Raw genomic sequence first — 144,179 nt, 5'->3', positions numbered from 1 at the left:
CACTGTTGCTGTGTTCAGAACCATGTGTAGTCAGGCTATCCCGGCTGTATGGGTTGTAGCTGCTACGGTAGTGGGCCAATCACACATTGCATTAAATCAAAGAACGCTAGTGGTGATTGGCTGCCAGCAAAAACATAATAATATGTTATTTTTTTCTAGGTCTGGGCACATAAAGGATCAATTACAGGTATCGTTTAACTGGAGAAGTTTTGATACTATTGGTACTAGGTTATTTCGGTCGATACCTTAAAGGTATCGAGTACCAATACACCCAGCCCTACTGTCTGTGCATCTGTCTATCTGTCTATCTGTCTTTCCGCAGCGTCATAAACTGCTGACTCCTCACTCCTCTTTACCTGGCCAGTAGGACCGCAAGTGATCAAGAACTGCTTCAGTAGCAAAAGACATTTTTGGTAATTGGCTAAAAACAACCTGTTGCAGACCATATTTTGGCCTTTGTCGTGGCCCAATGGTCTCATATTGAACCGTAGCATCTGCAGATTAATTCTATACCCAATATGTTGTGATTCACTCAAGTTAGGCACGATACAAGATGAGTAAATCCCCGTTTTTGTTTGCCGCCATTTTAGGGGAGCCCGGGAGGGACAATTGATTGAGATTCAACTCGTTTTTGTTTGGGAGGGAGAGAAGGAGACACACCTGGCAAAGATCTGCACCCTACTGAGTGCACTTATCTAAGTGATTTTGCTCCACTTATAGGACACATAGCATTTCAATCTGACTCACAGTGTGATCTGAAACTATAAATAATGGAGCAACACAGTAGTTTGAAAAGTCGAGCCTTGTGAATACTATGAATTTGATAGAATTTATTTCCCTTCTGGAACACCAACTTTTTGATATCAATCTCCATGGTGACTGTGAAATGTATTGCCTCTAATAAAAAAACAAAAGGCACTGAAGGAAACTTCCACCCAGTTCCTATCTTCAGACTGGAAAGCAGCATGCGAAAAGAGGATGATGCATTTTTAAAACATGAAAGGCATAAATCAAAAAATGTTATGGAAATATGTTTGTTTGCTTTTTTTTGCCAAGAGTTAGCTCAGAAGATCAATACCATTTTCATTTTTAAGAGCAGTGAATCTTATAACTCTAAGCCTGCATTCACACCAGATCAGGCGTTGCGGCAAATTCAGCGCAGCGTTGTGCATCGGTGTGGGTGAGTCACTTTAATGGCCCATTAACTGCGGCGATTATCGTCTTTTGTTCCCTCATGACAGGGCTGTACAGCCCTGGATCGCCGGTTACGTGAATGGTCACCCGCAGCGTGACGTCGGGTTGTGTTTCTCCAAAAGTTGATTCTGTTTCTACTTTTCCGCCAAAGACCGTTGCGTTTTTCCGGCAACTCCTGCAGCCGCAGCCCAAACGCACTACCCCCATTGAAAATGAATGGAATCAACTTGCGTTTTCGCCACACCGCCGGATCTAGTGTGAATGCAGCCTCTAACGGCAGGAAAATCATGTCTAACCATCTCTTTAAGAAGAAGAAGAAGCAACAATTCAGTTTTCACCCTCAGTTCAGTTTCCTTCACCCCTTTTTTTACCCTCCACACTTCATCCACCTCTCCCTGCAAAGTCTTGACTGTGTTTCTCCTTCACCAGGAAACGCATTGCTTATTGTCCTTCTCTGCTGTGCGTAATGCTCATTAGCTTCTCCCAAAGAGCAGACTGACCATAGTTGCCATGGAAGCCAGTGCAGATGGAGAGAGAGACTCATACATACAGAAGCTACAGGTGCAACACGCTGAGATGTAATTGCATTATGTTGGTGTCAGTGGATACTTTAGCAGCATATTGTACTGCAGTCCTGATTTTACTGCAAGAACAGCTTCGTGTTGAATTTGAGTCACGTTCAGAAGTCGTGAATTTTATTTTTTGCTTTCAACTGGGGGAGAGAGTCAGAGTGAGAAGTCAGGCCTTGAGAGGGAAATAAATATGTTATCATTTCCAATCCTGTCACATTATTTTGACTCAGCCACAAAAAAAAACATAACAGCACTGAACCGGCATCCACAGCCAATGCACTTTACTGCTAAATTGAACATTTTCACTTTCATTCCAGGTTCGCAAAAACACAACGGGCTTATCCCTGAGGTCATCAGGGATGTCAACAGCCTGAGTAGATAGAAATCTTTCATTAACCTTTCATTTCATTGGAAACTCCACGAATATTCAACACAATGCAAAACCGGAGCGTTCAATTTGTCCTTCAGCAGGAAGATGAGATGGGGAGAAAATAATGTGTCGGAATGGTTTTATGTTGGTGTTTGAGTGATTCTGAAAAAAGTATTGCAACGGCATTATTTAAAAGCAGCATCCGCCTGTTCCATAGGACTCGGATGCCATTGGAGTGGGCAATCAGAGAGTATTATGAATCATGCTTTTACAGTGAGTACAACAAATTGGTGCACTGCATCTTCCTCCATTGATGCCTGATGTGCTGTAGAGTCGGTGTTTATTACCCGAGACCAGAGTGAGAAAAGCAACTGAAAGGCTTTGGATGCTCCAACAACAAGATAACCACAACATCATAAATAGACAATATGCGGTATATTTTATTCACTAGCTCTGTGAATCCAACAACTCACGAGAGGTAGCTGCTTCTATTCTGAAGCAGAGATGAGAGCGGGGGTGCATTGCCGTTCCCCAAAACGTCTGTCCGGATGAGATTTACAGTAACACAGAAAACACACACACAAGCAGACGTGATTTTTCTGGTTCAGACTCGGATGATTTCCACTGAGTTTTGACCCAGACTCTGAAATAATCTCGGGGCAATTTTCTACTCGCAGGTCATGAAATATTCACCCTGCATCAAATGAATAATATATCCAGTATTACTCACTTTTACTCAAACACTGTTCCAGTGCTTTGTCTCCCTCTCGCTCTATTGTCACAACAGGACAGGAAATGAAATGCAACTAATGATATATGCTGCTGACATGTGAGTTATACAGTATCTAATGCTATATGCTGATGATATATTAGTTATATAACCAATAAGTCTGGGATTGTTTTTTTTATAAACAGTGTATGATTGATGATGACACAGTCTGACACGGCTTCTTGACATGTTTTAGATGAAAGCTCCAAACCAAAGCCAGCACCTAGATTGGCTTTTCACCCAATTCAATCGGCAAATCAATGAAAAACATGTTGATTTTAATCTCTACTTTTACTCCATGTGATTTTAAAATCATTTCAATTCATAGTGCTATAAATGGATACCCTTGATGGAGAACATAAACTCCTCACTGACTCCTCACTTTGCTCCTCCTCCCTTTTCTCATCCATCAGTCACCACAGAGAGCAGTATGTTTTTTTCTCCCTTCATTCCTTCACTCATTCGTCCTTCTCACAGCAGGATCGATACAGGTGCCATTGATTTATAGAGAACAGTAGTGGGAGACTCACGCAAGCGAATCCAACCTTGGCTTCATCTGACACAAAGCATTACATCAGACGCGATGACGAGCGGTGTCACATTATTGTAGTTTTGTTACCTTCGGGAGCATGAAGTGTTACAGTAGGTGCGTCACAAGACTTGTGTATTCTAATACCACAGAGAATTACTATCGTGTGTACTGTTGGTTTAATAAAATGTTAGGACACACTGGCATGATGGAAATAAAATACAAAATAGTTTTTAATGAAATCTACAAAATTTCTGAAGATGGAGATTTCTCTGTGGTGAATAAATAACAGGATACAGAACCATCTGAGAAGCCGTCATTGGAAAGCGTTTGGAGAAGGTGATTGGATGAACCATCTGTCAATCAAACTCTTGCCGAAGCCAGTCGGGAGAAGAGCGAAAACATATTTTTTTCCGTTGAGAAAAGCCTTCAGTGCTGTTCTTTGCTCTTTCAATGATAATAAATACTCTCCACTTCTAACTGATGCTATTGCAGCATCTGCGCTAACACGTTTGGGAGCTGCCATTGTTGTTTAGAACGAACAGTCGCCTCTCCGTATGATCACACACACACCTAAGCCACACCCACAGCTCCTCGCAGGACGCTGATTGATCCCTGCACTAGCTGCCGGAGAGAAACGCGTCACTTGAAGCCTGACAAGATGGATTTTCGTGTCATTTGTGATCCCGCGATTCTCTCGCATGATCTTGTGACATCGTGAGAATCCAGCTGCCATGCAAGGTAAGTGAATCATTGCATTGCACACATGACAGTTGGACCACTTCTAAAGCTTGGATGGTCATGACACTCTCTCAGTGACAAAGATGAGCAACTACGTTAGTAAATACCCAGTTCTTTATCAAAGATAATTGACTGTGTATATAAAAAAACTAAGCAGAGAACTCAACTAAAACTCCTAATGAGGCAAAATATCCAATAAGTTAGTTTAAAAGTCTGTTGCAATGCCCACTCATGGCAAACCTGAAGTTGAAGCTGAATTTAGAAGAAACCTCAATTCACTTTCCAATTTTGATGGGCTCTTTTGTTCCCAATTTCAAAGATGAGGCGTTCTGAATTTGCTGCAGCTCTGATGCACACCTTCAAACTGGTTTATTTGTGGCTGAGGCTCATTGGTGTCATGATATTTAGAGCCACTCGCTGTACCACACTAAAATGGTTGATTAGACCTCTGCTCGGGTTGAAGGTAGGTGGAGCTATGAGGAGAATCTATTAGGTCACAAACCTTCATCTACCAAAAAGATAGATGATACAGGTGTGATTTGTCCCGCCTCAACAGGTGCAACAAAGCTTACAGGAGATTGAGAAAGATGTCACTCAATTACTCTGTCCACACCCACACAGTACTGAGAAGAGGTCTATATCAGCCAGATTAACTGAAAACACCTATGTGGGTGTTCAGAGCCTTTAACAAAGGAAAAAATCATTACTATATAATGTGTAAGGTGTCTCTCTTATCACCCAACTCTACAGTTCCCTTCAGCTCTACGAAGCCTTTTGACATCTTTCAGCTCATTGTTTTGGTTTTACTGTTTTGGTTCACTTTCACTGCTCTTATTGACCTTGTGTCCTGCCACAGCACAGACAGACAGTTAGTGACTAGCTGGTGAACACTGTGGAGCATTTAGCAGCTAAACAGACACATTTTGTTGGTGGAGACCAAAACAGAGCTAAAAAGTAGAGTGAATATTAAATTTGCCAGAGACACGACTCCAAATATGTGCTAATGTTGATCCGTGTCTGCTGGATGTGTAAAGAGGCAACTGATGAAGTCACCATGTCGATGTTATAATATTTCATTGTGTGTTTTGCAGTTTACTCTGCTGTTGCCAAGAGACCCCAAAAAAGAATTCAAACTGCTTTATATCATATTACAAGAAAAGTTAAAAAAATTTACAGTGGGGGAAAAGTACCTCAGAAACTAGCAGAACCAACTTATCATATCCTTATACCTACAATTGCCTTGGTAAAGCCATGCTATTTGACATTCCCACACCTTGCCCTGCCTTGCTGATCCCCTCAGGTCCCAGGCAGGTTATGTAACTGGTCCTGTCCTCTGCTGTTTCATTGCCCTGTTCTTCGTCTCGTCCTTTCCTGTCCTGTCAATTTCCATTTCCTCTCTGCTGGCTCCTTCTCCCACTCTCTTTCTTCCTACAGCCCAACCCATATCTTGCATCATTTAGTGTAATCACGGATGGGGATTTGTAGGGTAGGGGGATGGTGGCGCTCCATATGGCCCATTAAGAGTTAAAAGACCTGACAGGTATTTGCCAGAGTGTTCTCTCCTCTAATTAACGCACATCCTCCTCCCTCCCCCTTTTCTCCCTCTCCTTTGTTACTCCGCCCTTCTTTTCTTTTCTTTTTTTTTTCCTAAACAATCGAACACATTAATTCCTCCAAGGACCCTGACAGCATGGCAGGAGTTCACTGTATGACAGCCAATCAAATGTTAATCGCTGTCTCTAAGGAATGCCGCCGCCATTTCCTCCCTCTTCCCAGTCCTTTTATTAAACCATCCTTTTCTTCTCCTCCAAGGGTGCGCTTTCAGACTCTCTTTGTTCGCCTATATTAACGCTGTGCATCACAGTGGGTACGGGTGCGGTGGCCCTCTTCTGACAGGTTGAGTGTTTTTTGACAGTCAAGGATGGTGCGAGTGCGTCGTTGCGCCAGTTTAATTCTGAACAGCGCCATGAGTGCTTTTAATTCGCCATAACAAGGTGGCATTTAATTCCAAGATGACGCTCAATCACAACTCTCCCAGTTTAGGAAAGTTTTTATCTGCAAGATGCTTGTTTAGATATTATTTGTGCTCGGCTTTCACTGCTGTGGTGTTGCCCAGCAGATCATCTGCACAACAAAAACTCTGTTTGAATGCATCAGTAAAAGTGCACCAAAAGACTTTTCCTATGAAAGACTGACCAAACACTGAGGGTCCAGACAGCAAATTACTTTTATGAATGGCTTCATGACAGCAAATACCACAAACAGCATGATTTTTTATTTTTGTGTTTATTCTGTATCACTTTGTCTATCTCTTTCTTTTTCTTCCTCAAAGCAGTGCTGAACTGAAACCAAAGTCTGGATGGATGGATGGATATGCAGACAATCTGTCTGGAAACACCATGTCTACCACTCCCCCGGGTGCAGTGTGGACTAAATTGACTACACAGCAGCCGAGGAGCAACGCCATGATAATGATATGATAATTGGAAGTAAAATAGGGTTGAAACTGAACATCCGCCTGATGCACCATCACTGAGGAGTCTCAGGCTGTTTGATCTGATGTATGCTAATTCCACACATGTGAAGCATGGTAATTCGATAGCATTTCATATTCGCCGGGGCTACCTCCCACCCCCAACATCTTAACCTTTCCTTTCTGCATGCCTCAGCACTGTCAAGATGTCAGGACTATTGTACGCTCAGGACTGCACATAAAAACAAAGGCAATTACTTATCATCTTCTGGAGACAATGGGAAATGAAAATGTAAATGTAAGTGAAAAAAAGCGAATGTGGAATTTAATCGTTTTTCATGTGGGCCAGTCTTCACACTCTGAGATACTTTGTTGATTTTTGGTCTCTTTATTCTGACTGGCTGAGGGTGGTATTAGAGACTTTGATTGCATCCATATGTAGCGATCCAAAGCCACAAAGAACAGGAGGAACAGGAAAATTATGTATTTTTTTGCTGCTTTGATATTGTTGTTTTTTTATGATTTTAATAAGCAGCGAACAATAATTGGGTTTGACTGTTCAAAAATAACTTTTACAAGCATTCTGTCAACTATGTATGCAGTCATCCTCCAGGCATCCTTTTGAGGTGTTGTTTCCTTGAAACCTGGAAAATCTGGCAATGATTTCTTGCCCATTTTGCACCTGTTCTACAGAAATGTTGTTCATAAAACAAATGCAGTTTTATGATAAGGATCATAGACTGCATATAAGAAGTGGATGTAGTCACTGTGATGTCACCCATTGGTTTGTGGACTGCCATTTTGAAGCCTCAATTTCATCATTTTGGCCGTCGCTATCTTGTTTTTTTGCAACCAGAGGTAGGACTAAGTACAACCGAACGCTGAATAAGACATTTTTAGGCGACCAAAATGTTATAATTAACTTTCATGAATTGAAAACACACTGTGAAAGGGTTAAAGTTCTAAGACGAAAAACACAGAAAACTCCCAGACCGGACAACGCCGTGGTAGCAACCTGTCATAAGGTAGCCACGCCCTAAAGCATCCCCTGCTTTATGGTCTATTCTACTCTAAATGGAACCATAATTTACTAAATGAACATCATGCTGTATTGAAGAAGACCTGAAACTAGTGATTGAGACCATAAACTCATGTTTACAATGTTTACTGAGGTAATAAATCAAGTGAGAAGTAGGGTCATTTTCTCATAGACTTCTATACAATCAGACTACTTTTTGCAACCAGAGGAGTCGCCCCCTGCTGGCTATTAGAAAGAATGCAAGTTTAAGGCACTTCAGCATTGGCTTAACTTCTCAAACCCCAGAGTTGCCCACTGCAATGTTGTTGATGAACCATGAAGCCAGTATGTTTTCCATGAAACACACCTTTTCAGCCATGAAAAGCAAAGTTCATTGCTCCTTTAATGTGAAGAAATAAAAAGAGCTCACGGCTCCAATGCCTTTCCATTACCGTGAGTCCTGTCTGAACACAGCACTGCATGATCGATCGCCTCTGTTTACATCGCCACACTAACTCACATACACCCCCAAATTGCACAAACAAGCCACAGTGATTACTCCATTCTCACACCTGTGTGCAGGCAATTTTGAACTTGTTACTGTCCTGGGCCTGCACAGAAAAACAGATTAACAATCTATAAACAGATGAGAAGCCAGACACTCACTATGAATACCACACAGACACCTCATGAGGAGCCAAGTGAGGATGAAATCTTAAAATAGCCACGCAATGACATGGCATGGCGGCAGTGTTCTTTCGCTGCGTCACCCTCCGCCCGTTTGCCAAATAAGGGGAGAATCACCAGCGACTCATGAGGCTGCGTAAAGTCCATTACATAAGAGCTGCCCTGGGCAGGACGATACCACAGTGGAGACGTTTTACTGGCCGGCCACAAGCAGCGATTTTATGGGATTATACATGTGATTGAATTGTGTGTTCTCTAGTAACCCAATTAACCCTGTTCAGGGGTTTTAATGCCTCTATTCAGGGAAATAAGATCATAAAAGTTGTTGTTGCAGAAAAGTCCTGAACACTTCATTGATGACTCTCATGGGAAAAAAAAGCTTAGCCCCATTCAAAGATTTGGAACTGTGTGTCTTTGTGTGTCTGTGTTTAAGCCCCTTATTAGGGCTATTCCTGTCTGTGCCGACCGTAGCACACAGGTGCTTTCATAAGCTTAAGGAGATGAACTGCTCTGAGTGACCAAAACATTGTGTGTGTGCAGCCGGGCTGACCGAACACAGTGACATTCAAGCAGAGCAGAAGGCCAGATGACACCCACATTATGAGCCCCCTTTGCGTCATTTATACGTTCCGCACAATCTGTGCCTTTCCCTCTCTCTCACACACACACACACATACGCACATGCTCATTAGGTGGAAATTATAGGTGAGGGTATATACATGCGTATATACAGGCCCACTCTGCAGATGGAGTGTGACTGCATGGCGTATACGTGGATTAATTAACACATATAGCAGGCATGTGCACACAAGTCCATCAATCAGCATGCAAATGATCCCACCAACACCCTGGCGAGGGTGATATGGAACCACGCTCACACACACACACACACACACCAAACTAATCATGCAGAAATTATAGTCCATTGAAAGCCTCTCTATATAAGTGTGAGTACCATTATGATGAACAGAAGAGTGATGGATGTATTGTGTTTATCATGCCTCATCTCTACCCCCCCAGCGGCATCTGTAAGGCCTAACTCTGTTAACCTCCATTACAGAGCAAACTCCCAGCGGTGCTTTCTCCAAAAAGACTCATCGGAAATATGATTTGGGCGTGCACACAAACAAACACACACACACACACACACACATAAAGTGAAATGGTCCACAAACTCAATGTGTCCAGTCACTGGCTCCCAAAAGTGAAAGACAGCAGGTGGTCCATTATTTTTTAGGTGGCTGAGTTCAAAAGCGTTGAGGGAGTCCGGGGTTCACAGCGGAAGCTGCAGCGGCGCTGTGGACCCTCACATGTCTCCCTTTTAATGTCGCCACATCAGATGCAACCAGATGGCTGCATGTGGTCCGTTTGTTCTGTCTGTTTGTGGCATTCAAACCATCTTCTTTTCCCTCCCAGTGTTAGCATCTATATCTGAATTTTCTATCTACTGTAGAATTCAGCTCACAACATTTTGGGAAATACGCTGATTTGTTTTTTGTGCTGAGAGTTAGAGGATTGAAACCAATCTCACATCTGTACCCTAAATATGAAGCTACAGCCAGCGGATGGTTAGCTCATAGCTATCATACCAACTCAGTCTCATGGCAGTTCGTGAAATGGTCACGAAATTTGATCTATTTGACTTTCAACAACGTATTTTCGGTGCATTTTCCTGCGAATATCCAGCAACACGTAACGCACATGTCAATGTCCGCTCCAGTTTTTTCAAAATAAAAATACTTACTTAGGTTTAGTAAAAGATCGCGGTTTGGGTTAAATAACACCAGAAGTGTTGTAACTTAAGTAAGGCATTTAAGACAAATAAATCAACATTGACTTCTGGTTTCACACTGGACATGAACATCGGTCTGCTGAGCGAAAATCCAGTATTATTTGGCCCACCCATCCACCCCGACCTCCTCTGTACATGATGTTCGCCACTCTTTATACTTCCGGGTCCATAATTACGTGGATTACATAAGAATTGATCTTGTGCTGACCATTCCGGAAAAAAAAGGAAAATGCGTGTCTATGTACACAAATCAATATATAAAATTTAATGACTATTTTACGAACTGCTGCGCGACTGGGCTGACCATACACAATACAAACAACAGCACATAACCCTCCACAACTTGTAATTTTTACACTTTTTTTGTATGGATTAAATATGTATTATGTAAAATATAAATTAGTATTTTGTGAGCTTCAGATGTGCTGGAGCAGATTTTGGGCTTTGGTCACCCCGACTCTTCTTCTCCCACCACAATGAGGTCAACTTTTGTAGTTTTTTGTCAGAGTTTCTGCGGTTGGACCCAAATGCTGACGGTGAAAAGGTAAGTATTTTATTACAGGACTTTTTAGCAGGTTGGATAAGCTGAAGTGGCTGGCAGTTTTTTACTGGAGGGTGGAGAACAGCAGCAGGCAAACAAGCAAGCTGACAAACTGGAAACAAACTGGCAAGATCACTAACAGGAGCTGGAAGCATGGCACACTGACAAACGGCAACGATCCGGTGGAGACTGGCCGTCGGAGCAGAGTTTATGAAGTGAAGAGGAGCTGGCTTGATTGGCGGGCAGGTGTGCTGATTGCGGGTGACTGGCAGGTGTGCTGATTGCAGATTATGTCCAGGTGAGTAGTGAGAAAGAGAGAGAGGACCAGAGGGGAGGAGGGAAACAAGCAAACAGACAGACAAAACCAAAACACACCAAGCACACGTCACTATTACTAAAAGGCAGAAAAAAAATAATGAAAACACTCACAGCAGGCAGGCAGGTAGAGGGAGGAGGGACTGTGACAGTTTTGAGTGAACATCTCGACAACTATTGGATAGATTGCCATAATATTTGGCACAGACACTCATGTACCCCTCAGGATGACATATTTGTTTGCCTTCATGATCCCTTAACCTCTCATCGAGCGCCACCATCAGGTTCACATTTCCTTTTCTTCAATACATTATTATGACCAACATGCCCATCAGCCTCAGCTGTAGTTTATATTTAGTGCTAATTAGTAAATGTTTGCATGCTAACAAGCTAAACTAAGATCAAAGAACGTATATTGCCAAGAAATGAAAGCCAATTGTTCGTTCCATTGCAACATCACCTCCCAGCAGCAAAACTATGCTTCTGCCATTTTGGACTGAAAGCGACCACCAAACGCCAGTAAAACGTCCGCCTAAAAAGTGCCGTATAAAAGTAAAACAAAATTATGTCTATTCTATTGTCATATTCAACCGAAACGGCCTGTGTTGAACAATAAAATATTATAAATATAATAAGCGTTTTCAGTCCAAAATGGCGGCAGAGTTTCGTCTCTTTGCTTCTATACTCTTTGCTAAGATGATGAACACGACAAACATTGCCTGCTGAACATCAGCATGTTAGCATTTGTCAGTGTCATTGTCATCCTCCAAGATGTGTCAAGATGTCTATCAGTTCTGTTTTTTTTTTGTTTTCCCAAGATCTGCCTCTGCCCATTTATAAATCATCTTGTTAATCTCAGTTGAAGTAATTTCATGAATACATTTATGGCCTCATATTTCGTCTACTTTAACCAGCGTCTTTTGTACTTTGTTTCTTTGTTTCTAACTATTTAATCTAGTTGCATTAACTCATTGTGTCTTATCTTATCCACTTCATTCTGTCTCTTCATTTCTGACTCTATAAGTTATTCTCTCCATTTCTGAGATTTCCTGTATTGTTTCCTTCCATCTTTGAATTGATTGGACTTAAGGGTTTAAACCACTTATTTGCTCCATGGCTGCAGCTCTAAGTATTCTACATAAATACCGGTCTGTTTCCTGCATTAAATCAGATGGTTTATTAAATAGTTTCATGTATGTTATTGGTTTGGAAGTTGCAGTGCAATTTGTCAGAAATGTGGACAAATGTATTTCTGGTCTAGACTGCGCCTGGGTGCACCCTGATTGTGCTGTGTATACCTGCATTTAATGTATTTTTCTCCATCACATCCCAGTCTGATCATCCTGCAGGTCTGTTGGTGTCAGATGAAAGGTAAGCTACATCAGCTGTAGCCTGGAGGTAAAAGCAGAGGTGACCAGAAAGTTCAAGGTGAGGAATGGGTTCTCTCGTCCCTAGACAGCTACAATCAAGGTGCCCTTGTGTAAAACACTACACCTGCATCACTCTGTGGTAGAAGTAGAAGACAGTAATAGTACTACAAAGCTGCTAATGTGAGCGAGAATAGCTGTGAAAGCAGCGTGCCTGCTTATTATTCCTCTGTGACTCTGGAGAGTTGTCTGTCTTAGCCTTAGAAATCTCCAAAACAACAACACAGGAGTTCTGCTTGTTACAATTAGCACAATTCCCCCACTGATGCCAGAGCCAACAATGCAAGTGAGACTAAATGAGGTAAAGAGGGTTTGGTTTAATTAATAGAGATTAGCCTACTTTTCTACAGACCAGAAGGAAGCCCAGAAACTCCCCACAATCCAGTTGGAGTAGTTTTCACTTGAGCTTTATTATTCCAGGAACCTCTGTGACATACTTCCAACGCGGGATGACATTTTCCTAGAGCATGAATTCATGACGTCACCGTCTAATCCGTCTTCATCCCATCCTATTCCTGTCAGGTGAACAGCATGGAGTAAAGGAGTGAGGGTGACCCACGCTTCTAAATAAAGATGCAGAAACCTTTGGCGAGACTTTATATAGACGTCACACATTGTTGTTTGTTAGGATTTTCTGTGAATATCTTACTCTGTTTCCAGGTCTGCGCAGCTTTCAGCACCTCAAAGAGGTGGCAGCACGGTGGCTCTTGTGATAATGTTATTTGGGGATTGGGATACTTTGATGAGAAACAGAAGCCAACAGATCAGATATGAAAAAGCAGCAGCAAGCTTTGAATAGTGTGAGTGATGAATATGTATAAAAAGAGCGCATGCATGCCCTTTAGTGCCCGTGTGTGGGTGTGAATGCACATGTGATGTGAGAGGGGATTAAAGTAGTCCTGACTCTAAAGTAGGCAGAGAGTCAGATGAGTTTAATACAACAAACAAAAGGAACATCCCTCACTGTAATACAGTCTCTGTATTCAACTATGGGAATTAAAACCTGTAAACCCAGACAGATTAATTGTCTTAAATAAGCTTATGGACATGGATAAGAAAAGCCAAAGACATCTTTACCACAGCGCTGCTCGTGATTTTCATTGTGTGTAGGCATGGGGAGGGAGAAAGTGGGTTAAGGGGAAAGAAAGATGAAGGCGGAGGGGCTGAAAAATTAAATGCAAAGCTGTTCGGTCTTTGGTGAGGGATTAGTCTGTAGTCCCTGCACACGCAGAAATGATCTGAGACGCAGTTTAAGTCCGAGACATCACACGAGAATTATTATAGGGATGAATAGATTGATGCACAAAGGTCTCTGATAAATTTGTGCTGGTGTCCGTGGGTAAGCGGAATGATTGCTGATCTGACATGTCCGACCTTGATCTCATCAGCTCACTAATGTGTCAGATGAACCTATAAAGGGATAATGGGAATTTTTCCTAGAATATGAATCATGCACTTACGTATAGTGATAGAAAGTGACGTCAGCAGCCTTTATATTCTACCAAATTAAAGTGTTGGTCTTTGTATGTGGGGGACCACATCCTAATTTGCCCCTCCACTCAACTCTTAAAGGGGCCTTCCAGTGATATTTCACAGGATAAGTGAAAACTTTGACCTGATGATGATGGCCCTGGATGAAAAGTTAAGGAATCACCAAAGTCATTAGGGCATCATGGATATCTGTACCAAATTTCATGACACAACATCACATAGTTGTTGAGCCATGCCGCTAGAATGGCAAAAGAAATGGTCAAAATCAAAGCAGCGGAAGAAATCCTGACTTTTAGTCCCTTGTCGGGATGTCACGAGGACCAATACTATGGTACCAAGTCGATGCCAAAATTCTGAAAACGTGACAATACTAGTTTTTCTACAGTACCACAGGTACCGCAGGAACACGCTCGAGACTAACAGTGTCCCAGCGTGCCGGGGACAATAGCAGATTCACCCGATTCGACTGTTACCAGGCCAATAAATATGTGTTATCAGTCACTATTAAGTATCATAGCTGTGGATCAGTAGGGGCTTACTACACCTACTATGTTGTAAAATTAAAAGTGAAACTTGTATAACTGAATGAAACGTTATGTTTTGAACACAAACAAAAATAATTCTTTAGGTTTAGGCAACTAAACTACAACTTCTTAGTTGTAGGCAAAAAAAAAAAACTTGGTTAAGTTTTGGGAAAAACGTTTTGTTTTGGCTTAAAATAACTACAAACACAAAGACAAACCTCAACCCCTTATGAGGAGTTTTACACTGTCTGTGCTACAGTGCATGACTTCCGCTTCTGCTCCTGTCATAATTACTACGGTTGCTAGAGGTCGCTGTCATGTTCTTTTAAAACCTTTCGGTGATCTCCCATGTGAATAGATGATAAAACCCACTAGTGGGTGTATTAGGCCCTTATTGACCCACATCCATGGTGCTTATAGTGACTAATAACGCCTATTAACACTGTGAACAACTTTATCCGTTTTGAAATCAGCAGGAGGAGAGCTAGTTAACGTTTGCTGTTAGCAGCACAGTCCTGTTTGGCTAAATAATGGAGCTAACAGGTAACGTACGGAGGTTGCATTGAGCTACAGTATGATGCATTCAAGCTCTATTCAGTAAAAAAAACAAGTATTAGGCGGGAAATTATAACGTTATCATGATCAAATGTAATCTTGTAAAATTTAATTTTTGGCAAGAAAGTTGAGGCGGATCATCAGGTATTAATAATAAATTTGAAAATGGTCATAAAGGAGAGTATGTTGAAGCACATGAGATTTATTGTTCAAATTGGGTATCGAGAATCGTAGAAATTCACCAGTATTGGTATCGACTACAAATTTCTGGTATCGTGACATCCCTACTCCCTTGAATGGGTCAAATGCTGGATGTTACATTTCCCATAATGCAATAGTATTTTCATTAGACTCTCCTGGTAAATGCCCACCTCCATGACCCCAGTTTGTAATGCAGGCACTCTGTTATAAATTTGTCTCGGAGCCCGATCCAAGATATAAAGATGTCATCAGGGTTATTACTATTTTCAGACTTGACAAAAGTCCTCCAGAGCCACAGAAGATATTACACAACCGTTTTCGCAGGTTGAGTAGTACCCTTCATGACCAGTAAACTGACCTTTATGTGTAAAAGATGGAGTACATATTGAATTTTCTCTAGTAAAGAGAGATAAAGTGAGGGTGCTGGGTCTCTGCTGATTGGGACAAGCTTGATGAGGTTTCTTTTTCCACATGGACTCCACCTTATTCCTCTCGCCTCTCTTAATTTCTCCGCACGTGACTGCCCCGAACAGACAAAATCGCTGACGATGTAGGAAAGTCAGCAGTTTGCTGCCAGTCTAAATTTGGCCAGCTCACGACTGTGCACTTTAAAATAACCCCCTCCTCTCCACTTCCCTCTACCCTAACACCCTAGAGACTGAAGCCCAAGCAAGGCAATTATAAATTTCCTCCCTTGTAATTTCTAAACGTCAAACAGGTAGAGCTGTCAGTCACACAAGTGTGTCCACAGATGTATGAACACACACACACACAGTCGCTGATTTTAATGCATCGTGGTGCCTGGTGTGCAGCCTACTTTCAGCTTGTCTGGAAGGATTGTTTCGGGCATGCATCATTACTGTACGCAGGTGTTGCTGCTTCTCTCTGCTGCCTTGCTAATTCACAGTCATTGCTTTCTCTAAAAGCTGGAGGAGACACTTTCACAACCACCATACATTGAGGAAGCAGGAAAAATAGATGCCCTTTTAACCATTTCCAATCCCACGCAAATGTAACTTATTCATGAAGCTGACTGAGTGCATTCTGTCTAAAAAAGTGTTTGGTTTGGGGCTTGGAAGGTGAAAATAGTGCAACTTACAAGAAAAAATCTTAAATATTTGATGACCCTGTCTTTGCAGGTTTTCCTCAGGTCTAATGAGTCCAGCAGCGATTCGCCACAATGCTCAGAGAGGTTCCTTGAGGACAGCATGAATCTTAATTTCAGATTAACTTGTCCAGAGGCTGAACGCTGGCATAACATTAGAATTATGTCTCTAAATGGTCCCAAGAACAGCTGTGTGTCAGAGAGAAAGGCCACATCCAGTTCCATGACGTAGTGTTATGTAACTCTGGGCCAGTGTTGGCACTGACGGTCTGCCGAGAAGGACAAGCCATTAAGCCGCTCGCCCCGTGAGCACAAGTTAACTGGGTCTAAATTTGACAGTTTAGGCTTAGCCAGGCGGCGATGCGCTGACAGGCTGACCGAAAGCGGTGTCTGAGGGATGACCAGAAACTCTATGTTTTACTCCAGCTCGCTCTGGCTTTCAGCCGCAGTGTGAAAGTGCACGCTGTGTGTTTGATGAACAGCAGGTGTGGAGGGCGAAGCGCAGCAGCCGTGAAGGTAACACGCGGCAGGATTTGGGTGTTTGGGCACCGAGGTCTGTTGGACGCAGCTAGTGAAACTATTATGTGACATGCTGATACCAGCAGCGTTTCCTCCCTAAGCTGCTACATTTCTGGCTGGTTTGGTGGGATTCCAGACTAAGCTCTCCTTGGTTGTGTCCTACCGAAAACACTCCAGTGCCTTCCAAGAGCAGCAGTCAATATAGTAACTAATAACAACTCAGACAGGTCTGAAAGATGGTTAAGTAACAATCAAAGCTTCTTCTGCATTCTCAAAGGCTAAGTCCCCATATTGGATTACTAATTGTACTTTATTTTTAATCAATCACTGTGTTTAGATTTATAATTTATTTTCTCATTCTGCAGTCGACAACTAATGAAATACATGTTTTAAATCGGTCAGCAGCGCTTTACGACCCTTCACACCTTTGGTCTACCCACGCAGATTACGACCTTGTAGTTAAGGCTTCATTCACACCAGATCAGGCGTTGCGGCGACTTGCCGAATGGTTGTGTGGCGGTGTAGGAGAGTCACATTAATGGCCCATTACTGCAACGATTAACATCTTTTGTTCCTTCATGGCTGGGTTGTATCGCTGGTTAATTCATTGGCCACCGCAGCGTGGCTTGCGTTTCACTAAATGTTGATTCTGTTTCTACTTTTCTACCGCTGCGTTTTGCTTCTTTCTTTCTTTTTCAGCACACCCTGAGGCCACCACAGCTGCAGCCAAATGCAATACCCCTAACCATAACCTGCGTTTTTGCCACAACGCCTCATCTGGTATGAATGCAGCCTAGGACATGGTTAAGTTTAGACCTCTGAAACATCCAGACATCAAGTGCTTGTGCACCAAAAAAACAAAAATGTGTGGAGGACCAAAATCTCTGTAAACTGACAAGAAATCAGAAATCCTGAACACTGTTGGGCTCTTGTACTCACTTTAATTTGGTTGCGACATTTCAGTCGATAGACCCTTATCAATTAAGACTCCCATCTCATCAAGTAAGGAATCGAACCCTAAAAGGGTAGATGATTTTTTTCGTTGTTTTTTTTACAATCCATCTTGAAAATAAACTTGTGACAACAGCAGATGCGTCTTTTTTATATAATAATGTGTTTGAGATGCATTTCTTAATTCTTATAATACATTTGAAGGCCGGTGATTGGGGTAGTTTTGGACTTTACATCGCTCTGGAGTTATTGGAAATGTTTGGATCACACGATTCGGAAACAATCCTATGCAAAATGGCGCCTTAACGCACGGGCTGGCAGTGAAAACGTTGCTTTTGAAAGGCTAGACAGCAACAAATATGGAATGAAGGAGAATATTTTGTTGCACAAAAAGACAGGAATTTTTTTAATGGTTATATCTATCTTTTTTTAAATAAATTTTGACTTTTGGGGGCCTTCTGGTAGCTCACCTGCCCCATGTACCAAGACTGAGTCCTTACCGCAGCGGCCCAGGGTTCGAATTCGACCCATGGCCCTTTGCTGCATGTCATCCCTTCTCTCTCTCCCCCTTTCACAACTGTCACTATAAAAAAAAGCCAAAAAAAACGTTTACAGATATTTACTCTGGAGTTATTGGAAATGTTTGGCTCACACGAGTTGGAAACAATCCTACGTAGCCACCACCGGAATCTAATTCTACAAATATAATAATATTAGATTAGCCTAATCTTTCTCTGCAGCTGTGCAGAAATACCGTGTTTAAATAGAATGAATAGAGATGCAAAAAAAAAGCTGTGCAGCGTTCGAACGTTGAATAAGGCTGGAGATATGCTTGCTTTTTAACCATGTGTTCGCTTATTGAATCTTGTATCTTCAGAACGGAGCGTTCATTTCTGAGGATGTACATATCCAAAACAGATGCAGGATAGCAAGGTAGCACCATGCGCATGCGAACACGTAGTTAAAAGCAAGTATATCTCCAACCTTGGAATTTGAATGTCAACTTTATGAATGTTGTTCAATCAAACCAATATCTGTCTTTGGTTCAAGTCAACAATCATTCACGTGACCACAATCTCATCATTACCCACGCTTGAATTTCCCAACCGAGTTCACAGTTAAAAAAAAAAGTCAGAAAAAATGAACAATTCAAATCCGTTTACTTCCTCATTGAATGTGAAGACAGCATTAAGCATCCAAAGGGGAAATTAAACGCATCCATTTTGCTGTGAAGTTGAGCTACTGAGCCTGTAGTAAGCAAACACCTGGACCTCCTCCAGAATCATTGATTAATTCTGCCGGAACATCTTGATCAGAAATCATTAACAGACCGTGGGCAAACATAAGCGTGATCCTCCCAACCGCAGTTTAGGACAGAAAGCGTGCGCTGATCAAGACACAAGTTAAAAGAAGAAAGGCAGAAAAAAACGAGAGAGTGGGAGACAGATGAGGGATGATTAGATGCTTCTTCTGTCCATTCACTACTTCAGAATAAGTCAAGTGTAGGCAGCAGGTGGGTTTGAGTCATCCATGAGGAGGTGTGTGTATTTGTGTGCGTGTGGGCAACGCAACACAAACTGCCTCTGACCTGATCAAATATCACACGTAATTGTTGGGAGGATCCAGAGAAACAGAACAAAGTGAATTGTGGCTTATCAGATTACCACAGGTCTCTCCACACCACCTCTGTGTGTTTGTGTTAAGTGTTTAAAGGAGCATGACACTGTTTCAATGAGACTGTTTCCAAATCTCTGGAGATCAATGTGTGTGTGTGTGTGTGTGTGTGTGTGAGCAGAATCAGAGAGTATTGACGCTGCTACTGGTGCTTTATGTTGTTGGCGTCACATAATAGCCCCCCAGCTAGACTTTGAATTAGGCTACTGAAGACCCCACCCTGTCTCAACACACACATACACACACACACACACCAGGGAGTTTACACACTGCTTCACACTTACATTCTTTAGGCCGCTATGGGATCAAAACTGTTTGCACAAGTGACTGCGCTTGCAAATATGCACGCACAAGCACACAAGAAATACACACACACACACACACACACACACAGAGCAGGCAGACCGAAATAAATGCATACATGCAAAACAGCCCAACAGAACAAGAATCCACGCGCTCTAGACAGTGATTAATGAGCTTTTGTTGTTGCTGTGTAACACCACATCTGCTGCCACGGGGACTTCAGCACGAGCCGGAAACAATATGGCCTACTTGGCCCATTATACAGTGGCCAGTCGAACTGAAACACACACACACACACACACACACGTCTGCCCTCATTATGCTGGTGGCAACCTCATTTTGTCCCAAACCACCCCCCTCCAACTAACACACACACACGACCCCTGCTAACACACACATATGCCCATTATACGTTTTGCATCCATCACCCCCCCTCAACACCAGAGCGACCCGCATCCCTAAGAACTCCCAGAATGCTTCATTCAGGGTTTCTATAAAGACTCCCTTCTGATTGTGACGTGCAGATGGTCAGCCCTACCAAACTGAAGGCCATAACATTTACCAAAACAATAATACAAGCCACTTTTCATGGTGCTTTTTTTTGCAAAGAACAGCAATAGTGTGCTTTAATAACAACTATAAAATAATAAAATCAACAGAGCAAAGAATTACAAAAGTCGCACAAAAACATTAAAGCATTGGTTGATCCAAAAACGAACTCTTCTTTGTAATCTGAGGAACTGAGGAACTGGTTTTCCAGTGTGTTTTATGATGGATCTTCTGGAGATACAATCACTTTTGGGTCATTCCCGTTGTGTAGCAACATTTCAGTTTCATGACTTTTGATCAAAAATGTATTTGTCATCTCTTTTTGCATTATATAAGAATAGTTTACATATATTAACTGTTTTGAAAACATATTAGCCAATCTCACACGCTTTAATAATAATCCTTATGTGTATACTGGTTTATATTGGTGTTAACAGGGTGGACAATTTGGAGCTAAGTTAGCCATAGATCTGTGAGTGATCCAGGTTTAGCTAGCTAACCTTCTACACATAAACACAACTTTTATAATTATATAAAATATAAAGTTGTTTTTTTTATTAGACCAACTTTCTTCATAATTTACCGGAACAGGGTGGAACATTAAGAGTGTGAAAAAAGAAGTCAACATCATGAAACATGGAAAAATTAAACATGAGTGAAAGTTAATGTTCACTGTGCTTAACTACTTTGAGTTCTCACCAAAAATATAAAATATCTGAATATCTGAAATGGTCTCAATGGAACTGCAACTAACTAACAGGGTGGAAAATTACTTCAGGGATGAAAATGATGAAAATGGTAAAAAATAACTGTAGTTCTTCCTAATATATATATAATCAGAGTGAGTTTAACATTCTCTACACATTAATTAAAGAATAATTTGCGTATTTTAAAATGTTATGGCTTATAGTTTTTGTAGAAGTTGATTACTTTGCACTGGTATAATCGAGCACATGTACCAAAAAAGAAAGGAAAAAAAGTTATTAAGCGTTATTCTTTGTTTATGTTATAAAGAAGACCTTAATCTATAATTTAAGCCATTTGTTATAAGAAAGAAAATTTGAGGAAGTAATTCATGGGGACAGAAATGTTGATGCATAACAAGAATGACCCTTTTAGCACTAGAGTTTTGTCTCTCCATGTCTTCTCCATGTTTCTCTGTCTTGCATCCCTGCAGCCCTCTTGATGTATAGAGCTGGCTCATGGTCAGATGTGCGTGGGTGGAAGTTTGCGTGACGTGCATGCGGCCAGGTCACCTTGTGTGTGTGGTGGGGTGTGTGCTGCATGTTTGTTGGGGTGGGGGGTAGTGGGGGGGGGGCAGCTTGGCATTTATGTGATGGCCTCTGTGGGGGTCACATCAGAAGGCAGAAGTTGAAGCCAAATGGCGAAACAAAGGCAAGGCGTGGCTGTGAGTTTTATGGAGCCTGGCGTGTGTGTGTGTGTGTGTGTGTGTGTGTGTCCATAGGGATAAAAGAGACACCCCGAGGACAATAGAGGTTGTGTGTAGCAGCTGACTATGGGGGAAATTATTCAAGAAAGAAATTAACATTTCACTCGACCACTTGGGACTCTGCCTATTAATCTTACATCGCTATCTTAAAACGATCTGCAACATTTCCTTTAAATTCATTCTGTTTCACCAATACAGACGGTTATATTTCAACAGGGATTCAACCTGGTTCATTTAAATCTGCTATTCAGAATTTTACCCTAAATGACCAATTGTTATTATTTTATTTTCTCAATTGATCAATTAATCGTCTGATCTATAAAATGACAGAAAATAATGAAACATGCCCATCATCACGATTTCAAAGAGGCCAACGTGTCACCTTCACCTCGCTGGTTTTATCCGACCAACGGTCCAAAACCCAAAGATATTCAGTTTTCTGTCATTTAAGACAAATAAAAGCAGTAAATCATTTGAGAAGTTGAAACTGGGTAACATTTAATATTTTTGTTTGAAAAATGACTTAATGATGAATTGATTATCAAAATAGCTGCCGGTTAATTTTCTGTCAATTGACTTATCGATTAATCTACCAATCGTGTCAGCTCTACATACAAGTGTAAATAGAAAAATTTACTCAAGTAAAGTCAAGTAGAACTACCTCTTTCAAAGTGTTATTATTATTCTATTTTTTTTCTTATTTTTTCTATTAACATGCAAACAATGTTGTAGCTTGTAGGGCTTATTTACACTATTTTATATGTTGGGTAATTCTGCGTCTTAATCTGCAAAGAAAGTAACTCCTGCAATCAGATAATTGTAATGCAATAAAAAGTATTTGTAGTTGAAGTTTAAAGTGACAAAAAAAAGGGAATTGAGTTGATAAAATCTTGGTGGTTAGCATTAGCAACATTAGCCACAATAGGTATACAGATAACAATGTATCCTCGTACAACGGTATATATTACGAAAAAGGATTCCTTATTTTTCGTGTGTTTTCTTAAAAATGTCCACGTGATGCACAGTCTTTTCAAAAAAAAACTTCACAGGAAACAACTTGGTTAAGTTTAGGCAACAAATCTTATTAAGTTTAGGAAAAGATTGTGGTTTGGATTAAAATATTACTGGAAGTGGCGTAACTTAAGTACAAAAGTTAAATTAATCAACATTGACGTTCTGGTTTCACACGGGACACGAACAGCGGTCTCCTGGGCAAACATTTGGTGTTTTTTTAACCCACATATCCACCGCGACCTCCTCCCCATGCAGCGTTTGGCGCTCTTGATAATTCCTGGTTTACAATTACGTGGATTACATAGGAATTACAGTACATTACTTTTCGTAGGTATAGCTACGAACGGTGTGCAAGAACAGCCTGAAAATAAACTTAATTGCTCAGCAGGAAAAATACAAGTGTCACTAATAACATGAATAGCAGCTGCCTTCCAGGTGAGCCAGCATCTTGCTATATTGTGTATTCTGGCTAACTGGGACACTTGATTGGACTGAGCCATTTGTAATGTCATCAGTTACACCTGAGCTTTTTGAAAAAAAGGTATATCACTGATGGACAAATATACAATAAAACCCAAAACATACAGTGTTTGAAACAAAGAGACCAGCAACAGCAAACACAGAGCGAAGAAGAATTCCCCCAGTACTTGTCTTGATTTCCTGAAAACACACGGCCTCGGGCCAAAACAGCCTCTGGCGAACGCCGATATCAAAATAGCGGTTGTTAAAATGTGAGAATCTCCACTGATTGTCTTCCCATGCATTATTTAAAGGAGGAAGGATCATTTAGAAGCTCTAATCACACGCGGTGCATCGGAGGGAGTTTTTCTGCACAAGTGTAGACTAAATCATAACTACGGGGTATGATGGCTCATTGACTTGTGTAATCACACGGTGACAGCGGGTGCTGAAAATGATCGATTTCCTCTTTTTCGCTGTGTAATGAGCGAGGTTTAAACATTACAGTGGGATAAGGCTATTCCCTGTCCGGCGCTGCCGCTGCGCCTTGTGCTTTGTTGTGCACGCCATTAACACACACAGGGAAAAAAAGGATATCTCATACACACATTCTCACCTCTAACATTTAACGACAAGAGAGAAGGAGTAGGGCTGTCTTCAGACTCAGATAATTAAACCAGAGGGAAATTATAACAACCCTCCTCCTCCCCCCCTCCTCTCTATTTCTTTTCTCTCACTTTCTGTCTTGTTCACTCCCACTCTTACGGCTTGTCAGCAAATCGGCCCTGGCTGCAGATGAAAATGGCAATCCAAAAAAAGGAGAGAGAGAAGAGGAGGAGGAGAGTACACACGCACGCCGGCCACAAAGCGGAGATGAAAATAATAATTTTCCATCTATTAACCTCCATCTGTGGTGTCTTTTTTTTGCTCAATAATTCAATCGCCGCTGTTGACGGGTGCTTTGCTGCGGCAGGTGCGAGGAGCATCATGCGGCAGACATCATTGGGCTAATTTATAGTTTTCATTTAGCGGCTTTATCACCCCATTATTGGCCATTACAAACACACGCACACACACAATCAGACAGACACCGGCACCCCTGAGAGGGTCCAAAAGGTGTAATAGTCGTTCTCCTCATAGCCTTTGTGTTGTGTGTCTCATTACTGTTTGCAACACAATCGGGCCCTTCTCACCTCCGCAGCAGGGCTCTTTGACTTGACTCACACTGTGCATGCATGTATATGTGTGTGTGTGTGTGGGTGTGTGTGGAGTTAATAGATGTGCAGAGAGCCGTGCGTAGGAGTGTAACTCCCGATGTGATTCATATCTGAGGCCTGGAATACTGTAGAATCACCAACACAAATCAGCTGTGATGAGACAGGGCCTATTACCCCAACACACACACACACACACACACACACACACACACTTTCAACATTTACTATACGGCACACACACACACACACAGCAAAAGGCCATTGTCCAGAGAGGAGAGAGAAAGGGTGGGTGACGGCGAATGGGAGGGGTGTTTCTATGGCGACCAGGGCGACAGAAGGAAGAGGGGGTCCGCCTCCTGACCTTCATTGAGGTGAACGACTATCACTAAGCCGAGGCAGGACGGGCCAGTCGGCACAATGCAGGAGACGAGAGAGCGACGGAGAGAGAGCGGTCAGCCGCCGTGTAAAAGACCATCGTGGCTGTGGGCCGTGTGAGCTTCAGCGGTTAGTCTGAGGCACTTAGCATTAGCATCAGAAAGACATTATGCTAATAGCATCAAAGGCTGCAGCCCCCGCCTTTGTGTTTCCCGGGCCGACCCAAGGGCGCGGGAGGATTTTACATTTCAACCGCCGTTCCAGCCCTGAACTCCCAAAGCATTTGCATGAAGATAAAATGAAAAATAGGGGAAAATGTGATGCATTACACAAAACGATGAAGCACGGCCCGAGCTTCTAAAAGGTCCACAGTCCGCAGGCACCGAGGGGAAAGGGTTCAAAAAACAAGCTAAACGCAGTACTCGCTACACGAGAGAGTCAAAGTGAATTCACAACCTTCTGCTTCTTGTGCTGCACATTCAAAATCCCACTGACATTTGTAGTAATGCAATTACTGAAAATACCAACTTACATTATAGTCTTGCTCAACAGTATATCATGGTTCACTTCATTTGTCTAGACAGTTCAGAGGCCTTTAATGAACACCATGTCCCCACAAGCCCTAGACCTTCGCAGATTAAACGTCACCCAGCGTGACAGTCAGTCAAGTGGCGAGCTGCTGCACCAACATGCTAACAAAAGGACAGAACAAGGACATAGCATAGGAAGCTAAAAAAGTTGTTACAGCTGGTCTAAATGACAGGGACGAGAATATTTCACCCCAAAAGCGCAAGTACACGAAAAAGTACCATGTGTAAAAACATACTCTGGAGTAAAATGGTAAACTGAGGCTCTCTACAGCAACCTGATCTCATGGGAAGGCGTATAAATAACCAGCCCGTTCTCATTCCCAGGGCGTTAAATACTGAGGCTTTGTCATATTTGTCGACATTCGGTACCGCCGCACAAGGCACGATGTGGCGCTGGGATTAAATGCAACCGGGCGTTCCATTAACTACAATGTAAACCCATCCGCGGCAACAGTAAATGCTTCGAGAAAGTGTGCGTGTGGTGATGTAGTTTAAAGAGCGAAGAGACACACACTGGGCAGGAGGGAGGGGAGGTGTATGGGTCCAACAAACACAGGGCTTTCATCCAGGGCACCGCTGTTTGTGTCCCATGCATCACATTACAATCAGCTGTTTGTTCATGTCCCGTTCAGTCTCCTCTTTACATGGCAGTTTTAAGCCCAACCATGTAGTTCTTTCCTAAACCTAACTATACTGGTTTTGTTGCCTAAACCTAAAGTGACGCCAAGGGTAACTATAGTGGTTATGATGCAGACAATAAAGTGACACCAAGGCCAAGGGGGCGGTATGTGACAAGTTGGGATGAGAACATGTTGAAATAACACAACATCTTAAGGACATTACGTCTGCCATAATAATGCATTTTAGGCTTTTCGAGGGTCATTTAACACCACGACGTTACCGTGAAACGGACACGGTTAGGTTTAAGCAACAAAACCATTTAGTTAGGTTTAGGAAAAATATCCTGGTTGGGCTTAAAATAAGTACGTAAACTAAGTAAGATACGGAAACAACGTAACAGAAGTACAGAAAACATGTCACAAACGTAACTTCAAAATAACTCAACCACACTTTGAGCAAACAAACATCAATCTTCTGGTTGAAAGTCCTGTGGTTGTTGGACCCATCCACCTCCCCTTCCCTCCCCCCTCTCCCCCACCCCCACGCACGACAACCTGTCTTTCTCCCTTTTTATTCTACGTCACTAGCTGTGAGCGTAGCATGTTCACAAGGATGCGTTTACATTGCAGTCAGCACAGACTACATGGCGTATAACTGACATGCCAAAAGCAAGAATGCCGTCGTTATTTCATGCAAAATGACTTACAATTCAATCATTCGCCAGTTGGTGAGACTGGGCTGTCTACAGAGTTAAGCACCTTTTTACAAAACAAGGCTGCATCAAATAAATGTATATGTAGATCAGACATAAACAAATAGTATTGTATTTATATGTATTATAAGAGGATAAGATCTCTCAGCTGACCAAAAACAAATGCTGGAAATTAAATGTATTTTTTTTTTTTTGTTAAATTGGAGTTTATTTAGCTGCATGCTAATTGTTTAATGCCTTTCTTTGACCTAAATATTGTTTTCAGGGAACTGAATTAACTATTTAGAGACTGCAAAGGCAACAGATCACCTGATACCACACCAAACGCTCCTCCACAATGTGATACCTGCAGGACAAAGACAGCGGCACGCTGCACTCGCGCCTTTGTTTTTGAAAAGCAATTTGTCGAGTGTCCCATTTACACCATGAAATTGGAGAATGGAGGGCTCTTCCAGCAGACAAAATGAAATATCACAGGATCTGACTATTACAGCATTTACTCCAGTCAGCGTGTTATATGAGCTCTGTCCTTCCTGCATTAAAGCACCCTTCAATCCTATGAGAATGACTAATAACAAAGAGGAAGAGAGTCCTCCTCCACATGAATCATGTCAATCAGCACACCACTGCTCTTCGGAGAATGCAGCAAAAGATGCCACAGAAGAAGAAAAAGCGATGGCCATTGAGAAGAAGGAAGAAGGACACTCAGGTAAAGGAAGAAGAGGAGGTGAATGGAGGGGAAAAAGAGGAGAGAGAAACTCAGTCACCTTGGATGAGTCATCCAACGCACCTCAGCACTTCATACTGAGACATATAGCACAATACACTCTCCCTCCTCTCCTCCTCCGGTTAGTCAAGCATCACGACACACACATCCTCCACACACACAGTCAGAGTGTCACCCTGTGACACAAATGTCACGGTGAGCAGACACAATCACAAACTGGATAAAAACAGTATTTAATTTGATTTCTCGTCCCTCCGAATTGGCTTGTTATTGGATTGAAAAGGGTGCCCTTGACCACCGCCGCCGTGGCTCGCTCTGCAGCGAGGATGTTCGTCATCCAGAGACAGAGGAGCGTGCTGGTCAAAGGGTAAAAATAGGCTGGAAATGAAAAGCAGAGGCATAGAGGTGGCTTGCGTTGAATGATGCTCAAGGTGCTCTGAGTAAAAAACGGGGATGTTTGCATCCTCACTGAAGGACTGTACTGTCTAATGGCGTCATACTCAAGAATCATAATCATCACAGGAGAAAAATGTGTGTTTTAACATGAGTGGGAGGGTGGGAAAATGAAATGTATTGATACTCCTTTTAGCCCGCAGATGCTTGTTAAATGGTGGTGTTCTCTCTGTTTTTAGGCCTGTTCAGGTCGACCACATTTTGGTTCGGGTCTAATTATCCGTGGGTCCCTTTTGAAACAGCTCTTTTGTTGTAAAATCATTTAAATGGACTGCATTTATATAGTGCTTTTATTCAAATCATTTACAAATACTTAGTAGATAATGGCACGGCATGAACATAGGAATGAAATGATGAACACAAAAGAAAGGTACCTGCACGCTGGAATCACACCTCTCTTAAGTTTGTTTTTTTTAGCAAACTGAACAAAGCTTTCTTTTGTATTCTCGCTGTATCTAGATCTACCACCTATCCCACTAAGGTCTTGTGGATGTGTGCACATAGAATAGTGTGTGCTAATAGCATATTTTGTGTGAATAGTTTGACATTTTGGGAAATATGCTTATCTGAAGAGTTAGACAAGAAGATTGATGCATGTTTTGTGTGGTAAATATGAAGCTGCAGCCAGTAAGCTTAGCACAAAAACTGGAAACAGAGGGTAAGAGCTAGCCTGACCCTGTCCAAAGGTTACAAATCTGCCTCTATATCAGCACCTATCGCAAAAAAAAACAAAAAAAGAGTTTATAGTGACTGTCACAACCTGGCTCAAGGCTGGACAAAGGAGGGGGAAACACACCAGCGCAACTTATTTTTTTGGCATATCCGGATTGTATCCAGATTGATTTTAGAAAGTCTGGACAGCAAAAAAACACATGAAATGTGATTTTTCCAAATCGGATCCAAACCACATTTGGAGGTGGTTTGAAATGGGATTACAATCAGATTTCTACTGATGTGTCTCAGTCCGAACGCCCAAATCGGATTTCAAAGTGTTGGAAGTGCTGAGCAGAATCTATGCTGCCACTTGCAGAGCGCTATGGAGGACAACATGGAGGAGAACAACAGTCCATGGACAGACGCCAAAATAAATTGTGTGCTGGCACTTTCACTCTGCTTTTACTTTTGGCTGCTCCCTCCTAACATTGCAATGTATAGAAGCCTCCATCGCTGAGTTTGTCTGGTGCAATGGAGAAGTGTTTCTGCACCGCGACTTGACAGCAAAGAGTAAAGAAGCAAAGAGGCAAAACTCTGGTGTTTTTTTTTACAACAGCCGCTGCCGCCATTTTGGACTGAAAACGCTTATTATATTTAGAATATTTTATTGTTCATCATGCGCAATTTCGGTAGAGTATGACCATAGAATAGAAATCATTTTATTTCACTTTTGATTGGTACTTTTTAGGTGGACGTTTTACTGGCGTCCGCTAGTCGCTTTCAGTCCAAAATGGCGGAAGTGTAGCTCTGCCGCTGGGCGCTGATGTTGCAATGGAACAAACAGTTGACTTTCACTTCTTGGCAATATATGTTTGTTTGGTGACAGTGCGATTGTTTCAAGGGCGATTGCTTCCGCATTGGAAAGCCGCGTCACCTGCGTACATAGTTAAAGGCCCCCAAGTCGTTACCACAGCAACCCATTCAGATAGGCTGGTGATGTCTGGACACAAAATTCCGATCTGATCACTTGCAAATAACAGTGTGGACAGTCTGTCTTAAAGATCTGATTTTAGAAACAAATCAGATTTGCCTGCAGTCTGAACCGTAACGTTGTGTGCCAGACGGCGCTAGTCTATTTGTTGGCCATGCACAGTGACTTCCTGGATTCGTATAACCCCTTGTAAAACCACATGTCAATTTTAAACAATGTTTTAGGCCTATAACTTGTTAATTAGTGAGCTTTAGAAGTGTTGGTAGCAGGATTTACCTTTGGACAAATCCAGGCTAGCTGTTTCCCCCTGTTTCCAGTCTTTGTGCTAACTGCTGGCTATAGCCTTACATTTATTACATTGGAGAATGGTATCAACCTTCTCATCTAACTCAAGATAATGAATAAGTGTATTTTCCAAAATGTCAAACTATTTCTTTAAAAAGCAATAATTAAAAGAGTACGATTTTAATATTCCACACAAATACAGTATGTTTAGGGTGTGGATTAACCAGATGTATTGCAATGGAAGAATCAATACATAAGCAACATCTAAAAAGCAGGTTGAGAAACAAATAACTGAATTCTTTGGATGTAAATATGGCGTCCGAGGCTCTCCTCCTCCCCCAATAAAAAGATGGAAACTGATTCCTCACTAAACCACGGCTGACTAAACGAGACGCGTGTTCGGAAATCCTCAGGGAAGAGTGACAGCGAGGGGAGAGGGCCGTCTGCATCACTCCGCTGCATAGATCACAAACCAATAACAGGGCTCATTTCCCTCCTCCTGTCCCAGAGGATCGGCCTCCAGGGTCAGAGGGAGGTGTCGCCGCGATTAAGCCCCCAGCAAGAGGAGGCGTGGTGGGCTGTAACCTTCCCGATGACGCAGCCCTGTCTCCCTGTCTGTTTCCACAGCATCTGTCCCTTATCGTATAGGCGGCAGACACACTTACACAGGCATGTCTATAGTTACAATGCAAGACGACACTTGAGCTGAGTGTCGTCATGTCCATGCAGGTCACGTCTGCAGGTGGCCCACTAACACATCTAAGCCACATTACAATTCTTTATTTTCTTTATGTTTGATTATACTGTATACTAAAATAGCATTAGCTTCAGCAGTAGTTAGTGATGATATTCTATAGTATTTATCAATGGTAGTATTAAGACCTTTTACTGAAGTAAAGGCAGCAATACTACAGTGTAAAAATACTTTGTTACAAGTAAAAATCCTGCATTCAAAGACTTAATTAAGTAAAAATACAAAATATTAGCATCAAAATATACTTAAAGTATCAAAATTAAAAGTACTCATTATGCAGAATGGTCCATTTTGGCATAATATATATTATATTATTGAATTATAATCAGTGACGCATGTGTTCATCACTTTAATGTTGGTAAAGGTACATTTAAGTACTTTATATACTGCTGGATAACTTAACCTGTGATAATGTATCATAATGTATTAGGTGATTTCTTTTCTTTTTTTCTTATTTTCTATTACTAATCTGAATATGCAAAGTAACTAGTTACTAAAGCTGTCAAATAAATGTAGTGGAGTAAAAAGTAAAATATTTGCTTTCAAAATGGAGTGGAGTAAAAGTATAAAGTAACATAAAATGTACTCAAGTATCTCATAATTGTACTTAAGTACAGTACTTGAGTAAAGTTACATTCCACCACTGGTATTTATAATAATTTTTCATCTCTGGAAATACTATTTTAGAGGAAACATGCACTTCAGAACATAAATACTTCCTTTTTACTGAAATAGTCAAGTACTATAACGACATTTCATATTGGCATAAAATATCAGCCTTCTCACTCAAAAGCGCTTTAACATTATTGTCATTTTGTGTATGAAAAATCAACTAGCGTACTGTCCATCTAGAATATGTTTTACATTAACATGTGTCAATGGAATGCTTGAAAAATAATTTAGGATTTACTTGAGTGATCGTATACATTTTTTTCAGGATTGCAAGCAAGTACTATATCAAATTCTATTAATAATGTATTATTTTATACATTAATCATCTTATATGTTCAGCTAATTCTGTAAAACTGAAGTGTACAAACCTCATAAGTGACTTATTAGATTGAATCTGTTGCCAAAAATATTGTCTTTTCATCATTGTAGTAATGAAACAAGGTCAAAACACGGCATCAGTCCAACAAGGATCATTTAATAACAAAAAATTATTATAATACAAACAAGTTACAAATAAAGAGTGAACTCATTTCTGACCATGTCAAGTGATCAGGCACAGAATTACCATCAAACAGCATCTGCATTCAATAGTTGTGGCCATTAGAAACCTGAGCTTGATACAAAATGTCATGAACTGTGTTGTGGTACAAATGTATGTTGCACAATGAGTAGGAAGCATTACAAAAGGTAAAATGCAAGAGTATAAATATACCGTATGTACAAGATGGAGTAAAGGCTGTGATGCAGAATCAGACGGGTGCCTTGCAGCTCTTGAATATTTTCTTCTGTACAGTTGGGAGTTGTAGAAATTGCCTCTGCAGCCCACTGAGTGCCGATGCATCAACAGGGCCATTAAAAACAAATGTGTCTCCTGGCAACACAACAACCGAGTGCTGAAAATCATTTGTTCCTTCTCTCTTCTCCTCCTCCCATATACTTCCTACTGATTTGTATTTCTTTAAATTAAGTTTTAAATGTAGAGAAAGAAAAAGAAGAGGATTGGCTGAGTCAGGGTGCTGAGCAGAAATAAAAACCTTCTCCCTCAGGGTACTAGTCAGCAACAGCATCGCAATATTCACGAAAAATAATAACAGGGTATTATCATGTTCTGCGGGCGACCACAGAGGAGCCTGCTTGGGTTAAACTCCATTCAGGCTTTCATTTCAAGGGTCACAGGTTGAAGGTCAGGGGTCATGGTGCAGCAGTCACTAGGAGGGGGCATCTTCTCCATGTATAGCCTTGTACTTTACCATCTCCTCTGGAAACACTTTGCCGAGCTCGGAGATTAGAAGGCTCTTGAATTTCTGTGATTAAAGACAATACAACAGTAGAGGTTGGTTTATTACTGATTCTGATTTATAACTACTTTATGTAGAAGATAATAAACATATGTATGCTTATGTCAAGGTCACAGTAACTTACACCAAAAACCAAAAATCTGCCTTGTGCCCAATTTTATTTCCAAATAACAGAAACGTTAAGACACATCTGAATATGGAATAAATATATCAAATAACTGATTAGTGGAGCAGAGCTTCTACTGAACCATGACAAGATTTAAGCATTGTGTCCAAGGACAATTATTTCATTATCAATAAACAAGGCCACTTTAACAGAGAGGGCTAACTCGAGCATATGGCTCTTTGTATAACGAAGATTAGCCTTGAAAGGGACGTTTTTATCTTTTAAGAAAATTCCTAAATATGCTTGGGAGCATTTAATCAGTGAGGCTCTGTTTATCCTTGCAGGGTCATTGGTGGGGAATCTCAGTGACCCTGGCAACTATCTCTTACCGTCATAGTGTCAATCTTCCCTTTGACCTGCTCGTTCCTCGCCAAGGCTCTCTCCAGACATTCCTTGGTGTACAGCTGAGGGTTTCGACCTTGGTCGATGTATCTGCAAACACACAGGGCATAACATCAGCCGAGGGAACTGGGATGAAGCTATGAAGCACAGATAAGGAATTATGAATTCCATTAGCTAAATTCGGTAACTTGGCCTTCCTTCTTGGCAAGTTTTTTTCCTCACGTGCCACTGTGGCAGGTCACTGAACATTTCTACCAGCCACAGAATGGTGAACAAATTCTTAAAGGTCCCATATTATAAAAAAGTGAGATTTTCATGTTTTTTATATTATAAAGCAGTTTTAAGTCCTATATAAATACTGTGAAAGTATCGGAACACTCAATCCACAGGGAAATACACACAGCCCGTATTCAGAAACTCTGCATTTGAAACAAGCTGTCAGGATTTCTGCCCATTTGTGATGTCACGAATAAACAATATTTAGACCCTTGACACAATTTTAAATGTAAACATTCTAAATGTGTCCCAGTTTATTCCTGGTTGCAGTGTATGTGAATGACATCAGCTGACAGGAAGTACTCATGGACCCAAGCTGTTGCCTAGCAACGCAATCCTGTTGCAATTCCGTCAAAATGCGCTAAAACGGAGCATTTCAGACAGAGGGGTAAATACAGGCATATTCAGGCAGACAGTATGAGGAAAATAAAGGGATTTTTGAACATTACCACATGTAAACATGTTCTATTAGAAACACAAAATACAAGTATGCACCTGAAAATGAGCATAATGTGGGACCTTTAAGATTTTGCTTTCTTTCCTTCCAACATCTATTAACACTACTCAACAAAAAAACAAGTTAATCCTCATTCATTGTAGTTCACAAGTTTATGTATGATCTCCTGTTTTATAATGAATATGTATTTTACTCAGGGCATGTGCAATATTTGACATGTTTTTCTACTGCGTCTTTGGTGTACCACTGTTATGTCTTCTTGGCTATGTATGGTAAGTGTGTGAAGGAGCGCTATCGCAGGTCCTTCCTTCATGCAGCTGTCAGACTCCACAACCAGCACTGCTCCCAGTAGACCACATACACACCAAAAACTGACAATAACCTGATATTTTCAGGTGGAATTTCATTAATTCTCACTGTGCAATATCATTTTCCACTTGTGCAATTTTGTTAATAGTCTGTTTATTGTCAATACTGTATATAATGCTCCTGTTTTTATACTTCCTTCTATTTAATTGGTCATATTTTGTTATACTTAGTTTAGCTCTTTTTTTTACTGTGTAAGCTGATGCATCTTGTTTTTTGCACTATCCCCTTTGCTGCTGTACACTGCAAATTTCCCCACTGCGGGACTAATAAAGGAATATCTTATCTTATCTTATTGTATTTAAGCTGATTGCAGCTGTGTGCAGCACTATTGCCCCAGCAAAAAAATGTCCCCCTTGGGGAGAATAAAGTATATCTTATCTTATTTTAAATAATTTATTTTTATCGTATGTGTATGCCGAATTGAAAAGTGGCTGTCGACAATCCAGAATAACAGTAAAATGAGGCATGTAACATCACCAGATTACCAGAACAAGTAATGACACTACAAAATGGTTATAGTTTTGAATGAGGTTTGGTGTGGCTTTAACAGACACAACAATATAACAGCTAACTAACGTTGCTGGACTTGATATATATATCTATATATATATATAGATATATCTATATATATATATGTTTTTCTACTGCGTCTTTGGTGTACCACTGTTATGTCTTGTTGGCTATGTATTGTTTTAAGATGATTGCAGCTGTGTGCAGCACTATTGCCCAAGCAAAATAACCCCCTGGGGAACAATAAAGTATATCTTATCTTATTTTAATTATTAAAACTTGTTTTTTATAGTATGTGTATGCCGAATTGAACAGTGGCTGTTGACAATCCAGAATAACAGTAAAATGAGGCATGTAACATCACCAGATTACCAGAACAAGTAATGACACTACTAAATGGTCAGTATTTTGAATGAGGTTTGGTGTGGCTTTAACAGACACAACAGTATAACAGCTTGCTGGACTCACTCAAAGACCTCCAGCGGCACGTTGATCTCATGAAGCTGCTGACGGCACTTCTCGATGTCTTGAAGTCCAGATATCATGAAGTTCCTGAGGAGAGAAGAGGTTAATATGATGCATATTGTGCAGCAGATTGGAGCCTCTATAGTGAAACATGACTCACAGTTTCTGGTTGAGTCCTGCCTGACTGCTCGGCTGGAAGTCGCTCACTATTATCCCCAACTGTCGAATATTCTCGATGAATTTCTCCAGATGCTCCTCCAGATTATCAAACTTCTCAGCCATGTTGATTAAATGTCGCTAAACTACTGAAAAAGAAGAAAACCTTTAGTGGAAATACTCGACTGTTAGCTACCGACTCTACGACAGTCAGAGCGCCGAAGTGCTTTACGGCAATGAAAGTAGCCAATCGCTGTGGGTGCTGTTCCGCTGCCTAGGTAACAACCAATGACAGAGTGTCGTTAAGTGACTCGTAAAGCCTCAAAGTGTCGTGCTGCCAGTAAAAGACGCTTCTTTGTCAAGAATTGAGTTTATTACTGCAGAGTAGTAACGGGGGATTTGACTACATCTAAAGCAGTGTTGAACAATTTCTGTGCCAAATGATGAGGATATATATTATCTCATTAGAATAAGAGTGAATGTGAGTGAGGTTGAGATTACATTCCTCTGGTATCTTCCTCAGGTGAACACAGGAACACCATGTTAGCCTGAATAAACCAGGAAATACACTTTGAACCTTCAAAATAAATGTAGTATTACATTAATATAATGTATAATATTTGCACTATATTTGGCAATATTTGCACTATCTGTTTACATCATGTTTATTTTTTTGTTTATAGCTTATATTGTATATTGGTAGAATTTCATTTTTTTTATTCTTATTTTATTCTCAAGATACAAGATTCAAGAGTTTGATTTGCCATTTGCACCTATAAGTACATTGGAATTCTGAGCAGTTTACACCAAGTCAGCTTTAAGAGAAGAAAAAAGGTAGAAAAGACACAAGGTAATTACAGTACTAAATGAGTAGCACATTCAACTCAACACAATAAATAAATAAATGATTAAAATATAAAACGCCCTCGGTGTAGTCAATAAATAAATAAACTAAACTACCCTCTGCATAGGAACGATACCCCCAGAATACAAATATACAGTATATATGCTCCATGACCATGTTAAAAGAACTTGTAACTCTCAAAAATATTTAAAAAAAGAAATAATTAATATATTTCAATGACAATTACACAGTGGAAGGCAGCATGTTGCACAGCATTTCAGTCCATTCAGTTCAGGTGTACTGTGTGTCACTAATGGTATGGAGGTGAGGTGTGGGGTATTTGTGTCTCTCTTTAATGTCCTAACGTTTTTATCTATTCTTTTGTTATTATATTGCTTATTTGCACCAACAAAACCAAAGCAAATTCCTTACACCTGGCAATAAACACCATTCTGATTCTGATTCTGATTAACAGTTATGGCACAATGGACAGCCCAAGGATTATATATAGTCCCTGAATCTTACGTTTTTATGAGTGGAATAGGTTATACCATAATTTCTGGCCTTTATTAGGCTATATGTTTTTGAGATAAAGTCACTACAATTCTGAGTATTTTTTTCCTCAGTAAACATTTGTTAGACTGCTGAGAAATTGCTCTTGAAGGTATGGTTCACATTGTTTCATATGTCCATTATTTGTCTTGGTGCATTGAAATCATTATAGTGTAATTATATGTATTGTTTATTTTATTATAAACCCAATAGTTAGGATATTGTTGTAGCCTAGCAATAAAAATGTAGGTAGGCTAGGGAGTTTTATTGGAAAAGGCAATAATTTAAAGTAGTAAATTGTAATCACCAACTGCCTAAGGAATCCATTGGTACCAACCATGTCATACTAGCTTGTCGGGAAGGAGGCTAAATATACTTACGCTAAATTTTGGCGAGGAAAAAACTGGCATGGCCATTTTCAAAAGGGTCCCTTGACGTCGGGCTTCACATGCAGTTTGGGGCAAGTCATAGTCAAGTCAGCACACTGACACACTGACAGCTGTTGTTGCCTGTTGGGCTTGAGTTGGCCATGTTTTGATTTGAGCATAATTTGTTATGCTAAATGCAGTACCTGTGAGGGTTTCTGGACTATATTTGTCATTGTTTTGTGTTGGTAATTGATTTCCAATAATAGATATACATTTGCATAAAGTAAGCATATTTGTCCACTCCCATGTTGATAAGAGTATTGAATACTTGACAAATCTACCTTTTGAGGTACATTTTGAACAGATAAAAAATGTGCAATTAATCGTGATTATCTATGGACAATGATGCAATTAATCATGATTAACTATTTTAATCGATTGACAGCCAGCCCTAATATCAACACTACAGATAAATATCTATAGTATACACAATATAAAATAATGTATTTATATATTATTTTTTTATTGTAGAATATTTTCTACAACTTACATATAAATTATAAACATAGACATACTATATACATTAGAAAAGTTAAGATTTTTGTCCTAATGATCCCAGATTATGCCCATTTTCAGGATCATACTTGTATTTTGTGTTTCTACTAGAACATGTTTACATGCTGTAATTTAAAAAAACAACTTTATTTTCCTCATACTGTCAGCCTGAATATGCCTGTATTTACCCTCTGTCTGAAACACTCTGTTTTAGCACATTTTGACGGAATTGCAACAGAATTGCATTGCTAAGTAACAGCTTGGGTCCATGTGTACTTCCTGTCAGCTGATGACATTCACACACACTGCAACCAGGAATAAACTGGGACACATTTAGAATGTTTACGTTTAAAATGTGTCAAGGGTCTAAATATTGTATATTTGTGACATCACAAATGGGCATAAATCCTGACAGCTTGTTTCTATTGCAGAGTTTCTGAATACGGGCTGTGTGTATTTCCCTGTGGATTGAGTGTTTCGATACTTTCACAGTATTTATATAGGACTTAAGCCTGCTTTATAATAAAAAAACATGAAAATCTCACTTTTTTATAATATTGGACCTTTAAATAAAAATTAAAGGAGGTGTAAAACCAATGTGCAAACTCAACATGTGCAAGATTATTCCAGGAAATTGAAACTGGAATATGTCAATGTTGTAATTTAATATATAGTATGCTACATTTCTCTGTAAACTAGTCATTTTTGGTGCTTGGTTTGCCTTGAATGTATAGCCCACTCCAGGGCTTTTATTTTGAAATGGCTCCGCCGCCGCAGCGCTCCGCCGGTGAGAAGCAGACTGACTCACTGAGGAGGATTACCGGAGGCTGCTTCGTCCTCGGCTGCATTAAAGCTGGAGCTGCCGCAGCTGCACACACACACACACACACACACACAAGTCAGAAAAGGCTCTGCTCCTCTTCCTCACCGCAGCTCCCTCCGACGGCAGGTCGACTGGATGGTGGAGCCATCTCTTCTTTTTACGCACGGTGTCCGGTCGACATAACGGGATATAAAGCGGACATATACTTTGACTTTCACCGGTCTATACGGTAAGCACGGGCTGCTATCGGTGTTGCTGGTCTAATATTGGGTCTGTGTGGGCGGTAGGGCGCACATAAAGGAACATGTATGATATTCTTATTATAAGGACTGATATTTTTGGACGCATCATGGTATTTTACTCCAATATATTCCAACAGTTTATGGTGCATATATCCTTATAGAGAGTTTATAGTGACCTTAGTAATATTTATGTGTTTTAATCTCCCATAGCTTATGCTACTATATTCTTCCTATACATTTCCTTTAGGAGTCTAGTGCGTCTAATCATTAGGATACTTTGTTATAATAACCTTGTGATGCGTAATGGTGTTTTTTTTCCTCCCATCATTATATGATTTTCGTGCTATATTCCTGTAACCTGTTTTCTTTCGCTATGATCATATGCACCTTTCTGTTAAAATGCATTTTGATACCCCTCTCCATAGCCTATGCTACTATATTCTTCTTATACATTTCCTATAGGAGTCTAGTGCGTCTAATCATTAGGATCATTTATTATAACAACCTTGTGATGCATCATTATATGATTTTCATGCTATATTCCTGTAACCTGTGTTTTTTTTTCGCTCTGATAATATGCACCCTTCTGTTAAAATGCATTATAACATCACCTCAGTGCTTCTGCGTATAAACGCATCGTCCTATCACTGAACAACTGCAGTCATGATGTCGAATCCACTTGTGTGTGTGGGGGGGGGAACAAAAATACTGAATTCTATTGATTATTCTAACAAATCCAAATTTATTTTTTGGTGTTGTCTAACAAAAATATTCATCTAAACTCGCAAATTTGTGTTGTTGTTTTTACTGTTTTTTTGTCTCTAGTCGAGATGATGCACTGAAGGAGACAAACTGGACACAGGTCGTGTTCATCCTGAGGCTGCAGTGAAACAGGAGGAGAGGGATTGCAGGTTCCAACAAGGTTTAACACTCAGCCACCATAAAAAGGTCTTCTAGTTGGTGACCGACTTTTTTAAAGGGTGATTCTTGCCCCTGTGCGGGGGGATCATCGGCAGGAGGAAAACATAGATCTATAAAACAAATTATGGCCACCCTACTGCGGAAGATCGGTCTGATCCGCCTGCACGACCGAGACACCGAGGATCCGAAGCACCATCAGGGCTCGCTAAAGGGGACTAAAGGAGGCAACCAGAAGAACAACGCCAACAAACACTGTCAGACCGCCAACGAGACCAACAACATCCTGAGCACGCCGGAGATTAAGGCGAGGAAGCTGGACCAGCAGGGCAAGGACAAGCCGTCCGGCAAGGATAAGGATAAGGATAAGCAGCAGGGCAAGGACGCGAAGGAGAAGCAGCAGACTGGAGGAGGAGGAGGTGGTGGAGGAGGTGGAGGAGGAGGTGGTAGTAAAGCGACCTCCTCGATACCTCCGCTGGCGCCTCACCGGCAACACTGCACCCAGGTCCGGACGCGCAGGCTCATGAAGGAGCTGCAGGAGATCCGGAGGCTAGGGGACAACTTCATCACGGTGGAGCTGGTGGAGGACAACCTGTACGACTGGAACGTCAAGCTGCACCAGGTGGACAAGGACTCGGCGCTGTGGCAGGACATGAAGGAGACGAGCACCGAGTTCATACTGCTCAACGTCACCTTTCCCGACAATTTCCCCTTCTCGCCGCCGTTCATGCGCGTCCTGACGCCCCGCCTGGAGAACGGCTACGTGCTGGACGGCGGCGCCATATGCATGGAGCTGTTGACACCCAGAGGATGGAGCAGCGCCTACACGGTGGAGGCGGTCATGAGGCAGTTTGCGGCCAGCCTCGTTAAAGGACAGGTGAGGTGAAGGGCTGGTTGGTGGGTGAGGGGGTCTTTGCATGGAGTATTGTTAAGGCAGGCTTCTCGCTGCCTTAAAGGTCCCATATTGTCAAAAAAGCGAGATTTTCAGGTTTTTTACATTATAAAGCAGGTTTAAGTCATATATAAATACTGTTAAACTATCAAAACGCTCAATATACTCAGAAATACACACAGCCCCGTATTCAGAAATTTATAGGATTTCAGTCCATTTGTGATGTCACAAATCTAAAATATTTAGACCATTACACAGTTTTAAAGGGACTATTTGTAACTTTCAGAAATGCTTGTTAACAGCGACACCTGTGGCCGTTAACCCTCCTATTATCTTTGGGGTCAATTTGACCTCATTCAATGTTTAACGTCTCTAAATAAATGATTGAAATAATTATTTTTGCTTCATATTTAATGACTTTTCCTAATTTAATGGGGACAACTGGGTAAACCGTGAAGATATTGATTTTATTTAAAGGGCTGTTTAGGTAGTCAACAAACAAACATAAAGTACCTGACATATAAGCTTTAGTAACACTTTTAATTATAATCATTTTTTGGAGGTTTAAATTGCTGGGGTCAAATTGACCCTAAGGATAAAAGATGTTAGTAAATTTGAAGGTAACAGGAGGGTTAAGTCAACGAAAGTCAGCGTCGGGCTCGCGCTTGTGCTCCCTCTACATAGACATGAACGAGCATCCTTCAAAACAGTGAGGCGACACACGTCAGCTAAAACCACAATATCACTCTATATTTCAGCTGCTTGGCAGTAATGTTAGTTGACCAGACGAAGGTCTCTCCATGAATCACTGCTGATCCTAGTGTTGGCTTTGAGGCTGAAGCAGGAAGAGAAACGTTATCGCCTCCGACCGCAGCCGGAGAGAGACACCCATATCGTAAAAAGTGAGATTTTCAGGTCTTTTACATTATAAAGCAGGTTTAAGTGCTATATAAATACTGTTAAACTATCAAAACGCTCAATATACGCAGAAATACACACAGCCCCGTATTCAGAATCTGTGCGTTTGAAACAAGCCATTAGGATTTCCGTCCATTTGTGATGTCACAAATCTAAAATATTTAGACCATTACACAGTTTTAAATGTAAACATACTAAATGTGTCCCAGTTTATTTCCTGGTTGCAGTGTATGTGAATGACATTAGCTAACAGAAAGTAAACATGGACCCAAATTGTTGCCTAGCAACGCAATTCCTTTGCCATTCCGTTGAAATGCTCTAAAACGGAGCGTTTCAGACAAAGCGTGAATACAGGTATATTCAGGCAGACAGTTTGAGTAAAATAATTTGTTTTTTGAACATTAAAGCATGTAAACATGTTCTAGTAGAAACCCAAAATACAAACATGAACCTGAAAATGAGCATGATATGTCCCCTTTAACTATAAACTTACTTGTTACTGAATTAAACTACTGTAGGGCTGTGGGTAAAGCAAGAGCACGGTGGAGAGCTTCTCTGTGCAACAGGATCCACTTTAATGTCTCCATTCAAGCGTAGGACAATTGAACACCGATAACCAAAAGGTTGCACATCACTTCTTACTTCATATCACTCCGCCAATCTTAATCATCACTCACCTTACAAGCACGTAAGGTGCGCCATGTTATATAGTTCTAGATCTAACTTAAGGAGCAGAATACAATATGTTTACTGTATAAAATAAGTCTTTACAAAAATAAATCTAATCTTACAATATCATCAACCATACGGCATGTCAGTCATCTCTAGTACATGTATATTCAGCCACAGTGGCGGCTGGTGGATTTTTTTCTTGGTGGGGCTGTGCCACATCCAATCAATTTCAACAAACACCCCGGTATGATTTAAAGGGACTGTTTGTAAGAATCAGAAATGCTTGTTAACAGTGACACCTGTGGCCGTTAAGTCAACGAAAGTCAGCGTCAGGCTCACGCTTGTGCTAAATAGACATGAACGAGAATCGCTCAAAACAGTGAGGTGACACACGTCAGCTAAAACCACAATATCACTCTATATTTCACCTGCTTGGCAGTAATGTTAGCTGACCAGACGAAGGTCTCTCCATGAATCAATGCTGATCCTAGTGTTGGCTTTTCCTGCTTCAGCCTCCGGGGCTCCGAGCCTCCGGGGCTGAAGCAGGAAAAGCGGGTTGGTGCCGAGGCTGAAGCAGGAAGAGAAACGTTATCGCCTCCCGACAGCAGTCGGAGGGAACAGGGGAGACACCGGCACCCGGTCGGAGACGATCACGTTTCTCGCTGCGGAGCCCCGTCACAGCCATGACACGCGGTGGATGTGAGCAATCCCATTAGGGCATTCATGCGTCATGCGTAATTAACGCGTAAAACTGCCTTTACGCATGTACAACATATGTCCACCATGGCGAGGCTTTTAGTCTAATATGATTGTTTAATCCTGGATTTCATTTTGATACAATTGAGAAAAAATTAAAATATGTTTTTAGTCATTTCATCTATCAAAGTCAACTTTGGACACCAGTGGAGTGATCTCCCAACACAACATGTTTCTAGTTACATTCATAGTATCCCAATAGTAAATACGCCCAAATGGGAGACAGTTTTACTTTTTTTTATTAAAAGACAAAATGATTGAGGTATTTGCTATATGTTTAGCCTATTTATAGCTTTTCAGTGTGAGCTATAGGGGCTGTACTGTCACATCGCAGGCCTGTCCTCTCCTCATTCCCCCTCCTCTCTCCTCTGAGCCAACCCATGATTGGGAATATTATTAATCTTTATGTGACTTTACGGCAGCCATTTCATGCGGTGCAAAAACCTCAGTATCTCCTTGATGCCAGCTCTTCGCTGCAGTCCCCGGTTTTGCTCTCCTTTTATTGCCTCCATAAATCAGCATCTTTTGACAACAAAGACCTGCTGCCATGCAATGGAGCAGTCCCCATGCAGGCTCTAACACAGTGTACTCCTATCAGATTATTCCAAAAGAAGGGATAAGACTGTTACTCCACATGTGTGATGATGGATGGAGAGACATTTGAATAAATAGAGACAGCAGGTAGCCTACCTAACCAGCAGTCCTCACTGATTTAGACCGACTGGATTATGTAATCCTGTCAAATCTGTTTTTCACATCCTCAATGCACTGCAGCAGCAGCAGCAGCAGCAGCAGCTCAGCAATTCCAATGGAAATGGCTGCATCTCCGAATGCACTCCAGGCTATAATCGTTTAAACTCTGAATAGATTTTCTATTTTCCACCCAGAAAAAGAATCACAGTTCTCTAATGTGTTTTCAAATGCTCACTTTTTTTGTGTCAGATTCCAGTCATTTCATCTGCTGCTGCTTCTTTCTTCTCACTGGCTCTCTGTCATCTGACGTCAGCAGCATGACGGCGCTGTAGCAGGAGACCTTATGTAAACTGTCACTGGGTTCTCCTGCCCAACCCCCAACCCTTAGTGCTTTTTTTGTCTTTGATGATATAACTGAACATTATTCCAGAGTCCTCTGTTGTCATTAAGCATCTGCAACCACGCGAGGTCATGCAAAAACTGTACCCACAGCTGAGAGAGAGAGAGAGAGTGTGTGTGTGTGTGTGTGTGTGTGTGTGTTCATCTTGATTTGCTGCTTGAGGAGATGAGCTAGCAGCTCCGCAGTGCTCCCTAATTATGGTGCAGTGTCTTCCCTCTCTAGTTTGCTAATGGAAACAATATTGATTAATTATTCCTGTGTGTGTGTGTGTGTGTGTGTGTGTGTGCACTTCTTTGTTCGCCTCTTTTGTGGATATGTGCAGGCGCTTGCTTGTGTTTCATGTCCTAATTTTTCTACTCTTCTCTCACGCATCGGGACAAACACAGAACTATATATAAACCTTAACACACAGGGATATATTTATTCGTCCGTGGGCATCGGTTTGCTGTGACAGAAGTGATGTGGCTTGTTTAGAAGCTCCCTGCCTATTTTTAGTGTGAGAGGATACACACGGTGACAAAGCGGTGATGTGAAAGTCAACAGAGCCACACGTTTTCCTCACCTGCAGATGTGAGGGAACACACACACAATCACACAAGCTGAGATGAGGTGACATTACTAAAGGTAATCACCAGTCTGGCCTTCAGATACTTACCTTCCAATTTTCAGACAATCGCTAGCAGCACGGTGTAACCTATCTTGTATGACAAGTGAATTAAGTGAGTCATAGTGCCGTGCAGGTGGTAGAAACAGTTGTCTAGTGTGGCCAAACTCAGCGCCATGTTCGATGTAGGTGTCTTTGTAGTGTGAGCCAATTTGGTAATTGATCTGTACTGTTGTATTTTTGTCTGTACAGCAGTGTTTAGAAAGTACCATTTAGAAGTACACTCCTGGCTATAATCTATTCTCTCCTTCTCAATTTGCACTGCAGGCACGGCTAATTAGATTTCTTTGCAAACGTTTCTTCCCGATTCATTTCTGTAAACTGTCAATCACTTGTACTCACGTCGGCATCGTTTCAGACCTTCAGACCTTCATCGTGTAAAATTTGGCTTTGTTGTAATTGTTAGCCGTTCATCATTCATTTGAAAATACAAACGTGTTAAGTGTAGCTCGAAATGAACTACTATTAAGTGCTAAAAATGACACCCAGTAAAAAAAAAGATGTGACACTAGTTGCAAAGTGACAACGATTCATTTATGAAGCAAATATGCACATTCGCTGCTTCTCAAATGTAATAATATGCTGCTTTTCTCAATTTTATGTAATTGAAAATCGAAATTATAGTATAGTATTTTTGACAGGAGGATACAAACCGAACCAAACCAAATTAAAGGGGTATTCCAGTGATTTAGTGTGTCACTTCCATTACGTCTGGGGACTCACTAGAGACAGATTAAAACAAAAATGGTCAAAATTTACACATCAAAGGCCGAGACATGCAGACTTTTAGTCCCTAGTATGGGTTAAGCCTTAAAGACACTGGATCTTCCATTTCCAATAATGCAACTAAATAGTGCTTTTCACGAAACCCCTAATTCCTCTTACATGCCCACTTCTCTCAAAACTCACAACTCCAGTTTGTAATACAGACTTTCTGTTAAAAACGTGTAGTTTCCGAGGCCAGGGCTGAGACGACCCATGATGACATCATCAGGGTAATTTTCTCCAACTGTCCTCCAGAGCCACAGAAGACATTACACTGTTTAACCCATTTGTGCCCAAAGACTTTATTTAGTATGATGAGGAAAAATGCCACAACATTTGTTCTGAAACAAACAAAGTCTTGAAATTTGGTACGGACATACTTTGGGCACGTATCTAATAGTACAACTTTGAATTTTTTTAGATCACATGAAAAATTACACATTTATTAATGGTCAAAGTCAAGATTTTTAAAAAATAAGGAAAAACTCTAATGTGTTTATTAATTATTATTTTTTTGCACCGCATATGTGTGCATATCTTTAATATTCAACTTGTTATGAGTTCATTGATACCAAATACTTGATTGTGCTCCTTGTAGTTTCTTAGATACAGCCATTTTCTTATCATACTATATTTAGCAATAGTATCTAGCTGATAAATTGTCAATTGTCCCAAAGTCCTCATCTCCACCATCCTCTGCACTCTCACTGTCAGGCGGTTCAATGAACATTTCTGCCATATCCACTTCTTCTGATTATTTGAAATTAGGGCTGTCAAAGTTAACGCGATAATAACGCGTTAAATTTGTTTTAACCCCACTAATATATTTAATGCGTTAACACAATCGATCTTTCAGAGGTTGTAGCGGGCTCAGTTATAAAGCTAGAGAATATACTGGTAACATTTGAAGCTAGAAAAAAACCTAAAGAATCCATTGGTACCAACCATGTCATACTAGCCTGACGCGAAGGAGGTTAAATAACGCTCCAAACTTGCGCTCAATTTTGGCGAGGAAAAACTGGCATGGCCATTTTCAAAGGGGTCCCTTGACCTCTGACCTCAAGATATGTGAATGAAAATGGGTTCTATGGGTACCCACGAGTCTCCCCGTTACAGACATGCCCACTTTATGATAATCACATGCAGTTTGGAGCAAGTCATAGTCAAGTCAGCACACTGACAGCTGTCTTGCCATGTTAGGATTTGAGAATATACCTTTTAGTGCCTATGAGGTTTTCTGGACAATATTTGTCATTGTTTTGTGTTGTTAATTGATTTCCAGCAATAAATATATATATATTTACATAAAGCAAGCATATTTTGCCCACTCCCATGCTGATAAGAGTATTAAATACTTGACAAATCTCCCTTTAAGGTACATTTTAAAAAGATAAAAAAAATTTACAATTAATCACGATTAACTATGGAAAATCATGCGATTAATTGCGATTAAATATTTTAATCGATTGCGGCGCTAGTTGAAATATAGTATGATAAGAAAAACTCACTTTTCAGCCAAACGGTTTGACCAATTTTGAACATTTTTTAAGATTTTATCTTAGGCAAGCCAAGATAACATTTCCACCAAACTGACTGAAATTTAAAATAACAATCGCCGGCACAAATGGGTGGAATTTCTGTGAAAACCCAGTGGAGTTCCCCTTTAAAAGTGTCCTGTTTTCTGATGGATTTCATTGTTCTATTGAAGTTCCTTTTTCATACTGCACGAAGACGAATGACAGCAAAGTGCTCCAGTGTGCAGATGGTGTGCAGACTAATGACGCTAACTTTAAAACAGTGGTATCATCCTTTAATGACCCCGCCAGTCAGTCCCACAGGGCTCTCCTTAATGATCCGATGAGGACGATGATGACATTGATCCCTGTTTGTTTATCCCGACCCCGTTAAGCACATGTCTGCGTTATGCAATCCCCTCCTCCCCCCCTCCCCTCCTGCCCCCCTGTGCTGCTTCCCAACATGCACTGGGGCCTTCCCTCCTCTGCCCATTGACTGATCTCCATTCACACGATTACCCAGCAGCCACTTTACACGAGTGTGCACCTCTCAACGAGCGAGCGCTTAGCTGAAATAGATAAACACTGACATGGCACTGTATAGGCCCGGGGCGCTCACTCAGCTGAGCGGCAACACACACACACACTCACAGACTTTTGTTTGCCCATTCTTTCTCTCACAAGCGGATATTTTTGCTTTCCCCCCTTCGTCTATCTTCGGATGCATCACACCGAGCCATTCTTGTAGATGACTGCGAACACAATGGCGCTAATTAATGCTCAATTTCCCCTTTTCATGCTGAGGTCATGGACTTTTGTGGAGAGCTTGTGCATCAATACACACATTCACAAGCACATTTTCACTCTCATTCACACACTCTCTTCCTCTCTCCTCTTATCATACTCTATGGCAAGCCATTTTAACATTTAATAGCTAAGCTTGACTATCCGGAATTAACATTAGAGATACCTACGTCGTCATTTTGACTAGTCAAAACGACAGTGAGAGATAACTGTTATTCGGTTCTGACTCTCCTAAATAACAGTTACAGATATCTCAAACGTCATTATGACTAGTCAGAATTGTTCAGCATGACATTGCTCATGCAAGGCTTCCCATTGGATATTGGCCCAACAAAGCATCTGAACAGTGTGGTTGGATAGTTCGGTAAGCTAAAGATGGAAAGATATTCACCGATTCAAACTTCCCGGATCAATAACTCATAAGCAAAAACATTGTTAAAACATAAACGACGGCTCTTTCTAACCCTAGTAAGGTCGACAACGAGCTACAACCTCGTTTTAATCAAAACGAGCCTTTAGTCCTCCGAGCTGGACACATAACATTGGTCTCTATGTGCAGCCGGCTGTGAGACGAGTGGTCAGCGGCCAATGTGGATAACATAGAAAATGCTTTGGTAGAAATTTACAGCGTATTGTAGATTTATTGTCTCCAGACACACTTTATAAACCCATACAGCTGCAGTGCAGCAGCCATAGTATATTTGAATAGCTTCCGCCTCCCGTCCCATCCCGCCCCCCTTCTGACGTAATTATATCTGCAACGTCATTTCGCCCAGTCAAAACTCTTATTCAAGATATCTGTAATTGCATTTTGACTTATCCGTAACTCCAGTTAGAGATATATTTAATGGCTAGACAGGATATCCATTAGAGATATCTTCTATAAAATTTAATTTTAGATACCTAAAAAGGACAATGTAGATATCTACAATTGAGGGGAATTGAAGATATCTTCAACTGGAATTCTGACTAGACATATCCGCAACTGAATTGTAGATACCTGTAATGAGAAACCCCATACACATGAATGGCAAAAGTAGTTTGAATTGTACTAGTCAAAATGTAATTACGGATATCTTGAATTAGAGTTTTGACGTTGCAGATATCTCTAATGAATATCCTGTTTAGCTATTAAATGTTAAAACAGCTTGCCACACATACTCTGTCTCACAAACACACAACCACTGTTTTCAGTATATATGTAAAGTCCATCTAATGTTTCCACACTCACACTGGGGAACAAATCAATGTGAAACATGTACATGATGCTCACATTGGCTTAATGGCAACAAGATGAGGGTACGCTTCCTCCCCGCCATCTATCACCGTGGTAATCACACTTCTTTAACATATGGCGCCGTGTGAAGATATGCACAGTTACGAGGTTGTTCGTGATCTGAAAAGAGAACAACACATCCAAGCTTTTTTCACCGATGCTCTGTGACAGTAGCCAAGCGGGTGCATTATCTGTGTTTGTCAGCCTCGGTGTAATCTGTATTACGGGCCTCTGGCTGCACAGCAGAGAGGCAGAGCAGGTTGTTTTTTTTGTAGACGGCACTGCTTAGATGACACCCAGTTGATTTGTTTTCCACTTTAAAAAGGCTTGTGTGGATCAAAGCGAGTCCCCGAGGAACGCTGCATACATCTATCTGGATGAGTCACTCGTTGCGTCATGCGTCGAGTTTCTCAAAAAGACGACAAAAAAAAAAACCCTGCCGACAAAGGGAAAGTTTTCTTGTTTCATTGTCTTCACGCTAGTGGTGAGATCAGCCATATTCTTGCCTTTTTGATTTCAATATTGATTGAAATACGAGTCGAAACGGTAGGACGAGCTCTGTAAAATGTGTGTCTGTTTGAGAGAGACAAATTGAGAGAGAGAGAGTGTGAGTGTCGCTAAGCCCTGCAGTGAAATGAGGCCAGTGTTGCTACAGGAATGGAAACTGTAACCCTAATCTCCAGATCATTCAACGTTATCACCTCATCTCCCTTTATCCCCTGCATCACTTTTGACCCAAAATAGCCCGAGCAAGTACGCAATAGGACATGCTGATCATCCATCAGATGTCATAGGAGCAGAGAATTAAAACGCTGGTCTTGTGTTTTGATGTATCTTATTGCATGGAGGAGTTCAAAATTGCAGTCCAAAAATCCACTTCTTGTGACAACTTAAAATCTTTATCTGCCAAGATATTGCAGATAAACTGGTATCTTGAGTCATCATCTAAATCTTATATTTGGGCTCTTCTTTCCTGGTGTTGAGACATATATGTGAGGTGTTGTTTTTTTGGATCCAGGAGCAAGTCAGTGTTTTACAGGGATACACTGTCCAATGCATGCTGCAAAAAATACCCCCTATTTTGATCGTGCTTTTTACTTTAATACAGCTCAAACAACACCCAATGGCCACAAAAACTAAGCATTCAACTCACATATAGCACTGCTAAGGTGTGTATAAGGCCCACATGTACAAACTCACACAAGTGTTGCTAAGGCATAGATATATATGAAAGTCCGTGGTTCAGTGATACAATAGCTACTGAAAGAAACCAAAAAGAATAGAAGGAAAGAAGGTAAATAAATACCCAAAACCCAAATGCTATGTCTTTAAACCAGGAATTCACAGTTTTGTAATCTTATTGTGATAAACTAGCAGGGTTGTTCTTTGACCAAAAACCCTGAAAAATTCGATCAGGGTTTGATTTTGATTTTTTTTCAAAATACAAAACAATGTATTTACTTTTTTTTTTTTTTCTTTTTTTTTAGAATTAAACGACAATGTTGGGAAATAAGTGCAGATTCACTTGATTTTTAAAGATAAAAGATATAAAAGAAACTAGATTAATTAGCACTGACGCAAGTTAGTGACTCATCCCGATCAGCCATTTTGTTTTTCACTTGTAAGAAAGAGAAACTAGGAAGAAGTTCACCTAAATTACAAAAGAAACATTGACATTTTCTTACGTAGGCCGATGTTTTTCCACTAGTGGTATCTTGTCACTTTACCTTTATATACTTTACATACTGTTTAACAAATTCTTCTCTATACATACTACATTCCTGTTTACACCTCTGTGTACATACTATATCACTTCTCATCATGCATATACTGTACACACTACATCCTGTTCACATTCAGTTTTCCCATCTGAAATACTGTCTTCAACAAAATTAAAAATTTACAATTAGACTACTATTTTCTATTTACTTACGTTTTTATTTATTTTAACTGAACCCAGCCACGCAAATAGTTTGGTTGCAGATGGTTTTAGTTGTCCAGGTTTTTAGATTTCCATCTCTGAGGTTTCTGCCAAGACCCAAATAAAGGTGTTGAGAGCAAATATGCATTGTGTCTTCCCAGAAAAATTGTCCCATTTACTCTGATCCAAGATCTCTCTGGAGCTTTTGAAATAAGAAATTGTCTCTACGAAAACTATTGTCAGTGTCCGTGGCAGTGGGTTTGTATGGACAAACATGATATAACATGTTAGTTTGAGTGTTTAGAGGTGCTGGTGGGCAGATTTTGTTACCTTTGGACTGAGCCAGTCTAGCTGTTTCCACCTGTTTATATGAGAGTGGCATCTTCAATAAGCGCACTGTCAAACTATTCCTTTCAGCACCAGATGGAAAATGAAACCTTGTGTATATCAGACAGTGTCACTATACATACCAATGTTGAACTCCTGGGTCCTCAACGGTGGGATAATGGCTCCATTTAGCCAGTGTTTTCCTCCTGAAAAAACTGTGTGCAGACCATGGATGTCTAACAATATGAGGGTGTTTATCTGCACTGCAGCATGCAGAGGAGCTCAGCAGCTACAATGATTTCATTAGTATTGGTTTCAGTGGAGCGGAGTGGCCTCAGTGCCATTTTCTCTCTGCCAACAAACTGGGTAGAGAGAAGTGGTGCAGTGTTACAGAGCGTGTACAAACAAATACTGTAACCTGACATGTTACACAGCAGGCGAGTGTCCAGTGAGTCAACTACAACAGAAACTCCAGTTCAGCCGCAGTATGACCGGAGATCTACTGCGCAGTCAGACCCGTTTCCATTTGTGATGTTTCTGTGATTTTTATAAATGAAACGACGCACTTCAAACAGTGACATTTATATGAATCACACCATTGTCATGGCTGTGAATCTATCAGAGTGTAGAAGACAATTGTTTCTGTTTCTATTCATCCTCCCACGCACTCTTCTTCTTTAGGGAAGACTTGGCACCGCTGCCAACGACAGAATAAGCAGCTTTATCGTCACACCCACACCTTTTTTCTCCCTTTTTTTCCCCCGCCCTGTCATCCCACGCTTATTATTAGCTTCAGTGTGTGAAGGAGGGTGGCGCCTGGGTGAAAATGTCTCTGTGAGATGTCACGGTACTCTGAGTGGGATGCTTTTCACACTGAGCACAACAGAGTTACATGCTCGTATAGTTAATTTCTGTCATATTTACAACCCCTTTCATCATTTAGTGCAGTGGGTTGGTTCTGCTTTTCGCTTATCTCCCCGTTGTCCAGCGTAGCGGAGGGTATATTTTCACTTCTGATAGGACCTGACATCTTAAAAGCCCTTTCCCTGCCTTTAAACATCGATCTAATGTTGGCCAACCTGCATTCAGACCACTTGTCCTGTCAACATCTCCCCTGCAGCAGTGCATTCGCCAGCAAGTTCATTCATGTGTCTCTCTGTCTTCCTATAGTTTGTCTGACTTGAAACAGTTTTTTACAGGATGACAAGCTTGACAAACCACTGACAATCAAGAGAACCATGTTTCTTTTGATCTGACAATGCTTATCCACATCAGACGAATAATAATTTGACAAATGCTGTTTTTTTTAATATGACACATTGATATTCTTCCTTTGACCCAAAAAGCAAAATCAATGTCAAAATGAAGACTTTTCTTTCCTCCTACTTATATCCAATTTGAACATTTCTGGTTGCATCTTCTCCGGTGTGACGACTTTCTTTGTTTTATATGATTGTAAACTTCTTCATCTTTGGGTTTTGGACTGTTCATCAGACGAAAAAATTAGACATTCAAAGATGTCACCGTGGCCGTTAGGTAATCGTGATGGCCATTTTTCACCAGTTTCTGACACTTTACTGGCCAAACAATTAATGGATTTACCAAGAAAATGATCGGCAGATTCATCAATACCGACTATAATTGCAGCTTTAAATAGATGCTACAATCGCCTAAAAATTCTACACATAGCGGCCTTGGAGCAAACACAACCACGGGACTTGGAAGAACGCCTCTATCTCCATTAATTTATGGCAAAACAAAAATACATGATTCACCTAATGGCAGACATCCTTGATTTAGATCGTAGCCAACAACTAATCAATTGTTCTTTGGCTCAGGGCCTGTTTGTCTATCCAATTTTGTGAACATCATTGGTCATTTTGGAGGTTTTTCTTTTGACAATCAGCCAGACAAACAAATATATTGTGTGAAAATAGCATCGTTGGCAGATATTGTTGTTTTAGGCAGGCTGTCGCCAGGAATTTGGAAATACTGAGGTCATGAGTCCAACTTCCTCCAGAACAACACCTTTCTACCAACATCTTGGACTAGACACACAAAATCAACAACATTTGAATTTATCTTGTTTCTTTAATTCTTACTTAGACTTAAGTGTTTCAACATAAAAACAAGCATGTTATAAATCTTAATTTAGGAGAAAGCGAATAAGCGTCCCAAAATGTTGAACTTTTGCTTTAAAAACCCATGTTTGTAGAATGTAAACTCTCCTCGGGTCTTTAAAACCACCAAATCCCCCAGAGACATTATGAAAGACATGACCTTGGTGTCCTTAATGTTCAGGCTGTTCTCATACACTGTTCGTAGCTATACTTATGAAAAGTAATGCACTGTAATTCGTATATACATCCCACAAATTCATGTTGTATGTAATCCATGTAATCGTGAACCAGGAAGTAGCCTAAAGAGCGACAAACACCGCGTATAGGGAGGAGGTCGGGGTGGATCAAAAAACACCAAACTTTTGCCTGGGCGACCGCTGTTCATATCCCGTCCCTTAACTTCCACACTTAAGTTACGCCACTTCTACGATCTTTTCCTAAACCTAACCAAGTAGTTTTGTGGCCTAAACCTAACCAAGTATTTCAAACGTAGTTATTTTAACCCAAACCACGATCTTTTCCTAAACCTAACTGAGTTGTTTTGTGGCCTAAACCTAACCAAGTTGTTTCCTGTGAAGACGGAAGTTTATTTTGAAGACTATATGCATGTAACGAGTGGAAATTGAGATGTGTTGCTGGACATTCACAGGAAAACACAGGAAAAATGACTTACTGATGAATTGTTTGTGAGATATCATACGAATCGTTGTATGAGGGTACGTTGTAATGTTAGCTACACCTCTGTCATGGTGTCCGCCTATGCACCTTAGATGAGATGAGGGAATATTGATGTCTTTTTCCAAACAAAGCATGAACGTGTGTAGATCCTAAAGGAAGGAATGAGTCAGTTTCGTCCCATTAGTGGACAGTTTGACGGCATCTGTATTTTGTGTCTCTCCACACACTCCTAACCTCATTTCCTTTCTCTCTGTATCTCCTCACAGGGGCGTATATGTAGGAAAGCAGGGAAGTCCAAGAAAGCTTTCAGCCGCAAGGAAGCCGAGGCCACCTTCAAGTCCCTGGTGAAGACCCACGAGAAGTACGGCTGGGTGTCCCCGCCTGTCTCCGACGGCTGAACGCTCGGCCGCCGACCATCCGCCCCCCCCCCCGCGCTAGCCGGACGAAACCCAGCTAGTCCCCCGACACGCAAAACGACACACCACGCTAACTCAACAATCTCCCATCTTCACCTTTTGCTGTTTTCACTCAAAGATTTTTTCTTTTGTGTGTTATTATTCTTTTGAATTATTTTATTTTTTTTGGCCCTCATCTCCACCGAAACTCTCGGAGAGCAGACACGCCGCCGCCATCATTGTCACTCCTCCACCAAGACGCGACTTCCCCTCCCTCTCGCTCCAGGGAGATACTTTCCCCCATTTTGGAAAGACCCGAGAGGGAGGTGTGTGTGTGTGTGTGTATGTGTGTGTATGTTTGTCACTCCATCGGACATCAGCTGGGAGTGTGTGTGCGTGCATTGGAGTGTGCGTTACTGTCGGTGGATTTCTTTTTTTTGTCTTAACGCACACCCATGCACGTCTAGGATAAACCGGACAGTGTGGACTTTTCCACCCATGTGAAAGACTACTGAATGAAGGAGATTCATCACCCCCTCCTCTCCTCTCCTCTCCTCTCCTCACCATCCCATCCTTCCTCTCCTCTCTCCCTTCTTCTCTACAGCACTGAACTGGCATCACTTCCCGCCGTCTCTCTCTCTGTAGCTGTCAGGTCATTTACATATAAATGAAGCTGTTAATGTTTAATAGACGGGCAGCGCACTGGCGTTTATACTCACTCATTCACTCCTTCATTTCCCCCTTTCTTTTGACTGTGCCGTTGCTCACAGTTCAATGCAACAAGATTGTAATTTACATGGAGCTGTGCTCTCTCTCTCTCTCTCTCTATCTATCTCTTTCTTTAGCTCGCTCGTTCACTTTGTTTCTCTTTCTTTCTCTTCCGTCTCTTGTGGCTAAATTTAGAGCTCACTGTTGCGTAGATGGATTTCTAATGGAGAAATTAAAAAGTCACATGTTGCTTTTATGCAGAGACTCTGTAGGATATATGATAAATAGAATGACAGTCAATCACCTCTCGTTCTTTCTCTCTCTACTCTCATGTTATCGTGTGTGTGTGTGTGTGTGTGTGTGTGTGTGTGTGTAGGAGAGGAAGAAGACTGTAATTCCCATGATTTAGATACCAGATGGTACAGCTGAAGGCCAGGCCTCAGTATGTGTGTGTGTGTGTGTGTGTGTGTGTGTGTGTGAGCAAGGGAGACAACCCTTTAAACAGAGAAGAATATGATTTACTGTGAATGACACTATAAGGCCTAAAGGGAGTGCTGTTTGTTTTTTTCGCTGAATTACTCGTCGCCGTCTTGTTCCACTTTCTATGTCAGCTCCTGATTATTAGTACTGTAAACACGTGTGTGTGGTTGTGACTGAATATCTGTCTCTCTCCGATCCATGTAAAGGTCAGTAGAATATATACGTTTCGGACGCTCACACACACGTACTGTAAAGCTCGCCCACACACAACACACAAACTCGTACGCGTACACCTGCTGCTTCGAACACCCAGAAATGGAGACAGACAGACTAAGGGCTCAGGCGGCGCTGCCTGCCGCGGATGGAGTGGTGCTCTAAAATGAGCGTATACGCTTCAGAGCCCGCCTGATTGATGTCTGCTGAAAGAGAGAAAAGCAATAGGGAGAAGAGGAGGAGAGGAAGGACAGAGGGGAGAGGAGGGAGCTTTGATCACTATACCGGCTGCTTCTGGAAATGTCAGGTGGCTTGCAAAATGTCCGAGGACAGATATTATTTGCTCTCCCCCGCTGTGATTACTTAAGAGACACACAGTTCCTGCGTTCCAACCTTTAAGAAGGACTTTATGAATATCTAATATTAACTCTACGGCTGCAGCAGCGTCACTCTCAATCAATCGGACGCCTACTAGCTACAGACTATCTGTCTGTCCAATCCAGTGGGCTGTTTGTTTTGCTATCTGCCAGTTAAATGTCAGAGGGAAAGCTGCTAATTGGTCTGACATTTCAGCAGAGCGTCATTAGAGGGGAGCAGAAGGATGGAGGATGTCAAACCTCCCGCTCGGCGCTGACATTTCGCCACTTTCTGCCCGTGCCCTGTATTTTTGCGGGGAGGGCGAGGAGGGTAGAGGAGGGCAGATGGGGTAGGTGTGGAGAGACAGGGGGTGTGGGAGCATCTCGAGCTCTCAGCAGGGCCCCAACCGTAATCCCAGCCCGTTCTCATTCCCAGGAAGTCAAATACTGAGGCTTTGTCACAGATGGCGGAGTTCGATACGCTATGAAACGCACCGGGCGTTCCATTAACTCCAATGTAAACCCATACGTCGCAAGCAGTAAACTCTCTGAGAAAGTGCGCCGGGAGTGTTGTGTGATGTAGTTTAAAGAGCGAAAAGAGGCACACAGGGCGGGTGGGAGGGGACATGGACGGGTCCAACAAATGCAAGACTTTCATCCAGGAGAACCTGTTCATGTCCCGTGCGTCACGTTACAATCAGCTGTTCGTTCGTGTCCCGAGTTCACAGCGTTCAGTGTCATTTTCACCATAAAAACGTAATAGTTTTAAGCCAAACCATGTAGTTCTTTGCTAATGTGACACCAAGGCTAACTATAGGGGTTTTGATGTAGAAAATAAAGTGACGCCAAGGGGCGTGACCAGGGGGTGAAAGTAGATAGAAGTTCCTGTCGGTACTACTAGGCCCAACTATCATCGCTTGATATTGCTCTCCTCACACTCCTCCCAGCTTCATGCATCCCTGAATTCAATACCTGTATGGTGTAGAAAGAAATTAGAAACACTTGACATCATGTGTAGCAAATTATTTATTGAAATGGTGAAAGTGCTGCATAATAATTTGTAAAATGTTGACAAAACTTTTCAAGTTGTTATTCCGACCTAAGGGGGCATTCATGGGGATTTTTATGAGGAGCGCGGTCAGACCCCGCGGATCCAAGCGAGTATGCAGGTGAAGTGTCGTTCCCCGTCTGAAAAGACCTTTATGCGTGTAAAAATTAACCGAAAACATAACCTCCTTGACGAAGTAACTAACTGTATGTTGACCTGATGTTAGCAGATGTGTTTCCATAATGGAAATGCGATCGTGAGAGGCGACGGGTTGTACGTGGGTTTTGGCAGGTAGCTGCTGTCCCTTTTTTCCCGGTACTGCGTATCGGCACTGAATCTCTTAGTGGTACGGAGTACCGGACTGTACCGGCCTACTTTCACCCCTGGGCGTGACAAAGCAGCGTTATGTGACAAGTTGGAATGAGAACGTGTTAGTAATCCTAATGTAGGATGTTTAAACCGCTGTGCTGAAGCTGCGCTGCCAGCATGTCGCATTTGACCGGGGCTGCGCCGCGTTTTCAAAGCCCGCCCTCGTGTCGCGTTTGTGGTCGATAACAAAATGTCCGTCTGTGTGTGAGTGCATGTGTGAGCAAATATGTGTGTTACGCTCCCATCGTGTGAAAAAAAACAGGAGAGTAAAAAAAAAAAACAACACACCATCTGGTATGTGATCATGTACGAAAGCGTGTTTGAATTTGGCTAGTCATTTCAGGGTCGATCGTATAGTGATCTCTCGGCTCGTCAGCGGAGAAAACTGTAAACTGAATTATTATTATTAAGACAAAATATCTCAAAAAGCTGAGTGTTTGCTGGTTTCAAGAGAATAATTTTGTGATATAGTTTAGATTGGTAGTTTGCAGACACTAACTGGGTGAACTGATTATGTTGTATTATATCTGCATGTGATATGTGATTGGTAGCTAGCTACTGTATATCTTTTTTCAAGAAAAGCAAGAAAAAATACGGGGGGTGAAAAACAAAAATGCAAATGCTTCTCTTTTCTTGTTTTCTTTTTTTGGGAGGTTCTGTATTGTATGTATATTTCTTTTTTCGTTCGAAACGTCCTAAAAAAAAAAAATGTCACATTGTGTTATATGAATGTTTGTGTTTTAATTTATTTGTGGTTTGCCAAAATGAAGATTTGAAGCATGTTGCAGGTATTGTCACAAGAAAATGAGAAGAAAAAAAAAACCTTACTAAGAATGATAGCCTATGTATTTTGTGTGATGGGGGAAGGTGTGTTTATTTGGGGGGATTTCAGGGAGTAAAGAAGGACAAAAGGTTGCAAAGCCTCAAGATTATAAAAGGGAGTATTTTCTTCATTTGGGAGTTCAATTAAGAAAATGTCTACGCTCCCTTGAATACTTCCTAGTCCCCTCCGTGATGTCACTACTGTCCCTTCCCCATTGGTCCTGCTCTAGACAGTGATTTGGCTTATGGGTAATGCAGTCAACACAAAGAATCTGGACTGAAGTTTTCCCCAGTCACAGATCAAGGATCAGTATGACCTCCCTGTGCTTCAAATCTCACTCATAAAAGGGAATGTGCACATCTGACCTGTGATCAGTCACTCTGGGCGACTTTATCCCACTCCTGACTTGAGTGTTTGGTCGAGACCGAGGTCTTAAAAGTTCAAAAAGGTGAAAGGTCGTTGCAAGACCAAACAGGAATGTGCAATAAAAGTTACAGCTTATTCGAACTCTGCTTGTTTGGATTGTGGTTTTGTTTCACATCTGCATTATGAGCTAATGTCACACCTGTGCTGCCTGCGTTTTAATGACCTACTTCAGGCTTGCTGTGTCCTCCGCGTGGCCCCTGCATCGTCCTACTTTCATTTACTGCAGTCAGACAGTGAGATATTGTCTCTAACATCCTCAGTGAGGACAGACTGTAATCATCCGTCCTCTGCTCTTGGGCTTTTATCAGACGGCCTCCAGCTTGATGGAAACACAGTGTTTCCGCTCTGTGTGTGAAGTGGTCGCCCTAATCTGACACGGGCGCCCGTAAGTGGATGTGTTAAAGAGAGTGTGCACGCCGGGTCATGCAGAGAGATTAAGGTTGCACTCCTGCGGAGCAGCACATCCAAGCAGTTTTGTGAAGGTTAAAGGGAAAGTTCATTTATGTGGATGTCCAATCAGTGCTGATGGTAAATTAAATAAATTCACCAGTGTGTGCTATGTTGACTGAGAAAGCTGATTTCTCCTGCTGCGGAGCCGTCCTGGCTGTGCCTTCATGTACCAGGATGCATTGTGCGTGAGTGGCGAGATCGCTATGTCTGATAAATAAACTAATAAACTCACAAAATGTTAACGAAGGAAATATTCTTACACCTAAACGGAAAAATACAATCGTACACCTTCTGAATTCAAGTTTCTCTCTTACACCGAACTAAGACGGGCTTAACTGTCTTATTAACTCATCGTAAAATACCCTTCATCTACCCTTAGTTCATCGTGTAATGACGGGTACACAACACACGAGAATTCCCCCAACGGTCAGCAAAGCCCAGATTTTTTGGTGGTTCTAAAGATTATCTTTCCAGATATTCCTGTGGTGTGAGGTATGTTTAGAGTGTTTTTTACATAAGATCTGCGCAGAAGTTCATCCCGGCCACACCGATTTCAAATCGTAAATGTTAAACGTTCAATATTTACAATCTAACAGATTGTATTCATGAACAACAAGAGTCTCGACTCAAAAAACCCTGCAAAAAATCTCTTGCGATCGAGCGAGAATTTAGTGAAAACAAACATGGTGGACGACGGGCAGCAAGAATTAGCAATGTTAGTTATTGCACTACTTTTTACTGGAAATTCATGAAGCAAAAAGTATAATGATGGAGAAAGTCATAGAGAAACGTTTCTGCTTTGCGTTTTGCATTAGCTCATGCATTAGCCGCGGCTGCCATGATGACAGTGGTTGTTCTTCTGCTTCAGTCAGCTTGGTTCCCACTTGGCTATCGTTCTTTCTTTCCCACATGACTGCGTCATCGGCTGTCCTCAGGGTTCCCCACACCCAACAGGAGATCTGAGTGTGGTGGGCTGTTTTGGACAAATCATTGCTCACCACACACCGAAGGAACAAAACTGCTAAATTGATCATAACATGTCATTGTTTTTGGGGTCTCTCACATTTTCAAAATCTTTTAAGATTTGAAAAATCTTTTAGTTTGGCCAGCTTTAAGATGTCTTGGTTGAAGGAAATATTCTTACACCTTAGTTTGTCTTTTCCAGTTTATATTTGGGATCCTGGAGAAGGTCTCCAGCACACCTCTGTCCGAGTGAGGAGGGAAACTTTCATGCATAGTAACGAGCACACGGCTCGCCCTTTTAGGGTTGTCGTCGGCAACAGCATCCAACAAAACCTGCCCGCGCTGACGTTCATTACAGCGGAATGATTCCATTATTTCTGTTGGCATCGGAGGGCAATTTCATCAGTCGGTGTTTGCTCTCGGCAGCTCCGGTGCTAGAGGGTCTCGGCCACCACAAATCTTTCCCGCCTCCCCTTTTCGCTGTTGAGCTGTTGAACAAGGACGTTTTTGAGTGGCATTGCACTCCACAGCTACCAAAGCTGAAGTAGCACTCTGTAGTTCTTCCGTAATAACGACAGATTTTACAGCTGTAGCATAGGGCTGAACAGTTTTCAAAAAATAAATATATCATTGCGATTATTTGGACTGATATTGCAATTGCAATATGATTTGTGATATAAGAGGGAATTTTTCATATAATTATTCTCATTTTCATTGAAAAACATATTAAAATGCGATTACGGTGGATCTGTACCAAACAAAGATGTTTCTTAAATCTGTAGAATATCATGTGTAGGCCAGGACATCAGGCCAACCTTCAACAAATATTGCTTTGAAAATTGCAGTCAGCCACATTGCGATTTTGATAACATTTTTGATTAATTGTGCAGCCCGACTGTAGAACTGCAGCTTTCTCAGTCGATACAGCAGGCACTGAGGAATTTATTGCTTCAATCGCCTACATTTACCATCAACACTGATTTGACACCCTCGTAAAAAGTGGCAAATTTCTCTTTTACATTAGGTGCACTGTAAAGACAATACTCATCCTTAAGGAAAATTCTGTTTACATCATTTCTATCACTAACGATAATTTTTTAGGGAGTTTGAAACATTAGTAGCATGGAGTCCATTATGAGCAAGGATGACAAGCAGACTGGTTGCATACAAACATCCAGTTTTACTTTGAACTTTAAAGCCTCTAAACACCCACACAGGTGTTTTCAGTTAATCTGTCTGATTAGACCTCGTCTCAGGACTGTGTGGGCGTGTAAAGACTGTAATTGATTGACATCTTCCTCAATCTCAATGCGTTAGCTTTGTTGCACCTGTTGGGGCGGCACAAATTACACCTTTATCGTTCTTATTGGCAGATGACCTAATAAATGCTCATCATAGCTCCACTTACCTCCAGAGGTCTAATCAGCCAGAATAACTGAAAAAGCCTGTGTGGGTGCACAGAGGCTTTAAAATCCTGTCTGTAATCTGTCAATTGTAAATACAAATCAGGATTTTGCAGACTGACTTTGACCTATCATAGTTGTGCCACCACCCATGTACTGCTATATGCAGTGAGGGATTATGGTTTAAATATTTGTATTGAAAGCATTTGTGCAAAACCTTTGGCATTTGTACAAAACAGGGAACTGTTTACATTAAATAAAATAGAAAACAGAGAGAGAGAGAGAGAAAGGAACAAGAAAACAGAAAAGGGGGAATAACCCCGTCACACCACCCATTCACCCACCCCTATATTAAATGCTTCAGTTTATCATTCATGATTAATCTAATTCCCTCTGTGGGTAATGTGTCAGTTAGTTTTGTGATCTACAACTTCAGTGGAGGGACTAAAGTGTTTTTTTGCTTTACTGTTAGCTCATAGGAGACAAAGTGTTGTTGAGAAGTAGTCAATTTACTTAAGTGCCTGGCGTGATATCGGGTTGGATATTCCCAGTATAATCAATTTTGAATCTGGCTCCAGTGGGATTTTCAATACACTGGAGAAAATGGAGAATATTTTTTGTCCAAAGGCTTTCTATTTTGGGGTAAAAATTGATGGTTAAAGTGGCTTTTTGGAACTGATGCAGTGAGGGATTATAACCTTTCTAAACATTTCTGGTGTGTTCACTTTTACTGTCACTAACACAGAAATGGTGTGGAAAATATGGCTAAAACAGGGTCTATCTGTTCTTGACAATGTCACAGTGTTCTCAGGTATAAAGTTGTTGAGTAACATGTTATCAATAATTGACAAGAATGATGGGCAAAACCTAGGCTGTTAAAAAAAATCCATAAAACAGCAGGAACAACAGATGATGAATCACCATGAACCATATTGTATCACTGCAGGGTCGCTCCACCCACCTCCAACCTGAGCAGAGGTCTAAATCACATAACTGAAAGCACCCTGTGTGGGTGTGCGGGGCGTTTAGGGTAACTTGGTTTTCTTCCAGTGAAAATCAAGTCGTTTTCTGTTGAAAATATGGTTGTAAGGGAATAGGAAGTGCTAAAATGCTCACTCATTTCCGGGTTTTTGGGACTGCACCACTCTAAACTCAGAGTATATGGAAGCTGAAGACGCTCTAACTTCCGTTTCACTGGGACTTTAAATGACATGGAGGCATCGTTAATGTTATTAGTTACGCCTGTGCTTGTCCTGCTATGACTCAAAATGTCAGTGCTGTGAAAAAGTTGTGTTTGTATGGTAGATGTGAAGCTACAGCATTGCATAAAGATAAATAAATATAAATAGAAAGACTGGAAACAGCTAGCCTGGCCCTTTCCAAAGGTAACCGTAATTAACATGTTAATTATCGTTTTGTTTACGAAAAACCAAAGTGTAAAAACTTGGTTTTACAGGAGGTGAAGTAAGGTCATGGAAACTGATACGGATACACACTCTGAGGTCAAAGTTCAGTCTTTGTCAGCAACTCTTCAGCAGGTGTTATAGACAACATTGCAAAAACTAAGTGAACACACACGCTCACACATACACACACACATTGCTATCATCATTGCTGACATATCCCAATTAATTGATCCCTGAGCACTTATGTTTTTGTCTAGTTGATATTTCTCTGCTGCTCATTAGAGCGGGAGAGAGGCGGAGCGGTGCACGGATCAGAGACAAGCGAGCAAGATATTGATGACACCGGGGCAAGAGAAGAAGCTTAATTTTACTGATTAGCTAACTCAGTGAGCATACAAAACATCCAGCTCTGTGTGTACGTACATGTATTTGTTTGCACTCCTGCTCGAGTGGAAGCAACAGACAAAAACATTCATTATTCAATTGTGAGATAACAAGACACAATCCCCTGAAGGTTACCTTGACACACAAAACATCCAAAAGAAATGTCAGCGCAGCAGCTCCGAGAGACAGAAAGAAAAACAGCAGGCAGAGTGAGACGAGAGCGAGAGAGAAGAGGAAGGTGACCGTCACTGTGTTTATGTATTCAGGTTATTGCTTTTAATCCCTCAAAAAAAAACGACAACCCCCCTCCTGGAGGAATCTGTTTATGTGATTTGTAAAAGCAACACGCAGCGTGATGAAATAGCGCCATGACAATCTGAGAGATGCGAGCATATGGCATCTGTTTTCATGGGGCAAGCTTAGTCGGAATGAGATTTTAATAGGGGTTGAGGTAAAGGGTGATAAACTGTTTTTCTCTGGGCGGTGTCGTACCTGGAGTATTGTTTTATTCAGGATTATGGATGCAGTGGAGGGTAAAACTTCCTAAACACAGTCTAGTCACGTTTGTATCTGTGGATACCTTTCAGAGTGAACATACATCTTTATGATAAAGCCAGAGGATGCGTCGCTGCAACTAGTAGCACACTGGGTTGGGATAGAAGGATACGTTTTGAAGTGAAACAGAATGGGTTCTTTATAGTAGCCTGTAGATTATAATCTGTCATTTATTTTACGCAGTGCCCCTGCAAAACATGCCTGTTTAGAACCGGACGAATGCTTGGCCTGTGGTGTTGCTGCTTGTGGCTCTCTCGAGAAGCGTTCATACAAACAACGTATTCTCATACAAACAACGTATTCTCATACAACGGTTTGTATGATATCTTCTTAAAAGTGTTTCATAATTTTTCATGCGTTTTCCGTCTTCTGTCTTCTCAGGAAACCTGAGAAGTTCCCTAAACCTAACTAAGTAGTTTTGTTGCCTAAACCTAACAAAGTCGATCTATTCCTAAACTTAACGAAGTATTTTTATTTTGAAAAGACTAGAGCGGAAATTGACATGTGCGTCATGTATTGCTGGATATTCGTAGGAAAAAGCACGAAAAATATATTGTTGAAAGTTGTGCTTAGCGTCAGGGGAGAAAAGGGAAATTCGTGTCTATGTAAACGAATCAAAGTCCAGTGTTTTTTGACCAACCCATCCACCCTGACTTCCTCCCTACATAATGTTTGTTGCTCTTTATACTTCCTTGTACACAATTACATGGATTACATACAAACAGATTTCATGGGATATATACAATTTACAGTACATTTACTCTTCGTAGGTATAGCTATGAGCAGTGTATGAGAACAGCCTGCATACAAACAACTTCACACTCAACACTGCGCGTCCTTGGTGTCTTGAGCAATACACCTGCCATAGCATAGTTGCATCACACACCCAAGAAAATCAAATGCGTACAAGGAGAGCACCTGTGGTTGAAGCCGCCCTCGTCAAGTGGATTGATAATGCCTGGTTACATAATGCCATCAAAGCAAAGCTTTCCAGATCCTCCACCAGCCAAAAACGTCAATGCCTCACCCTCGGTGAACAAAAAGGCAGAAGAATTGGTAGCAAGCCAGTAAAAAGCGGTCCGTTTCATTATTTTGTATTCATGTAATAAATTTACAAACGTCAACTAGATGGTAATCTGCACTAGAAGTGATGCACAAGAACAAAAAATATTTTAAAATAATCATCCGCTTATAGAGATCAAATTGACTCGAACAGACAATCACTTTAAGCGTTTTCCACTGTAAATAAATATGCACAGAAATAGAAAAATAAATGAACATTTATTTGATAATCGAGGCTTTTATTTCTACATTTCTTTCTTTATTATTTTATTTATTTATTTATTGAGTCATTTTATTTATTTTTCATGATGGCAACTTTAGTCCTCCATAAATGATTGCTTACTGTCCTCATTGGAAAACCAACAGTATCGGTTGTTGGTTGACAAGTAACCCTCTTGTGGTTCTGTAAATATTGACTGTCCTCTCTCAGAGGCAAAGGTTATAGCACAGCAAAATCTCTCGGGGAGGTCATGGTGTATGAATCCTTTTTGTTGTGTTGTATTTGCACTCAATGAAAAAACACCTATTTTGTTGGTTTAGTTATGAAGCCTATAGCTGGATTAATCGATTCTCAATATTTTTGTCCATAAATTCTCCGTCAGTTGACCAACTGATTAATCAACTTATCATTGCAGCACCGCTGGGAAACACATAGGGATAGTGAACCTCCGTGAAGCGAGCAGAGACAAAGAAAAAGGGGGATTGTGATAAACAAAACGGGATGTAACAAGACAGTGAAATAAGGCCACGCAGCCCGAGGAGCCAGGGGTTAGCTTCTCCTCTCTGTCTGAATTCTATTAGCTTCATTAGATGAGATGTGATTTGTGAGTCTCCCATTTCCTCTGCCCCCATCCCCGCTGACACACGCAAACGCCGAGGAGATTTCCCAGAATGTCTCCCAATGAGAGGTCGAGAGCTGGCGAGAGGACGCCTGCAGAACACACCACACGCCATTAGAGACACACCACACATGCATCGAACGCTCTCACACACAGAAACAGTAACCGTTCAATTGGTGACAGAGTTAATGTCAAGAGGATCAGTGGAGGTAGAAAGGAGGGTCAGAGAAGAAAAACCAGTAGGGCAGAAATCTCTGGGGAGAAGCCATCAAAAAGCCTGTGTTGAATTATAGATCCTCCTCTTCCTCCACATACATACGTCAATCCATGATGTATGTAGCTGCCTTTCAAAATGCATGAAATACTGGAGCTTTTGCATTGATGATATATGGATCACACATGATATATTATCTGTTGATCATGCTAATTCCCACAGAATGACACACAGTGATGCCGTCTTGGAAAAACATATACGTCTTAGCAGGAGCCGAAGGATGCAGCAGGGATGAGAAATAATATGAAATATTGTGCACACATGTGACGCCGACGCTACGCAGGATGAGATGAAGCTTTACTGTGCAGAGTGAAGGACACTGGTGATGGGATTTCCTTCTATAGAGCCTGCAATGCATTATGCATCCATAGCTCCAATACACTGAGGTGTCTCACTTGGAAATATGGTGTTAAATAATGAATTTGTTTTTCCCTGTTGATACAACGATGTATGGATAAGACGGACTGTGTGTGTGTGGGGGGGGGGGGGGGGGGGGGGGGGGGGGGGGGGGATTTGCACATTGATCATGCATGCATTGTGCATGTGTGGGGCCCATCAAATGTGGATTTTGCTCCATGGGAAAACATCCGTCAGATAAATTAGAGGACACTTGAAGCAGTTTGAGGAATGGAAGCTGTTTGCAGCAATTAAAGTAAGTGTGGCTCTAACGGAGCTCAGTTAGCATCGCTGCTGCTGCTCATTAGTGATGTTTACCGAGCTAGTTGGCTAACTTTCATGTATGTCATGCCCTCTAAGTGATGCGGAGACATTTTTCTCCCATACACAGAACACATTCTCTGTTGCAGTAACCACGTGGTTAATGTGAATTCAAACAAAAACACTCGCTTAGGTTTACACCTCTTCCTAAAATGCAACAGCCGAGCGAACTCTCTGACGAATGGAGCGTGAAAAATTGTCCAGATATGCTACGAGCAATGTCACACTCTTTTACATAGAGAGCACGATATTGGTTAACTCTCAGTTACTGTCCATTTTTGACCAGTGAAAATAGGTTGGTAGGTGCGCTAAACTTTGCGTAAATAGAGCCAGGGCGAGCATTTCTTCAAACAAGTGATACGTCGCTTTGCCTGTTCGCTGACGCACGAAGCAGGTTAGGACATCTTCACTGGAAAAAAATTAAACAATCTGATGTTTGCTCGTTTGCATCGCGTCCAGTTAGAAAGAGGTGTTAGGCAACAAGAGGTTTAGGGGGAAAAAATCATGGTTTGGCTTAAAAGGACTAAAGTGAAAGTGAAACTTTACATTGTGAACAAACAGCACGTTGGTTATAGGACAAGGACAGTGTTTGTTGGATCCATCCATCTCCCCTCCTGCCCTGTGTGTTTTGTCGCTCTTTAAACTACGTCACCACACTCCCCGACCACTTTCTCTGAGCGTTTAATATTGACGTGAATGGGTTTACATTGTAATTAATAGAAAGCCCCGTGCGTCTCATAAAGGCCGAGGGGCGTGACGAAGCATCGGTATTTGACGCCCTTGGAATGAGAATGAATTGCCAGTTTGGCTCAACATTTCTGTATTCTGTATTGGTGTATATAAGGAAAGTAAACACTGCAGTGTGTTTGTAGTTTTACAGCGCTTTTCAGGAAATCTGACCTCTTTTCTTTGGGCACCATCACATTTCTCACCCTGTTCTCACTCTGTGGATTTAAAGCATGTTGTTTTCATTAACGAAAAAGCCACTTTGTCTTACTATAACATTGTTATCAAGTGTGAAAACCCCTCATCACAGGTTAGTGTTCCATCTGAGATGGTGTCTTCCCAGACAGCCAGATGCAGCCAAGGTCAATGGCAAGTCAAATTGTTTTATGCAATTATGGCGCAGTATCCAAATCACATTACTAGAGATCTGAATATGGTCCTCAGACATTTAAAAAAAAATTATGGATGTTTCATTATATAAATATATAATGTATTATATATATATATATATATATATATATATATATGCATATATATATATATATATATATATATATATATTTACAAGGTAAGGGTTAAGATACAGTATTTTCTAATTAGTGAGACTAACGTTTGTTTTCATCCACAACAATGTTCAGGACATTTTTTCCACTGACTTGATAATAAAAACTCTCTCTTCCACCACTGTCCATGCTAAAGAAAAGAAAAAAAAACATACTATTTGTACCTCTGAAATCTGAGTATGTTTGCTTTGTCAACCCACTGCATTAATAAATGAAAAGGTGTCAAAGATCCAGGTTCAGACTGAGGGGTCAGTAGATAAATTCTTAATACCATACATTTCTATTTCACATGTGCCTCTCACAAAACTAAACAAACACAAGGCTTTCATCCAGGAGACCGCTGTTCGTGTCCTGTGCATTAAAGGTCCCATATTGTAAAAAGTACGATTTTCATATCTTTTATATTATAAAGCAGGTTTATGTGCTATATAAATACTGTGAACGTATACAGAGAAATACACACAACTTGTTTTCAGAAAATTGTGCGTTTGAAACAAGCCGTCAGGATTTCTGTCTATTTGTGATGTCACCAATATAGACCATTACACAGTTTCAAATGTGAACATTCTAAATGTGTCTCAGTTTATTTCCTGTTGCAGTGTATGTGAATGACATCAGCTGCCAGGAAGTAAACATGGACCCAAACTGTTGCTTAGCAACGCAATTCCGTTGCAATTCCGTTGCAATTCCGTTGAAATGCACTAAAACGCAGTATTTCAGACAGAGGGTAAATACAGGAATATTCAGGCAGACAGTATGAGGAAAATAATGTGGGTTTTTTTACATTACGGCTTGTAAACATGTTCTAGCAGAAACACAAAATACAAGTATGAACCTGAAAATGAGCACGATATGGAACCTTTAAGTTTCATTTCCACGTTACAATCAGCTGTTCATTCGTGTCCCATGTTCACAATGTTCAGTTTCATTTTCACTTTACAAACATAGTAGTTTTAAGCCCAACCACTTTTTTTTTTTACATTAAAACATGTAAACATGTTCTAGTAAACCCAAAATACAAGTATGAACCTGAAAATGAGCAGGATATGTCGCCTTTAAATAGTGACGTGCCACTTTGAGGAAGTCTGTCTCCGTCATCATCCTGACTGTACTGGCGACGCTACGGACTGTGAACAGATTTGTAAATTTGCAGCTGAAAAAAACTGATGCCCCTTACTAGGAAACTATGATGAAAGTCCAAAAATTTCCACGGAGAGGAAGTGCTTTTCCCTGGTACAAATATCCTTTGTCCGAAAAGGTAGACTGTCATAGAAGTGAAGCTTGTAAAATGGGTATTTCCTCCTGTACTTGCCAGCCTCATGACAAGAGAAGTGATCTCTGAAAACCCCTAAGAGTCCAGAGACTATTAACAGAGTAACAGCTAGATAACTGCCACTATAGTACGGGGATATTTTCTTTTACTGTTTTTATGCCTCCACACCGGTGTTGTTTTCAGGTTGTTGGGTCTCTTAAATACAGTACTTCTGTCCGGTCCATTCTTGTGAACGCAAAATCTCCGGAACGCCTGAAGGGAATTTCTTCAAATTTCGCACAAACGTCCAATTGAACTCAAAGATGAATGGATTCGATTTTGGTTGTCAAAGGTCAAAGGTGAAAGTCAATGTGACCTCACAAAATACGTTTTTGGCCATAACTCAAGAATTCATACAAAGAGTATAGAAGCAAAGAGATAAAACTCCAGCCGCTGCTGCCATTTTTTGGACTAAAAACTCTTACTATATTTAGAATATTTGATTGATCAACACAGGCCATTTCAGTAGAATATGGCAATAGAATAGAAATAATTTTGCACTTTTTAGGTGGACGTTTTACTGACATCCGGTAGTCGCTTTCAGTCCAAAATGGCAGATGCGTAGCTTCGCTGCTGGCAGTGATGTTGCAATGGAACGAACAATTGATTTTCACTTCTTAGCAATACATGTTTTTTGATTCACATCCAAATTATGACAATTTCACACAAATGTCTAATAGGATAAAATGATGAATTGACATTTTGGACAGACATGGATGTAAACTGTAACTTGACTGGTTGGCAGAGGCTTACAACCGCGAGGTGGTAATTGTAGTTCTTTGTATTTTCATTTCACCTGACTTTATTGTATACTTATGCACAAATAATGTAATATAAATGCAATCCAAATCATAATTTTGTGTTCTTCCCTTACACGTTTTGGCTTTGAATGATGAATAACTCCCACAACTGTAAGCTTGGTAAAATCAGGACATGCGTAGTAGCAAGTTGTAGAAAGGGATGATAAATTTAGATTTCTGGAAAAATGCACAGTAGAATCAGTCCTCTCTCGCTCTTCCTGTCTGTCTATCTCTGTCACTCTCTGTTTGAGTGTGTGTGTGTGAGTGTGTGTCCTCTCTTTCAAACTGCAGTTAGCTCTTATGTAAGCTCTGGCACTGGGACGGAGGCTACCGCAAGCTTTGGCAGCCACTTCCCCTCTCTCTCTCTCTCTCTCTCTGTAGCATCTTTGCCATTCTTAGCAGACTGGGGCTCACTATAAATATTTTATATGGCACAGTGCATGTGGGAAAAATGTATTTTTAGCCTCTTCCAGCGCTTTCAGTGGAAACCAGCTCTCTGTGACACCAGGCACGCTTTTTTGGTGTGGATTAACTGTGCATGGGTACGCGCATGTGCATCAGGGTCGGCCTTGATTAATAAATCAATCAATTTGGTGTCCACTGGCAACAGTTACAGCATTGATTCTCAATGAGCTCTTCTATGGTAGGATATGCTATGTGAGCCTTTAATTCAATACATTTTTAAGGACCTCAGTGCATGTGTGGATTTTTTATACAAGGTGATCCCTCTCTCTCCCAGAGGGCTATTAGAAAGATAGAGACACTGATAGCGCAAGAGGGGGACTGCGACGAGAAATCAGAGAACAGGAAAAGCCTTTTGCAGACGTCGCTAGCGAGAGGGATGAGATGTTAAAATGCAAAGCACGCCCTTCCCCCGGCCACCAAGACATGCATGCATGAACATGAGCAGCAGACAGCGGTCACACACTCACACAGTCGCAGCGCTGAAAACAACCGAGGATGTAGCCTTTTGCATCTGCTTAAGACATAGGAGATAATAGAAAAAAAACAAGAGACACTCATTGGTAGTCCAGGCATTAGACACATCCTTGGATCATTAGCCACATTAGTGATGCAATTTGTGTTTTTCCGTGCATGGACAGTGAGAGATTTTGAATGTGTTAACAGCAGAGGTACAACGTGATTATCTGTCTTTTTTACTCTGTATTTCTTTTTAACAAGGCTGCAGGTAAACTGGGTCGATTACACACCCAAAGTGCCCTCAATCTAACCTTGATCAATGCTACGAAGGGCCGTGATTGGATGGAAGCTGCAACAGCACATCGAGTGCTTTATTGAGCCGCCTTCCTTATTCATTTTATAAGCTCTCCGGTAAGACGCTGAATACAAATCAGACTCATTAAAAGCCATCATGTCGGTTGGATGTGTGTGCTGCAGAATACTCGTCCTAAACAAGCTTTTCACTGAGCAAAAAATAAATAAAAAAATGATGAGGAAGTGTAGCGGAGCAACAAATGCTATGGCAACAACCTTGGTGGATGTTTTTATGCAGGAGGATTTCATTGCATTTTCTCTCCTCCGTGTCTACTTTTCCCTCCCTAATTCATCTCTCTCTCCTTGCCCTCCTTTCCTTGTCTTCTTTCCTGACAGGAGGACAGCAGCCACCCTGACTGCTAATGAGGGACAGGGCTGTGTGTGACAGAGTCTGAGGGAGAAAGACACAGAGAGAGTGTCTTTGTTTGTGTGTGTGTGCGTGCCTGTGTTGGGATTTTGGAAAAGGGTTAGGCCAGGAGCAGAGAGAGAGAGAAAGAGTGAAAAGATAAAGGGAGATGTGCTCTCCAGCTCTCTTCCCTGGATCTGTTTCCTCTCTGTTACTAGGCAACACCTGCAGGCATGCACTAAATAAAGCCTTGTACCCACTATTCACCCCCTCCCCTCCCGCCTCTAACTCCAACTCTCACTGTCTCCTTGCTCTCTCCTCATCAACCTCATCCATCTCTCCTTCTCTCATTCATCCCTTAACTCTCCAGGACCCCTTAGCCTTCACCCCCATCATCCCAACACCCATTACTTTTCCCCCTCACACACATCCTGTTCTTTCCTGTGTCGTGTCTTTTTCCTCCTCTATCATCCGCTCCACACTGCCGGAAAGCTGGGTTGTTGTTTTTTTTTGGTTCGGGTGCTGGTTTGACACTGAACAGGAACGATAAGCACTCCTTAAAAAATACAAGGTTTGGGACGCAGTTAGCAAAGTAAATCAGATTACAGGATCCAGTGTTGTGTTGAAGAACTTCCTCTTAGCTACACTTTATCAAATAATATCCGGGATACGGGAGCTGCTATCTTGAGAGGTTCTCCGTCATTTGGAGCCAGAGTCTGCGCAGTAGTGATCCGGCGGTGGAGCCTCGGTAACAAGGTCACTCGCCTGAACTTTGACGTCTCACAACCTTTTTATCGCATCAAATAACTAATTAAAACCCAACTTATCAGAAAAATTAACACTTGAACATACATCAGTGTGATAAGAGCTACCTAAAATGACAGAAACTATCTTTGGGGAAAAAATTTTTTTGACGTGCACTTTGACGTTTTAGTTTGGCCCGTGCCCCATCTAGGCTATTAACATGGAGGGGGCGGGACTTATGACCTATACTGCAGCCAGACACCAGGGGGCGATCAAGATGTTTTGGCTTCACCTTAGGGGAGATGTCATGTTGTCCATCTTTATATACAGTCTATGGTAAAGACCTTCCTATTAGCAAGTTTTAAACTAGAGATTTAGCTAATTGACTAGACTAGACTAATTGAAAAGAATGTGATTATGCTAACCTAACTACCGTTAATAGATCATTTAGCAGCTGGTAAGTTTTGTAATTTAGGGTAGCATATGTTGTGTTATTTTCGTGAAATATTGCCTAATTAAAAAACTTCCAGTCTACATTATCATTAAACAGCATGTTATCAAGTGTCATTTTAGGCTATCTCTTTTATTCTTCACTCTAAAAGGTTATATTAGCAAGCCACCGTTAATTTGCTTTTATTTAGCTCAGTTAGCGAACAGTTACACCTGGCAGTTACTGGGTGCAAATATTTAGTCACAATTCATTGTAAGAAGTAGTTTGTGTGGTGCAACCCTTTTTAATTTAGTGATGCATAAATCTATAGTCAACACTTAATTTTGAACTTAGAAGCGCTGATGCAACGGGCTGCTGGTCTACAGAGGTTATTATCAGTTCTGATAATAGCCTATAAGCATTTCAGACATGGCACTTCCACAAGGACTTAATGAAAATCCTACAGTCTCTGACTCACATAAGCACATTTAGATTGCCTCTGGGAAGCTGCAATAAGTGCTTCAAGGCACTTTTAAAGCAAAGCAAAAAAAAAAAGAAAAGTAAAAGTGTTTTTCTTCATGGAGAACCAAACCACGATGAACAGAACGTGTGCAGAGGCGGCTTGATTTCAAATAAAAGTCTACAAGCTGTTCTTTTGTAATTAGTACAGGCTTTTTATTCTATTTGCGAAATGTTGTTTTTTATATATTTTTTTTTATGCAAAGTGCCTCAAAACTCCTTCAGAGCACAAATACACCAGCATCAACAAACCGCCTCCACAGACATCAACAGAAATGCTCTCCATCCTTCTCTCTTTGAGCTACTATTCTTTTAATAGTTCTGCTATAGGGGAGTGTTTCATGCATTCTTAAAGGGCTCTGCGGTGGTAAAAGCCTCAAACTATTTTCTGTTACTGTACTTGTTGAAGATATTTGCCACTTTTTGAGCAGTAAAGTGCAGAAGAGGTATGAGCTTTATCTGTTAAGAAAAATGGATCTGAGTGGACTGAAGGCATTGCTGCCAAGTTAATGGCTGGGGAATATCATGAGCACACAGTATGAATGTGTAGAGTGAACAGGTGACCTGGCCCTCACCTGGATTATGCCCTGAACCCTCAACTTATTTACCTTGAGAATATTATTATTTCTCTTTTGGTGATTTGTCAGCGGAGACGGGATGAGGGTGAAGGTTACAGAGACGGATAGAAAGAGAGACGCAGTAGTTAAAGACAGCACACTCGGGGACACAGGCAGGTAAAACTAACCCCAAACTGTCATCCTGACATACTACCCAATCGTTCTCTCTGTGCTGCTGAGGAGGATAAAGCTTTGGACCATATTTGAGATCAGTCAACCTGACAGGCAGCAAGTAAGTACAGTTTGTAAGCAATGAGCCTGGACTGTGCAGTGAGCTTTGGTTAGACCAATATGAAGGGATTTCGTGCTTTCAGAATCCCAAAAATAAACATATTTTTGGGTAGAATATACACATACATGTACCCCTATCATACCGTATATAAGAAATGGACGTAGTCACCGTGACGTCTCCCATTGGTTGGTGGACTGCCATTTTGAAGCCTCAAGTTCGTCATTTTGGCCGTCGCCACCTTGGTTTTTGGTATGGATGTATAAAGAGAACTGGATACAGCGTTGGAGGCGGGCACCCGTTCATTCCTATAAGATTTGCTCGGTGACGCAAGAAGCCAAAATAGCCCAACTACCAAGTGATAAATTACCCAGCTCATCCGGCGATCTTCCGCATCCATTGGCCCCACAGAGCATGCGCAGTAGCGTTTCCTTTAACACTCCGCCTCCCAGCCCTCGCTCCAGCCGTGGTTTGGGTCTCATTCGCATGAACGGAGGAAGAGAAATAACTCTGGATTCGGCTATTAGTGCATTTTACAACTTTTAGGACCTAATGATTTAAATAAGAGCTATTCAAGTGTTCGTACTGGGAAGTTGATTTACCTAAAAAAAATGAGTTACAGACGTCTCTTTGACAATGTAAGTCTATGGGAAAAAGTATTTTTGGGCCCAATGGCATTACGTGACGGACACAGAAGTTGTAGTACCACCGTTTGGCCACTATGAAAATTTGCTTCAAAGCCCTTCAAAGCTCTTCCTGGGGGCTTGTTTTTTGGCCATCGCCATGTTGGTCTTTTGCAACCAGAAGTGACACCAGAGGGTGGAGCTAAGTACAACCGAATGCTTAATAAGGCATTTTTAGGCGACCAAAAAAGGTTACAATTAACTTTCATGAACTAAAAACCCACTGTGAAAGAGTTAAAGTTGTAAGATGAGAACACGTACAACTCCAAGACCGGACAACGCCGTGGTAGCGACCTGTCATTCACAAGGTAGCCACGCCCTAAAGCATACCCTGCTTTATGGTCTATTTGACTCTAAATGGGACCATAATTTACTAAATGAACATCATGCTGTATTGAAGAAGACTTGAAACTAGCGATTGAGACCATAAACTCATGTTTACAATGTTTACTGAGGTAATGAATCAAGTGAGAAGTAGGCTCATTTTCTCATAGACTTCTATACAATATGACTTATTTTTGCAACCAGAGGAGTCGCCCCCTGCTGGTTAGTAGAAAGAATGCAAGTTTAAGGCACTTCCTCATTGGCTTCACTTTTCAGACCCTTGTGTTGCCCTCTGACCCCTTAAAAAAAGACTGTATGATATTCCCAACACTGATTTATATGGTCCTGTTATTAGTTTAGTGTTTGACCTTATTTCACTTGTCATAGTTGATGTGTAAGCAGAGAGATTCATCGTGATGTGGGTGCTGTTCAGCTGGTGATTATGACAAGTGCGAAGAGGACTCAAGTGCACCTCTTGGCTTTAATTCAGCCTAATGCAGGAGTGGGTGTTTTGTCACCTATGGGAGATGAGTTTATAACGCATTAGAGGTTAATTCAGGTTTAAACCCCAGATGCAGTCGTGGTACACATTCTGTCCTAATGGTGCCATAAGAGGAACGTGCACACACATGCATACTCACGTTTACATGTTTACACGTTTAGCACGAGTCAAGGGAGAGAGGGAAAAAAAAAAGGATTAAAGCCTTAAAGCTTCAGCATCATACGCTAGAGAACAGAGTGTGTTTCAGAGATAGAAATAAAATCGCATAGGACGAGCTCCGCCTCTGTGCATGTGTGGAGTGGGAAGGCAAAAAATTGTTATGTTTTGAGGGTGCACGTGCACACATGGATACAAACACACACACAGGCTTTGCACAATAACACTATCAGACAGAGCCAACATCCATAACCAGAGATTTACCAGCGGATTTTAAAAGGGCGAGCAGTTGTGTGTGTGTGTGTGTGTGTGTGTGTGTGTGGAGCTGAGTGGGCTTTGGTTTAATCCAAACATGAAACACCCCACCACACACACACATACACACACACACATAAACCACACCACACCACACCACCCCTCTGTCACTCTCTCTCTCTCTAAGTGTGTGTGTGAATTTGCCTCTGTCTCTTTTAGCGTTGCGTAACAGCTTGATTATATAATCTCAAACATATATGCATGTCCACGAGGCTGAGCGCCAGAGTGCATGAAGCATGCAGGAGCATCAAACTCAAGCGGGGGATGACGATGAGGAGGAGGAGGAGGATGAGGAGGAGGAAGGAAAAGAAAAGAGAGAGGTGAAGAAGGGACAACATCCACAGCGCTGTGACACTGTGGCTACATTTCTTGTCTGAACTAGAGCTCTAGTGACGTCACACATTTACTCCTATAAATCATGTTGATGTAGAGCTCGCTACAAGTGAGCAGAGGAGGCGACATGTTTTATATTCTTCGTTTCCTGAAGCAGTGCAAGATGGAAAGCAAAGGATGATGTAATAAATGTCAAATGATGTAATAACTCATATGATGTCATAAAATGCCCCTTAAACTGGGTTGAAAACACAATAAAGGCTGGGAATGGATACTAAATAATATAACAAGTTATAAATTGATATAAAAGAAATCACAAAAATCTCAAAACACAATTTCATCCTTGCTAGCAATATTCAACTTGTTAGCGTTTGCCTTTAAATAAATCAAATATTCACTTTCCTTTAAGCTCTGTTTTGGTCTCCACCAACTCCTGAGAAAAAACATATCTGAGTCTTTAGCTGCTAGATGTTTGACTTCCTTCAACAGCCAACTCACTAACAACCCAGTAGGCGTAGTAGGCCCCTAATGACCCACATCTTTGGTGCTTATAGCGACCGATAACGCTTATTTAATGGCCTCCCTTACCAAAAAGAAGTTTATTCAAGTGTGCTATTAGTATACTTCTTTTAAATGTAAAATAAGAAAGTATACTTTCAGTTTACTTTTTGTGTACTTATCAGAATATACTTAACAAAATAATACTGAAGTATACTTGACTTGCTGTAGAAAAGTATAGAAAAAAGTATAGAAAAAAGTTGGTTTATGCTTACTTTTTGATAGAGTAGCCTATTAGAGTGAGTCAGAGTTTGTAATCATATGTTTTGATATTCATTTACTTCAAAATCCAAAAATGATTTTCTACATTTTTTAATTTTCTGCTCGCCGTGGAGGCATGCGAGAAAAACTCATTTTATTTATTTTCCTAATCTCATCACAAAACATCAAGTCAAATAGCACAGGGAGCAAGTCTCCTTATGTAATACACAAATCATTGGCTAAGTACTATAAGTTAAAGAAACTTACAAGTATAAATGCAGTAAAAATGTTTAAATTTGTAGTTTACTGAGAGTATACTTTAAAGTGTACTTTCACGAACTATAAGTGGGCTACACATATAAAACTAGTAAACTAACACCATACCTATAAGTTCCCTTTTAGTATAGTTCATTTCATAGTATAGTACAAAATACAACTTAGAAGTAAACTAGTTGTGTACGCAAAGTTTACTATTCTTACACTTAAAGTACACTTAAAAGTATACTTTTATAAACTAAATAGTGGGCCAATTTAGTCCCAAGAAGTATTAAAATAGTACACTTACAAGTATACTACGAGTGCATTGATTTCAGTACTTACTACATAAAGTATACTTGGGAAATAAACTTAACTTAAGTTTGCTTCATAAAATAATCTTAAAGTATGCTACTTTTTCGTAAGGGCTGATAACAGTTGAATCGGGTGGTTGTGTACAGTGGGTTTGGCTAAAAGTGTGTTCAGACAGAGTCAATGGAAAGACAGGAGTGGTTGCGAATAGACGCAAATTCACCTGGAGATCATGAGTCTACAGAAGAAGAAACTAAGATCAGTCAAAGGCTGAACTGCCACACAAACACACACACTGTCAAACTACCTCTCAGTACAGTCAGTACATTGGCTGTTTGGTAGAATAAATAAGGGCTGCACAAAATGGTCCAGAGGTCAAATTCGCACAAATAATGTGATATTGCTTTCTTTTGGGTATCAAGTATCATCTTTCACATTACAGTGAAGTATTTTGATTCATTGCACTAAATAAATATGAAGTTGTGCAGCTTTAAAGTGCAGCAATACCCAGATAATGAATTTACTGGGAACTGGTAGGTTTCAATTACACTTTATACTCTTGATACGATGTCTTTGAAACCTTGAAAAATATGTCAGTGTACCAGGATAGGAGAACACTAGTGCTCCAATAAAAATGGTGTATTGCGGGGAGAACTAAAGACTTAAATCGAGATGACAGTTTGAGAACATTTTTGAATCTGAGCTTTGGGAGGCCGTGAGTGCTCTCAGAAAGCTCTTCCAGGGAGAAATATAATCAAAATGGAGAGAGGAAGTGAGTGGTATGAATAGAGTCGGAGATTGGATGGAAATTTAAATAGAAAGTGAAAGACTAGGTAGAGAAGAGAGGAGAGTGTGAGAGAGAGAGAGAGAGAGGATGAAGGTGAAAGAGGACGTATAACATTAACGTAATGTGTCCCCGTGTGGAGTTGATGTCATTACTGGTGTTAGTAGGTTCTGAGGCTAAAAGGCAGGAGGCATCACTCCACACTGACAAAACCAGCGCACACACACTTTAAACACACACACAAAGACGGGCTTAACCGAAGCATACACACATATTCACGCGCAGGCTTAACTCAAACACACACACTCCCACGCACACAGACAGGCCTATGACTCAGTAACAACTTTTGCCTTATCTCCAAACCTTTCTCTATCTGTCCAATTCAATTTATTCACCCTCCACCCTCTCTGTAACCCCTCCATTCACTCATGTCTCTTCATCCTCCCAAGGCCTTTTATCATTTTCAGCTCCTTCCATTTTCATCCTCTACTCAGCTCGGGAAAAAAGAGAGCGTTTTTCTCTCCTCGTTCATCCTTGACTGGCTCCGCAAGCAGCTCTCGCCCCCCCTCTGTTATGGCACAACCTTGAAATACCTTACACAAATTTTTCAAAACTCTCTTTGCTCCCTGACCTTGTTCATCCTCTCCAACCCTCAGCTGTTCAATCATCAACCATTTAGTCTTTCATTTCCGTCTGTCTCTGTCATATTAGTACAGATGAAGGTTGAAAATCAGCCTGATTTTAGTCAATATGTGCCTTTGTTTTCCTTGGAAACAGTAGCAGAGGAAAGCAGGTCACAACTGGGTTTACCCTTCCTCTCGATCCGAGCATGTAACCCAAACATTGACTCCTCTTGTCCCAGACTTGTCCCCTTCTGCCTCTGCAAACAGCGCTGTCACTGGCACATCCACAGCCGAGGGAATTGACATGACAGTCGCTCTTCCCGCGTGGTTAATACCCACTGTCGTGCACTTTAGAGGTCACAGATCAAATAAAAAAAAATTTTAAAAAAAGAGAGAGAAGGGAACGAGAGAGGATAAGAGAAGAAAAGTGAGGAGGGAGTCGGGAGAAGAAAATGAAGAGGAGAGCGTAGGAGTGATGCTCTCTGTGGTCCCTCTGTCCTCTGTTCCCTCCCGTCACCAGAGAGAGGTGAGGGGGCTGGTTGTCATGACGGCTGTTGTCATGGCAGCTGGACTGGGTAATAAACAGGAGGAGAGATGTCTGTCTGTCCATCCGTCCATCCAGTGCAGTGAAGCTGCCGTGGCAACCGCTGACAAGATGCTGCAAATATGCTGCTGTCATGGGAAGTTAACTTTGTGTTTTTCATATTCTTTCTTTTCCATATTCCTACCTTAGTTGTTTTAAAAACAAATCTATAATAAGAAAAATATATATATCTTTGTTGACTAAAGAGAGATGTTTTGTGTTGAGACCTTATTTGGTATCATTGCTGCATCTGACAGTTGTATTTGACAGCTGTGAAATTGGAAAAGCATGATGCTCCGTCCTTCAAGAAAAAGAGCAGAGGTTGAACTGTCCTGTTTATTCTTTATCTTTATTTGTTCAGCTTTGTAGTCCTTGTTCCTAGCTGTTATTTCTATGTTTGTGTACATTGAGAGCAATGCAAATAAAACAGTAAAATCCCCTGTATGTGCACACATACTTGGCCAATAAAGGTGATTCTGATCACTATACCAGCTTATTTCTTAAATTCTTCTACAGTTGAAAACTGAATATGAAAAGGTAGTTAATATTAATGCCAGTTAATGTGTAATAATGTGGTGAAACTTTATTATAAATATTCAGTAAAAAGAAATAAAACTTGCAGCACCCTTGGCCCGTCCCAGGATGCACCAGTACCCACTTTATTTACCACTGTTTTTATGGGTTCACACTTTTATTTAATTCCTAATTTTATTAATTCTGTAATTTGCAGAAGTAATCAACCCCTTCTCAAACATGCCTTTGATACTTCAGTAGACCAAGAATGAAAATAAAGTCAATAATGTGAACAGGTGGTGACACAGTTAACCTTTAACACTTTTAATCAACTCCATATTTCTGCTTAATTACAGGTATACAAAATGAGATAGCAGTAAACCTCTCATGAGCAACTAAAAGAAACATTTAAGCCACTTGATCAGTGGAATAGGTTTGTTAAAGGTATACTATGTCGCATTGTCGGTTGCTGTTTGTAAACACAGCATTCAAAGTGGCGAGAGAGAGTGAATAAAGAGAGGGAGCGGCGATGGTGAGGGGGAAAAAAGCAGTGTACAGAGGAATAAAACTTTATTTTCTGATTGTTTTATGGCGGTTACGTTCTAATGCACAAATAAATACACCCACACCTCCTCACAACCCTGCGGGAAGGTCCCGCATTGCCAGATTTTGAATGAATGCATTTCGGGGAAAAGCTGAAACACACAAAAACACAGCGATATAACAACCTATTGGTCGTCAAGTACCGCCGCTAAAGGGTGCATTTTGCCTCAGTATCAGACGCCGAGGGGCGAGACAAAGCGGCAGTATTTGACGACCTGGGAATGAGAACTGTCCTCACACCCTGCACGCTGTTATTAACTGGGGGTTACACACCCAAAGGCTCTTTGCTAACGCCCAGAAACGTCCCGAACACAGCAAAATCAGAAGCAGAAACCGACACACTCTTAGTGGGTCCTAATTGTCTATGCATTGTTTTTTAGGAAATGCTGCATAGTATACCTTTTAAAATACAGTAAAATAAGACAAGCCATTTAACTAAAACTCCTGGAGGGAATCCAAAAAGTAAAAATCCCAAGGGAGTCCATCTGTGGGAGGGAATCCTTCTGCAGTGGCAGTGTGGTGAACAGAGAAACCCGTAGAGGCACATCACCCTCCTTCTACCACATGATGTGGTCTTCGACGTGCTCTTAAGAGCTCCGATACGTCTTCAGTCAGTCCTCCTGTCTCTCTACCATCTCCTCTACATTCCCAAGCTGCTAGTCTCCTGGTTGCTTCTTTGGTTCTGATGACCTGTTCTTATCACCGTTCTCCAAGTCCAGCTCCGCCTCCGCCGCCCCTTCCTCCTCAACGTCCTTTTCCACTTCGTCCTCTACCTCTTCCTTTCCTTCCTTCTCTCCGTCCCTCCCTTTCTTCCCGACGCCCTGTTTGTCTCTGAAGACCTCCACGCCTAACATTCGGAGGTAATGAAACCTCTCGTTGCGGGGGACGAAGGCTCGGATGGACGTCTTTCCCCTCCAGCCACACAGCTGGATGGGACACTGAGGCTCTGCTGGGTTACTGACAAAACAGAGGGTTGTGGTGGGTGTCAGAAACGACCAAAAACGACTTCAAAAAGGATAATGACATGCGTACAAACACTTCAAATATTAAAAAACAACTTACTTTGAGTTGGGAATGTACTTCAACACAATGCTACCCATTACTGTGGAGAGAAGAATAAGATTCAGAACTAGAAAGCAACACCATGTACAGTTTCTTACATATCTGACATTTACCAGTGTAACTACAGTTTTCTTTTACTGCTCCTTTTGTGAGAGAGTTTTTGGGTCAGTGCCTTGCTCAAGGGCAGCTCCAACACCAGTTGTTGAGGAAGACGAAGCATTACTCATTCACTTTCCTCTCTCATTTTATGCCAGCCAAGCCAGAAACCTTCCAGTCACTAATCCAGTACTCTAACCTCTAAGGCTGCTTTCGGCTGCTTCCCAAAAAATATATTTTGTTTCAGTATCAGAAAAGAAACCAGGGGTAGTACAATCTGTAGTAATAGTAATTACTTTTCTGAAAGGGGTTATTCAAGTTGGAATACATGTCTTATATTTTTGCCGTGCGTACCCATTTTCTTGGCCTGAGCGTGAGCGTTCTCCTCCAGTTTGCTGAGGAAGGGGTTCTCCTGGGTCAGCAGCACTTTGATGTCCTCCACACTCACTCGGATTATCCTGGAGCGAATGTACGGCTGAAGAGTGTAGATACCCTGGTTGGACAGAGAGGAGACGTGGTTGTCATTCTGAAGACCTGGGGCTGTCGCTGTGAAGGGAATTTCCCCTGCAGTAATAATAATGATCAGCTCAACAGCACGATATGTGGTACTATTGCCATTTTGTTTTTCAAATTATTTCATTTATTCAGATTTTATTGCTCTATAAATAAGCATTATTGTGAGGCTAGGTATATTGATGCTTTTTAAATGACGAAAAGATGAGTTTTAAAACTAATTATATACTTGTTTATTGATAAATGCTGAACAGAGAAGGGCAATGGGGGCGCAGTTGTTTTTTTTTCCAGCTGAGATGCTGTGGTTGCGTCTGGTTGCTATGATACAAGGCCAGAGCACGTAGGGAGAGAAGACGTACCCGCTGGTCTATGTGTATTAATTTTTCCTCTGTTGTTGATGTTGTTCAGCACTTAAAGACCAACCCTCCTTCCTCCATTGAGATTGGATGGCTGGGTAAAAAGAGACAGTGACGAGTGCAACGTGTTTCAACTCTCGGCAACCAGAGAAAACACCAAATGTCCAGCGTTCAGCGCCTCGTAGCGCTGCTTACGTTTGTAGCAAAGTGTAAAATGCTGCGCTCCCATTGCAAAGAATTCCAAAAAGTAAAAACGTGAGCATAGCAGTTGTGGCGGTAGCTTGCCATCCCCTTGCAGTTGGCTTGTCAATAGCGCAGTATTGCAATATTGCTGTTATTGCGACAGCCCTATGAAGCCCAATAAAATGAATCCAGATTCTTTACAGTTACATGGTGCGTATACAATTAATGAAGTTTTATTTGGATTGTGAACTCTGCCGTCTGGCTCTCTTGTTATTCAGAACCACTTCTGTGGTGAATACAGTAAGAATAATTTAAACTGCATGTTTGAACACACATTAAAGGAGCTGCTTTAACAATGACATTTTGTGTAAAAATCAAAGAATAGGTATGGTGATGGAAGTCCTAGAAATAAAAACCATGCATCACTGCATGTCTGGCTTTCACTTCAAATCAAGAGGTTGATTTGCATACAAAAAGAGGATTATGGGACTTGTGTGAAAATGTGCTGAAAGGTGTGAAGACTCTGAGAGAATGTCATGTTTTCACAATAACACAGCTTTCGGTTAATAAGACGCCGCTCAACACAGAACAAGTCCAATCACAGCAAGTTATTTTTGTTCCACTGAAGATTTAAATGTGGGAGGATGTGAAGTGATGTCCAGGGTGCTGTGGATGAAAAATCCAATATATATATGTGTGTGTGTTACCTCCTGAGCCAGTCTGAAGGCACATCCAAACTCCTCTCCATCACTGTTGCGAGACCACACCTTCACCCCTGTGTTGATGACCTGAGAAACAAACAAACAAACAAAAAAAGCATGCTGACATATTGCAAAAACAACACAATGATGCCAATTTCTACTGACTTTAACTGCACTAATTAATATCTCCCCTGAAAAAACAACCAAGGGTTGTAATTTAAATAAAAATAAGAGGACTAATTATGTTACGTGTGGTCTTGGGTCTTGTAGTATTACTGGTAATGTGTTTTGTAATTACTGATGTTCAAGCTGCTTTGCTCAAGGCACCTACTGTACGAGATATTACAGAAGTGTGGGTAAACACGGTGCGGCCGGTCTCTGGTGTCCCGCCACGAGTGGGAGGAAACTGTCAGTGATTGTTTTTGTTTTGCAGGTTAAAATTCAACAACACTTCTGAAATAAATATGCATGTTGAATTCTTTACCAACCTAAGGGAAGTTAAGCAAGAACAATTAACTTTGCATAATAATTTAATATGAGAATATAAAGTAAGAGAAATAGAGATTATATGCACTTAAAGGATGACTTTTTTGTTTCAATCTGGACCCTATTTTCCCAGTTTTTGTGAGGTGAAATTGGTCCAGTATTGAGGGAGTACGCTGCAGCCGCCAGCTGCTAAATAAGCTGTAATGTAATCATTTGGGCCAACCCATTACCGTCAATTTACGCCCACTAAAAGTGCTTGTTTTTGCCACTGACAGGCTCAGATTGTTATTCTAAGTGTCCGACAACATTATGGAAAGAACCCTACAGAGAAATGAAACATTCTTCTTACCTTTCGCTCCCTGTTTGTCATTGTGTCATGTGACTTGTTGCCGGAAGACAACGGTGGAAACAGGAGTGGAAAGAGGAGTGCCGGTGTTGTCAGAGTTTGTTGTGTTGTTGGACTACAGAAAGCGTAGCTTAGTGTTATCTAAAAGATTTTCAATGTCGTGGCTGAATATTTAGATGATTTCGACAATGTGGATGCGACGCGAGATTTAAGAATGAGACTTCTCCGAGCGAGACCCGCGATAACAAACAGACCCGGATCAAGCGAAAGGTAAAGAAATTGTTTCATTTCTCTGTAGGGGTCATTTCCGTAATGTTGTCAGACGCTTATAATAACAATCTGAGCCTGTCAGTTGGCAAAATCAAGCAGTTTTAGTGGACGTGATTGACGTTACCAGGTTGCCCCAAAGGATTACATTACAGCTCGTTTAGCGGCTGCAGCGCACACCCCTCAATACTGGACCATTTTAAAAAAAAGTGTTGTCCCCATTAGTCACTTAACACATGGGAAAGGATTGAAAAATACCAAAGTTATCCTTTAATATTAAACTATTAATGTTCTGAAAAAGCCTTATTCCAGAGATTTTCTGAATGAAACTTGAGATGTTATAAAAAGGGGAAGAGAAGTAAACATGGGCCTGTTTTTTAGTCACCACATCCAGAATCTACAATATTGTGGCAACTCACTGTGGTTTAGCCCAATAGAAAGTGACTAAAAAGTGGGATCAAACACAATGAGGAGAACAAAGAGACTGAGATACACAAACACAGAGAGTGCCACCTGTGCAGGTGCTACAGGGTGGAGGACCGGAGGGATTTGGGACAGGAGAGGGTCCCATCTGTTAGGCTGGGCTGGTATATGTACACACACACACACACACACACACACACACACACACACACACTATAAAAATAAACTAATGTACCAAAGTAAAACAAATATGTCTGCATCCAAAAACTGGCGTATGCACTGCTATAATAAACATAATGCAGTCTGTTTCAACTACAATGTAGTGTGATCAATACTAGCTGCATCGCCTCCAGGAAAGAATTGATCATTGATTCGTTGCATCTATTTTTATCGTCTTTTGTCTTCATCATCAAACCTGGCTTTCAATGTTGGCTATGATCTGCTCCAAAACACACACACACACACACATACACATACACCCTCATCACCTTCATGCGCTCGCTGTTGTTGAGCAGCACGTTGCGGAGCTCTTTGGACACCATGTACAGGTGTCTCTTCTTGCCCTCGTGGGTCCTGGTCAGAACGTTGAGCTTAGGGAAGTTGGGGGCCATATCGTAGAAAGATCTAGAGAAAACAGAAGAAAAATATATATAGTTTTTGCTACACCAAAAAATGCAGAAAAACGAACATGTCCTTGTCTAATGCAAATAGAGATACTTACTGTATGGAGGTGAAGACTGGGTCATCTTCAGTAAGGAACACAAAGGGGTCTTCTTTATAACCAAACAGCCTCATCTTCTTAGAGGCTGGAGGCCTGGGAAAACACAGAGAGGAGACAGACATTCATTTATGACTCAGAGAATATATTTATGCTTATTTAAAAAGGTGCTCTATACGATATCCAGAGCATTAATATAGCAGCAAACAACTATTTGCTATGTAAAGATATAGAGAAGTAATGTCTACCTGAGCAGAGAATGAAGTCTCGCGTGTGGTTTTAGTGAATGTTTGTGCTCTTGAGCGTGCCCCACTGGCTTGTTCACTGCCGCCGCTCTGCACTGCTCTCATATGGCAGTTACACTGAATTCACATCAGGCAGCGGCGAAGTACGGCGCAATAATAAATTTTTTTGTGCGGCAGGGAGGCGTATTCATGCGTTTCAGCCGGGAAAGAATTCTTGTCGACATGTCAAAGGAGTTGAAGGATCTGTTTACTGACTGGCTGCAGGTCCTATCTGACCGCACTTTTCCGCCAAAAGTTAAACTTTTAGTTAGTCGCTGAGCTCGGGAGCGGCCGTCGCAGCATTTCATAGACATTGCACGACAACTCGCTGCAAGCCGCACTTCGTCTCTACTCTGGTGTGAATTTGGCTTACAGCTGATAACGGCGTCCCGACTGATGGCGCCGTTGCGGAACGCCACCCACCCTCCGTCCCCCCCCCCCCCAGGTTAACATGGTTATCTCTGTCAGCACTGTTGCTGTTGTTTTCACATTTAGCACCATTAGCCTCGTTAACTACGAGCCGCCGGCTCAGCCGTCACGATGTTGAGAGCCATGTAGAGGCAATAGAAATGCTCCAAATCTCACATTTAGCACCTTTAAAAATTCCAAATACATTATTTACTTTGGTTGTGCTGCAAAAACATCCCATGTCAAATAGTTTCAATAAATCTTTCATGGAAGAAATTTTTTTTTTATGAGTTTTTAATGATGACATTGGCCGACGACGAATTGCTTAAAATGTGCATATTTCTTCAGGGACCAGTGATGGGTTTGTTAATCCGAAGAGTAATTTCTCATTCTGTCATCTTTTTTATTATAATGTCTAAAGACCTTGCAGCGGGTCCTTTGTTCATTAGCTTGCCACCACACCAACGTGACTCACCCACACACTCCATCTTGTTTAGCAGCGCGCTCCTGGGCCAAGGAAGCTCCTTTGGGTGCCTCCTCTTCTGCCTCCTTTTCCAATTTTCCCTCTGGGCCTTCCCCGTCCCCCTCCTCCTCCTCCTCCTCTACAGCACTCTCAGGGAGGCAGGGGGTGTCTGCGGGGGTCGAGGCCGATGGGGTGCCTTCAGTCTGGGCCGCTGAGCTGGATGAGATGTCCTTCCTCAGCTGGAGACGATGGGGGGGAGACAAAGAAGAAAGAAAGAAGAAGTCCCAGCTGTGGTTAGTAACAGGTGAGTGATGCAGTAAGGGTGGATGGGGGGGGGGGGTTACTGCTGCTTCAACAGGCATACCCCACTGAATTCTGCTCCATTTCCCTCCTCAAGTACAACTGGCAATCTAATCATCCATTAAGTGTGGGTGTGTATTTGTGAGGAAGTACCTTAGGATATCTTTTGTTCCAAGGCATCGGGGCTTTCTTCACCAGCACAGCCACAAAGAAACCTCCAGTGTTCTGGTGATGTGGCAGAATCCTCATACTGACATTAAAACACACACACACACACACACACACATAAATCAAGCTGTGAGTTTTATGGTGCCACCTACTGTGAACATAAACAAGGATTTTTTTTTCTCCCAGCAGTAAATAAAAAAAGATGCTGAGACAACGCGTGACAATAGCTCCCTCTGCTGGCCCGGCGCCGTGCCCGTCCGTCTGAACGTTAAAGTAAAAAGCTGCAGAGGAGAAATGACATCATCCACCATTAAGTGAGAGTGCAGGTGTGTACATGTATGAGCATCCGTGCAGACGGTGCGCACGTGTGTGTGTGCAAAGCTGTGCCAAGAAAATAAATCGGGGACATTACTCAGCTAATGAAGTTGGCGTCGATGAAAACAGAAGAGATTGGGAGTGAGTGTGCTTGTGTTTCTCTGCTTTTCGTGAGAACAAAACACCCCTCAGGAGGATAAAAAGATGAGAAAAATTAGCTAAATTAAGAGAAGGGTTTGGCTCCTCCTTTTATATACACTGAAAAAAATTCCACCTCGGGAAAATATTTATTAGAGGGATACATTTTTTTTTTTTTTTTTTAAATCACCCCAATGTTACTGAACTCACCAAAAGACTATACGCTCTGATTATTTTGGCACTCAAAGGGACGTTAAACAAGGCTTCCCACTCTCACCGCATCCTATTTGCTTTGGCTATAGAGCTTTTAGCCGAAGCTATTAGAACCGAGTCATATGTGGACTTAAAGGTTTGTGGGTTTGAGTTATGTCCTTCACATTATATAATAGCAACAAACCCTTAAAGCCCCAGTAAAATGGAAGTTACAGCGTCTTTAGCTTCTGTACTATGATGTATGCCTCAGTGAAAAGGAATATATATGAGCGGTGTACAGTTACAAGAGGGATTTAAATCAAATCCTTTTTGCATTTGATTGGACCGCTAAAAAGTGGACGGGCTGCAGAATGTTGTCGCTAAAAGTTGCAGATTGATCGGTGGATGGATGTCATGATATTATTGGTTGAAATGAGTTGGCACTTGCTTACATAAGCACATGTCATATTTTGTTTAAAAGGAAGAAAAGATTGGATTTTAATATAAAAATGAGGGCTGTCAAAGTTGACGCAAATTTGTTTTAACGCCACTAATTTCTTTAATTCAACTTGGAATGTTTAGGTTGTAGCGGGCTTATAGAGTGAAGATACTGGTATCATATGAAACTAGAAAAACCTAAGGAATCCATTGTTACCAACCATGTCATACTAGCTTGCCGCAAAGGAGGTTAAATACCACTCCAATGTTAGGCTAAATTTTAGCGAGAAAAACCTGGCATGGCCATTTTCAAAGGGGTCCCTTGACCTCTGACCTCAAGATATGTGAATGAAAATGGGTTCTATGGGTACCCACGAGTCTCCCCTTTACAGACTTGCCCACTTTATGATAATCACATGCAGTTTGGGACAAGTCATAGTCAAGTCAGCACACTGACACACTGACAGCTGTTGTTGCCTGTTGGGCTGCAGTTTGCCATGTTATGATTTGAGCATATTTTTATGTTAAATGCAGTACCTGTGAGGGTTTCTGGACAATATTTGTCATTGTTTTGTGTTGTTATTGATTTCCAATAATAAATATATACATACATTTCCATAAAGCAAGCAGATTTGCCCACTCCCATGTTGAGAACTTGACAAATCTCCCTTTAAGGTTTGCATCTGTTGTTAAATAGGTGCACATTATGACCAGGGATGTGTTATAAAGGGGTTAAAAAAGGGATATTTCATTTCATCTCAACTTTAATGTGTGAGTGTGCACGTACCATCTCTCCAGATGCATGCTGGCGAGTTTTTCTGGGTCGTTTGGCGGGAACATGGTGGGGCGGATCTGCGTGTGACGATGGCGTGGGACCTCGGACCAATCCGCGAACCACTGGCCCTCTTTGGTCATCAGCTACAGAGACAACAACCGTTTAAGTGTGTGAGCCAATCAAAGTAATCCACAGTCAGAGCATCCGACCTAGAAAAATTCTGTCTGACTTTGAAGTTGAAGCACTTCCACGACCTAAACACTGTTTTCCTTCATGGTTTCTTGTTGTAGCGAGTTGGTTTGTTGTAACACGTCAAAGACTTAAACGTTCCTGTACCTTCCAGGAAGCGACCCCGGGCATCCACTTCAGCCCTGGCAGATCGGCCGAGCCGTCGGCCAGCTCCAACGCTCCTGGCAACGGGGATGGGAAAGACATTACAACTTGGCAGAAAAAGACTGAAATTTATATCCAAAAATAACCACTCATTCAATACATAAGGATACATTTAGCAGCTCAAAAGTGAATTAAACTGTAGTGTTGGCTCTACAGCTATTGACCTTATGTGCTCCGACTCCGTTGTTTTGTGATCTCTGACTAGTTTTTAGGGATGTCCTCGACCAAAGAAATTCTTAGTCGATATTATTGACTAATCGATAAGTTGATTAAATCGACATATCTGCACAAAAGCACCACTTTAAATCTGGTGTTAATCAGAGATGTGCTCAGAAGTTTCTTGGAAATAAGTCATTCAACATGAAAAAAGCATAAAAAATGACTAAATGACTGAGACCAAAAAAAACAATTAGTCGACTAAGAGGAGGCAGCCCGACCAGTTTTACAATATACCATACAGCAGGGATATTCAATTAATATGTATACTATAGCCCAGTGGCTGCCAAACTTTTTCACGTCAAGCACCTCTAAACTGACACAAATTAAGACCTTAATTTAATAAGATTTTAGCTTTTAGATATTTTATTAGTGTATGGAAGCCAGGACTGAAATATTCATACATTCTGTCATTGTGTTACTTATGGATGGAATTATAGTGAAAATAAATGATTCCTAAAACATGATGGTGGTTGGTGATGCCTAACGTACAGTGTTAAAGACCGCCATAGCTGGAAGAGAAAATTAGACTTTCTTCCACGGTGGTCTTTAACAGTATATCATAGCAGAAGTGTTCTGTTGTGTTAATACACTATTTCTTCATCCAGAACACAGAGTCGCATCGGAGACTCATTTTGTTTTAGTTACATTATTACACTACACAGGGTTTTCAAATGACTCTGATACGGATGCACATGAAGTTATTTGACCATACCAAATATTTTCCACACTCAGTCCGGTTTAGGACAGTCAGCTTCCAGACCAACAAATCAACCATTAGCAGGTTTAGTGATCGTTTATGACGAATGCAAATAATTTTAATTTATTAACATGAATCGCTTGAAAAGATAAGACCATTTTATGGATACAAATTTCACAAATTCTCAAGTTTCAGGTTCTTAAAAGTGGAGACTTAGTGCTTTTCCTTGTGATTAGCTGAATATTGATGGGTTTTAGACTGTTGGACGGACAAAAATGAACGATATTTAAGACAACACCTTGGACTGTAGGAAATTATAACGGGCATTTGTGACTATTTTATAAAAGTATTGGGAGATTATTCAATAATAAAAAAGAATCATTAGCTGCAGCCCTAATCGTCGTACTAATAAGTTAAGCATCAGTGCTGTTGACAAATTTCACCATCCAAACATCAAACTACTGCTACAACACAATGTGAGCTAGTTAACGTTGTAGGTAACTTTGTGACAAAGATCATCTTTTTAAATCGCTGCGGTGGATTGTGGGCCGAGACTCTTAACTTATGTTTCCTATAGCACAGCAATAACTACCTGAAGTTGAGAGAAAAAAAACTGGAAATAGAACTTTGATTTGAATAAAAAGTCTAACACATATTGCTTAAATTGGTTTAGCCCTGTGAGTGTTTGTTACCTTCGCTCTTCTCCAGCAGCGCTGCGATGACAGCTTCGTCCTCTATAGGGTTGAGTGAACAGGTGGAGTAGACCATCCTCCCTCCCACAGCCAGCTGTTCCACGCCGCGCACTGCGATACGCAGCTGGAGCCTGGTACGTACACACACACACACACACACACACAAGCTCTGTAATACAGCCAACTTTTTTTAATTAGCAGCAAAAGAACACACTCCATTCCCTCGTCCTTTAGTCAATTTGGTCTACCACACAAGTGCACGAGTTCCCTACGTTGTCACGAAAAGCACAAACACACACAACTCTCCCCACTCACCCGTGGAGGTGCAGGCTGTTGCTGGTCGTCCATTTCTTCCACACGTCTATGTTCTTCCTCATGGTGCCGTCGCCGCTGCAGAAACACAGAGCAGACAGCAGCGCCGGGTCAGACACATCCCCCCTGGTTTGGCCCGAGGGGCCGAAACCCACCGGAGATCCCCGACACTTCTTCTCACAGGGCAAAAATGTCTGCCAAGCGCAAATTGTCTAAACGGCGGGCTTTAGCTGACTGTTCACATCACTGCTGCCTGCCTGCCTGCCTGCTTCTCATCCGTTTTCATTACTGCTTTTCCTCCCCTCCCCTCTCCCTCTGTTGTGTTTGGCAGGAGCTCCTGGCTCCGGCACCACAGCTGGCCTAACTCAGGCAGCATTTGCAAACAAATGCAGTTCTGCTTTTTGGCCATAAAATGACACTAGAAGGAGGAGGTTTTACCACCAACCATGTACTGAAACATTAAGAACAAAACATTATTAACAGCCCTTTATAAGGACATGGAAGGACCCTGCATCTGTCACACACAATCTCCTCTCCAGCCAAACACACACACAGCCGAGCTTATCACACCATATTTCTCTCTTTATCCACTTCCTCCTCAGACTTCCAAACTCTCCTCCAGTACTGTGTCAGTGGTGAAAGACAGAAGCCATAAGGCTTCAGCTCTTTGCTGACCTGCAGGGCACGTCGCACAGGATGCGGTCGTAGAAGAGGATGTTCTTCTTGCCGCCCTCGTCGATCTTGAGCGTGGGGATGCAGGAGGCGTCGTGGTTGACCACCATGATGCAGGGGCTGTTGAGACGCTTGGCTTGGTGCACGAGCAGGTAGCAGCGCTTGTTGTCCACGTCGTTGGCAATGACGAAGCCCTCTGGAGGGTAGAAAGAGTGGAGAAAAGTCAACTACTGTTGAAGTGGAAAGGGACTGCCGATTAACTCCCTGGGTTACTTTGTACTGTGTAAATCCAGGTTTCCACCAAAAGCGACTTTTAGTCCCTGAAACTACTTTTCCAGGAACTAAAAGGTTCCTTCAGGTTCTACTGTGGTCTAAACACCTGTGAAGATTAGGCAAATTAGTCTGCTGACGTATGAAAAAGCAACATGACATGAGACGTGGGCTGCCGGTGGTCGATTAACACTCTGCGGTTCAGTGTGTCCACCTGTTTCATCTAAAGGAAACGTTGGAAAGGAGGCCGACAGCAGAGGCTAACTTTCCTTTCAGTGTTATCAAACAAAGACAAATGTTATCTACTCGTCCTAAAATGGTCCTAAATCGATACTAGAGTACTTCCTTGTTTATGAATGAAGCGGTACACGAGTTGAAGCAGCGGTGCTGCGTGTGTTTTACCAAATCAGCGACGGGTCATCACTGCAAACCAGAAAGTTCCTGTACTTACAGACAGTCTTACCCCCCCCCCTCCCCCGACCTAGGCCTTTTTTGGGGGTAAAATGTCCCCATAAAATGTCCCAGGAACTTAATTTATACTCTGGTCCCTGCGGTTGAAATGAAAATGAAATGCAATGAGTTCCTCAAAAGGTTCTTCGGGGGGAAAGTTCCTGCGGTGGAAACGGGGCTCAATATAGATGCTGTCATTGTAGCATCTTTTCCAGGTTTTAAATGTGTGTGTGTGTGTGTTACCTGGAAATGGCACGTCCATGTCAGAATGGAGCATCTCTATCAGCTGGGCCGTCTTCGACCCTGGAGCTGCACACATGTCCAGGATCTGCACAGAAAACACATGCACGTCAACACTTCAAGTCACAAGGAAAGTGTTTTACAAGGGGGACACAAGTGAGAAAAAAAAATTAAAATAGAAAATGCGTTAAGTGCAGACAGAGCTCCTATTTTAAACCTTCAAAAGGAGGGCAGTGCTTTTTACCTTGTGGTGTGACTCAATCTTCAGGAGGAGAGGAGGGATCATACTGACGGCTTCCTGTCGGCTGATGTTACCCTGCAAGGACAAACACACTAAATGATGCTCGCCTCTTCTGACATTTTGGATTCCAACTCCCCCAACCAGGGTCAATTTAATGAACACGGCCATAAAACGGAGCCACGGGTAAATTTTTCTGTTTGTGTTTACTCACCGACTCCGTCTCGCTGACCAGAAACTGGTGGAACTTCTCCAGCAGGGGAGACTTCCTAATGATCTTCCTGCTCATGTTGGTGTGCCAGGCCTGCTCGTCGGGATACCTGGAGAGGATAGACGCAGTGCGAGCTGAGTTTCTAGTTTGAATCTGTGTGTTCTTTCAGCCTCTCGGATAAACCTTGAGATCTTACCAGCTCAGCGGCTGTGGAGCCTCCATCTTCTGGCCATCGATCTCCACCTCCTGAATATCCTTAAAGTATTTCTCCTTCAGACAGTGGAGGATTTCCTTGGCATGGCTGGAACAAGTAGTAACAACAAAATACTGGCATTAGGCAGCAGTAATCCAACATTATAAAATACATTAAATTTAAACCACTGTCCTCCTTACAAGCCCAAACATTGGAGTTTAGAACAAGATGATGAGTTTACGCCTACATATCAACTTTTAATCATGCCTTATTCTCTCATCTATCATCATACAAGTTTAGTTCAGAAGCCTGTTTATCAATTACAGTTAAATAACCAGGTCCAACTGTCTCCTACAGCTTTAACACCTATAGTGAATCTGAAAATAAGCACTCGATCTATGGAAATATTTTAGTGACCTGAAAATGGGAAATTCAAAAGGTGACAAATATACAAGAGACACAAGAGAAAGAGAAAGAAAAGGCACATTAATTGTACAGCATATTGCATGGCTTTGACCACACTTGACACTTTAAATTACAAAACAAGACAAAAGAGTGTGAATCCAGGTTATAAATCTGTCCGGCTCACCTCTTATATCCAGTGATGCGGATGGTTGCTGGCAGCGGTTCCCTCATTGCATCCATAAACTGTTCAAACTCTCCCCCAGGCACCAGGCCTTGCTCTTTGTAGTAGTGCTCAAACAGCTTATTCTCCTTGACAATGTCAGCATAGCCGGCTCCCCAGCCCTGAAACACATGGACGCATGGTTAGAACTATACACGATACGATACAACTTTAATGTCAGTTTCACTGAAATTCATTTTGCATCCATAGGCAGCTCAGTTTGAGAAAAAGTACACATACAGTAGACATACTGTTACCATAGACAGACAGACAAGTAAGACCCATCAGACAAAAAACCAAACATCACAATTATTCATACATAACCCATTACAAAATTACCATCTGTCCTCTGGATTTACATGTCTTTAGCAGCACATTAATTATTATTTAGAGCTATAAAATAATATTTGATAACTGTCTTTGATTAGAGATAAAACTAGAAAAGCAAAATGGAGATACAATCTTGTGTATGAAAAAAAAATGCTGCATTGAACCTCATTTAAAAATATGTCAATTTAATGTTTTCTTGCTTATGGTGAAAGGTAAATAACTTGAAAACACGTCATAAGACCTCATACATTTTTAGTATTGTCTAATCATCAATTCGGCATGTATTATTCACTTAATACGTTTTTATTTCAATTACATTGTCGAGTTTTCAACCCTGCTTGCTTCTTACCCTTCACGGTGTTTTCATTAAAGACCCTGTACGCATGGACACATACAATTAACACATTTCTGATTGAAGTCTGGTGAAGCCCCCACACGCAAAATCAAAAAGGCACATATCTTAGACTAATGTGACAAACTAGAAAAGCAATTTCTGAAGAAATTGCGGTGTGAATGCTGGTTGCTGAAGAGCTGACGCTATGCTGTAATGCTGGCTTAAATGTTGGGAGAAGAAGGTGAAGTAGTAGGAATAAGTGGAAAAACGGGAATGGGTTGAATTTGTATGAATTTCATTGAACAGTTGAATAATATCAATAGTGTATAATGATGTGGAATATTTTAAGGTTTTTGAATAGCTGACGCTAAACTGCATTGCTGGCTTTAATCTGTATGAAGAAGGATACAGAATCAGAATCAAAAGATTATGAATCAGTAAATAAAAGTTGTAACTGCATGAAAAGAAGCTGAAGCCTTGTAAATAGTTAGTTCTGAGTTGCCTGTTAAGAAAGTTACCTTCTGGGGCTTTTATTTTGAAAATAAATAGGTGAATCCCTAGTTTCCTGTTAACATACAAAAAGGGGAATTTTACCAAGCTCCAAATAAAGTTAGATATTTCAAAAAGTACAAATAGGATGAATGAAAGTTGTAATAATAGCCAGAATCTATGGATGATGTGGAACATTTTACAGTTTGAATGGAGTTTCTAGGTGAAAGTATGAATGAGCAGTGAACAGTTGAAAATGCATGAAAATGTTTAAATTCTGAACATGTCTTCCATTCATTTCAATGGAGAATTTTTGATGAATTATGGTTAATAATTCTGAAAATATGAAAGTTAGGAATGAGAAAAGTAATAGCCATCATGTCCTAATTGAGCTGCACGTTTTGATGTTTGAATGGAGTTTCTATGTTGAAAAATGTGGAACGAGTAGCTTTGCAAAAAAAAATGGTCTGACGAAAAATAAAAATAAACTCAGTAGAATAACATATGTTGTGATATATGCTTCCAGCATTCACAACAATGATGGTTTACACATGGCTTTGGAAGTTAAAGGTAGCTAACAGTAAAGCTCTGTGGTGTTAGCAGCTGTTTAGCAGTGATCATAGCAGCATGACTGCACAAGATTTGTAAACATAACCATCTCAGTATATAAAGCTAATATATGTGTGGCCTGACTGAGTACTTTTGCACCTAACATTAGCAGAAGTTGCTGCAGCAGTAGTAGTGTGGATCTTACAGCGTTGTCTCTGTCGTCTCTGCCAGTATTCTGTTGTTTCTGCCTCTGCCTGCTTCTTTTCCCCATGATGTTGTTGTTGTTGTTGTTGTTGGAATAGCAGACAACTCTGGAGAGAAGTCTGCGGAGCGACGTGGTGGCTGGATGCACAGAAATGTAACCTGCTACTCGGATAAAATGTAAATCTATTGAGTGTTTCAGGATGAACTGCTGTAGCTGCTGTGTATCCTCGAAACGTGTTGCCTCTGACGCACGTGAATCAGGACCCCTTGGAGGTGGCCACGAAAGCTGCCTGAATGAAATAAAAACATATTCAGGTCAGATATATCATCACACAGAAATAAGATTTCAATATAGCGTAGCTAATACAACATTAATGCACTGCTAAAGAAAGTCATTCAAAAATACTATATAACATATATTATAATTCAGTTATTTTTTTTTATTTTGTTATGCTTTCTTTATTGTACATGTTCTTTTACAGAGGTACCCTAATAATTTAGTATGTTTTTTATGCTTTCTTTATTGTACATGATCTTTTACAGAGGTACCCTAATAATTTAGTATGTTTTTTATGCTTTCTTTATTTATTTTTTATTTATTTTATTGAAGAATTAATTTACAAACATTAAGGCATTGTAATCTAAACTCAATACTTCTAACATACAAAGCACAATTGGATAGGAAGGATAACTTAAATTATACAAAATAATATAATAACAAAAATAGAGGGTAGAAAATAATTAAAGGAACAAAAAAAAGAAATGCATAAATAAATAAATAAATAATTAAACTGCACTCTTCCATAGTAGCTCTAGGGCTCATCATCATATATGTTCAGTTCTTCATAAGCTCTGAGGAGAGACTTAAAAAATAAAACACAGCCTAAGAGACAACCACAACAACCATAACAACACATAATAGATGTAACTCACACTCTGCCTTTTATTTATTACTCTACTTCATGGGGGTTTTTTTTGGGGTTTTTTTACATTTATCCTTTGATATTGCAATATATAGTTATTAATTGTTTTTTATTTGTTTGTTTGTTTTATTGACACAACAAACATTAATTACTTCTTTATTATTTTTCTTCCATTTACATGCATGTTCTTTTTAAATATCTATAAATTGTAATTTGCTTAATGAATTGTATATACAGTATGTATATATATATATATATACATATATATATGTTTTTGTTTTTATTTTGTTATTTTTTTATTTTTTATTTATTATTGAATTGACGCTTTGGCAATATTGTTAACCTGTCATGATCAATATAGCAAATTGAATTGAATTGAATTGAATTGAATATATATTATCACAGAAATAAGATTTCAATATATTTTTATATTTTTTTTTAATACAACATTATTGCACTGCTAAAGAAAGTCATTCAAAAATCCTATTTAATATATATTTTAATTTAGTATATTTTTTATGCTTTCTTTATTTTCTTTATTTATTTATTTATTTTTTTATTGAAGAATTAATTTACAAACATTAAGGCATTGTAATCTAAACTCAATACTTCTAACATACAAGGCACAATTGGATAGGAAAGATAACTTAAATTATAAAAAAATATATATAATAAAATAAATAAAAGAGGGGGTAGAAAATAAATGCCTAAATAAATAAATAAATAAATACTAAGACTGCACTCTTTCATAGTAGCTCTAGGGGTCATCATCATATATGTTCAGTTCTTCATAAGCTCTGAAGAGAGACTTTGCATGTTGTCCTTTCATTGTGTTAGAAGTATTGAGTTTAGATTACAATGCGTTAATGTTTGTAAATTAATTCTTCAATAAAAAAAAATTAAAAAAATGTTCTTTTACAGAGGTACAAACCTATATGGTGCGTTCAAAGGGAGTCGTATTTACCGCATTCACGAGAAGAGACAGTGAACGCCCCCCCTAATGTGGCAATCAGGACCTCGTAAAAATGGAAAGCTTCGACTTCACGAGTTGTGACGTGTTTATTGACGTTGTCACAAATGGTTGAGGCCATAGAAGTTATTTTTTTCATTGTAACTGCAGTTGTATATTGTATAGCTTTGTAATTTTAGAAAAATAAAAAGGAAATTGTTGATATTCCCAACTACCTAATCTTTTTCCTCTGTCATTGTGTCTTTGCATATACCGAATTATATTACCCACTTGCTAGCTTGCTAAATTGTTAGCCTCTGTGGCATCTAGACGTGACAGAAACACGTTAATATTGCTGTTGCTTGGAGTGTGGAACAGGAGATTGTGCAGAAACAAAACAATAAATAAATAAAAAAAAAAATTGAATAAAAGAAAAATGTATAGAAAAGAAAAAATAAATAAATACATTAAAATAATAATAATAAAAAATAATAATAATAATAATAATAGTAATTATGAGGAAAACTTTAGATTCGTTTAACTAAATCAGTTTCTCTTAAAAACTGAATAATTTCACAGTATATGTTATCTGCTGTATTCCCCAATAGACCTGACAATGAAAAGTCCTGATGTTTTGCCTTCCTTAGTGACTGTAAAAGATGATTCCTCTGGATACTGTAATTCCTGCAGTGTATCAGTACATGTTCAACAGTTTCTAGTTGATTACAATATGTGCATTTCCCAGTTGGGTGCTTGCCTATTCAAGCATGTTGTGTACATGACTCTCCATTTTTGTAAATCACGAATTTCATATGAAGGCACCAATATGCAAATTAGCTCATGAATATTCATCAGTGGCATCAGACGTCACGCGACGTTCCATAACATCCATGCAAAAATGGAGCATTTTGATTGGCTGATAAGATCTGATGCCATACCTGTTTGAGTGCTGTGATTGGTTCAGGAGAGGAATGCGAGTACTGAATACAACACACGGCAAACTTCAGTTATCTAGCGATATATAGCATCTTGTCAGCTAATATTAGTCTCATTTAACAGCTTCGTTGTTTGTATTTTTAGTTGTGTAACATCATGGACGCTCTCCTCTCCAGACTCTTCTCCTCGGAGGAAGAGGAGCTGTACATGTTAGACTGCATGGCTTACTTGATGCTCTTCATGGCAGCCTGCACTTTCCTTACTCTGCTCTTTGAAAACGTCCCATACGGCCGGTATGCTGACAGCAGGTTCGGGTTCCCAGTGAATGTCAGGCTGGCTTGGTTCGTTCAGGAGCTGCCTGCGTTTCTGGTGCCTTTGTGTCTGCTAGTTTGGACATCCTCTGCAAAAACCTCCCTGCTGCCCAACCAGCTGCTCATTGCCATGTACGTCTGCCACTATGTCCAGAGGTAGGTCATCATAACAATCAATTAAATTATGATTTTAACACCTGAAATGTTCAATTAGTGTTCACCAGCATTAATACTGTAAAGTGGTTCCCAGTGTGTGCTCAATAACCTGATATTTTCAGGTGGAATTTCATTCATTCTCACTGTGCAATATAATTTTACACTTGTGCAATTTTGTTAATAGTCTGTTTATTGTTAATACTGTATATACTGCTCCTATTTTTATACTTCCTTCTATTTAAATGGTTCATATTTTGTTACACTTTGTTTAGCTCTTTTTTTACTGTGTTAGCTGATGCATCTTGTTTTTTGCACTATCCCCTTTGCTGCTGTACACTGCAAATTTCCCCACTGCGGGACTAATAAAGGAATATCTTATCTTATCTTAGTACTGACAATATAAATGTAATGCACCTTTTTACATACTGATGTTTTGTGTCCATTATTGAGTTACATAATTCAGATATTCATCATTATAAAGTGCCTTCAGAAAGTATTCAGACCCCTTCACTTTTTTTTCACATTTTGTTATGTTGCAGCCTTATGATAAAATCGATAAAATTATTTTTTTTCCTCATCAATCTACACTCAATACACCATAATGACAAAGTGGAAACAGAATTTTATTTTATTTATTTTTTATCTAAATAATATGTAGCCTATTAATAGTCAAAGTTAAGATTTTTGAAAAATGAGGAAAACCACTAACATTATGTTTATTAAATGTTTTCCATATACATTTTTTACACTGAATATGTGTACATATCTTTGACATTCAACTTGTTATGAGATCATAGATACCAAATACTTGATTTTGCTCTTTGTAGTTTCTGAGATACAACCATTCTCTTATCATGCTTTATCTAGTATTTGGGCACACTGGACCTTGCAGTCTATTCCAAAAACAGTAGTTACATGTACCAAAATACATATAGTATGATAAGAAAAACTCACTTTTCTGCCAAACGGTTTGAACTTATTTCTAAGGCAAGCTCAGAGAACATTTCCACTAAAGGAAATTAAAAATGTCAGTTGTGTGCACAAATGGGTTAAAAACAGATCTGGTTTGGCATTCACAGCACTCATTGTAAGTAGTATCAAATTGATATAAGTTACATAGGAACAGGAAAGAATTTCTTATATTTTCTATTGGCAGATATTGACATTAAAATAACTCAAACAGTGTGTACAAGGATAAGAGAGTGTGCAGTAGTGTGTAAACTCTACAAGAGGAATACCGAAGTTAAACATTTACATTTGACAAAAAATCAGTAAAAGTACTTGGTTGATAGACTACTGAAAGTATAAGTCACTGTGTGTTTTAATATTGTTTAGTGTGTGCAGATTAGTGTAAAATAATATAAAAAATAGGGCTGTGTCTAGAAGGTAACATGCAAATTGTGAAACTCTCACAATAACACTGGATGAAACACGTTTTACTGAATTATGGAGGAACAGAGTAAGATGCACAGTCAAGATCAGTTGGTTGAGGTTAGGCATTGACCATGAATTATGTTGCAGACTTATGATAAAATTGATAAAATTATTTTTTTCCTCATCAATCTACACTCAATACAACATAATGACAAAGTGGAAACAGAATTTTAGACATTTTTTGCAAATTTATTAAAGCATAAAAACTGAAATATCACATTGACATAAGTATTCAGACTCTTTGCTATGACACGTGAAATGTAGCTCAGGTGCCTCCCATTTCCCATGATCATCTTTGAGATGTTTCTACGCCTTGACTGGAGTTCACCAGTGGTAAATTCAATTGATTGGACATGATTTGGAAAGGCACAGACCTGTCTGTATAAGGTCTCACAGCTGACAATGCATATCAGAGCAAAAACCAAGCCGTGGGGTCGAAGGAACTGCCTTAAGAGCTCAGAGACAGGATTGTGTCGAGGCACAGATCTGGGGAAGGCTAGAATGGCAGAAACTCCCTAAATCCAGGTGTGCAAAGCTTGTCGCGTCATACCCGAGAAGACTCGATGCTGTAATCGCTGCCAAAGGTGCTTCAACTCAGTACTGAGTAAAGTGTCTGAATACTGAAGTCAATGTGATATTTCAGGTTTTATGCTTTAATAAATTTGCAAAAATTTCTAAAATTCTGTTTCCGCTTTGTCATTATGGTGTATTGAGTGTAGATTGATGAGGGAAAAAATATTTTTTTCGATTTTATCATAAGGCTGCAACATAACAAAATGTGAAAAAAGTGAAGGGGTCTGAATACTTTCTGAAGGCACTGTATAATGATGACTATCTGAATTATGTTACTCAATAATGGACACAAGACATCAGCATGTAAAAAGGTGCATTCATATTTATATTGTCAGTACTAAGATAAGATAAGATATTCCTTTATTAGTCCCACAGTGGAGAAATTTGCAGTGTACAGCAGCGAAGGGGATAGTGCAAAAAACAAGATGCATCAGCTAACAAAGTGTAACAAAATAAGAACCATTTAAATAGAAGGAAGTATAAAAAATAGGAGCAGTATATACAGTATTGACAATAAACAGACTATTAACAAAATTGCACAAGTGGAAAATGATATTGCACAGTGAGAATGAATGAAATTCCACCTGAAAATATCAGGTTATTGTCAGTTTTTTGGTGTGTAAGTGGTCTACTGGGAGCAGTGCTGGTTGTGGAGTCTGACAGCTGCAGGAAGGAAGGACCTGCGATAGCTAACACATCTATATTATTATATCAAAGCAAGTATTTTAAATAACTTAATAAATGTTTTTTTGTTCACTGCAGGTCCCTTATTTATCCGTTTTTAATCCGAGGAGGTAAACCAACACCGTTCGTCTCATTTGCCCTGGCTATTGTTTTCTGCATCTATAATGGCTACATGCAGATCAGGTACCTGAGCCATTATGCTGAGTACCCTGCACATTGGGTTGCACATCCGTGCTTCATCGCAGGTTGGTGTTCTGTGTCTGCTATACCTCACTTTCTACAAGGGGAATAGTTTTGTTTTGCACAAGAGCTTGTCTTGGTGACACTTTTTTTTCCTGTTTAACCCATTTGTGTCCCAATACTATATTTAGTCCGATAAGGAAAAATGACACAACATTTGTTCTGATTGGTCAGAAGTCTTGAATTTTGGCACAGACATATTTTCGGCAAGTATCTAATAGTAATGTTTAGATCAGATGAAAAATAATATGTAGCCTATTAATAGTCAAAGTTAAGATTTTTTAAAAATGAGGAAAAACACTATTAAGACGAAGATAGAAGTATGAAGACTAAAGATAGCCACTACATTAAGGTATCAGTTATTATGCACACATGAGGGTAAGAAAGGCTGAGATGTAGTGAGCAGAGATTGATGATTTCATATTCTACAGCTCTGACCTAACCAAATCTAACTGATATCAACACAACAAAAAACAAAGAACAATTCTGACGCTTCAAATGTTCATTTATTTATTTTTTTCTAGTAAAGTACATCAAAAAACTTGCATTGCAAATTGCAATCGTGTTGTCTTCCTCTGAAACTGTGAAAAACATTTACACCGACGACGACATGTTTGGCTCTCTAGTCTGCGTGCTACGTGTGTTCTTCTTCTTCTTCTTCTCTGTGTTTATTAGCAGATCGTAAACCAACTTTAAAGGTGCTATATCACCACCTACTTTATTGGCGTGTATAGATGCTGATGTATCTTCTGTGGTGATGCAGTTGAAGATGTTTGAAGAGAAACTCCGCCGACACTGTCTTAGTTGTATAACAAATTTATTACAATAAGTTCAGTATCGTAAACAAGTAACAAGTTACTTGGAGAGCCTCCAGCCGAATAATGAGAGAACTCTCCCGAACGTATACAGACAGCTCCTTAAATACCGAGCTTGTTCTGGTCAAACCCTTAGTTTCCTCATATGGTTTTAGGAGAGGGACAAATAAAAATAGAAACACCTCTCTTTTGCCGCCATATGTCTCTTCAACTCTGACCCGGGCCTCCCAGGACCCTGCTGACTTAGCTTTTGGTATATCTTTACCATGACCAGTTGTCTCTTCAACTCTGACCCAGCTCTAAATCAGGAAGGCCCAAACAACAACTAACATTCCAATATACTCTCCTAATACAAACCATCTATATAACTATGCTGCATCTAACAGCAGACACCTCAATGCTGTGTTTGTAATTTCATTATTGGAATAATACATAATGATATAAATTTCCTATTATCGGACGATTTATTAGGCCTGATTAGGGCTTGGTGATATGGAGATAATCAAATATCACAATATTTTTTACCAAATAGCTTGATATTGATATTGAAGGGTTGGCTTTCACCAAATATTTACACAATGAGATTTTTGATAAATAATCATCAGTAATGTGGATATAATGACTGAGTGGGTAAAGGCAAATAATAGTAATAGTCTGTTAAGTTCTGAAAATGACATCACTTTACTATAATGCAGCCCTTTAAAACCAGGAAAAGACAACACTTATGCCATATTATGATATCCAAAATCTAAGACGATATCTAGTGTCATATCACGACATTGATATAACATCGATATATTGCCCAGCCCTAGGCCCTGATATTTATCGTGCATCCCTAGTAAAGACGTGGAAACGGGCTATTATGTGAACACGTTGTGTGCCCATGACAACATCAATAAGCACGACTACACCCGTCATTTCTCGCGTGTGTTTTTCGTGACAAACTGTAGTTTGGAGACCAGACTTACTCGTCAGGGATTCCTTCCGGTGAAAGATCTGGCAGTGTGTGACCTCCTGTCGCCGGTCAGTCACATAGTGTGAAAACCACAACGACTTCAAGACTCCCGATAACAAGACAGTCGTGTCGTGTGAACAGTACAGCAATGTGACGACTTTGAAAGCCATGTAGTTTAAACCTGGCTGCTGTATTCATGCAGTTTGGCATGTTAAGAAGTTTATGTTAAGCGTTGTAGGTCACAGCAGCAAAGATACCGATGAGTACTGTGTTTACCTGTCTGTAACCTTTTATAGAAATGTTCAACATTTAGTAAACACACTTGTTTGCTTTCTTTCTGAGGGTTAGATGAGAAAAACTGAGCTCAGACGAGGCTCGTGTCCGTGCATGAAGTGTGGAGCTGGAGCCGGGAGGCGATTAGCTGAGCTTAGCATACAGATTGGAACCAGGAGGATACCGCTTATTATTATGAGAGTGCTATTGATCTGCTCATCTCACTCTGGGGGGAAGAAAGCAAATAAGAGTGTTTCCTTAAAATGTTTTGAAGTATTTCTTTATAAACACAACTTGGCTGACTGACGTTTTGGTCAGTAAAATGTCTTGCTAAAGCAGCTTTTGGTTGGTTTCGTCTCCAGGTTCTGTGCTGTGGTTGGTCGGCTGGCTGGTGAATATGCATTCTGACCACATCCTGAGGAACCTGAGGAAGCCCGGAGAGACTGGTTACAAGATTCCCACAGGTAAGGGCTTTAGTCGGGGAAAAACACTGGGCCGAATTATTCCTCTCACCGCAGAGAACAAGTCTTATACTCCTATTACAGCACATCTAATGTTCAAAGAGGAAAACTTGATGAGAAGTGTAAAATATTAAAATACATTTATTGAAGTGCTGCATTTATATATACTTTGTACTTTTACTCCACCACAATATCATACTTTCACTTAGTTCCATTTACTGTATATGATGGCTGTAGTTGGTTACTTGTTACTGGAGTTACCTTGACAATATGCAATTAAAAATACTGTGATGTATTTTTAATTTTGAATGCAGGACATTACTGTTAAAGGAATACTTCACCCACAAAATGACTCACCCCTTGTTACCTTGAATTCTTGAAGAAAACTTAGTTTTTCTTGCATGCCTCCATGGTGAACAAAGAATCCAAAAACAGAATAAAGTTTTAATGAAGTAAGTAAGTAAAGTATTTAAATGGGGGGGACTTCGTTTAACAACAGCAAAAAAACTCTCACACAACTCGTGCAGTATAATCGAAGTCTCATTTATCCAGTTGTGTGATCGCTACCTCCCAAACACATGCATCTTCACTAAAACCTTACTATTTAAAATACTTAGAGTTCGCACTCTTTCCAGACTCGCACGGACGAGTAGCGCGCCTGTGCGAGCGTCTTTATGCGGAAGTGCTTTAAATAAGTAAGGTTTTAGCGAAGATGCATGAGTTTGGGAAGCAGTGAGCATACGACTGGATAAATGAGACTTGCCGTGTGTTCCAATACCCATACTACCATACTATTTACTGTGCCAGAAAAAGATTTAGTAAGTCCCAATACATAGTATGTCACATGCATGTATGCCAAAAATACCAGGATGTCCTACTACATCCAGTCGCATATGGCAGTATGCTATGACTATTCTGACCCACAATCCACTGCGCAGCGGATATATGAGCAAGAGGGTCAAAGTTCAAGGCACAATGTCATAATGAAGTAGTATGTCCCATAGGGCTGACACGAATGCTTTGAAGCTTCAAAACTTCAAACTTTGCCATGGTAATAGACCTCCAAATCAGTATTCAAATGCTTCATATTTTTTTATTTATATATATATATATATAAGTATATAATGATAATGTATAAATCCCCAAATAACCCATGAAATAAGGAATACTCCAACAGCGGCAGTGCGTAGTAACAGTAAAAAGAGAAAGTATGCAATTAGGAACGCAGCCTTAGATTATACTCCACGAGTTGAATGAGAGTTTGTAAATATATGTTTTTATATAGGTTTTTGTTTTTTTAACGCGGTACCAATTTATTCAATTCATTGAAACCTTTCTCCGTTTTTTTGATTCTCCGTTCGCCGTGGAGAAATGCGAGAAAAACAAAAGTTTTCTTCAAGAATTCAAGGTAACACCGGTTGAATAACTGATCTACAAACTCATTTTGTGGGTGAAGTATTTTACAATGTCATGCTGCTACTTGTACTTAATAGGTTCAAAGTTTGAATCCTTTTTTCCACCACCGTCGTGGGGTGACAAGAAATTGAAGAAAGCAGTAATCACATCATGGCACAGAACTCCTGTGGTCCTTGCACACACAGCAGCTTCTAGATGCTAATTTTCCAGTGTGGTCGCATGATTATACAGAATCACACTGTAAGCAGAATCACAGGTTGTCAATAGTTATCTTTTCCCTCTCTGCCTTGCCCTCGGTGAACCCTTACATTAGCGTTTAAAAAGATCCCTTGCTGCTTTGACTAGTCCGACTCAGCTGTGACTCACAATACTCGTAGTGTTTGTGTGTGTAGTTTTGCTTCACTTGACACAGAAAGAGAAAATGTTCTAAACCGCACTGTGTTTATAGTAATCATGTTAGACAGCAAGCCAGCCCCGTACTGGAACATGGACATTATATATGTCTGTAGACAGATTCAAGATACACGCTAAATAAAGCACTACTGCTTATTTGCTCCCTACCACACTCATGTTTGTACAGTAAATATGAAGCTATACAGACAGCAGCAAGCACAGCTCACTAATTTATGCATTATATATCTTGTTTATTTAGTTTATACAAAAACAAAGTGTAAAAACAACAAGTATTGCATAGCCTGCCGGCTGTTTCCCCCTGTTTTCAGTCTTTGTGTTAAGCTAACTGTTCCTTTAAGATGAGACACCACAGGCAAAAACATTGTTTTTCATGCACAGGTCAATTTTGAGATTTCCAGCTATTTTTTTTGCGTCGATAGGCAAGGCAAGGCAAGGCAGCTTTATTTGTATAGCACATTTCAACAGGGCAATTCAAAGTGCTTTACAGAAACATTCAAGAACATTGCGACAAAATGCAAAAGAACATTAAGAAATAATTAAAACAGTTATAAAAACATAAAAACATTAAAACATTAAAAATTAGAAAATAAAAACAAGCTAAAAATAAAAGCTAGGATAGAAACTAAAATTGCATAAAACTCAAAAGAGTAGAAGTTATAGTGCAGTGTCAGAATAAAAGACACCCGCAAACACTAAAGTTTTAAGCTTTGTTTTAAAAGAAGTGAGAGTTGGAGCGGTCCTGCAGGTTTCTGGGAGCTTGTTCCAGATATTTGGTGCATAAAAACTGAATGCTGCTTCTGCATGTTTAGTTCTGACTCTGGGGACACTAAGCAGACCTGATCCAGATGACCTGAGAGGTCTGGATGGTTCATAACACAGCAGAAGATCAGAAATGTATTTTGGCCCTAAACTATTTAGTGCTTTGTAAACCAGCAGCAGTATTTTGAAATCAATTCTCTGAGAGACAGGCAGCCAGTGTAGAGACTTCAGAACTGGACTGATGTGATCCACTTTCTTGGTCTTAGTGAGGACTCTAGCAGCAGCATTCTGAATCAGCTGCAGCTGTCTGATCGATTTTTTAGGAAGACCAGTAAAGACGCCGTTACAGTAGTCAAGTCGGCTGAAGATAAATGCATGGACTAGTTTTTCCAAATCCTGCTGAGACATCAGTCCTCTAATTCTTCTTATATTCTTCAGGTGATAGAAGGCTGTCTTTGTAATTGTCTTAATATGGCTGTTAAAGCTCAGGTCTGAGTCCATGACTACACCAAGGTTTCTGGCTTGGTCTGAGCTTTTTAACATCACAGATTATAGGTGAGCACTAACCTTTAATCTTTCTTTTTTGGCTCCAAAAACTACGACCTCAGTTTTGTCTTTGTTCAGCTGAAGAAAATTCTGGCACATCCAATTATTGACTTGTTCAATGCACTCACTCAGTGCTTGTATTGGACTGTAGTCTCCTGGTGATAGAGTTATGTAAATTTGTGTGTCGTCTGCATAGTTATGGTAATTTATTTTGTTGTTCTCAAAAATCTGACCCAGTGGGAGCATGTAGATGTTAAACAAAAGAGGCCCCAAGATGGAGCCTTGGGGAACTCCGCATGTGATTTTGTTCAGCTCAGATTTACAATTACCTATAGACACAAAGAAGTCCCTGTCTTTTAGGTAGGATTTAAACCAGCTGAGTGCTATGCCAGAAATACCCACCCAGTTTTCCAGTCAGTCTAGTAATATATTATGGTCAACCGTGTCGAATGCAGCACTGAGATCCAGTAAAACTAAAACCGTAGTTCTACCACTGTCTGTGTTCAATCGGATGTCATTGAAGACCTTAACAAGAGCAGTCTCAGTGCTGTGGTGTCTATTGTTAAAAAGAGTTACTTGTGATTAGCTAGTTTTAGCAGAGTGCAGAGGCGAGGATGATAAGTAATGTATCTAAACTAGTACAGTCTGTGCTTTCCCAGGTTATTCAGATTTATCTGAGTACACAAATTCTACACAAGGGTCATGGTATTTTCTCTCACATTCCCTAAAACATTTAAAATACATGACAAATCACATGAAGAAAGTTTGTACAGAAGAACGAGGACAAGAGAGGTAAACACAGATACTACAACAAACGCCACTAGCAGTTTGCCGCACTGCATGATGCTTCTAGTTTGTTTTCCTGCGCGCAACTGAAAAACTTTTATCTGGGTGGTCCTATTTTATACTGGTTTGGGAAAGGAAGTGAAATTTCTCTCTGGTGGATTCTCCCCACCCCTGGTTTCTCTTTTTATCTATTTTTATCTATTTTTGTCTATTTTAGCATTTATTCTAAGCAACAATTTTTAATACAATGTGATATATAATGTTTTTCAAAAACCACCTAGATGAGTCCACCTAAACAACCATGTTAGCCTGATTTAACTGTAAATACAGGCAAGACCTTGTAACCTTCTTTCCCTTATGTGTATCTCATCACAGTCACAGTTTATACAGTATATGAAAAATAAAAAATTATACGTGACCCTCTTTTCACGTAGCCTGGGCTCCTTGTGGGGCTGCCTCCTCTGCTTCAGGTCCTGTCCTGCTGCTGGAGCACTGTGTTAGGTGCCACCAGTTGAGTCCTTTTCCTTCAAGCTGCACAGCTGTTGCAGTTCTGGCCAGAACCTTGTGTGGGCCTGTCCAACGTGGCTCCGACCACTTCCTCTTTAACACCTTCAACCAAAGGTGTTCCGGGGGTCCAGGATCAGGTCCTGGAACGTCCTCTGTGACAGGGGTGACAGGTTTGTCACCTGTATAGGAGAGAGCTGACACAAGAGCATTAACCTTCAAATAGTATGGTCTGTAACCGAGGTCAGGAAGGGGAGAGGGGTTTTGGGACGGCCCTGGGAAAGGTCGGCCACACGTAAGCTCAAATGGTGTGAGTCCTGTTATTGTGGATGATACACAGTGCCAAATTTGTGTTGTAGTCCCAGAGCCTTTTCAACAGATTGCAGGTCTTTATTTTTGAAATGTGAACCATTATCTGACCTGATCAATTTAGGAAACCCATGTTTCGGAATGTACTCATTCACCAGACATTTAATGACTGATTTTGCGTCCTCTTTTCCCGTAGGGTAGGCCTCAACCCAACGTGAAAATGCGTCCACAATTACTAGGAGGAATCTTTTCCCCCCAGCCCTTACTCCCATATCTGTGAAATCAATAAAGATTTCCTGTCCCGGGGCAGTGGGAGAAGGATGTTTTCCTGCCCTAGGAGTGATGGTAGGTCTGATGTTACATGTACTACATACGTCACACTTAGTCAAGAAGTCAGTTATAGTAGCATGTTTCCGGGGAATCCACCAGTGGCGGAGATCTCGTAACATCTGTTTGTGGCTTTTATGGTCAAGTCCATGAGTCTGAGTCAATATTGAGGACATCCAACAGGGGGGCATAACTATTTGATCTCCGTTATACCATATACCATCAAACTGTTCTATAGCTCCCTTATCTTCCCAGATGGTTCGTTCTGCTGCTGTGGCAGATTCTTGAGCTTGTATGATGGAGAAATCAGTTATCTCAGAACCGAGATCTGCTGTGGTCATGACCATCATAGTAGGTAAATACCCTGCCGCCTTTTTAGCGGCTGCATCCGCTGCTTCGTTTCCTATACTCTCTAAGTCAGTGCCCTGACTGTGTCCTTTCACTTTGATCACAGCTACCCTCTGTGGTAACTGGATCGCTTCCAACAACTCTTTCATTAACTCCTCATGAGCCATAGGTTTATTCTAACTAGTCTTAAAACCCGCTTGCACCCAGCCAGACATATCTCTGTGAATTGCATTGCACACATACGCAGAGTCTGTGAAAATATTCACTGCCTTCCCTTCCGCTAACCGCAGAGCACAAACTACAGCCGTAAGTTCTGCTGCCTGATGTTTTGGAGCTATGGCTAGGGACACATGGGGAACAGCTTCTTCTGACATGCGATACCATTGTTCTTGTGCTGGGGTTAGTTTTACTGTGGCTGCTACTCCTGCTGGTGCTATATAAACATCTCTTACTCCTATCCCCCAAGTTGTATCTAACAGGTTCTGTTGGAACTCATCTTGATACGTAAGATCATTATTTCTGTCATAATTCAGAGTGCAGTGGGGAGGATCGGGAACAGGGAGGTAAGGGTGTAGAGCCCTAATCCATGGTTGCCACATGTTGTAAAAGTCAATCAGAGGGTTTCTGTCGGCTAGCAGGGTCCAATATACGTCTGCACAGGGTGGTGGGGCATCAGGTGAGGTATCAGGACTCAACATGCACATGCGATCAGCACTGGAGGGCGAGGAGCACACCATTTCTTCTCCTCCGGGGAAACTCACTATCACAGTTTCTGGTGAACAATGTACAGAAGCCCCCAGTGCTGCCAAAACATCTCTTCCCAGGAGATCACGTGGACAATCAGGTGCATACAAAAAGGGGTGCTCCATCACCTGTCTCCCAAGCCGGACAGGAAGGGGAACAGTAAAAGGCAGTCTTTGTTCAGTGCCGGAAAATCCCAAAACGGAAACATAGTGAGAGGAAAGGGAACACATAGGTTCAGCTAAGGTGGAGTAACGTGCTCCCGTATCCACCATGAACCATCTTCGTTTTCCGTTCACTGTCAACTGGAAACAGGGCTCTGCCAGCCCCTGCCCCTCCATCTCCGTCGGGCACCCCTATGGGAACATTCCTGGTGTATATGGACCAGGTGGAGGTCCCTGCGCAGAGTACCCGCTGTATGCCTGCATTGGAGCTAGCTGTTGGTTTGGTGGAGTCTGTATTGTTGGCTGATATGACTGCTGTGGAGGCCCTCTCATCTGCTGTTGTTGTTTCTGAGGACAGTCACGTGCCCAGTGATCCGGGCTTTCGCAGATGTAACAACTGCCTCCTCTTGGTTGGGCATACCCCCTCCCCCTGCCTCCTCCTCTCCCTCTGCCTCTATTCCGGCCTTCATGATAAGGGGGCTGCTGATATGGGGCAGCTTGGTAAGGAACATGATACTGGGGTTGATACATAGCCTGTGGCGGGCCCTGCAGTGGATAAGGATTCTGTGGCGGGGCTGGAGCTGGTGTTACAATTTGAGCCATCTGGGTATCTTTTTCTTTCCCTCCCTTTTTCTTATCTGTCGCACGAGTCCGTGCATCTGCCAACTGTAATTTAGTCAACTGAGCTACCATCTCTTTTAATGACTCATTTTCCTCTTCCTCCTCCTTGGTTTCTGCATCCTGATGATTTTGCCCCTGCCATATCTGGATTCTCTTGCATCTTTCTCTTAACTCCTTCCGGAGCATGTTTTAACAGAGCTATTCTGAACAGAGGCTGCTGTGATTCTTTATCTGGGTTCACCCCCGTAGCCCCCGCCCACTCTGTCTTTGCTCTTTCTATGAACGTGCGTCCACTCTCCCCGTTCTTAATCTTAAACACCAAGCTGTGGAGCTTACCCGCTGGTATGGGATACTTTTGTCTAATAGCATTACCGTAGGAGGTAGCGTAGGGGTTAAGGGGGCTCCTATCTAACACCTGGACTGTTCCGGCCGCTGCTTCTAATTCTTTCAGTGCCCAGTCCGAAACCGAGAAACCCAAAATAGCCCTGAGATCGCCCATAGCTAAAGTCTTCCCTCGGGTCTTGTTATACAGGCTCGTGAGCCACACTCCGCCTCCCTCTTGAATTCCTGGGAGGAGCTCACTCAGTGCTTGAATGTCACCTAAGGTGAACGGCTGATACTCGTCTCTGCCGTTGCTTTTGGCCACAATGGGAAACATGCCAACACACTGACTCCTCTGTTTGTCACCTTTGTCTTCGTACTTTCCATAAACTTTATGTGACCTAGTTTTGGGGGGTGTATATGGTCTCGCCTCTTTGTCCCCACCCTCCCGTCTCCTATGTATCCCTCTTTTGGAGTGCGTTCTCATGGTTCCCTCTATAGTGATAGGAATGTTTTCGTCTTCATCATCATCACCCTCCTCTACTGCTCTACTAGCCTCGTCATCAGCGTCCTCATCTACCTCTCCACTAGTGTGGACATCATGATACTCTGCACTGGATCTCTCTGTGTCTCTCTCAGTTCTCTGCATCCAATCCCTTATGTCTGGACTCTCTGTGTGGGGTTTAGGGGTAGATTGAGCTCTCCCTCTTACGCCTCCATTACGCAAGTCTGGTGGTAACATGGCTTGTCCTAACCTGTCTTGTTCAGCCTGATCTCTCAGTTCTTCCCTTAGCCTGTCTATTTCTCTGGCTACATCAGACATTCTACCCGCCTCTGAGGCTGAACCTGCTCCTCGTTCTTTTTCTATTTCCTCTTCTAGTTCCAAAGTACCACCTAACACTTGAAACAATGGTGCCATAACTTCGTTTGTATAATCACTGTCCTGTGGGGTTGGTACCGGACTAGGGGTAGGAGGAGGATAAGGAGGGGGGTTGGGATGTGGGCCAGGTGGGTACTGCTGATGGAGGGACATGAGAGAGAATAGGGGCCCACTTCATGTCAAACTCATTTTGACAGGTGTGACTAATCAGGAATGTGTGGAATTTCCGGAACGAATTGGCTTCCGGTATCCCCCCTCATACCGGAAACCACGCCCACCCCCCTTTTTTCCCACGCTACGTCATGGTAGGCGTATTTCCCCCCGCCTCCGTGGGAATTTTTTTAAATCCGCCGGAGGCGGGGTAAAAAAAAATGAGAGGAGGAGTGTGCACTTTTTTAATCCGATGAATATATATATATATATATATATATATATATATATATATATATTGCCTTTAACTTTTTGCCCCTTTAAAATTAAATTAAGGGGACAGCTGTATAGGTCTGCAGTGGTGTTGCTTTGTTCTTTAAATGACAGAACTGCGGATAATGTCTTTAACAGATGACTGGGGTGTGAACTCTTTTTTTTTGAGAAACCAATGAGCTGGGACCATGTGATGGGAGAAAAACATTGTAACTTTTGTTGCCTCTTTAAAATGAACTAAGGGGCAGTTGTTTAGTTCTTTAAATGACAAGACAGCGGATAATGTCTTTTTAACAGATGACTGGGGTGTGAACTCTTTTCTTTGAGAAACCAATGAGCTGGGACCATGTGATGGGAGAAAAACATTGACCTTTGGTACTTTTAGCACTAACTAAGGGGCTACTTTTAGCACTAACTAAGGGGCAGTTGTTTAGTTCTTTAAATGACAGAACTGCGGATAATGTCTTTAACAGATGACAGGGGTGTCCTATTCAAAAAAAAAAAAAGTCTAGTTGTTTGTCTTGAAATACTCTGTCACACCAGCGAGCCTCTTCATACAATATAAACCGACACGAAGAAAATGCAGCACAAACAGCAAACCTCTGGCATGGGTCATGAAGAGACTCTGACCTCTCTGTTTCCTAGAAAAACTCCAATCCCTCTGTTTCCTGGTAAGTAATTAAGATTTAAGAATTATTTAACTTTTATAATTAATTATTTAACTTTTAATATTAAATCTCTCTCTCTAAAAAAGTTACTCCCCTGGAATTCACAGACATAAATTTTACACAAAGGGACTTCGGTATGTTTTAAAATGATTGTTTATTTTAAAGCATGTTTTATGTCAATCAGTACATTTGCAAAGCATAACGTTTTTTAAAACAACTGTAAATGCATTATTTACTTACAGATTCACTCGACCATTGCGAGAAAAAGACCTCAGAGCCAAATGTGTATTGGGGAAGTCTCAGCGATATATCTGAAGATGTCTGCTGTATATCTGATACGGATGAAGAGGTATCTACAGCACAGCGGGTCCCAATAAAGGCTAACGTTGTCCGTGAAAGACGTGGAGAACAAGGAAATATCACATTCCACGCCAGTGAATAGGGAGGCAATCCTACGTTCCATCCTGACGTTCCATCCGGTGAAAACAGTATAAGAAATCCCGAACCGTCAACGGAGGAACGTGAAGGTAAATAATAAAAATAAAAGGAAATTGCATGTTTATTTCACACATATACGCTGTTTAGCGGCAAGCGACTACTTCATCCTCCCGCCGGATGTTTGAATGAGTGGATATGTCCCCTCCTCCGGATATGACGTAATCCTATCGGCTCATTTTCGAAATCCTGCGCCCCTTATGGGCTGGAGTGGTATATACGTTTGTATTTTGTGATTTTATGATAATACTGCGCCCCTTTTGGTCTGGAGTGCTATATACGTTTGTATTTTATGATTTTATGCTTTTATGAGGTGTTATCTACCCTATCTATAGACCTTATTTATAGGCTATATTAATATTTATTTAATTGTTTCTTCTGATTTTTTTTTTTTTTTTTTTTAGCAGAGGAAGTTGCAGTGACTGAACCTGTACCTGAGCCTGCACCAGAACCTGCACCTGCACCTGCACCAGAGCCTGAAGCTGTACCTGCACCTGAACCTACACCTGCACCTGCACCAGAGCCTGAAGCTGAACCTGCAATACGTGTTAGGAGAGCCGGAGGTGATTTTCATGAGATGTATTTTTTTGTTATTATTATTTATAGGCTATATTTATATATTTAATTTATATTAATCTGTTTTACAACAGAAGCAGTACGAAGACGTTATCGGAGGCTTTCGATGACCCGTCAACAGCAAAGGAGGACGACCCGAGCCCCCCACACCTTCAGTGACAAGCAGCTATACCTTCGAGGAATCGTTGATATGTATAATGCAGGTATCCAGGGAATTAGTTCCGTAGCTCAAAACATGTAAGGTGTGACATTTTTTTTTGAAGGTGGGATAAAAAATAAAAACATGTCTGACCTCCCCAGTATTCCGGATGCATTGTATGAAGCTATAGAAGAATTAAATCGAGACTCTGATCAAAGGGGTATAATTCCATGGGCATTGCATGAAGCTATAGAAGAAGAAGAAGAATTAAATAGAAACTCTGACCATCATGGTATAATTCCGGTGGAGCATAACCCTAACCCTGACCTACTCCAACCGATAGAAGAAGCTCTCCATCACGTTTGTCAAAATCTTCAAAATCAGAACGAATTTCCTCATGATCCTGTCCAGTCAGTTCCTCAAAATCAGAACGAAACCGTAACGCCGCGCGAGCCTTTTAACAATCTGGAAATAAGACGCGTCTTTAACGTTCCTACCCTCGGAGCTGTACCCGATCTTGCTCAATTTTATTTAGACGTTGTGCAAAACCTTACAGATCTAGCCGAGAGAGTCAGACCCGAGGTTAGACGTAACGACCTCATACAGCTCGAGATAATAGGTGAAAATGTGCGAGATCACATCATCATTAAATACGATGAGCAGGACGACAACCTAGTGTCGGCTTTCGAAGGTTTGTTAGCCAGGTTAATACAATCTAACGGTCAAATCAATGAAGGCTCCCAGCTAGAATTAATCGTTCAAGTGTTACGAAACCCTCGAGGCGGTGGTAGACGAAAGCAGCATCAACTGTTAGATAACGAAATCATAAACCTGAAACGAGCCCATCTGTACATAGTAAACAATGAAAATGACCGTCTCTGCTTTGCCATAGGCTTGGCTCATCTCACCAATCCCAATTTCAGCGATAGTCAAGCCCGGGAACGCGGCAGAGAGTTGCAACGTTTGGCAGGCCTGAATGATCAGACGGAAGTCACCCTGAGTGACATAGGCAGATTTGAACAGATACTGAATCGTAAAATTGTGGTGTATTGCCGACGGTCTGAGGACCGAACTCTTTTACCTTTTGAAACAGAGTTTCCCAAGTCACCTCATCCGCTGTATCTTTTCTTGTTTGAAAACCACTACTACGGCATAAAAAATCTTAAGGCTCTTTTAGGAGTCAAATATGTCTGCAATTACTGTCACAGGGGTTACAAGTCCCACGAGAAACACTTCTGTCCTAATCATTGTAATCTCTGCCTCGATCCTGACTGCGCTACTCATTATGCTGAAAGTGTATTCTGCTCAACCTGTAACAGGACTTGCCGTACACAAGCGTGTTACTCGAAACACAGACAGCCTAGACCCCTCTCTCATTCGAATCTCAGTATCTGCCAGCAAATGTACAAATGCCTCGGCTGTAAACATCTCGTCTCACGCCAGGAGAAACACAAGTGCACAGCTGAAAGATGTAGAATCTGTGGGGGGAATCTCAGCGACTCTGAAATTCCCTCCGATCAGCATCAGTGTTACATGCGACCTCTTCCGAAGGAAGATGAATACACCGACGCTATATTCTTTTACGATTTTGAAACATTCGTCAACCCGGAGGGTGTACACGTACCCTATCTGGTATGTACAAAATCGCTCCATGGTGAAGAGTGGAACGCTTACGGTCTAAATTGTGTTGAAAAGTTTGTCCAAAATTTCAGGAAGAGCAAACATAGGGAGGCTACCTTTATAGCGCACAATGCTAAAGGATTTGACAGCTACTTGGTCCTTAGTTACCTGGTGGGAGAGGGTATGACGCCCTCTATCATCATGCAAGGTAGTAAAATTATCAGCTTCACAGAATCCGATTTCCAGTTGAGGTTCATCGACTCTCTGTCTTTCCTCACCATGCGTCTCAGCGGTATACCTAAGGCTTTAGGTTTTGAGGATAAATCCAAGGGTCATTTCCCTCACAAATTCAGCTCACAGGAACGGTTAAACTATGTAGGTCCTTACCCGCCTCCCTCCGATTACGGCGTAGAACGCATGTTGTCCGCTGAGCAGGAAGGGTTTTACGGTTGGTACAGAGAGGTCTCTCAAGGTGTCTTTAACTTTGAGAAGGAGGCTCTGTACTACTGTCAAAACGACGTTGATATTCTCCGGGTGGGCTGTATGAAATTCAGAGACCAGTTTATCGAAGAAACGCGTGTGGACCCTTTAAGCTGCATGACCATAGCCTCTGCGTGCATGAAAGTGTTTCTCACCAATTTCTTGCCTGAAAAAACTCTGGCCATACCTTCCCCCGACGACTACAGACGTCAATCCAAAGCATACTCCAGCGTGTCCATCCAATGGCTGGAGTGGGTAGCCTATTCTGAAAAAATATGTATCCAGCATGCTCTAAACAGGGGGGAAATGCAAATCGATCGGTACTATGTAGACGGCTACGCTGTGAGAGATAATGAGAAATGGGTCTGGGAGTTCCAGGGGTGTTTTTTTCACGGCTGCCCCTCATGCTTCCGGTCTGATGAAATTTGTCCTCTGACAAACGCTCCTTACGGGGATCTGCACGCTTCTAGTGAGGCGAGATTGCAGGAGTTGAGGAACGTTCATGGCGTTTGTACCATAGTGATGACGGAGCATGAATGGACGGAGATGAAAAAATCAAATGAGGAGGTAAAAAAGTTCCTAAAGAGCTACGTTTCTCCCGAACCTCTCTACCCTCGCTCGGCCCTTTACGGAGGTCGGACTTCGGCCTTGAGGTTACGTTATAGTACTCCTCCCGAAGAAAGTGTGCATTATGTAGACGTCACCTCCCTGTATCCGTACGTCAATGTCAACTGCTCTTATCCTCTACACCACCCCATCATCATCCACGAGGATTTTGGTGATCCCTGTCAGTACTTTGGGCTGATCAGAGCCGTTGTCCACCCCCCGCGAGGGTTGTTTTTTCCCGTTTTACCGTATAAAACGTCTCAAGGTAAATTAGTGTTTACCCTCTGCCGCACCTGCGCTGAAATCAATCATCAGAGCGGTTCTTGCACTCATAATGAGGAGGCCAGAGCTCTGACGGGGGTCTGGGTGACTGTCGAGTTAAACAAAGCCTTAGAGCTGGGCTACAAGGTGGGAAAAATCACAGAGGTGTGGCACTTTGAACAACGTAGCAGCAGCGTGTTTGACGACTACATACACACCTTTCTAAAAGGTAAGCAGGAAGCTTCAGGTTACCCCGAAGGAAAATGTAGGAAAACCTACATTGACGAGTACGAGAAGCATCAGGGCATCCGATTAGACCCGGCAAAAATTGAGGTAAACCCTGCCAAGAGGCAGGTGTCTAAGCTGTGTCTTAACAGCTTCTGGGGTAAGTTTGCGCAGAGAACCAATCTGATCCAAACCAGCCTCGTCAGGACCCCAAATCAGTTTTTCAACATTGCCTTTTCAGGTCAATACGATCTCAGACACGTTTCCTTCTTACCGGTAAAAAGAGAGGGTTATATAGCTCTGATTCAACGGAGCTATAACGATCGTTGCGTCATACCCCCCGGTAGGTCAAATAACATCTTTATAGCCGCATTTACCACTGCCTACGCGCGTCTAAAGTTGTACAGTTATTTAGAAAAGTTGCAGCACAACGTTCTTTATACCGATACAGACAGTCTGGTCTATGCAGTGAAAGAAGGAGAGACCCCTCTGGAACTGGGTAATTATTTGGGGGATTTGACAGACGAGTTGGGGGGTGACACTATTCAGGAATTTGTAGCAGCAGGTCCCAAGAGTTATGCCTATCAAACCAGAACACTGAAAAAAGTAGTAGTGAAAATGAAAGGTATAACCCAAACTCGTGAGTGTTGTGAAAAGATCAACTTTGACAGCGTGAGAGGGTTGGTGGAAGGCTACCTTGATGGTATGAAGGAGACGGTGCTTGAGGCCCCTCAGCAGGGCATTAGAAGGGATAAAAAGGGGTTTCTGCTGAAAAACTCGGCATTCCAGAAAAAGTTTCGAGTGGTCTACGACAAAAGACGTCTCTTCCCTGACGGTACGACTCTGCCTTTTGGTTATTAGATTTGTATTTTTTTTTTTTTTTTATGAAAAGGGGGGGAAAAAAAAAATGTCACACCTTGCCATGATGGAGGAGGTTGAATTTGACCCTAGACTAAAAGTGCCTTTTTCATGTCTGATGGTGGGACCCAGCGGATGCGGGAAAACCTATTTTGTAAAATCTGTACTGGAAAACTGTGAACATGTGATGAATACTGTACCTGAGAATATTGTGTGGATTTATACTTCTTTTCAACCCATGTACAGTGAACTGCAGAAAATGAATAAAAAGATAAAATTTATTGAAGGGCTGCCTGATTCTTTTGAGGATTTTGAAGATACTCTGATCATCCTGGACGATGTTATTTTTCAAGCCTCTGATCATGCTGAGGTGGTTAAAATTTTCACACAGTACCGACATCACAAAAATATGTCTGTCATGATGTTGACTCAGAATGTATTTCATCAGGGTAAATACAGCCGCACTATCAGTTTAAACTGCAATTATATGGTGTTGTTTAAAAACCCCAGAGACAAATTACAGATGAATATTCTAGGTCGTCAAATTTTCCCCTCGCAAAAAACATTTTTCTTGGAAAGTTTTGAAGATGCCACCAGAGATCCCTACGGGTATTTAATCCTGGACCTCACACCTTCCTGTCCAGAACGCTACAGAGTGAGGAGTGGTTTACTTCCCGACCAGTGGCCCGTCATCTACCTGCCTAAAGCCAAGTAGGTCATCATGTCAAAGCATATAAAAAGGAACGCCGTCTTACTAAAGGCTCTGTACCACGCCACGCCTCAGAAACGTAAAGATATCATCGCCCACGGCTCCCCCGACTTTCTCCAGACGCTGTGTGAGATAGCTTTAAATCTTTTAACGGGGAACATTCCTCTATCTACTTCTCAATACAAAAAACTGAAAAGTCAAAAAAAGATCATCAGACTGCTGGCTGATAAGAAAACCAGTTTAAAACGTAAACATCGAGTTTTGAAGAAACAGACGGGGGGATTTATTTTTCCTCTGCTGTCCGCAGCCATACCTCTCCTAGGGGGTCTTTTTGGAAACTTGACTCAGAAAAAATAGATGTAAAAGATGGCCAAGGTGAACAAAATGTTTCTCCTGACACCCCATGAGATGAACAGGCTAACCCAAACCTCCTCCTCCTCCTCCCCCTCCTCCTCCTCCATCAGGCAGACGGCTGAAAATGATTTGGATGAAAAAATGAGAGCTATACTCGACGAGAGAGGGTTGAGTTCCTATGAAAAGGTGAAGAGGTATGAAGCTTTGCTGCACAGATATCTCACTCTCATGAGACAAGGTCAGAATGATGAACGTAGGGTTACTCTCCACCTGCAGTCTGAGCCCCTGCAGCCTGAGGCCCTGCAGCCTGAACCTACATCTGTCCAGGCATCTGAGAGGACTGCGTCTGCATCTGCTCAGACAGGGAAAGACCGACTAGAGGCAGCGAGCGAGGTCATAAAAAACCTACCCCCGCGCTCTCGTAAAAACGCTCGGTACATTATGCAGAAATTATCAGAAGGCGACGTGGACTGGACTTCCAAGGGTGAATTTGTTTATCAGGGGAACATGGTCAAAGGTTCTCATATCATGGATTTATTCAAAAACCTTTCACTGACTCATAAAAAAAACTCATCTTCTCCGAAAGGCTGGTTAAGTTTCTTAAATACCTTGGCTGAAGTAAACATCCCCTTATCTATGTTGACTAACCGTTTTGCGCGCGAGCAGTACAGGCATCTCAAAACGGATGAAGAGGAAGAGGAGTTTGAAGAAAAAAACACCCCTCATACGATCAAAGAGGATAAAAAGGAGAATCATCCTATCCCCGAGCTGGATGACTTTTTGATTTTTGTATGTTTTCTCACACACAAGAAAAAATGAAATAAATACATTTCAATAAATGTTTATTGTTGATTTTTTTTTACATGCGTTTTACAAGCGTTTTACAAGCATCTCTAAACATGTGTAAAGAGCAGGCCCTGTGATGAAAATTCTGACCACGTTGATGTGGAGTGAGACAGCGTTGATATTTAGTCACAAAATTAGATACTATACGATCATTTTCTAAGACATCGTGGTGATACAGAGACAATATTTCTTTATAAGATAATCCGCAGGCCTTATGGCAGAGATAAAAAACACAATGCTGCCCGCAAACGATCGACAGAGGGTGTTGAAGCTGACGGTCATGATACAGTATTTTCTCTGAGTGGTTTTCCAGAAACTCCAAGATGCTGGAGGGGTAGTGTGGAAAATCAGGCGGGAATCCATAAGAGTCAAAAAAGGTGGCAGAGCCATCCTGTTCCAGAGTCAGAGATAACCAATGTTCTCCAGGTAGATGTGATGGGTGAGTGTTGACGATGAAGTAGGCTGGTGCTTGAAATTCATGCGTCAGTAAGGCTAGCTGATCAGAAGCCCACACCCCGCAGAATACATCTCCCAACAGACGATGTAAAAGATGGTCCAGCCGGCGATTATCCATTTTTTAAAAAAAATATATATATTTTTTTTAAATTTTTTTTAATAATAATCCACCAACACCTGTCTTTTAGCATTGATCTCCAGAATGGAATCGTAACAGGCGTATACGATAAGTGTGGTTGTCTGAGGCAGAGGGACCCTGAATCTCATCTCCAGCCTCAAATTTCCGTTGGAAACAGGGGACAGGGCAGCGGTGTCGTCGGTCGGTTCCAGATTGAAAGCAAACAGAGAATACCCCTCGTTAAATTCCCTACGATCGATACTCAGAGGTAAATCTTTGAGGTGTCTCCCCGTGGCGGTAAACATGTGGTAAAACTCTCTGACCGAATTCCCTCGATCAAACTGGGGTTGAAAGGCTTTAGAGGGAACCTGTCGTCCGTCCTGACAGAGCGCCAGGTACTCCACGTCGTTGTGTCTGAAATGAAAGGGGGACAGGTCCCTCCTGCCTGTGAAGGCGTCATGGTGTACCATAGCCAGAACTACATATTTAGGCATAGCGCCCAGAAAGAGATTCTCCTGGTTACAGATCCTGGAATTCTCAGGGATGGAGTAGGTTTTCACAGTCACGCGTGAGAGGGGGTAGAGGGCATTTCCTCTCATCAGGGCCGCCTCATGACCCAATCTGACGGCCGGGGAAACGGTGACTTTTTTGATAAACAGGGAGGCGCCTGTTATCTTCAGAGCAAACTCTGAGTCGCGTGTTCCCATCAGATAGAAGGCATCGTTGTTGCGTATCAGTTTAATTCTCAAATCTACAGAGTTCAGCAAAAGTCTCTCGCAGAAAAATATGTCAGTGTGAAGCGGGCCCAGCAGGTCGACTTCTTTGGACTCGGCCGTGAAGGCGCCTCTTTGGACGAGCCCTTTGTTAGGACCGTTATTGATGACGACAGAGTTCATAGAACCCGCGGTGTCTTTGTAAAACAGACCGGCGCTGAATTGACTCTTTAACGTATCTTCCGAATAGTTGAGCAGAGTCTCGATCATGGCTCTGTAAGGATGTGTGGAGCTGGATTGTGAAATCAATCTATCCCCCAGAATAACGTCACATTGGCTGAAAATCGTATTGAGAGGATAATTGATGAGCCCTACGCCCGTATCGACGGGGATGTTGGTTCCGTCCTTCTCCGTAATTTTCACCCGGAGATGTAGCATGGTGTCATTCAGATCAAGATACTTTTCACCGTCTCCGGGGATGAAGAATTCAATGGGAGAGTTGTCGTTCAGCGCTGAGAGGGGTTGACATTCTTGATATTTTTTATCCTCTATGGATAATTGTGTCATAGGAGCTGAAAATAGATCCAGTTCTGCCAGAGTGCACTCGGGTGATTTCTGATGTAAAAGAGCCATTTTTTTAAATGTTTGACTAGACGTTTAAAAAAAAATTAAAATATATCGGAGCTCTGCGCAGACTTGCTTCTCTTCACGCCGTCACTCCCGAATGATTTGCTCTTTTTACGTTTGGAGCGTTTTTTAGAGGAAACTCGGCTGCCTGGTGGGCGTTTCCTCTTTCTACGTGATAAGACCATAATACCTCCGGAACCCTCTTGATTCTTCTGCTGCGTCAGTTTTCCCACCACTCTCTGGACCGCCTCAGAGGCTATGTTGGTGGCGGCCGTTTTAAGATGAGGTTTGGCTACGGCAAAACCCCTCTTCAGTAGAGGAGCTACGAAACGAAACAATTTTGAGAAGATTGATCCTATACCTCTACCGTACATCACCGGTGCTCCGTAAAAACCGGGTAGAGTCCCTCCCACTTGACTTTCATAATAGCTGACAAAACGATGAGGATCCTCCCGGAGACGTAACGTGGCCATCCTTCTTAATGAAGCGGTAGAGAACGCTGCACGGGTCTGAAGTGCAGCTTGATTATCGTTTTCCCATAAACAAAATCCACGTACTTGTTGCGGTCTGTTTTAATTTCAATATGGATGGATTTGATGTAATTTTTCGATACGGGTAGGTAATGTACCGTATTATATCTGAGACTCACCACGTCTCCGTAATCACCTTTCACGTTCACTACACACAGCAGCGGTGAGTAGCTGTCGCCGACCGTTTGATACTGAACAATATCAGTGTATAGAAACAGATTATATATTCCAGCGTTTAAATCGCAAGGGTAAGGGGTAGAACGCGTTGACAGAGTCCACCACTCGTTGACTTTTATTCCTAACATATAAGCCAAAGGAGGATAGGCGCGGATTTTATATTGACCTTCGCCTTTGATATCGAGGCATTTGGTCACGTTGTTGAAAGAAGCTTCAAAGGAGGGGTCGTACTTTTTGACGGCCGAGGTCACCTGGTCCAGGAGATCTTTATGACGGTTGTAATGTCCTCCTCGACCGAATTTTACAATCACCAAGGGTTGAGGTTCTTCAATCGTTCGGTTCAGTTCAAAATAGGACGCTGCCGAGAATAAATTATACCAGGTGCGAGGGTAGATGAATTCACACAGACCCACCACCCATTCGCCACTCAGTTCAATGGGTTTAGCCAAATCCACGGTGAAACAACTACTGGTATTACTTTTAAATAATTCCTTACTAGCGTTGGAAGGTAGAGTCACGTAAAACCCATCGACGTTGGTATGGTCCATGATTCTGTATTTTTTTTCTCTGAATGATCCGAGGAGCTTGGTACGAGGTTTTTTATATACCCACCACCTCCGAGGCTTTAACCCAGCTGTTGAACTTCTCTGGCCAGTTTTTCCACCTGACTAAAACCTGTTTTTCACCTTTGACGACGCGTCGTTTTAAGATTTTCTCCACATGAAACATTTTGTCGCCGGTCATTTTTACTTTTTGCAGCTCGGCTTCATAAAACGAACCCTCAATAGGCTCGCCGTCATAATCTTGTAGTTTGTATACGGGGGGTGTGCGTGGAATGCTACCCGTCACTGTAAACACTTTGTCCGTAAAACTCTGTTCATATTTTTTATCAAACACTCCTCTCAACTTTGATATTCTGACCAGATCCCCTTTTTTAAAATTCATTTTTATTTTTGGACGTGAGGAGATTGTACCGTACAGGTGATGAAACACTTGAACAGCATTCGTAGAGGTTACCTCCATAGGAGTCATTTTTATACTCTTATGGTAACTGTTGTTGTAGCTAATCAACAGGTCGGGTAGGACCTCGAGGTAACGTTTGGTGTTGTGAGCCGTAAAATATCTCCACATTCTCGCTTTTAACGTACGATTAAATCTCTCCACCACCGAGGCCTTTAAGTCACTAGCCGTCTTAAAATGCACCATACCATATTTCTGCATCAGAGCCTGAAACCTCTTGTTGAAAAATTCTTTACCCGCATCTGTTTGTAGCTTTTCAGGTATTTGACTCTCCAGTAACACCGACTCGAAAGCCTTTGCCACTTCAGACGCCGTCTTCTTCTTCAAGACGCGCGCATAGGCTTTTTTCGAAAATACGTCTATAACGGTCAATAAATAATTGAATCCGTCATTATGTTTGGCCAAGGCTTGCATATCGCACAGGTCGGCTTGAAATTGTTTCAACGGTTTGGTCACAAACACTCTGTTTCTCTTGAAATGTACTCGGGCTGGTTTGTGCAGAGTATAAGCGTCTTGCTCTGATAAAAAATCTTTAACATCATAAACACTGACTTTTTCACCCATTTCATCTTCTACACCCTGACGGAGTCGTTCAACTCCTCCAAAGCTTGCCGGATGAAGGGGGTTGTAATACACTTTTTTCATCACCCGTCTCTCTGCCATCCTGTCTTCTAAAAAACTGTGACAAATCTCTGTGTGAGCTGGCTTTTATAAACTTTTTTTTTTTTAAAAAAGGAAGAAAAACATTTTTTTAAAAAAGGAAGAAAAACATTTTTTTTTTAATTTAAAAAAATTTTATTTCTCTTTTTTTTTTTTTTTTTTTACTCAACAGGTTACAATCTCAATACAAACTCGAGAATACAAAACTCAAGAAAAAACAGGATATATGATTATCAAAAAAAAAGAAAACATTTGGTAACAAGGTAAAAAAAAAACTTTGGATATATGAATACAAAACTTTGGATATATGAATACAAACTACAAAACTCTGGATATATGAATACAAACTACAAAACTTTGGATATATGAATACAAACTACAAAACTTTGGATATATGATTACTAAAAAGAAAACATTTGGTAACAAGGTATGGTCAGATCATTTCAGCTTATCAATGGTCGTTATAGCTGTCACCGGTGGGTCAGATCATTTCAGCTTATCAATGGTCGTTATAGCTGTCACCGGTGGGTCAGATCATTTCAGCTTATCAATGGTCGTTATAGCTGTCACCGGTGGTCTGCAGCTGTTTCATTTTCTCAGTATCCTCTCCGGTCAGATTCTCACACACAACAAAGAGAGCTTCCGACATGCACTTGGCCGTTTTCAACTCATGCAGGAGAGTCTCTGCCACCATCCGGACTCTGAGATCATCCATGTTGACGTTGCGGCTCATCAGCAGACGTTGAATGGAGGGAATGAAGCGAGGGGTGTTGAGTCGTTTCATCAAATGTTCATAGTGATCCTGGAGAAAGTCTTCCTCCAACACCTCCAGGCAGCCATGATTTCTCTGGCTAGGATGATTGACCTGACATCCATAGCATTCATCGATGCGGTACTTGCGGATAGTCAGGCTGAGCAGATGATAAACAGCAGATTTGATGCTGTCCACGACCCATCCAGCCATCCATCCGTCAACCCCGTCCACATTATTCTCCTTATTCTCATCCTCCTCCTCCGAACAAGGAGGTGTCTCGGGTAATGTTTGCTCGTCCTCCACGTCCTTATCCGCTACCTGGGACGACGGTTGCTCGTCCTCCAAGGCCTGGCTCTGTACCTCGGGCACCGTCTGCTCGTCCTCCGAGATAACGTCCATACTTTGCTGACAAACTTCTGTTAAATCCATGGAGCCGAGGTAGATGAAGTCGGAAGAAGAAGAAGAGAAGAGCTTACGAGGACGGAGGGACCCGTTTGATCGTGTGCAGGGCATATCCAAAAAGTGCAACGGGAATGACAGCGTTCTTTATAATACCAGAAGGGGGGTGTGGTTTAGAAGTGGGAGGTACAAAGAGGCGTGGTTAAGGAGGCGTGGGAATTGTGGTTTAGAAGTGGGAGGTACAAGGAGACGTGGTTTTTTTTTTTTGGTTTTTTTCCAGCGAAACTCAAAATTTTAGAGTTTTTCTTGCCACCATCACCTCTCTCCAGTTGCGACAACTCTGGAAAAGGGTAGGAATCCTCTCCCTTATCTCCAACATCCTGTGGAGCCATTCCTTAGCGGGTATCACTAGAACGTTGCGGAATAATCCGCAGTCAGGATTAAATCTCTCCATCACAAACATGCTGACGGATTTCTCCTGTTCCGGGAATGCCTGTGAACTGTGTGAACGCAGACTGGCTTGAGTCATCCATTTGCCTGAGCCTGTGCTTTTGGATGGCCATATTGTTCCCAAAATGATTTTCATCTTAGCCAACTCCAGGTCATCAGACCGAATATCCAATCTCTGACGTTTCTCCCCAAGAGGAGGACGAATAGGACTACGCACTCTCTTTCCGTTTTCCTTTTTCTCCTTTTTCTCCTTTTTCTCCTCATTCTCCTTATTCTCCTTATTCTCATCCTCCTCCTCCTCCTCCTCCTCCTCCTCCTCCAAACAACAGCCTGAATCTGACGTAGTCACATCAACATCCTCGCTCTCTTCTTCAGATGAGGCCTCATTGTTCTCTTCTTTCACAGGGCTCTTAGTCATAGCAACAGCCATCTTTATCATCAGTTTCATCACAGCCCAATCCTCGATGCTCAACACCGTCACGATGGTTGAAGGACCCAGAATTTCCCCCTCACCCAGCTGGTACATCCACAGCTCACCCAACTCATACTTGAACACATAACCCCAGGATCCAGACATCCAGGGATATAGAGACCATTCTTCATGCAGAGATCCTGAAGGAGGAGGCATCTGAGTACGGCACAGATACATCATACATCTCTTTGGAGCTCCTGGTACCTCAGTAACATCTTGATAAACTGTTACAGGCGTCTGACTGAGCAATGCTGAGGACCAGCCATCAGAAGGTTTTCTGTTAGAGGAAGACGAAGCCTCTTCTTCTTCCAAAGGGTTACAGTTCTCCATTTCAATCGTAATCAACGCTTGAGGATCCATGCTGAGTACAAGGTAGAAGGAAAGAATGAAAAATCCACTTTTATTCTATCTTAAAAAACCCCACCCTCCCCTCTCATTGGTTTCTCAAAAAAAAAGTGCACACTCCTCCTCTCATTTTTTTTTACCCCGCCTCCGGCGGATTTAAAAAAATTCCCACGGAGGCGGGGGGGAAATACGCCTACCATGACGTAGCGTGGGAAAAAAGGGGGGTGGGCGTGGTTTCCGGTATGAGGGGGGATACCGGAAGCCAATTCGTTCCGGAAATTCCACACATTCCTGATTAGTCACACCTGTCAAAATGAGTTTGACATGAAGTGGGCCCCTATTCTCTCTGACATGTAATGCGGCGGCTGGCTAGTATGTGGGTTTGGTGGTGGGGGTGCACTAGGACTGGGTGAGGGTTTCACTAGTGGTTTTGCTTCAGCGGTTTTTGCGTGGGTGGCTTTCGTCTGGCTGCCTAAGGCTGATAGTGCAGCCATCTGTATCACATTATATTTTACCAATTTACTTGCCAACTCGTCTTCTTTCTTCCTCAATTTCCTCCTTACAAACATATGTCCCTTTTCTTTGTCTTGTCCTGCTTGCAGCAGCTTTCTATGAACCACCTGTATTAATGCTCTCATCACTGGCATGAATTTGGCTTCACTTCCCGTGGCTGGAAAATGCCCTTCCTTCACTGTCATGTTATACCACTCATCTAGGTCTTGAGTCTCTTTATTTCTAGTCTTGGGATCAAATGTACAGATTACATTGGTCCTGACTTTAGCCCATTGCTGTCCAAATGATAAACGGGGAGGCCCACAGCCACCCCGTTCCTCACAGTCTTTGTCAAATTCTCCGTCCATTCTGTCCAGTACTATTTCACACAGGTTTATTCAGTTTATGACAGTAACTAGATTCAGAGTAAATGGGTCGCTATGCCCCTCGCTGTGATCCTACCAACATAAGCTTCTACTGGACACTTTGATGTTCCAGCGATGTTGGCCCAGTATCAACAGTAAGTTTTAATTTTCCTCTGAATACTAGTTATTAATGTACACTCATACAGGCGTTCCAAGCTATTTTTACACGCCACTAAAAGGGCAGCTTTCCTCCTTCCAGTTTCTACTAAAAGGGCAGCTTTCCTCCTTCCAGTTTCTACTAAAAGGGCAGCTTTCCTCCTTTTAGTTTTACACGCTACTAAAAGGGCAGCTTTCCTCCTTTCAGTTTTCAATAGAAAGTCTTTACTTCTGCAACATTTATCACTACAAAGGAGATTCAGCACAACAAGAGAGATAATTTAGAGTAAGCCAATTTGCAGAGTTCGATACAACAGGTTCTGCTTACCTTAAGATTTCAGGGCCCTTTCTCTCTCTCGCCGGTCTGTCCGTCCTTTGGACACGCTTCTCAATGCCGAAGATCACGTCGGGGTCACCAATTGAAGGAACTGGCCTTCTACCTCCAAGAGGTCAAGGCCCAGTTACGTGCTGGTTAATCTTGTGTGACAAAGAGATTTTCCAAACAGACGGGTTAAAGCATAATAATACAATTTATTCCGAACAATCAATGTTGCATAAGTAAAATAAAAGAGTTTACAGATATCTGGATCCAACCTACGTGTCCCTGACAACATACAGTGCATGGGTCAGTTCGCGAAGTCTGAACCCCGAGCTATCCCTGATCCAGCGTTTTTATGGTTTACACAATATCAATAGTCATGAGCTTATGGCACGTGATGTTTTTGCTGCATATCTTCTTCTTTGTTTCTCCTTCTGACTCCTTTCTCTCCTTGACCTTGCAAAAAGAACAGAGCATGCAGTTCCCGCGTGCCTCCCTGTCCTCGCAAACACTTCATGCACAACAAATCCAACAATCAGGTTATTGCAGGTCATTGTAAGCACTTTTGCACATAATAAATCCAACAAGAGCGACATATTCAAAAGAAGCAAAATGTCCATAAGATATCTGTTTGCATTGGAGAGAATCATTAAACAGTATGGCAACTCCACCTCCTTTCTTATGCATTCTAGCTTCGCTCATAAAACTAAAGTTGGGAGGAGTTGACTCGATAAGAACAGCTGCACTGTTATTTTGGTCTAACCAAGTTTCAGTTAAAAACATAAAATCAAGCTTGTGCTCAATAATAAAATCATTGATTAAAAAACTTTGGGAGAGAAAATGGGTGTAGGGCGGGGAGTAAGTTTAGTTCCAGCATTGACCAGCTCCTTCATGTGGTCAGTGAACTCCAAGAGGGGGGAGGAGGGAGAAAGGGTGATAAGTGAGGATGAGGACGCCTCCTCTTGTCTCTGCTGTATCCCAGGGCTGGCTTGTGGTGGGGGGTGAAATGATTCTCCTTGAGGTCCCCTGGCACATTGTGTTGTGTCTTCGTCCAGTGGTGATTCCTCTTGTCTCGCGTCCTTGGCAGAGGGAACAGATGAATGATGCAGGAAGTAGAATAGGTTGGAGTTGAACAATTTTACTCCTGACTTGTTTAGGCAGAGTCCATCTGCCTTGAAGAGATGTCTGCGGTCCCAAAAAAAGTTAAAATTGTCAATAAAATGCACTGAGTGGGATTTACATGCTGTTGAAAGCCATGTGTTCAGTCCCAGCAATCTGCTGAATCTCTCGACTCCTCTTCTGATTGGCGGCAGGGGTCCACTGATAAACACCTGAGCATTCACAGAGCTGACCATGTTTAGCAGACCAGTAAAGTCCCGTTTCAGCACTTCAGACTGTTGTTTCACAACATCATTCGACCCAATGTGCAAAACCACATTTTTCACATTTGGGTGTGCAGTCACAATATCCAGGATTCTTTCTGCCAGATCAGAGACCATATCTTTGGGAAAACAGAGTACTTTGATGTCTTTACTCCACATGCTTTTCACATCTTTAACAGCAGCATCACCCACAATCAGAGTTTGAGTTTGAGGCCCAGTTGTTAGCTTTCCCTGTAGCCTTTTACCTTCAGAGTTGCTTTTGGTTCTTACCCTGCTGTGTGAAGAGTTGAGATTATCCAGGGCATCAGATCGAGATCCAGGGTCCTGCAACAGTGGAGCAAATCTGTTCTCCAGTTGCAAACTTCTTTGTTGGGGAGGTTTGTTACTCATCCTTCCTTTCACAGTTGTCCACGGTTGGACCTTACTTTGTACAGGGGTTGATGAGGCACTATGCTCGGATGCTAATGCAGGCCAGCCGGTCGCATCATATATCTGAGGGTGCTGGGTTCTGTCTGTAAGTTTTCCTCCCATTTCCCAGGGACATGATTTACACTTTGGCTTTGCACCAAGAGCGTTCCAGGGAGGACTACTAGTCGATTTATTGCCCTCTTGATTCTTGGTGGTCTTGTTGGTGCTAATTAGCTTTCTATTAGCCTGTTCCAGTTCACTGTTTTGAATCAGTGGTAGAGTGGTTTCATTCCCACATAATCCATTCACCTCTGCATTCACTTCGAGCCGGATAATCTTTGTTTCCAGCACTGCTATCTTCTGTAGAAGTTTGTAGTAGTCATCCGTGGAGAAGGGAGGCATCTTGCTGCTGATTAGCTTTAGCCAAGCACCTCGCTCCCGTTCACTATAGTACAGGCTTGTGCTGCTGATAGGCCACGCTCACAAAGTAAAACAGTTTTTAAAATAGTGGTAGCCTTCAGTTTCTTTCATAAATTAAACTCCCAGTGATTTGTAAGTATCCAGGACCCGTTTTCCAAAAATTTAGTAGCGAAAGATAAGCATAGCAATGATAAAAAGAAAGCAAAGCGAAGAGCAACTCAGCGAAGCGTCTGCACAGGAGGAAGAGCAGGAAGCGTAAAGATAACATGACTTCTTTCATACTAGTAAAAAGAAAACATCCAAAATACACATATAGGTGTTTATTTTACTACACTTTGTCTATTTGTGTCTGTAGATTTCTCCTAAACTCCCCAAAAAAAGTCATTTTATAATGCCGCATTTGCATATTTAGACACAAAATTTCAGAAAACTTGTAATACAAAAATAATTGTCTTAATGTTAGTAATCAACTGGGGAAGTTCCATGGTGATATCTATTACTTAAATGTTTTTACTCTATTCACCTGCAGTGAATTTTACAATCCATATCTTTAAAGGCCGTTCTCAAAATTAGGTTTTTCTCAGACTCTAAGCCAGAAATCTCCACTTCAGTAGCACATACATACACCACAACTTTCCAATTTCATTCCTATCTATATTCTGAAAGTTTCTACGGAAGGGTTTGTTCATATATCATTCATAGCCTGATTTATAGAACATTTTATTCATAAAAAACATGGCGAAAAATTGCTTTTTTATTATTTTCTGACTCATGGAGTGATAGAGATATCCAAAATCCCCTCTGTAAAAAACCTTGGAATCTAATACGTAAACAAAATGAAACAAGAATTTTGAACCTGGCTTTATCCAATGTTCAGATTTCTCTTCTGGAAATGTATGCAAATTAGCACATATTTTATAAGATAATGTCTCATTTGCATATTTAAACAATTTCAGAAAACTTGTAATACAAAAAAAGAATTTCCTTAATGTAAGTTATCAATTAGGGAACATTTAACCCTATTCACCTTAAAACAAGGAATGATATTAGGGCACATCTCTCTACTTGTATCAAGAAAACAAGCGTTTCTAAAAAATTCTTAAAAAAAGTCAATTAACAATGAAAACAATGAAAACAATTCACTGACAAAACAGATGAGAGCATGTTTTAATGGTGGATATTTTTTAAGAGCGTATGACCTTTACTATGTGAAAATGGATGCACATCCAATGAGAAGTGACAAGTACAGGGGAGGGGAGGGGTGGGTAAACAAGACTTTGGCCCCAAATTCCTTTAGACAAATAGCCTTGATGGCCGTATGTATTGGAGAAAAGCAACATAAAATCTACATCGCTGCTCTTTTAGATCACATAATTTGGCAAATTCAACCAGTAAGTTGGATTGTTTCCTTTTGCTAAATGAATCAGTACTCATAACAGGTTCACAAAGAGAGTGGCTCCCCTGACCAAAGAACATAGTCAAAACAATAGCACCTTGAGCCTGAACTTGCTGTGAACCTGTTGAAACAATCCATACCGGACCCTCAAGGAAAATAAAGCGGAGAAGGCGAGGCGGGAGGAAGCTGTGAGCCGTGTTGCTCCATATGAACTTCCAGGCACGTCTGGAATCCCCCTCAGCCAAGAATGATATTTCACATATATAGAGAGGAGCAGCACTACACATGGCCTGCAGTCAAGAGAGCGAGTGCTCAGCTGAATGTAGAGCTAAAAGATGAAGTCTGGGACGAATGTTTAAAGAGCATCCGTGATTGTTCGGTCAATGTCAAACAGTGTTTAAAATGTTACACAGACTCTATTAGTCCAGTGAAAAGTTAAACAGCTTTTTTACTTAGGTGACGTTTCACCTTGTAATCGATGTAAGTCTATGATCATTCTTTCTGATCATGCAGTAAACTTATAATGGAAAAGCATCTTTCATTGTTTGTGGGAAGCTAATTTGTTTTTATGGGCTATCGCTGTCATTTATTTGATGTGATTATTGCACGTTGTCACCATTCAAGGAAAATCCTTGAAGTCCAATTTTGTCCTAATTTTTCATTAGACAATAATAGCAAAGTAAAGTACAATAAAAGTAAATAATGATCGCAAAATTAAGGAAAGTTTGTCAGCTTGTGTTGTCGTCGTCTCCCCTCCCACCTCAGTTTAATGCACAGGCTCAAGCCTGGTGGCTCGATAACGTTAAAAAGTCCCAGGAGGCTCGGGGGGTAAACAAATAAAATAGAATTCACAGGGAGAAACAAGATCATGCTTGACTTTGTTTCGTAGGCGACTCCTGCGCTACTGGGCGCACAGTGGGATGCTATAAAGATGCAACAGCAGCAGGGGTTTTAATGACTGTGGTCATTGTTATTACCCAGGAGGTGCTGTGTCCGTTTTTTTTTTTTCTTCTTCTTTGTTTACATACCTGCTATGCTCTCAAAACTATACACATATTAAAAAAGAAATATAGAGTGAGAGCTCTGCCATCTATGTGGAGCTACTTGTGTGGATGCCCTTTGAGTTTTTAGCAGCATGCAGACTATAAATTACATTGATGGATCATTGAAAATGTCAGTATTGAATTGTAGTAAATTAAAAATCCATCAGATTTTATGTGTTTTCTCCAGAGTAAAATATTTGGGTTGTTCATGCTTCAGTGGAACGAGTGAAAGGATCAGCATACCTGTCCTGATTCCTGTGTGTCTTCCACCCACAGGAGGAATGTTTGAATATGTGTCTGGAGCCAACTTCTTAGGAGAGATAACAGAGTGGGCAGGCTTCGCTCTGGCCGGCCACTCTGTTCACAGTTCAGCTTTTGCCGTCTTCACCATAGTGATCCTCTCCAGCAGGGCTGTGGCCCACCACAAGTAAGAATAATAACACACACACAAACACACACACACACACACACACAGTAAGCAGATTTTTCATGGAGTGTATTGCACACTTTGAAACAAATACTTGTATTAACAGAAGAACATTTCCTTCTTTCTCTCTCTACAGATGGTACCTTGCTAAATTCGAAGATTACCCTAAAAGTAGGAAGGCACTGATTCCCTTTCTGTTCTAAAAACACCACGGGTACTAAAAGCCTGAACAGGTACTGGTTCTTACAAAGGCTGAGAAGAACATATCCACAATATATTTTTTTTATAATTTAGGAAAACTTTAAAGCTAGAAAAACCTTGAAGATACAGTTGTTTTTATTGCTGAAAAACAAAATGTAAAAACAGGCTGCATGCTTGTAAATCTCATCTGAGCGGCAAGCAAGCAACAGTTACAAACCACAATCTTAAATAATTTTTTTTATTGTTACCTTTGCTTATTACTGTGTTAATAATGTCCATAAAGCAAAACTACCTAAACGACCACAAACGGAGTGGTACTGGAAGTGCTGTGTTTGCTGGAGAGGCAACATTTAGCGCTCCTCCGGAGGAAATAAGATAGCGAATGGAGCATACCTCAACAGGAATACTATAGATTTATAACACACTCCGCCAGCAATAAACACTTTTAAGACTCTCCGCTGATCTGCATATCCTCCCAGATGGAACATAAAACTTGGAAATGCAAAGCAGACACTTAAAGTTTTCATTCATTCTCAAGAGTCGTCTGTTGCAAATGCATCATTTCCAGATCCATTAGATGAAACACATTTTCCTGCCTCATTTTGCCGTGGGTGTCATCAGAAAGACTTCCATCTCAAACTCCTGGAAGAGAAGCCACTTTGGAACAAAAAGGTACCTGCGTCTCTGTCCCGTAAAGATTGCAGCAGGCACTGTCCACAGCTACTCCGCTGCAGGGAAATCAAGCGGAGGTCAAGCGTGGCCCTCAATAACTCACCCATGCCTGAAATGAGAAGAGGAGAGCGTTGCCTCAATGCATCACTCCTGGCAGGGCTTCTGAGGAAAAGGGAAAAGAAGAGCTGGTGAAGAAATGAATGAGTATGTGAAAGCAGGAGCCATTGAGCATAAACAACACTGAATGGTTGAGCTAGTGTGTGACTGAATGAAAGGAGGGAGGCCGGGAGAAAACATTGGAATCGATCTTAACGTCTCTTCTGTTATATTATTGTTTCATAATCACTTTGAGCGAGAGCCAAATGATCTTATCAGTGTGACTTTTGGTAGATTCTAATAATGTAATCTTCCTCATTTTCAGTGTTTCTCCAAATAGGTTTAGATATGAAACAAGTGCAACTATCTCATCTCTTTGGTTATGTAACCCACGTGCTGGAGCCTCTCTGCACACCCTGGGACTCTGCGTTGTGTTTTATAGTTGTGTTATGGGGTGTGGTGCAGATTAAGGGAAACACCGGCACAGTCTTTTTGATTGTGGTTGAGACCGGGAAGACTTTATTTGTCCACAACATCTGCTGCTCATCTCACTTGTTCGTCCACAACCTTACGAAGTAATAAAGAAAAGTCTAAACTCCATGAAAACATATATTCTAGTACAAAAATAAACACTAAACACTAACATGGAAGTAAATTACAACACATAAAATGATATAAGGCAGATTTTAACGTAAAATCTCACATGAAAATAATTTAAATGAAACAACAACAAGACAGCTAGCAAACAATAAGTGAACAGGCTAATTCTCCCGCCTGTATTAGAGCGGCTGCTCTGCTCTGCACGGTAAAATGCCAACATTACGGCCACTATTTACATATAAAACATATCTATAATAATAATAAGTGAAAGGCAACATCTTAATTATAAATTTAGTAGAAAAAGATGAACAGGAAGGGTGTTTTTAATTAATATATTGTACTACGATGTGGGCCGCCATGCTTACCTTACGAAGTAATAAAGAAAAGTAAACAGGAAAAAAAGATGGCGTCCCCACGTAACTTTTGACTACGGTGTCCTGTAAGGGACAACCATGTCTATTGCGCAATTCTGGATGGGAATCACAGCGCACCAGCGACGCCTGGTGGCTGATCTAGGCTACTGCCTTACATGTACCCCCTCTTTAATTGATGGCGTCCCAGCCATCAGACCAAACAAAATAAAACAAAGAACACCCACCAAACAAAGAAAACTTGAACAGAATAACAAATATGATGAATGAATGACTGTGTTGCATAGCGACTATGTGTGTTTGTGTGTGTTTTATCAAGGTGGATGTACTAGCTTTGTCGTGTTACATATGTCCTGCTGCTCGTCTTGCTTTGGCCTTTTGCCACAACTTCCACCCCCTTTCTATCTTCTGCTGGTCCTCTTCCGATGTCACAACTTGTGACTCATAGGATAGTCTCTTTGGGGGACGTCGACTTCTCGACGGGTTTCTCCTTGGAGAACTGGGCCTGTGAGGTGAGTTGGCACCACTGACATTTTCCTCCCCTCCTTCACTCATTTGTCCTGTTTCTACATCCACTTCATCCATTCTTGTGTGTTCATCCTGTCCAGTTGTTGTCTCAGGTAGGACTATCTCCACAATCTCCTCTGTGTCGTCCATTTCCCCGTCCTCTGCTGTATCTGACTCACTCTCCTCTCTGATCGCTTCATCGGCCTGTTCCACTGGTAGAAACATACACTGTGTAAGGAGGTTGCGGTGGACCACTTTTTCTCTTCCGCCATCCTCTGATTGTACCACGTACACAGGTATGCTGGGTTGCTTCTTCACCACAATGTATGGGCGCGACTCCCATCTGTCTCCCAGTTTCTGCCTCCCCTCCACATGACATACTTTGATCAGGACTCTGTCCCCTGGGCTGAAGACTTGACTTTTTGCTTTTTGGTCGTAGTATTTTTTCTGTTGCCCCTTAGCATGTTGAGAGGTCTGATTGGCCTGGGCATAGGCCTGCGACAGGCAGTCGTGCAGAGTTTGGACATACTCGCTGTACTCACATGACTCACTGGTGGTAGGAAGCCCAAAGATCAGGTCGACTGGGAGCCTGGGATGTCTACCAAACATAAGGTAGTATGGGGTGTATCCAGTTGAGTCATGTCGTGTGCAGTTGTAGGCATGCGTCATTGCATCCATGTATTCATGCCAGCGTGGCTTCAAATGAGGCTCTAATGTCCCCAGCATGTTCATGAGGGTCCGGTTGAACCTTTCGGTTGTCCCGTTGCCCTGAGGGTGGTAGGGGGTTGTGTGGGTCTTAGTGATGCCAGTGCACTTATACAGCTCCTTCACAATAGCACTTTCGAAATTGCGCCCTTGGTCTGCATGCAATTTCGCTGGAAAGCCAAAGCGACAGAAAAAGTTTTTCCACAGTACCTTAGCCACTGTGCAGGCCTTTTGGTCTTTAGTGGGGTAGGCTTGGGCGTAGCGGGAGAAGTGGTCTGTAACAATGAGAACATTTTCTATGCCACCCTTTGATTTCTCCAGGGTCAAAAAGTCAACACACACGAGCTCCATGGGGGCACTGCTGTGAATACTGACCAGAGGAGCCCTGAGGCCTGCAGTTGGGGTCTTTCTGAGGCAGCACCTCTCACACTGCTCGCACCAAGCTTTGATTTCCTGGAACATCCTCGGCCAATAAAATCTCTCCCTTATCATCTGCAGTGTTCTCTCCAATCCTAGGTGCCCTGAGTCATCATGGAGAGCAGTCTTGACTGATGTATGCAGCTTCACTGGCAATACTAACTGCTCCACTACTCCCCTTTGGCCATCTTGGATGCGGCGGTACATGACACCATCCCTTATCACTAACCTCCTCCACTCCTTTAAGAGAAGCCGTACTTGCTCGCCACTACTGATCCTCTCACCACGGCTTGGTTTTTGGTTCAGGCTTTTAAAGTGCAAGACAGGGCCGATGACAGGATCCTCCTTCTGCCCTGCCCGGAGCTCTTGTTTTGTCATGGCAGGCAGGGACTCCGTCCCGACATCTCTGTAGGGCTCACTTGACCTGAGCAATCGAGGTTCTTGTGGTTCAGGTTCCTCGGAGGCCGCACTGTTCACGCCTGGGAAGCTTTCCTGTTCTGGGGTGGGCTGTTTGTCCTCATGCCCCTTTTCACTGGCCCTCACACGCTGAGGGCAGGTTTGCAGGACCTGGGTGACCTCCTGGTTGGACATACGTGAGAGGGCATCGGCATTTGCATTACTCTTTCCCCTTCGATACTGGATGTCAAAGTCAAATGTAGACAGCCGAGACACCCACCGCTGGCCTGTGGCATCCAGCTTTGCTGAGGACATCACATATTTAAGGGGGTTATTGTCCGTCAGCACTGAGAATTTACGCCCATAGAGATGGTCATAGAACTTATCCGTCACTGCCCACTTGAGAGCGAGGAACTCGAGTTTGTGTGCAGGATACCTCGTCTCAGCTGGGCTCAATCCTCTGCTGGCGTAGGCTATGACCCTCTCTTCTCCAGCCTGGACTTGAACCAAGACGGCGCCAAGCCCCTCTCCCGAGGCATCAGTCTGGAGCACAAAAGGCAGGCTGTAATCTGGATAGCCCAGCACTGGAGCAGTCGTCAGCATTTCTTTGAGGGACTGAAAGGCCTGTTCACTCTCATTAGTCCACAAAAAGGGTGGGTCGGGACCCGGGTTTTTCCTTCCCCCTTTCTTTTTCTTTCTGGGGTCACCAGAGGTGAGGCGGTACAAGGGAGCAGCTAAGGCGGAGTAGTCTCTAACGTACCGCCTGTAATATCCAGCGAATCCCAAGAACCGCAGCACTTCCTTCCGATTTGTAGGCCTCGCCCAATCTTTTACTCTGCTGATCTTCTCAGGGTCTGTCCTGATCCCCTCTGCGGACACTATATGGCCCAGATAGTGCACCTCTTTTCTCACGAGCTGGCACTTGGAGGGCTTTAACTTCAGGCCATGCTCCTTAAGCCGATCAAACACTGCTGCAACCTCTCCACATGCTCATCAAAAGTTTTGGAGAAAATGATGAGATCGTCCAGATAAATCAGGAGATGGGTGAAATTCATATCCCCAAAGCAGCAGGTCATGAGTCTCTGAAAGGTGGATGGAGCGTTTTGCAGACCGAAGGGCATTCTGTTGGCCTCGAACAGCCCCATGGGAGTGCTGAACGCGGTCTTGTGCTTGTCGTGCTCTGCCACTTCCACCTGCCAGTAACCAGACGTGAGGTCCAGTGTGGAGAAGTATTTTGCTTGCCCCAGAGCTTCAAGGGCCTCCTCTATTCTGGGCAGGGGGAATGCGTCTCTTGTGCTGCAGGAGTTCAGCTTTCTGTAGTCGATGCATAACCTTAGTGAACCGTCCTTCTTTGTTACGATCACTACTGGTGAAGCATACGGGCTCTTACTAGGCCTGATGACTCCAGCTGTCTCCATCTCCGTCAACAGCTTCCTCACGTCCTGCCACTGTGATGGAGGAATCCTGCGATATGGCAGCCGAAAGGGCTTAGAGTCCACCAGTGGAATGTCATGTGTCACTGTTTTTGTGTGGCCATGGTCCATGGGATACTGGGAGAACACACTTGTGTTCCTTCCCACAAGCTCTTGGAGGAGAGAGCGTTGGTGCTCATTCTCCACTGCTGCTTCACTTAAGTCCACCCCGCCTGCCACCACTTGATCCAGACTGAAACATGTCTCTTCACTCCCATCATTATGCTGTCCTCCCTGCGTTTTGTCTGGAAACTCCACAACATTTTCAACAAGGAAAGCATTGGCCAGGTGAGTGTGTGGCTTGATTATAATAGTGTGCTGGGACAGGTTCATCACTCTGACAGGGGCACAGCCCCGCTTTACATCAGCCAGAACTTTTGCCACCAAGAGGTCTTGTGGAAGCTGCAGGGAGGGGTGGCCTTCTATCAGCGTTGTATAGGTCTTTCTTTGTGGGCCTTCTTTGATCTTACACCTTAGATCCATCTCTTTTCCTGCAGGAATGCGTATTTTCCGGCCAGTGTATACAGCAGGACCCACCATATCATCCATCTCACTTTGTTCTGTGCTCCCAATTTCAAGTAGAGCGGTGTACCACTCTGGATGGTTTTCTTTCACTTGATGAAGAAATTGCTGACCATAAGCTGCCTGGAGGTGGCTCTTGGAGGCACGAATGACATTAGTTCCCACGAGCAGAGGGACAGAGGAGCGATACTCAGAATCAGGGACAACAAAAGCCGGCACAGTCTTGAACTCTTTCCCCAGCACTTTCAAGTTAATGCTCAGGACACCATAGTAGGATACACTCTGACCTGCTGCACCCTCTATTGGTATTTTAGAGGACCGTAGTTTTTGTTTTTGAAGGACAGGGTGGTTGCACCAGTAGCCGTGGGTAATGCTGGTTATCTGAGAGCCAGAGTCGATGAGAGCCCTGCACTTTTCTCCATTGACTTCCACCTCCCCCTCTTTTCTGGGACCCACCAAGGGGGTGTCCTCTCCTCCATCACGCGTCGTGCTCATCTGCAGTGGGGGGTCTTGCTGCTTGCCCATGGTTGCCCCGGTAACCATGGACTCTAGTCGTTTAAATGCTGAGCTGAGTGGGATGTGTTCCCCTCTGCAGGGGTCATAGGCTGCGGTGGGCCAGCCCAAGCCGGCCTGGACTCAGGGAACATCGCTCTGCAGACCCGAGCCATATGTCCTTGCTTTCCACACCGGTGGCATGTAACGCTTGAGCTCTGGGTTGTAGTTCCAGGAGATGGCCAAAATCTAGGCGGGGGAACAGGAGGTGGAGCAGCCATTCTCAATTCAAGGAGAGACAACTTGGCTATCTGTTCCTCTTGGCTAAGCGCTAATTTCTTGACCATCTCTGTCAGCTCTGACAACTCAGAGGTATGTTTTGTCCTTTCTGTCTTTACATTTGTACCACACTCGGATGTGACATGCACCTGGGCATATGTTTTCTTTGCCTTGTGTTGTGACTGGAACTTCTTTGTTTCCTTTGCTAGATTTTTGAGCTCAGCTTGCAGTTCTCGGAAGCTCAAAAACCTGGGCCTCATTGGTGAAATCCTTGCATACACCTCCTCATCATTAAGTCCCCGTAAGAACTGCCGGGTGAGTTTATCACGGTCAGGGAAAGGCCTGCCCCCTCTTTGGCTTTCCACAGCTCGCAATGTTGCCTCCAATGCTATAGCATAAGAGCACGGAGACTCTCCTGGCCTCTGGCTGCGTTCATAGAAGTCGGCTAGTGGATCTAGGGAGCCCTGTGCATCACTGTACTCTGCCCTCAGTTCCTCGAAAGCCTTCTCAGGGGTTTGGTCATGGGGAGGTAGGTTCAGAACCAACTTTCTTGCCTCACCACTCAGGTGTCGCACAACAGTGGAAAAGCGGAGGTGCATGGGGAGCTCTATTGCCTCTAAGAGATACTGCACATCACGGATCCAGTCCTCCACGAGCATCTTGCTATCTGCATTACCAGTGAAGACTTGGACATTCTTCACCTGATGAGTCTGCATGAACCCACCATAGGCAGCCAGGGGAGGGTTTGGGTTGGCTATGGCTCTGCCAGGAGTCTTTAATGGTGGCTCGGACTGATATGGGTGCATTTGTGGGGTGGAGTATGGAGGTAGTGATGCAGGTGGTGGTAGAGCATTTGGATACATACTAACTTGTGGGTCTGAAGCAGTCATCCAGAGGTGTACTGGAGCAGGGGCGTGGGGAGGCGCTGTGTGATTGAAGACTGCATAAGTTGCATTCAGGGGGCTGGGCACCGGTGTGTTGGGGCCCCATGCACCGGTGGCAGATGGGAGCACAGGGGCCGCTTCACCACGGTCCAGGTCCTGTGAGTAGTGAACAACAGCTGGTGACATAGGCAGCTGGGAGGTTGGTCCATACTCTAAACCTTGGGGGGTCTGCACAGCAGGGGGATTATTCATAATGTTCATTGCATGTGGTGGTTGAAAACTTGGCATGGGGGCCTGAGGCGCAGGAGTGGAATGTGCATAGCTGGTGTAGACCTGGGAGCTAGGTTGAACAACCTGAGTTGGATTAGGGGAGGTAGCTGGACAGTTCATGGGGGAGTAGTGAAGCAGGGACGGGGTGGGGCGCTGTACAGTTTGTGCCTCCTGGAAGATGGGCCGTGGGAGACTTTGAGGCGGCCGGGTTGCTGTTGGACCGTGCACGTCTGTGGGCCTGTACATGCTAGCTTGGGATGGGGGGGCAGAGACCACTGTTGTCTGCGCAGCCAGCTGGGCTACTGGACCAGTTGTACTTGGTATGTTGTGATCTGACCTGTCTGTCTGGTAGCATGGTCTCGGGGCTGGGCTGGTGGCAAAGCGAGGCAAGGGTGTCTGTCAAGTCAAACTGAAGTTTCGGAAAATTAAGATTTATAAATATTAATAAATAGAAATTAATAAATAGAAATTAAGAAAATAATATAAATAGAAAAATAGAAAAGAAATAAATCAGAAAGTAATTTGTAAATTAATAAGTCCAGTAGCAAAACTGAGTGCTCAGTGAGTAAAGCAGAGGGAGGGAAGTAATTAATCAAATTACGCCCGGAGTTTATAAAAGCAACACTCCTCAGTGCCACAGGGAAAAGGGTCCTGAAAATATAGCAGAGCGCTAAGCTATCAGGACTTTCATTCAAACCAGGACTGCAATCTGCAGTAAAACTATGTGCGAAAAGAACATCTACAAAGTGTGAGAGGCAGCCGGTAAGGATACTGAATCACTTTGAGAGACTGTTTTCCTGGCGGAGATCACTGTTGCTGGTGTTTTAGTCCGTCTGTTTGTGCCGGTGGTTGACTTTGTTTGTTTTGAGTGTCCGGTGGATGATGCGGTGAGAGGCGGTGAATTGTGGGGGCTTATGGGAAATGTAGTTTAGGATTGCTACGTAATTTGATATGAACTCAAAAGTAATTATGAAATATAAGATACTTTGTGCTTAATTAAATAAGTAAAAATAGTAATTAAATAAAATAATATAATGCACATATGTATGTATATGTATATATGTATATGTGTGTGTGTGGATATATGTGTATATATATGTGTGTATATATATATATAT

At 41.7% G+C, this 144,179-nt stretch overlaps 4 protein-coding genes and 2 long non-coding RNA genes across 6 annotated transcripts; 2 read left to right on the top strand and 4 right to left on the bottom strand.

Moving 5' to 3' along the window:
- Window positions 1-31,728: 31,728 nt before the first annotated feature.
- On the bottom strand, window positions 31,729-35,595 carry med10 (mediator complex subunit 10). Its single transcript, XM_037796082.1, has 4 exons — window positions 35,318-35,595; window positions 35,161-35,244; window positions 33,068-33,170; window positions 31,729-32,578 (listed from the first exon to the last, which is right to left on the bottom strand). The coding sequence occupies exons 1-4, from the start codon at window positions 35,437-35,439 to the stop codon at window positions 32,483-32,485; spliced, it is 405 nt and encodes a 134-aa protein (XP_037652010.1). The 5' UTR covers window positions 35,440-35,595; the 3' UTR covers window positions 31,729-32,482.
- A 2,841-nt stretch (window positions 35,596-38,436) lies between these two features.
- ube2ql1 (ubiquitin-conjugating enzyme E2Q family-like 1) lies at window positions 38,437-58,914 on the top strand. Its single transcript, XM_037796063.1, has 3 exons — window positions 38,437-38,684; window positions 39,523-40,492; window positions 54,282-58,914. The coding sequence occupies exons 2-3, from the start codon at window positions 39,743-39,745 to the stop codon at window positions 54,411-54,413; spliced, it is 882 nt and encodes a 293-aa protein (XP_037651991.1). The 5' UTR covers window positions 38,437-38,684; window positions 39,523-39,742; the 3' UTR covers window positions 54,414-58,914.
- Window positions 58,915-80,719: 21,805 nt separating this feature from the next.
- Window positions 80,720-97,223, bottom strand: nsun2 (NOP2/Sun RNA methyltransferase 2). The gene is made up of 19 exons (XM_037796037.1): window positions 96,944-97,223; window positions 95,001-95,158; window positions 94,415-94,519; window positions 94,222-94,327; window positions 94,014-94,085; window positions 93,773-93,857; window positions 92,813-93,005; window positions 92,141-92,215; window positions 91,826-91,956; window positions 90,161-90,234; window positions 89,837-89,967; window positions 87,952-88,048; window positions 87,511-87,737; window positions 86,347-86,439; window positions 86,114-86,249; window positions 84,110-84,190; window positions 82,705-82,843; window positions 82,255-82,294; window positions 80,720-82,149 (listed from the first exon to the last, which is right to left on the bottom strand). The coding sequence occupies exons 1-19, from the start codon at window positions 97,007-97,009 to the stop codon at window positions 81,849-81,851; spliced, it is 2,310 nt and encodes a 769-aa protein (XP_037651965.1). The 5' UTR covers window positions 97,010-97,223; the 3' UTR covers window positions 80,720-81,848.
- Window positions 97,224-99,770: 2,547 nt separating this feature from the next.
- On the top strand, window positions 99,771-135,685 carry srd5a1 (steroid-5-alpha-reductase, alpha polypeptide 1 (3-oxo-5 alpha-steroid delta 4-dehydrogenase alpha 1)). The gene is made up of 5 exons (XM_037796071.1): window positions 99,771-100,217; window positions 102,987-103,153; window positions 105,554-105,655; window positions 135,027-135,177; window positions 135,314-135,685. Exons 1-5 carry the CDS (start codon window positions 99,907-99,909, stop codon window positions 135,378-135,380), a joined length of 798 nt encoding a protein of 265 aa, XP_037651999.1. The 5' UTR covers window positions 99,771-99,906; the 3' UTR covers window positions 135,381-135,685.
- LOC119504002 lies at window positions 100,959-106,699 on the bottom strand. The gene is made up of 3 exons (XR_005210467.1): window positions 106,688-106,699; window positions 105,100-105,106; window positions 100,959-101,513 (listed from the first exon to the last, which is right to left on the bottom strand). It is a non-coding gene; the product is annotated as an uncharacterized LOC119504002 (long non-coding RNA).
- Window positions 103,949-104,327, bottom strand: LOC119504007. The gene is made up of 2 exons (XR_005210472.1): window positions 104,290-104,327; window positions 103,949-104,210 (listed from the first exon to the last, which is right to left on the bottom strand). It is a non-coding gene; the product is annotated as an uncharacterized LOC119504007 (long non-coding RNA).
- Window positions 135,686-144,179: the final 8,494 nt, after the last annotated feature.

Source organism: Sebastes umbrosus, chromosome 15 (genome assembly GCF_015220745.1).
Source record: "Sebastes umbrosus isolate fSebUmb1 chromosome 15, fSebUmb1.pri, whole genome shotgun sequence".
NCBI classification, from domain to species: domain Eukaryota; kingdom Metazoa; phylum Chordata; class Actinopteri; order Perciformes; family Sebastidae; genus Sebastes; species Sebastes umbrosus.
This window is presented reverse-complemented; position numbering and strand designations above follow the sequence as displayed.

Coding starts and splice junctions, on each gene's coding strand:
- med10 (XM_037796082.1), bottom strand. CDS start 35,439: ATGGCTGAGAAGTTTGATAATCTGGAGGAGCATCTGGAGAAATTCATC. Junction 35,245..35,317: donor GCAGGACTCAACCAGAAACT/GTGAGTCATGTT, acceptor TTCTCTCCTCAG/GAACTTCATGATATCTGGAC. Junction 32,579..33,067: donor GGAAGATTGACACTATGACG/GTAAGAGATAGT, acceptor CTTTAATCACAG/AAATTCAAGAGCCTTCTAAT.
- ube2ql1 (XM_037796063.1), top strand. CDS start 39,743: ATGGCCACCCTACTGCGGAAGATCGGTCTGATCCGCCTGCACGACCGA. Junction 40,493..54,281: donor CCAGCCTCGTTAAAGGACAG/GTGAGGTGAAGG, acceptor ATCTCCTCACAG/GGGCGTATATGTAGGAAAGC.
- nsun2 (XM_037796037.1), bottom strand. CDS start 97,009: ATGGGGAAAAGAAGCAGGCAGAGGCAGAAACAACAGAATACTGGCAGA. Junction 92,216..92,812: donor CTGTGCGACGTGCCCTGCAG/GTCAGCAAAGAG, acceptor GTGTTTCTGCAG/CGGCGACGGCACCATGAGGA. Junction 87,738..87,951: donor GGAACAAAAGATATCCTAAG/GTACTTCCTCAC, acceptor CATCGTCTCCAG/CTGAGGAAGGACATCTCATC.
- srd5a1 (XM_037796071.1), top strand. CDS start 99,907: ATGGACGCTCTCCTCTCCAGACTCTTCTCCTCGGAGGAAGAGGAGCTG. Junction 100,218..102,986: donor GTCTGCCACTATGTCCAGAG/GTAGGTCATCAT, acceptor TGTTCACTGCAG/GTCCCTTATTTATCCGTTTT. Junction 105,656..135,026: donor TGGTTACAAGATTCCCACAG/GTAAGGGCTTTA, acceptor TTCCACCCACAG/GAGGAATGTTTGAATATGTG.